The sequence below is a fragment of the Haliotis rufescens genome, unplaced genomic scaffold (assembly GCF_023055435.1).
Source record: "Haliotis rufescens isolate VD_foot unplaced genomic scaffold, xgHalRufe1.0.p SCAF_1, whole genome shotgun sequence".
Taxonomy (NCBI): Eukaryota; Metazoa; Mollusca; class Gastropoda; order Lepetellida; family Haliotidae; genus Haliotis; species Haliotis rufescens.
This window is the reverse complement of record NW_025963779.1, coordinates 76,905,051-77,043,865: the sequence shown is the minus strand read 5'-3', so window position 1 is coordinate 77,043,865 and position 138,815 is coordinate 76,905,051. Positions and strand designations below refer to the sequence as shown.

General features: G+C 40.5%; 4 protein-coding genes across 10 annotated transcripts in view; 2 read left to right on the top strand and 2 right to left on the bottom strand.

The window, feature by feature from the left end:
- The window catches only part of LOC124147848 (protein FAM167A-like), a 52,164-nt gene extending 35,248 nt beyond the window's left edge, over positions 1 to 16,916 (bottom strand). The window contains exon 1 of one of the 3 annotated variants that reach the window (XM_046518643.2): positions 16,488 to 16,916. In XM_046518643.2, coding sequence (XP_046374599.1) covers positions 16,488 to 16,537 — 50 coding nt within the window. In that variant the 5' untranslated portion in view covers positions 16,538 to 16,916. Of the gene's footprint in view, positions 1 to 15,946 lie in introns of all 3 variants that reach the window. The other 2 variants (XM_046518645.2, XM_046518644.2) reach the window with 2 other exon arrangements.
- Positions 16,917 to 46,404: 29,488 nt separating this feature from the next.
- LOC124129093 (alpha-tocopherol transfer protein-like) lies at positions 46,405 to 87,033 on the top strand. Of its 4 annotated transcripts, XM_048401209.1 has the most exons (9): positions 46,405 to 46,519; positions 47,701 to 47,836; positions 72,500 to 72,656; positions 76,416 to 76,649; positions 78,911 to 78,987; positions 81,070 to 81,186; positions 81,472 to 81,582; positions 84,530 to 84,631; positions 85,173 to 87,033. In XM_048401209.1, exons 2-9 carry the CDS (start codon positions 47,720 to 47,722, stop codon positions 85,323 to 85,325), a joined length of 1,068 nt encoding a protein of 355 aa, XP_048257166.1. In that variant the 5' UTR covers positions 46,405 to 46,519; positions 47,701 to 47,719; the 3' UTR covers positions 85,326 to 87,033. The 4 variants fall into 4 exon arrangements, with proteins under 4 accessions (XP_048257166.1, XP_048257168.1, XP_048257178.1 ...); XM_048401211.1 differs by lacking the exon at positions 47,701 to 47,836 and having other exon boundaries at positions 46,499 to 46,519; XM_048401221.1 differs by lacking the exons at positions 46,405 to 46,519; positions 47,701 to 47,836 and adding an exon at positions 56,092 to 56,251.
- Positions 87,034 to 88,564: 1,531 nt separating this feature from the next.
- Positions 88,565 to 117,566, bottom strand: LOC124147845 (gamma-tubulin complex component 5-like). Of its 2 annotated transcripts, none has more exons than XM_048401202.1 (22): positions 117,301 to 117,566; positions 115,964 to 116,070; positions 114,597 to 114,708; positions 113,896 to 113,992; positions 112,645 to 112,724; positions 111,204 to 111,463; positions 110,199 to 110,288; positions 107,536 to 107,629; positions 106,801 to 107,017; positions 106,168 to 106,370; positions 104,634 to 104,749; positions 103,747 to 104,003; positions 102,489 to 102,741; positions 101,789 to 101,951; positions 100,890 to 100,952; positions 99,024 to 99,115; positions 97,344 to 97,425; positions 95,659 to 95,779; positions 93,747 to 93,898; positions 92,781 to 92,995; positions 91,403 to 91,503; positions 88,565 to 89,316 (listed from the first exon to the last, which is right to left on the bottom strand). In XM_048401202.1, exons 1-22 carry the CDS (start codon positions 117,367 to 117,369, stop codon positions 89,264 to 89,266), a joined length of 2,997 nt encoding a protein of 998 aa, XP_048257159.1. In that variant the 5' UTR covers positions 117,370 to 117,566; the 3' UTR covers positions 88,565 to 89,263. The 2 variants fall into 2 exon arrangements, with proteins under 2 accessions (XP_048257159.1, XP_048257161.1); XM_048401204.1 differs by having other exon boundaries at positions 106,168 to 106,367.
- A 1,955-nt stretch (positions 117,567 to 119,521) lies between these two features.
- LOC124147844 lies at positions 119,522 to 126,252 on the top strand. Its single transcript, XM_046518639.2, has 2 exons — positions 119,522 to 119,594; positions 120,682 to 126,252. Exon 2 carries the CDS (start codon positions 120,726 to 120,728, stop codon positions 121,413 to 121,415), a length of 690 nt encoding a protein of 229 aa, XP_046374595.1. The 5' UTR covers positions 119,522 to 119,594; positions 120,682 to 120,725; the 3' UTR covers positions 121,416 to 126,252.
- Positions 126,253 to 138,815: the final 12,563 nt, after the last annotated feature.

Genomic DNA, 138,815 nt, shown 5'->3' with positions numbered 1-138,815 from the left:
ATTTGACTAAACGTGATCAAAATTGATTCAGTTATCTCCAAGGGAACATGTTGCCCTGAGCTACATATACATGTACGTGAGTGAGTGAGTGATATAGCTAGTACGGCGCCCTATCTTGATGTTTTAAGTACTGTTTCGTAACCATTTGTACATGAATATGGAGTCTTGTAAAATAAACTTTCTTGATCCCAATCTCATTAAAATCAGATGTTAGTTCTCGCTAACGCAACACAAAGATCTGAGGACATCCCAAACAGGTTACGTCAGAACGACCTTTCGCGAACTTTGATCGACCAATGAAATGACTTATATGAAGACAATGAGAAAACAGCTTTCTCGAGCTAGATGACATTAGTTTTAAACTGGCGACTTCGATTTAAAAAAAAATCGATTCAAAATTTGAAAACTGAACAAAAGAACATTCTGAAATGTCAACTAGATGTCCGAGATTGTATGGTAGCACTTCCCCTGGGCAATGCAGAGTTTCTTCCGTTCAAATGTTTATCCTACTGAAGCAAGAAAAAGACGATGATTTTGACGGATTCAGTCGTAAAGCCCGTAACTGTCGTTCAGAACATCCCGTGTTAAATTGTTTGAGGTTGCATGATTAGAAAACTCATTCCGACTGTCACTTTCCTGATCTGGTAAGCGACATTCTGGTTGGTCGGATGAAAGGTCGTTCTGACGTGACCCGTAATGGGATGTCCGAAGATCTTTGTTTAGCGGTACGCATTCTGATTTTAATGATATTGTCTTGATCCTAAATTGGATCTGGACTTGTAACCGGCATCATTGTATTCTCAGAGGGGTACAACGTGTGAAGGCCATTTCCGTTATCCCTGTGGTGATGTTGCTGGAATATTGATAAAAGCGGCGTAAAACAGACTCACTCACCCTCTTAGTCTCCCAAATGTTATGCACTTACAATACTTATACCATCAAATCTATGCACATATCAACTATTCGCCAAACAGAATGCAACAAATTTCAAGTTTAATTGAAATCGGAGAGTTCCAACTCTTGCCTCGGTTTAAGTCTCAAAGTCCATCTAGTCACTGAATATAAAAATAAAACCTATGTTGTACATTTACAAAACAGCTGTTACGCAAGATGTAAACGTTGTACATTTTTCCGTCGCGACTGTTAAGTGTTAATCGACAAGGTACGAAGCAGTGTTAAATATTAATATAAATCACAAACATTGAATTTTGTTTATGTGACATTAAAATTGGGTGTAGGGTAATCACACAATGAAACACAGCTCAGAGAAATCTGAGCATCACCGTGCCCCCAGCAACAAAGCTCACGACGTTGCCACATATGGCGACGTTCATCATAATATCATTGTTGCTTCTTGCAGTTGCATACAAACACACACGGAGCACGTGAACCACTTAGAGTACTAGTGTTTGGAACACTACACACGAGTGTATCTGACAGCAAGTGTACTGTACGCTAAGCTAGACTAAGTGGAGACGTCATCTTACGCCAAGACAAATAGCTAAGGCAACAACCTTATAAGTAACAGAAAAATAAATTGCATCTATCACCACTGCTTGCAGCTTATCTCTACTCGTGTTGCTTGTTTTCTTAAACTAAATTTTACATAAATTAAAGGCGCTGTCTCTCGTTGCAAAGAATTCACTTCTGATCTACACGTGTCAAAGTTGAATCCCTTATAATTAATGACATAACTCACCTGTCAGTACAGGTGTATCATCTGGATGACATGAGTGTCAGTGTGGATGTCTGTTCCAGGTTATCTACTGTTCAGTTAATGCTGAACATGTCAGGAGATCGGGAAAGGATATTCAAAGATGAAGTTCAGCATCACTGCTTGTCAAAACAGCAGGTTAAGGGTCACAAGTGTTCGGTCAACGGCGTGGTCTGGTGGGTCATTGGGCAGCGGACTTTAAGAGTGTTTTATCCCTCTTTATGTTATCGTCTATACACATATAAAACAGCAGACAGGAGATTTAAAGAGACGCCGTCGACAACGCACAAAGAATTTCACACCTTATATTGACCCCTTTTTGGTGGAACCAAAGGCCATCTTGTAGACCAATACTATCAACTTGTTATCAAAACTATATGATGAGTCTTTAACAGATATGGACTATTCAACGTGCTGGGGGTTTTATGGTCAGTGCATTGTGTAAGTGACAATGGTTAGCCCTAGAACATAAATCATGGTGTCCCCTGAGATGCTGGGTAGTTGTGTTTGACAAGGTGTTGTACAAATTGCTTTGTGTTCTCATAACAGTGGAGGGATATTCCTCAACAACACCCGATCTGTTCCCACTCCTATACATTTACATACAGATGTAACTCCATCTCTAGATGTCTAGGCGTACACACATTAGGCGCATGGAACGGATGTAATGCTTCATGGAAGTCATGTATGTACGTGTGTATGCTTACTCGGAGTACGAGTATACCACACATACTCGTCAGAACCCATGGATGAAGAAAACATCAAGGTATATTTCATAAGGGTCTAACGGGGGCCCTTGATGATTCTACACCAGGTTATAGAGTTCCTGGGAGGGCACTACAGCAGCTAGGTTATAGAGATCCAGGGAGGGTACTACACCGGGTTATAGATATCCAGGGAGGGTACTACACCGGGTTATAGATATCCAGGGAGGGTACTACACCAGGTTATAGATATCCAGGGAGGGTACTATGCCAGGTTATAGAGATCCAGGAGGGTACAACAGCAGGTTATAGAGATCCAGGAGGGTACAACAGCAGGTTATAGAGATCCGGGGAGGGTACTACAGCAGGTTATAGAGATCCAGGGTAGAGATACTTCAGCAGGTTATAGAGATCCAGGGAGGGTACTACACCGGGTTATAGAGATCCAGGGAGGGTACTATGCCAGGTTATAGAGATCCAGGAGGGCACTACAGCAGGTTATAGAGATCCAGGAGGGTACTACAGCAGGTTATAGAGATCCAGGAGGGTACTACAGCAGGTTATAGAGATCCAGGAGGGTACTACAGCAGGTTATAGAGATCCAGGGAGGGTACTACAGCAGGTTGTAGAGATCCAGGGAGGGTACTATACCAGGTTATAGAGATCCAGGAGGGTACTACAGCAGGTTTTAGTGACTGAATGTCATGTATCCCCATGTCTTGGGTATTCAGTGTCATGTACGTCCGTGTGATGCATATGCCACCGTTGCATCTCCTGATCACGATTTACATGGTTGCTTAACTTATGACCTTCAGTATAGAGAACGAGGGACACTGCAGGATGTTGACAAGATGGTGAGTCTACAGGAAGGTGTAGCCACCGTACACTGTCCGGGATCACTGACTCACAGTCTTCTCTACCACTCCCCATGTGAAGCTGTGAAATACGCTACTGCATATCTGTGCATACTGATCAATAACATCATTGTGGCGGTAAAGTGACATAGAATGACAAGCATAATGTATATGGAATAATATGACTGTCATATTTTTTTGCCATCCTTGTAAAAGTTATAAGGGGCTTAGTTAGCTCTGTTTTTAAAGCGTATGTTCATCAGGTTCCAGATCCGGGTTCGAATCTTAATATGGGTACAACGCATGAAGATAATTTTGGCTTTGTCGCGTAATAAGGCTTGGATATTGCCACGTAGAACTCACTCACTTCATTCAAACACCAACCCACTCACTCACACACTCACTCACACACACACACTCACTCACTCACCAACTCACTCACTCACTCACTCACTCACTCACACACTCACTCACACACTCACTCAAATACCCAGTCACTCACTCACTCTCATGGATAAGCAGTATCATTAAAAATACAATGAAAAGTTACTCTCCATTTGAACACAACCCATGTCCCTAAACTGTCTTCGGTTGTTCATAACATCACAATTATTGAATATGAAAGGGGGTAAGTATAGTAAAATACATCTATGCAATGCGTAACGTATCATACGCATCTTTGAAGAACCACGTGACTCAACAATCACAAGATTAAGACTAAGATACCCAGCAACCGACACATCGCATGATAACACGAGCCTAAAGTCGTGTCAGTAGCAACACCACAATAACCAAGACCGTCCCTCGTAAGTTGTGTTTTCAAAGAAAACAAATCACTGTGAAATATGGGTGAGATCCTCAGGCCCTTGTCCCCTTCAAAACACCCCCATGACTGCAACACCTGTCTCCATTCAGAGCGCAACATCCCACGTTACACACGTGCGCCTCTCCTCGCGCGAGTGTCATAGTGCGATCCACTATACAACCTTGATATTCCTCTTGTACATATTTATCTAAAGCATGCCGCGGGCTGTATGTGTGTAACCCTCAGTTAAACCTACGTCCCTAAAAGGACGAATTTGTTTGAAACTGGGGGCCGAGAGAGCGCTGAGATTATAAGGTTAAGTTAAGAGGCTATCTCGATCACACGTACTCGTTATCATTAAAGGGACTGTGAGAACTGGGGAGGCAGTTTTTACCCTACCGTATCACGCATGTCTGCTTTCTTATCACCAAGCTGTCAAAAGTGTAACCATATCACTTCTTTAACAATTCAGCAGCTATAATTTGTACATGAAATTTACCTTTATATTTTTAAGTCTGTAGGCGTACCCCAGAGTGATCAGCTATGACGTATTAATATTCTATATAGAGGAAAGATAAATTGTTTATCATTTCAGGGATTTATCTAGGATTCCAAACTATCCGTTATTTTGTTCAAGCTCTTGTTCAAGTTCAAGTTCATATTTTCCTAAATTCAAAGGTATGTTAACATTCAATGCAATAACATAAACTAATCCTCAAAGCATCTCCCTATTTATTAATCATGTTATCAGTGAAAGACAAGTCACCAGAGCCATGCTATCAGTTATAATTATGACAGGAAATTGGGAATTGTTTAATTCCATTTTTTTCTAACATTTGCTGCAGGCTAGGGACCGAATATCTGCTTGAGTAGGTCTGGATAAATCCCTGCATTTTGACATACAGCTACAACAATACAGATTAATGAGACAATTAGGCGTTGTGTTTTTATTGTCTTTGGTCCAGTTGTCAGTTAGTGGTTCCACAGACCGATGGCGTACAAAGCACCATAGTCAACCCATGTTGCCACAGCATGGTCACTGAACACAAAAAAACGTGGGGTTACCCCTTCTGAGACAAGACAAACTCAACTGTTCTCAGCCCAGCCATAGTTTGAACTATTTGGAACTGAAGTCAGAAGTCTTATATGCAGCTTGTAATTAAGATATTCAAAAGCGATTAATTAAGTGTTAATAAGACAAATTAATAATGTGATTTTAGGAGATTAAAATAATCTCATGTAACTGGTTTTTTTATAAAAAGCCACGCAACAATCACATAATACATAATAACATCACTAGAAAAAAATATGTATTAATTTACTTAATATAATTAATTATTAATTTATTTTAATTAATTTATTTAGTTTAATTAGTATATTTAATTCATTTAATCAATATATTTTAATTTCTTATATTTCTTGCACTCCTAAGCGATTACTGTATAATTACTGTCGTTCTAAGAGGACACTGGAGAGGCTGTTCCATTATCAATTATAGGGGTGTGCCAGTTGTGGTTACATAACCCATGCATCCGTTTTGGGCCGAAGTTCTTATGGGAGTAAACCGACTGACCAGAGTTGCTTCACTAAACAGTGGGTGTCGATCAAAGGTAAACATAAACAATAAACAATATACATCACCCCGGCAACTAGAATAGTTTATAATACTGGTAAGTGGAATTCCTATACCCTCTGTCTACACAGTAACATGAATGTTAAACAAAACTACGTCACCTTGAGTAGACACGTCCTTGACGGCTGCAAGCTACATGGATGTACAGTACTTACGTCCACTGACTGATATGCTACACATGTCAAGTGGCCGCAGGTGGAGCATCATCGCGTAGGCATTTCTTAGAACGCTAGCTCTATCTCACTGCTGGCCATTTGACTAACTCCACTGTGTCACGTCCTTCGTTACTTCCCTTAGGAGCCTACTCCAACCCACCATCTCTGTGCGGTCTACATCCTCCCACCTTCGCTGTTCCATCAACACATCCACACGCGCGCACACAGGCACACACGTGCATATACACATGACACACGCACTTAAAAACGCACGCGCATGCATACACATGCATGCACACGTATACACAAACACACGTGCACATCACTTCAAGCACTACCTCCGCTCTAACATCGACCAACCTCAGCTCTTCCATCCTATAAACAACGCCCACCCCTCCCAACTTTTCACCCCACACCCCATCGTCGCCCTTCTAACAAACAATCTACCACCCCTCCAGCTCACCTGCATCTCTGCTCTTTCATCAAACCACCTGCCTCCACAACTACCACTCACCACCTCGGCTTTTCCACCAACCAACCCACCAACAAACCCCTGTCCACCTCCCATCTCCGTTTTTCCATCAACCCATCGCCCCCTCCCTATCCCACCACTCGAGGATATTATTCAAATAGATTCCTCTTATTACACAGAGACAATGTCTCAATTTAACAAACGGTACAGATTACAACGCCTTGACCTGGAATAGAAATGGACACCCGACAGTGAAGCATAGCGTCTTTAAGAGATATAGCAAAGCAAAAAAACCATTTATTACGTTCACGCCGACCGCAGCTGCGATGAAGGCTAAAGATAATTGCATTCTTACAGTAGACAGCACCGCATCTTTACCCACTCCTAGAGATACTGATATTTCTACCGTTGAATGTAAAGGAATGCTAAATATTATACATAATTATATTCCCTTTAACGGATGTACTTGTACACTTATCTGTACATATGTGATGGGTTCCGTATGTAATAAACACTATCAATCTCATTAAAAGCAGATCTTGTACCCCGATATGACACCCCTGTCAAGAGCTGTAGCGAATCTGAGTTTCAGATCTGGGTGCCGTTGTACAAAACAACCTTAGCTCTACGACTGTCGCATGTCGATGTTAAGGTATGGGACTTACGATCACCTTAGCGCTAAGATCGCTTTGTACAACGGCGCCCTGGTTGTTAAATCTAACACATTGAATATGATGTTATCATTAAGAGAAACATACAGGCCAAACATCAGTTTGTCTGGCAGTTTCAGAGGAGCGGCAGGTTACAGAAACAAATAAGCATGGTCAAGAGCATATAAGGTCAAAATATATAATATTGCAAATATACGGAACATATATGTTGCGCACGTGGACCAAATTTAATCACAGTTTGTACAAACATTACTTAGTAAATATAAACTGCTTGTTTAATATGCAGTGGCGTTCATATTGAAACTTCTATTCGAACCTCTTGCACAAATTCAGGTGTCAGCATTGGGAAGAAGCGTGTGAAGTTTCAGCTTCATTGGTCCAGTGATTTCTGATGAGAAGATGATGACAGAGAGAGGAAATGCATTTTGAGATACTTTAATTTTAAGCGCATTGTCAAATGAAGGTAAAAAAATAAAATATCGCGAAGAAGGCAACACATTTGTTCAGCCCCATAGTAACGACACACGTACCAAATTTCATTACGTTTTGAACACAAATGGCCGAATAATGACCATAAATAGATTTTTCAAGATGACCGTCATGGCGGCCATATTGAAAATCGAAATCGAACCTCTTGAATATGTTGTGGTGTTGTCTTTTAAGGAAGTGGTGTTTCAGCTTTATTGGCCCGACACTGCGGTTGTGTTTTAGATATAATTCGGATAATACATATCTGCATATGCATAATAAATTCGGATTCACAATTATTTTCAAGGTATTTTCCATTCGGAAATTGAAACTTTTGAGGAAACCCATCTCGACAACCAGTAACACTGTTCGTGATTTTATCAGGAATGTCTGCGCGGTTTCGAAGTATTGAAAGAAAGTTTTGGTGCAATGGTAAATTAAGGTGATATTGGCTGGGAAATCGAATAAAATATTTTAAATTCGACTTAAATACCAACTTTTTATAAGTAAAAGTAATGAGAAATGATTTACCGGTGACGTATTAAAGTGAGGCTTGTTCGTGAGAGGTAGTTGAGTTAATAGAGCACAGGGATTGCCCCACCCATCATGTCCAGTTGGGCAGCTGCTGTCTATCACTATAACAATGCTTCCACATGTCTACGGTGCTTTAGCAAGACCGCATAAATCCATATTACATCACAGGAATGTTGTACGTAGTACATTCGTCGTCACAAACCTTGTTAGTCAACTTTCTCTGAAGACAGGAAGTTTATCTATCACCATAGGTTAATGTATAGGGAGGGAAAGGGATTTGTAGTATAGAAGATGAATTACACTCAAGCGTAGAACAGGACCAACAGTGTTATCGGGTTCTATATGGTAAGCTTATAAGTTAATGTTAGGAAGATCTTGTATTAATATACATAAGTAATTCTATTGGAAAGGTTGTAAGCTTCTGCAGTCTCAGTGTTGCTTTAATCTCATAGCGTTGGTGCATGTGGTGATTCGGGGACAAATGTCGCGATGCAGGTGTATACAGGCATGTCGAGAGCTGATATGAGCTAAAGTCAAATGGGGTTTAACGTCGCGTTCAAGATGATTGTACTTATTTAGGGACGTGCATGCGTGTGTGTGTGAGGCTGCTTGTACTAATCAAGACTTATGCCGGTTTTATAGTGCTAGCTAGTCCTGCAGCATGGCCATGAAATATATTTATTTTATGAAAAAGATAATCTAGAAACGCATACAAAAGCAAGTCTAGCCAGCTGCAGCTAGCTCTATTCCACACTCTGAAATCAGCCTAGGGAATTTGTTTTATTTTTAGAGTCAAGAAGGATATTGTGTAATATAAGACACATGCCGTAATTTAACACGAATACCCCACCCAGACACAGTATACTGACTCCGAGCTCGTCCGTGCTTTATCACCTTTGTGCCGAGCCAGGCGGGGTAAGAACAAGTACCTGCATGCTATATTTATATCACATGAAATGTACATCCATGTAACGTATTTTCACTACAATTGACTAAACCTACTGTGTAACCTCTGAACCTGATGTACAACCCTTCGAAAGGAATAAAAAATTATAAAAAAAAAAGAAAAAAAAAGAACAAGTACCATCTTTAAACACTTTTAAGTGTGATGGGGCCGTGGATCGAACACCGACCATCCGTTTTTTCTGACAGACGCTCTATCCACTATACCATAGACGCGGTCAGAACTGAAATGAGCATATACGCTATACGTTACATTAAATGCTTTTTAAGCATGAATAGTGAAATGATTTGTTGTAGGGCTACCAAAAACGTATAATATTCTCATCTACCTGGTTCACGATCTTCTGGCATAGCAATGTGGTCGGTTGTATGATAGTTGCCTACACTTATATACAATGGGTCGAACGCTCCACTAGATATGGTTACATTCAAAATGCGGTTCGTATTTAGAAATACGTATTTTGCTGATATATGTGTATACAGTAAACTACGGTTATAACGAACTAAAAGGGATCACTAATTATAATTCGTTATAACCGTTGTTCGTAATAAGCATATATACAGCAAATGGACGGGATACCCGTCAGTTCGTTTAAGGGTGTTTGTTATAAACGTAGTTTCTCTGTACATTATATAAGGCCACACAAACAGTACATGTGTTTCAAGTAACGTGGACCCAACACGTATGGGTGTATTTAAGAAATAAATGACGGGTGGGAGTTGTTTATCGAAAATAAACAGTGCAGGGAGAATATTCTACCTTCAGTGTTCTATTGTATAATAAACAACTCCCACGAGTCGTATATGTTTTATATGAGATACCAACGTTATGTACAGCCTCTTTAAGGATGATGATAAATTGTACACGCTTTAAACATGTTTGCCCGTATTTAAACAATGATGACCCCCTCAATAGAATCCGACCTCGGCAATGTGGGACAAGTCCACTTTATGCACAGGTGGGTATTTCCTGCATATTCTCACAATCCTCACGTCGGTTACCTGTACCTTTTCTCCCAATACCGATTGTGTCATCTTTCCCATTTTGGATGCCATTGCGTATGTCTGCGTTGCTCAGCTACATCTATGGGGAGCAACTCACTAAACATTCCCCTCTCAAAAATAACGTCGCCCAAAACACGACGTCATCAAGTTGCGAGCGCATGTTCGAATCTCCAGAATGATGTCATGAACAATGTTTTATCGTGAAATAAAGCACGCTTCGTTCTTCACTGTTCTTTGCGATGTATCGCGTAGCTATCTTATATGTATATATGTACGCATAAACCAGGTTTCTCTGCAATATTTAGCATCGTGTTGCATCAAGTACAGTAGTGTACACAGGAAAAAAAGTATTGAAAACACACCTACAGCAGCCTCGGGGTACAAGGTGCAGGGCATGTCTGTGTCTGTGTCTGTGTCTGTGTCTGTGTCTGCATTAAACATCCACTGATACAAGTGCCATTACCCAACAAGCACGTTAAAAGCAATTTAATGGACTGTAACGTAAGTTTGGTTTGTAGACGGAAACGATGACGAAATCCCGACCATATAACCTTGCATCACACCAAGTAGATGTCTGTTCACTTTCAATTACACAGTGATGTAAAACTAGAATCTTAAATGCTTAATAATCCAGGAACATTAATACAGACAACGCCGACCAATGTCAGGCTTAGGTTAAGTCCAACCAACCACGATAACCAGTACTTAATGATACGTCCTACAGCTAACGTCAAATGGAAACTGAATCCCAATTTACCTGATAGTAGTTGGATGGGGGTATCCCATTACTGGGAGGTCACTCGGCACTTTAGTTGCCAGTAATTAAGTCTTCAGTTACCACATTAATGTCCCCTGTCCAACACGATATCCGGGTTAATTGAGAAGGTTGCAGAGACATGCGTCTTGGTACACGGTATAAATGTCACAATGACACATACGCTGATCCATCTTTACGTTCGTATAAATACACTTGGAAAAATGTTATGCAGCACTTATTATTCAATATATAAATAGCCGTATTTAAAAATCGTGTCCTTATTAGCGTTCTGACAAAATACACTGCCGTGCAAAAGAAAGCAGACACTCAATCTGATATTGACAAGACCTGTTTCACTCTGCTCATTAAGGTGTACTACCCGTGAAGATGCATGATAGACTACGTCTTAAGCAACCCATGCTTGCCGTAAATTGCAACTATGCTTGTCGTAAGAGGCCACTAACGGGATCATTGGTCAGGCTCGCTGACTTGGTTGATGCATGTAATCGTATCCCAAAGCGTGGATCGATGCTCATGATGTAAATCACTGGATGGTCTGGTCCAGACTCGATTATTTACAGACCGCCGTTATATAGCTGTAATATTGCTGAGTGCGGCGTTAAACAACAAACAAACAAACATTATGGTCTACTGTGAAATTGCGACCCCTATGTTCCTTGGGACGTCATGGCCACGTCTCCGGTGGTGAGATACTCATTGAAATTATGCATGTAATATCGCTATAATACCCGCATCAGACAGATCATCATCGAATAACCATTTTTGTGTTTCATTTTTAGCCACCTTCCAAAATGGATGTATACTTTCTTTTGTAGTGTATGCTATTACCTGTTTGTATTCTCACTGTGGGGAACTCATATTGAACTACAAACAACCGAAATAGACTATATAACATTTTGTTATGTTAGTTAGTGTAATTATATGAGGGCCATTTCAGTTGCTTCATCTGCCTTCTTATATCACATGATGTCCTCGTGAGAAGGAGTGTTGTGTTCTTCTAAAGTGTATATAAGAATAAGAATAAGAACAAATTTAAGTAATGGTGACAGACGTTAAATAGATTATGAACTCAATTAATTTCTGAAAAACATTTTTTTAAACTTACATTTTGTGGTTAAGTTCAGTGAATGTAAATAAGAAATCTTATTAGAATTATATCCTAGTTTATATATATTGGTCTGTATGTTTCGCGTGTGTGTTTAAAAGAAAGTTCTGTACTCACTGAGGAAAACGTTTCACCACTTCATTTCAGTACAGTGAACGTGTTAATTAGTGTGCTTTTAAAAGCCCCTTTCTGCAATATTCCACCAATATCACGCCGGGAGACACCAGAAAGGGTTTTCACACATTGTACCCAAATGGGAATCGAACCTCGGTGTTCGGTGTGTCGATTGGACGCTTATACCACTAGGCTACCCCACCACCCCTTCAGTACAGTCATCTTAGTACTTTCTTTCAAGACCAGGTGTGTGTTAGCAAAAATACAACTACATTTGAAAGGTTCGGGAAACAAATGAGTCTTTATAAACAGGTGCTCTAACCACCCTAACTACACTACAATGTAACTACAACCGGTTATTTGTCTATATTAGAAACGATGTATGACGCTCCAAATCGTAACCTCAATATTAGCCTCCTGGTTCAAACCCAATGTCGCAATTGTAAAGCTATAAACACACTTAAACGAATATAAATGAAGATAAGGTTGTAATCAATGCGGCTCGAAGATTCCTCCCTCATTGTTAGACTCAGCAATACCGCCGGTGTGTCGGATTGTGTTCAAATAAACTTCACTCTATGTAATAATTACACAATGCGATTGTCATGTGAACAAAAGGATCACTGCACCGTTAAGCGTGGTTCACCTCCACACACAAGTGTCGGTTGAAGCAATGTATAAACCATAGATAAAGGGATAAATAAGAGACATCTCGCCTTGTCAGACCCTGCGATACCTTTGTGGGACTGGCAGAAGTCATGTTATACACTATAGAGGGGTCAGAGTCGATCAGATTCATATCCTAGCTGCCATCCCCCAAACACTGACGGTAATATGGACCATGCACTTAATCAAAAATCTATAATGACACTTTGGGTGTTAACAATGTCTTCAGGTGAACAATTGACTTGCCTTTGTATGTGTTTGTGACGAGTGGGGCAGGACACGCTCACCATTTCGCGAAAACCTGGTGTCATTACTATTTGATAGTGCTCATGATATAGTCGGAATCGTACAATCGACTCTGCTTTATGCAAAGATTTCTATTGGATATGGAAAGAGTTATGTCGCTTAATTCCAATAACTCAACGGGGCGGTCAGGTAGCCTAGTGGTTAAAGCGTTCGCTCGTCACGCCGAAGATCCGGGTTCGATTCCCGACATGGGTACAATGTGTGAAGCCCATTTCTGGTGTCCCCCGCCGTGATATAGTTGGATTATTGCTAAAAGCAGCGCAAAACCATACTCACTCACTCACTCCCCAATAACCCAACTGCACCGCGAACTACTTTGAGTTAACAGTGAGTGAATGGGTAATGTTGTTTTGCATCGCACTCGGTAATACTGGGTGTTTGGTTCGGGGATATTTATTTTATATAATTTTTCGCCCAAGAGTATTTATTTAAGAGAACATAAGTGACACATGAGTTGGGGCCCATAATACGACCAGAATGCCTGCCGTTATTTATTTTGTCCAATTGAGGTGCCGGTTTTATTCTTTCTTTCAAAATCATCACACCCCTAGAGATGTTCAATGACGGTGGATGGCTGTCAGGTTATTTTGAACTGGGGTTCTGGAAAGGTGTATCATCCAGTCGGAACTATCGGGTTGTGTTACAGACGCCGTCATAATATGTAGTGTTAATGACGCCATGCAATCCAATGTGTATATATGTTAAGTCTATGTATAAAACCAATGTTCAAAATATGAATCGCTAAGGCAATTTATAAAATGCCTAAATATGTTATGTCATTTTACAAATTGACTAAAAAATCTCTTGACAGACTGACTGAAAATTATCAGCAAGTTAAGGGCTTAAAACATCACAATAAAGTAATAATGCTAGGATTAGAAGCCAAAAAATACATACATATACATAGACTTTCGTCTTCTTTTAATCGTGTCATTTTCAGTCACTCGGTGATAAAATTTAAGATCAAAATGTTTGAAATTTGTTATCATGATAAAATAAACGGACAGAATTTTTATTTGTAAAATAACTGAAATATTTAAGCATTTTGTAATTTGCCTAAGTGGAAAGTTCAGTCATTTTACCCATTGACGGTCATGTGCACACACAAGGAACCATTTAGCATTGAATCTCATTCTCATAGCGTCGTTACAAGCTTTACCATTCGACTGATCAACGGCAAATTCTACAATTCGATAGATATGCGACAGTGATGTCACTGTTGTGATGCTACTGCATGTTCAACTATATCAGTAGTACTGCGATGGCTTGCTGAGTGCCTGCTCCGCCCTTCATCACAGATTTCCTCGTGGTCGATGTGTTGACAAAACCTAACACACGCATTGAGTCTGGAGTCAGCGAGTGCTTACTATTTACTCGCCTTATTATATATGAGTAGTACGTTACAGAAGACTTTATAACATATTTACTCGCCTTATTATATATGAGTAGTACATTACAGAAGACTTTATAACATATTTACTCGCCTTATTATATATGAGTAGTACGTTACAGAAGACTTTATAACATATTTACTCGCCTCGGTTGTACGTTACAATAGAATGTATCACACAGTAGCTTACAGTAGACTTTATAACATATTTACTCGCCTTATTATATATGAGTAGTACGTTACAGAAGACTTTATAACATATTTACTCGCCTCGGTTGTACGTTACAATAGAATGTATCACACAGTAGCTTACAGTAGACTTTATAACATATTTACTCGCCTCGGTTGTACGTTACACTCGAATGTATCACACAGTAGCTTACAGTAGACTTTATAACATATTAACTCGCCTTATTATATATGAGTAGTACGTTACAGAAGACTTTATAACATATTTACTCGCCTCGGTTGTACGTTACAATAGAATGTATCACACAGTAGCTTACAGTAGACTTTATAACATATTTACTCGCCTCGGTTGTACGTTACACTCGAATGTATCACACAGTAGCTTACAGTAGACTTTATAACATATTAACTCGCCTTGTAAGTTTTAACACAGTAGTAGATTACAGACGACTTTATAACATATATACTTGCCTTGTCAGATTCAGTATACACTAGTAGTTTACAGAAGACTTTATAATAACTATTTGTTTTGTCAGTAGTATTACACAGTAGTTTACAGAAAACTTTATAACATATATTCGTTTTGTCAGTAGTATTAAACAGTTGTTTACAGAAGAATTTATAACATTTATTTGCTTTGTCAGTAGTATTACACAGTAGTTTGCAGAAGATTTATAACATTTATTCGTTTTGTCAGTAGTATCACACAGTAGCTTTCAGTAGACTTTATAAAATATTTACTCGCATCACACAGAAGTAGTGCAGTAGATGTATAACTGACATATTTACTCCGTCAGTCAGCATCGACCAGTACACAAGAGCTGTCGACACTACCACCATTACCACACGTTGAAGCATTCGATGCTATAATACATGACTTGTCTACACCACTGACAGTCAAATGCAACGACCATTCTTGCATAAGTTGATGGATAGTCGTTGTCACACATCGCTAACACCAATGTTAGACAGACATGAGCTGTATAAACTGAATAATACTTTTCTATAACAATTTAACCTAACTACGATAACGACATATTTGTTCTATTCTGAATAGCTAAAACCCCAGGTAGAACCTAAACGGGCATTTTAAATTGCCTCCTCACGGCATAATTTTGATTTCATACGCAATAACATCATGGTTCACCGCCATGGTATTTAAAACCCATTGTCGTCATTTCAGTACACTACACTTCTTTAAATCCATAAATGATGCATCTTATTCCTGTTAACCGTTTCAACATATATTTCAATAAAACATAATGCCGACTCTAACCTTATCAGAAAGGTGAAGACTATACGCCCGATAAAGTCTCACGGCTCCATATTCGTCGGAGACCGATGTTAGTTATGTTTGTTTATTTTTCGACATGTATCTTATCAATAGCTATCCATAAAACTAACAACTACCGCCTCTTACCTTGTCGCGGAAAGGTGAAGGCTACAGATCTGATAAAGCGTCACAGCTCCATCGTCATCGACAGTGACACACGCGGGCGTTAATTCATCCCCTCTCTGATCACTTCTGTTGATAATCCTGACACTGTCACTGGAATAGTTTCAGCAAACCGAGACGCAACGACCTCCTTTGATGCCAGGCTAACGCACAACCTTAATAATTATAGCCATGGCAAAGAGACACCACTCAAACGTTATTGTATGCCCGAGAAGAGCATTTGGTAATAGGCGCTGTGGCTTCGGGGTATAGCTCGTGTATAATTTTGGATGATTTTGTCGGGATTTTGAAAAACCTGTTAACACATCAATCTTTAGTCAGCACTTGAGACTGTACCATTCACCTGAACGTCCTTCACGGAGGGGCTGGTCTTCTATCTGATTGTCAGGTACGTAATAAGGCCCATGCGCATCTCAGATCATCCGTACCGTTTGAAAGCAGTTACGCCTGTTACCATCCAAACCTGCGGAAAATATACATCCTGATTTTTAAATTGTTCACATACCCTTTAGTCGTATTCAGCAGTTGAAAACAGCAGTGACGCGTTCCATACATCCACCAAGGCAACACTAGAAAATCCACATCGAGGAGCAACACTGGTAACTTTTCTCTATCAGGATGACATTATCACAACAGTCCAACTGACTAGTGTCTGTCACACCTCCGCTGTGGCAGTCCCAAGTACAGGATGTAGGCTTGCTATGAGGCGACGACACCTGCGCCTCCAACACCATCCACGTCGTCTCACGTGGGTCACTCCGTCACAAATGAATACCTCACTAGCACTGGTCTGGCCACCCTCTCCGGAGTATACGAGTAGTTTCACTGAACATCATATTTCCAATGCATTGCCTTCAGCGCAGTGTTTGTGTGTCGCCGTACGCTGCCTTGCTCGACTCGGCTGACAGCGGCGATACTCTCGGGGGCTGAAGAGACACTCGGTCGTCAGGCTTGTCGGCCTCGGATTGGGGCATTCTAAACACCATGGTCTACCGTGTAATACGTTGTTCGCTGGTGAAAACATTTTTTGACATATTGTTTTAAAGAAGTTGAGGTGTGATGCCTCAGTTAATATATATATATATGACCCTGGCTTTGTAGGATGTAATCCTGGCTACATATGATAAAACCCTGGCTATGTTTGATGTGAGGTGAGGTAAAATGGGGTTTAACGTCGCGTCCAAGATTATTGCACTTATATAGCGACGTACATGCACGTGTGTGTGTGTGACTGCTTGTACTAGCCCGGACTGATGCCGATTTTATATTGCTAGCCCGATGAGATACCATGCCGAAGTTTAATATGAATACCCCACTCAGGCACACAGTGTACTGACTGCGAGCCGACGAGTCTTTGGTTTAACCCCTAAATGCCGAGTGTAAGACAGGGTAGCAACAAGTACCATCTTTTAACGTCTTTTTGGTATGACGCAGCCGAAGATCGAATCCCGGACCTTCCGCTCTCCGGGCGGACACTCTACCACTAGACTAGGGAGGTGAGTGAGTGAGTGAGTTAACAAGCCCGAAGTGATGCAGGTCTCAGACGTTTACCACTTCGGTGAAACCCACGAGCACGGGTATGGTGCTGACAAACCTAAAAACATAATCGGGGCGAACAGGGATTCGAACCCACAATCATAGGTTTCTGGCGTGCCCAAGGGACGCAACTACTTAGACGACTTGGCCACCCGTGCCCCCAGACTAGGAAGGAGGAAGGTCTATGATATAATCCTGGTATGTATGATATAATTCTTGCTTGATATGATATAATCCTGGTATATATGATACAATCCTTGCTTGGTATGAGTTAGTGGGAAAACAGACGGTTTGTTGTTATCAACATCCAGTGTTGTTGTTGTTTGTTGTTTAACGCCGCTCTCAGCAATATTACAGCTATATGACGGCGATCTGTAAATAATCGAGTATGGACCAGACAATCCAGTGATTGACATCATCAGCATCGAACTACGCAATTGGGATCGATGACATACATCAACCAAGTCAGCTAGCCTGACCACCCGATCCCGTTAGTCGCCTCTTACGACAAGCATAGTCACCTTTTACGGCAAACATGGGTTGCTGAAGACCTATTCTACCCCGGATCTTCACGGGTCCTTCATCCAGGGGGGACACGGGATAGGACATACCGCCAGTACCTCTGATTCTCCTCCTGAACATACAGAGATAGCATATATATAGGTCTACTACGTGTCTGCTAACATCCATCTCTGTTTACAGTGAACAATTAGGTATAGAACGGGTTCCCACAGCTGCATAGCTGTCTCTAAAACCCGTCCATGTCTTTCGTGATCCTTAAGGAATAGGTCACAATATCGATGGCGTGAATCGTTGTTCATGTTATCAACCACTGGTTTCTCCGACTCGATTACTTATGGACCGCCATAACACAGATGTATGGCAGCCTATGGCTAGGTCCCATCTAACGGTACGTCCGTGACTGTGTAACGTGTATCGTAACAACAAACGTAACTCATTTCCTGACGGTGATAGCCCCTTAAATCTGCCAGTTATTCTCAGATCGGGGCGGTCGAATAGCCTAGTGGTTAAAGCGTTCGCTCGTCACGCCGAAGACCCGGGTTCGATTCCCGACATGGGTACAATGTGTGAAGCCCATTTCTGGTGTCCCCCGCCGTGATATTGCTGGAATATTGCTAAAAGCAGCATAAAACCATACTCACTCACTCACTATTCTCAGATCATATTCCTCCAAAATAATTCTCTCTCTCTGTCTCTCTCTGTCTCTCTCTCTCTCTGTGTTATAGGACGTTTAGTTTCCACGCAACGTATCCGCCTATCTGAAGCCGTTGCTGGCGGTTAATTATAACAACTAATCACTACCTCCGTTCTACCACGGACCTATATAACAAGTTCCTGGTTCTACTAGGTGATATAATGGGGTATGATCCTCTGTCTCTTAGTGTCCGCGGGTGTCGCGCTCGTCAGTTTAGATGTTATCACACAGCCTGAGCCATCTAGTCGTGGACGGCGCCCGACATGCTGTAATTGCCAAACAGCCCTGTGCACTTGGCGTATCAGTTTGGATTGCTATCTACGCTAAGTCGTGTCTGCCCAAGCGGCTTAGTGATATATAAGGAGATTCTGTGCCCTGCCATGAGAATTAGTAGATGTGTACTTTTCCTGGTTAAGGATAAAAAAAGCATGATGATATCAATTTGTGCAATGTGGAGTTTTGGTTTGGCAGCGGTAACCATGGTGCAGCTGCATTCATGTTCGTGCTGTTGAATTTCATTCCCACTTGAGAAAAAGAGGCGATCTTTGTCGCCTACAGCAGTAGGCGAGTCTCTATATGGTAAACTCAAATAGTCGATATTTCTTGAAGACAAACTATAATCAATTAGATTCCCTTTGCCACATGATGAAGATGGAGGATGAGGATGGAGGTCAAATGGTGTGTCATGTCCTGACGCGTAATAAGTGCATGAAGGGGAGAGGGTGGGAAGTAAACTATATATCTTCATTGCATAAATTACATTGCGAAATATCGGAAAATGATAAAAGAACATGGGATGATATGGCAGCTCTTGACAACAATATAACATACAGTAAGCTATGGTTATAGATAACTCAAAGGGACCACAAATTTTAGTTCGTTATAACCGTAGTTGGTTATAAGCATATATATATACAGCATATATACAGAAAATGGCAGGGATATAAAAACCAGTTCGTTATATCCGCCAGTTCGTTATAAACGTAGTCTACTGTATATGAATGTTGCCAGTCCACTAAGGTGCCGATACTCGCAATGCAGAATGACCTCCTATAGTGAACGTGAGGAACGCACGAATCCTCAATTGAACCTGGTTATATATGTGATTGCAGATTTATCAGCATGATACCCGTGTTCGTGGTTTTTCCAAAGTGGTTACCAGGGTAAACACGCGCATCCTACGGGGATAGCTCCCATATGAAGCTGACACGCCGTGACATGGCCGAAATACTGCTCGAAGCGGCGTTTAACCACTTAGTAGTATATGTTGGAAGGACTGTCAAAAGGAACTTAAGGTCGGCGAATCCTGGGGATAAAAAGTTCCGTACAAAATACAACAGGGACCGAACCATTATCGATTACTCAATGAATTCACTTCATTATACACTGCCGGGCAAAATAAAGTATACAGTAAACTATGGTTATAACGAACACGGTTATAACGAACAAACGGATATAACGAACTAACTTTTTAGTCCCGACTAAATGCTGTAGTTATGCTGTATATATGCTTATAACGAATTACGGTTATAACGAACTAAAATAAGTGGTCCCTTTGAGTTCGTTATAACCGTAGTTTACTGTACATCCATGTTTGATGGGGCTAAACGTAAACAAACAAGAAATGGTTATTCGATGGTGATGTATTTGATACGGGTATCAAAGTTGCGTTTTGAACCTTAGGTTTGCAGTGTTTCGGCGACTTTTTTCATCCTAGTAACATTTTGAAAACGTTTGTAATTTTTTGTCAAATCCAATTTCAAGTGTACAGTTTTCTTTGCTCGGAAGTGAGTGAGTGAGTTGTGTTTAACGCCGTTTTTAACAGCATTCCAGTTATATCGCGGCGTGTAAGCTTAATGTGGGAGGAGAGCCTCAAGTGATGCAGGTCTCAGACGTTTACCACTTCGGTGAAACCCATGAGCACGGGTATGGTGCTGACAAACCTAGAAACAAAATCGGGGCGAACCGGGATTCGAACCCACAATCATAGGTGTCTGGCGTGCCCAAGTGACGCAACTCTGCACAGCGAATAGCGGCGCCGTAGACGACTGGGCCAGTCGTGCCCCCTGCTCGAAAGTGTATCATGATACCCTTCTACATCTACTTGTCAACTTATGACAAGCCTAGCACATCGTTCCTCTCGCACGGTGGTGTTCTTTGATTGGACGGCTATCGTCGTGCATTTATAGGGTATTTATCATAAACCACATCCATGGATAACTGGGGCCGAACAAAAAGGAACGCAAATTCATTTTATTACGAACATAAAACTCCGAATCCCTGTTACAGACAAGTAGGGGTTATTTACAGCAATGTCAGATCCTGACCCGAGTAAATGTTTAAAGCTATTAACCTCTACACGATACTCTTGTTTATAAAGGTTTCACGACTCTGCCCAGGGATGTGCTCCCGGCTCTCTGTGTCATGAATAACGTGAATATAGCTATCACAGGTGGAAGTTTCCACTTAAGGATTTATAAATGTGAAACTAAGGATTGACGGGAATACGCATGGCACATCGGATATAAATATCAGAAATAGATAGCACTATCCCCTCTATTATCACAAATGGATCAACACCACAGCGATATCGCGTGTAAAATTAAAGTCTTTGTTCGAGTCTGGATCTAACAAACCCGTGGTTGATAGCACGAGTAACGATTAACGCCGTCTGGCGTTATGACATAGTATCAGCAAGGTCATACATTGTACCGACCTTCTCCCCAGTCACCATAACATACGTGGTACACACTCTGAAGAGACATTCCAATTTCAGAGGCCCAGATGAACCACACTAGACCTCGACCCGTGAAGATCCGGGGTAGAATAGGTCTTCAGTAACCGATGCTTGCCGTAAAAGGAGTATGCTTGTCGTAAGAGGCGACTAACGGGATCGGGTGGTCAGGCTAGCTGACTTGGTTGATGCATGTCATCGTAACTATCCAAATTGTGTGGATCGATGCTGATGATGTCAATCACTGTATTGTCTGGTCCATATTCGATTATTTACAGACCGCCGTCATATAGCTGTAATATTGCTGAGTGCGGCGTTAAACAACAAACAAATTATACCATACCTCAGACAAAAGCGACTTTATCTTTGTTTGTTTAACGCCGCACTCAGCAATATTCCCGCTGTATGACGGCGGCCTGTAAATAAACGAGTCTGGCTAGACTGGTGATTGATATTAAGAGCAACGACACACGCCCCCTATGTATTTGGACACCCGTCAACCAAGTTACCACCCCGGACCACCCGATCCTCAGAAAAGTCCCTTCTTACTACCAGCATAGTTTGCTAGGACTTACTCTAACCCGGAATCCCCAAGGGGTTGTAAAGGAATGGCATGTACATGGAGATATGAATGCAGCTAATGTTTTTGCTATCTTAAATTCGTCTGCATGGGTTATTAATACGTCTGATATCACAATGTCGTTGCCACCAACGGTGGTACATGATTTACTTTTTACCCATAAATGTATAAAAAGTACAACAAGATGGCATATAAATGTTTTAGAAAACTTGACAATGTCTTCAGGACATGTATCTTATTATTCACAACAAGTTTCTTCTATATGTTCGGCCATTCACATTAATAATCACCAATACAAGAAGAAAGTTCATTGGCTATGAATATGACATATCAACATTATGTACAGCCTCTTTAAGGATTATGATAAAACGTACAAGCATTAAAAATATACACCCAAATTTTAATAATGATGACTCGCTCAAGAGAATCCGACCTCGGCAATGTCGGACAAGTCCATTTTATGCACAGGTGGGTATTTCCTGCATATTCTGACAATACTCACGTCGATTACCTGTACCTTTTCTCCCAATACCGATTGTCATGTCTTTCCCATTTTGGGATGTGATCGTTCGGCCATCGCGTTTATCTGCGTTGCGCAGCTACATTGTACTTGGGGACAACTTCCTGGACACTTCCCTCGCAAACATAATGTCGTCCCATGTATGACGTCATCAAGTTGCGCGCGCATATTCGAATCACCAGAAATGACGTTATGATAGAATAATGGTTTATCGTGAAATATATCACGCTTGGTTCTTAATTGTTATTTGCCATTTATGGCGTAGCTATCCTATACATCTGAATAAATAATGGAACTCGTCGCCAATTTGTTGCGAATTACACTATGTACAAAATCTCTCTTCGTGAATAACGTTCAACCAACGCTTCTTTTGCAGTTATTCAATCTTTCGGAACAAGCTATTTAAAAAAAATCGGGATACCACAAGTTATTTAAATCTCTTCAATGTAATTTAACAAAGGATATTAATAACCCTGAGTACGTTTATCAATCAAGGGGGTGTTTTTTATCATCTAAACCTTGTCTGCATGTTTGATGTGACAATGTCGTGGCCACATTGTACATTTACGAGACGACCTTGCAGATAAGGCAAAAACATACAACCTTCTCACACCTTGAGCCGTCATGTCTACATCTACATGCATGGGCGGACACATCTTACGACGATCTGTAGTCACGTGACCATTCCTTAACGAGCAGGTACAAATTTTCATGTCGGCATGTCAACACGAACAAGCGTGTACAGGAAGCAATTAATGGAAATAAAGAAAACGAAATTGGCCTGTCAAATTACAAAGAAACCCGATAGTGTCCCTGTTGTCTTGTCACTCACAGAAACCACGACCAAGGTAAACTATCAGTTTTGACAATGTCTATTAAAGTATATCACCGGGTTCCAATGGCTTGAAGAGGTCAGCATGTGATACGATGAAGGGCTGTTCCTGTGTTTGATGTAAGGAGTCCCATTGGCCTGTGAAGGCGGTAAACTAGACTTGCACAAGTCTCTAAGGCAATAATTAATAGTTTAAATCATAATTTCTAGATTATATAAATAATAAGAACAACTTGTCCCTACAAGAGACTGCCGTCCTTAGACTTGCCGATTATAAGGATACAATTACTTTTCACTTATCATTCAATACAGCATTGGAGCAAGGCTAGCAGTAACCTAGCCGCCTTGGTTTGCGACTTGGATATCATCAGACAAACATGACTCAAATCTACACATACTACATCAATCAGGGAAAATGCGGCTCAACTTTTTACTCAAGATGTACTTCGTTTATTAAGTTGACAAGCATGGGTAGGTGGAAGATCTTTGTACAATATTGAATTTCTTTCAATTTTTCATGTTATTTGAGTCATAGTACAGGTGATCTCCAGTGAAGTCCTAGTGTTGTCATGTGAAGAACAGGTGATGTCATGTGAAGTAGAGGTGATGTCATGTGAAGTACAAGTGATGTCATGTGAAGTATAGTGATGTCATGTGAAGTCCAAGTGTTGTCATGTGAAGTACAGGTGATGTCATGTGACCTGCAGGTGATATCATGTGAAGTACAAGTGAAGTCATGTGAAGTACAGGCGATGTCATGTGAAGTACAGGTGATGTCATGTGAAGTAGAGATGATGTCGTTTGACGTACAGGTGATGTCATGTGAAGTACAGGTGATGTCATGTGAAGTACAGGTGATGTCATGTGAAGTACAGGTGATGTCATGTGAAGTACAGGCGATGTCATGTGAAGTACAGGTGATGTCGTTTGACGTACAGGTGATGTCATGAGAAGTACAAGTGATGTCATGTGAAGTACAGATGATGTCATGTGAAGTACAGGTGATGTCATGTGAAGTACATATGATGTCTTGTGAAGTACAGGTGATGTCATGTGAAGTACAGGCGATGTCATGTGAAGTACAGGTGATGTTTGACGTACAGGTGATGTCATGAGAAGTACAGGTGATGTCATGTGAAGTATAGGTGATGTCATGTGAAGTACATGTCATGTCATGTGAAGTACAGGTGATGTCATGTGAAGTACAGGTGATGTCGTTTGACGTACAGGTGATGTCATGAGAAGTACAGGTGATGTCATGTGAAGTACATGTGATGTCATGTGAAGTACAGGTGATGTCATGTGAACTGCAGGTGATATCATGTGAAGTACATATGATGTCATGTGAAGTACAGGTGATGTCATGTGAAGTACAGGTGATGTCATGTGAAGTACAGGTGATGTCATGTGAAGTAGAGGTGATGTCATGTGAACTGCAGGTGATATCATGTGAAGTACATATGATGTCATGTGACGTACAGGTGATGTCATGTGAAGTACAGGTGATGTCATGTGAAGTACAGGTGATGTCATGTGAACTGCAGGTGATGTCATGAGAAGTACATATGATGTCATGTGAAGTACAGGCGATGTCATGTGAAGTACAGGTGATGTCATGTGAAGTACAGGCGATGTCATGTGAAGTACAGGTGATGTCGTTTGACGTACAGGTGATGTCATGTGAAGTACAGGTGATGTCATGTGAAGTACATGTGATGTCATGTGAAGTACAGGTGATGTCATCTGAAGTACAGGTGATGTCATGCGACACTAAGTGAGTGAGTGAGTGAGTTGGAATTATTGCCGCTTTTAACAGTTACATGCATTATCACGGCGTATCAGCTTAATGTAGAAGGAAAGCCTGAAGTGATGCAGGTATCAGACGTTAACCACTATGGTGAAACCCACGAGCACGGGTATGATGCCGACATCACTAGAAACATAATAGGGGCGAATCGGGATTCGAACTCACTATCATAGGGTTTACAGCGAGTTGCGGGGCCGTAGACAGCTGGGCGAGCATTTGGTTTACGCTGTTTTAACAGTATTCAAGACACATAAACAGGTTGACACCAAAACCAAAAGTTTTTCACGTTGTACCCTTGCAGGGAATCGAACCCGGTCCCTCGTCGCGACAAACCCAACTCGTTAACCACAAGACCACCTCACTGCCCAAAATCTCCAAGGTACATATAAGTAGATAGTGAGCAACAAATAAAAAGTCAGGGTACTTTTTTTCCCCTTAAACCTACACCCAAGCAGTTGAAAGACAACAGTATTACACCGCTCATGACACACTAACAACGCTACAACATCTTGCTTCTAATCACCCGGTTGTATGACAGGGCAGTAAGGTGAGCTAAAAGAGAAGGCGGATCTTTCCCACTCTACATGGATCACAATATAATTAGCACGCAGTATGACAGGACTGGTGTGTACACACGACCTTTACATCAAACACAACATCGCGACACAGAAAGGGGACACATTATCCCATTTCACCCCCCATCATGTAAACATCACAAGGCGCAAAACAAACGGTAGGCGACACATCAAACACCAGTTTTTGACTAAAGGTATACAGGTTTCTGCTAAATCACCAGTTTCTTATATCCAGAAAGTGTGTCAACTTATTATGAAGCTGCCATGTCTTGATGGTTTGTATTGTAACGCTGGGTACGTCTGTGTTTGGTAAAAGATTATAAAGTAACAGCGAGACTATTTTTTCGCCAAGTTATGCCACCGGGTTAGGATCTAACAATGAGGCATTGTTAATGGAACCCTTCTCACATGACATTGGGAATACTGTATACTACACGATGTGCTAACAGCTCCAAACTAAAGCGGAATCAAATTACCATGGTTAAGAAGTATATGTGCGGATGGAATCTGACAAGGGCGGATACAGCATTTTCAAAAGGGAGTGGTCCAAAATATCAATATCTCACTCAATTTTACTGCCTACAACAAACTACATTTGGTTTTCAAAAAGGGGTGGTGGGTGGGGTGGGGCTGTCCGGACCCCAATGACACCCCCCACGGGATCCGCCTATGTTTGATATGGCCCCCGTAATGCGGGGACTCCGGGTGAATCTAGGTCCCAGTGTCCAATGCTTCAGAGCTGACGAGTAAGGATCGTGTGGTCTGGCCCTGGAGACGTGGATTGTTGTCCATGCGCTCTATTACTGGTTTGTCTGGTCCAAACCCGATTATCTACAGGCCACTGATTCATTCACTCCGTTAGTATCCTCAGGTGGTCGCATTGCAATATAGTAACAAACCAAATACTTGACGCCGTGTAGTATTTCACCTACATGTATATGTAAACATAAAACTTCAACTTAAAATAAAAGTAATGCCTCAATTATCTGTCGAAGGAGATTCCATTGGTCGTAAAAGGCGAAATAGCGGTGAAAAATATATGAATGGATCACTGAGGTCAGCGAGGAGAGCGGATGAAAAGCTCTGTACAACACGACTAGCAGGATGTTCCTAATAGTATCTTTCCTCCTTAATTTCAACCAGAAAACCATCAGTTTACAGTCATTCGTTGACTGATGTTCTATGTTTTCCTTAACAGAATGTTTGTACATGTTATCGGTTTTGTTGTATGATATATTTCGACATGGTTTTGACCCAAAAACGAAATGTAAATATAAAACGTCTCGATTATCCGAAGAAACATATTCCATATCGGTGGAAATTATATGAATGATTCACTGCAAATCAGTGATGACACCAGGTGTTCCATTGGACGTAAAAGACAGAATAGTTGTGAAAATTATATGAAGGGATCACTGCAAATCAGTGATGACACCAGGTGTTCGCGAAAAGGGTCAGCATGTCCTGCCCTACAGGCAGCACCCGCCACTCGCACAAATTGCATAAAAACGTAGGTTGCCTGACACCGCACAGTTCTTCTGCTATGCGACGGCGGCATGTAAACAAAGAAGCCATCAAGCGATGGCCCAGAAACTCAGTCACACGATAGCGCATTTACTGAGTTTGATGAAACTAAAAAAATCTGAATAAACATTTAATCAGATTAAGATTTCAATCTATTGTGGCAGATCAATAACAGGATATAAATATGACAAACCTACGATAAGCCCCGAGGCGAGGCTGCAATGAACCCTAGTGAATGTTTCTGTTGTACTCATGATCCTGTATTGCTGTCGAATTAACTCGATGCTGTATGATGGTCGTGGATCTATAATTGAATTTTGTTCTACTGATGCAATGCAATATAGTTATATATGAATGGACTATGGCGCCTTATATTGTTTGTTTGTCTGTTTGTTTGCTTGCTTGCTTGCTTGCAATCGGCAATATTCCAGCTATATGTATATAATCGATTCTAGACAAGACAATCCAGGGGTTGATATCATGACCATCGATCCACGCAATTGGGATACGATGGCATGCATCAACCAAGTCAGCGAGCCTGAACACCCGATCCCGTTCGTCGCCTCTCACGACAATATAGTCGCCAAGTAGGGGTTGCTGAAGACCTATTCTTCCTCGGATCTTCACCGATCCGCCACATGAGGCCACCACAGACATAGGTACCGCATACAGTGTCAGCATTACCAAACCGGATAAGAAAAGGAAACACTATGGCATCGCCCCATCAGGAGAGTTGTATAAAGATTCCGTCGATCCTTGGTTCGACCTGATTTGGATCTTTGGTCTGTAAGCACCATACCCGTGCTCGTGGGTTTCCCCAAATATTAAACATCCACGATATGAGACAATTCGGGTTTTAATTCCACATTCCACTGACAGTCAATGTATGAGTGCTTTAAAACCGTCTGTAGCAATATTCCAACAATATCACAGCCTTCCCGGCACTAGCCAAGTTTAGATGTGGAGTGGCTCCTATTCGAGTGGAAACCGGTCGATACGAAGGTGTACCTGTCAATAATAGAAAATGTTTTCACTGTAATGACAGCGTAGAAGACGAGGTCCATGTTTTGTTTCACTGCGCATTATATGATGATATCAGGGCAACTCTTTTTAATGAATGTATTGCTAAATCTTATAATTTTTTAGATATACCTGATATCGACAAACTTTGTTTTATTTTCAGTGACTCCAGTGTGTGTTTTATACTTGCCAAAGTCTGCTTTTTAATTCTTAATCGTAGAAAACATCTTTTATATGGATAACTTTTTACTATATCATCTTTATATCATTTATGTATAAATTCTGTGATAATTCGTCTCTCATAATTCTATTGAATGGTTCTGTACATTTTATCTATGTCAGGTTGTGTGAAGCTGTTTTATGTATGTACAGGAGTGAGACGTTAATAAACTATTGTCTGTCTGTCTGTCTGTATTTGAGAAATCGACCCCGAACCGCTAGTCTATACTGAAGAGCCGTGTTTAAACAGCCATTAAACACAACCCGCAATCCTTTCCTGCCATATCAATTAAGTGAGCGTATTGTGACAACAGTATCTTCACAAACGGGATTTCTTTTAGATGACTTGAATTGCAACATATAATTCATATAGACACAACCACAGATACAGTTCCGTCCTGTAATCAGTTAAATATCCACCACAGTGTGTACCTACATCCGGGTAAGGGGACTGCTATTTGATACGTTTGTCCTTATGCTTTTTTTCAAATTCTTGTTTTAAGTTTTGTTCGAAGCTCGTGTTTAACTTGCAGTGGTACTTGACAGAAGTTTGATGTTTCCACGAACCAACTGCCAGATCCGTGGCGCCGGTGGAGGAGGAGGGCTGGTGCACCTGTAAATGTTGAGTTTTTGTCAATATATCCGTGTAGTCGGACAGAGTAGCTGACGTCCATATATCAGTTTCTGAAAAAACTCAACATGTCATAAATCATAACTGTCGAGGATTAGCATCAGGAGTGTTTGTCTTTGTTATGTATCCGAAGCTGTTTTTGCGTCAAATGTCCTTGAGTCCATCCTGACACCCGAGCGTTGTGTTAGGTTTTAGTGATGTTGAGTGTCAGTCGGGGCGTACGTAGCCGAGCCAATACTTCGCAACGTAGGCGTTACGAGTGACATCGCCATTCATCTATCTCGCGCTGTGGGAGTGAGTTTAACGCCGCTTTAAGTAATATTTTAATTATGTATTAATCTGGAAGGACAGTGATGCATGTCGACGACGTTCACCCTGGAATCCACGCGTCCCGTTACTGACAGACCAGGGTCCACTTGCACAGAACAGTCTTAGTTACAATCGATCTTAGGCGGCTACAATCAACTTTACAATCACCCTACAATTGTCCTATTCCACTTGTACAAACCGATTTTAACGCGATTGTAAGACGGCTTGGATTTAAGATCGTGATCTTAACTAAGATTGAAATCTTCAATGGTGGAGGTACAAATATCTTAAACTAGACTCCTGTCTATGGTTGTCTGCAAACGCGCAAATCTTGCTGCGAATACAACGTGTGGAACCGGTTTACGACATACAACACGTACCTCCCTCAACGCACCTTGCACAGTTGAAAGGTCTCAACTATTTGAAGGAAACAATAATTAGAATGTTGGCATATAGATTCAGTGACATTCTTATTATGGAAGTAAAAATAGAAAATAGTAATAGATCTCTATGTCAAAATAACATAACAGGTAAATGTATGATCGTCATCTATTTGGGGGAGCTTTCCGTAAAATCCTAAATACATGTATAACCTTCATGTTTTAGTTTTGCCGCTATTACAAAGGATGTTACAACCTTTTCAAAACACAGTAAGACGGGAGATTTCAAGAATGCATGTACGGGTAAAAAGAATAATGTTTCAAGAAAGAAGTTGTTTAATATATATTCATTTGGTATTAATTATATTTTTTAAAAAGTGTGAATTTTACTTTTGCTATTTATTGGATATTTTACACAAATTTCAAATGTCTCATCATGTGTATTTGCTTGTTTGATGAATATTTGTATTAGTTTCTTAAAAATTCAGATATTACAACCGCTCGTGACTGTCCCACTCGATTTTACATATAAACGTATGATTTTGCACTTCAACTTGTGTTTACTTGTAGATTAATTTAATGATAAACTAAAGACAAAATAACTGACACGAATGTGACCCAAAAGATATACAAGGGGAGCTCGGCGGTTCAACAACATTAATACACTGGGCAAGGTAGATTCTACGATACTTATACAAAGGGAAACCACTCCCATCTAGAATATAAACTATGATTAGCTGCCCTTGATTTATCTTAAAGGTCACGGACGTTACAAATCGCTTGCAGACGACTTAGGTTTTATCCTTCCCTTGATAAGGTATGTTGTTTTAGACTTCTTTCAGCATTGACACGGGTGGGAATAGTACTTTTTAACTATCGACTCGATAGTTATGTGGTTCACTATCGCAATTAACGATATTTTTTACGTTAAATCTGTGGTGCGGTCTTCGTGTTGTTGAACTTGAAGTGTCGATTCGAATCATAAAATCTAACAATAAAGAGGCAGTGTTTGATCGTAAAGCAGATTATTAATGTGAAACTGGCCCTGTCTTGCACGCCATTTTGTCAGGGACTACAACAATCTTAGCTACTTAAGATTGGTCTGGACCAATTGTAAGTTTCGATTGTAGCTTACAGTGATCTTAACCTACAATCGCTTTGTGCAAGTGGATGACAATTGTAGCTTAAGCCTAAGCTCGCGACCTTAAGGATTTACAATAATTGTAGCGCAAAGATCGCTTTGTGCAAGTGGACCCAGGGCCCACTTGCACAGAACAATCTAAGTTACAATCGATCTTAGGCGGCTACAATCAACTTTACAATCACCTTACAATTGTCCTAATCCACTTGCACAAACCGATCTTAGCGCGATTGTAAGACCGCTTGGATTTAAGATCGCGATCTTAACTAAGATTGAAATCTTCAATGGTGGAGGTACGAATATTTTAAACTCGACTCCTGTCTACAGTTGTCTACAAACGCGCATAGTTTGCTGCGCATACAATAAGTGGAACCGGTAACAACACGCAACACGTACCTCCCTCCATCGCACTTTGAACAGTTTCAAGAAAGGTCCCAATTATTTGAAGGAAACGATTACTAGAATGAAGGCATTAATTCTTGTCGGCATTAATACTGTCGTGATTTAGGAATTTGTTTTCTATTTCAACAAGAGAAATACCTACTCATGTTTTTATTCAAAGTATTGAAATACGAATAAATACATTATTTAGTAACACAATTATTATGAAAATTAAAATAAATAATAATAATATTTCCTAAAACCATAACGTGTAAATGCATGATCGTCATCTATTTGGGGGAGCTTTTCGTAAAATCCTTAATATATTCTTCATGTTTTCGTTTCGTTGCTACAATAAAGGATGTTATGACTACCATTTCAAAACACAGAAAGACGGGAACTTTCAAAAACGCATAGACGGGAAATAAGAATAATGAACAATGTTTCGAGAAAGCAATTGTTTATATATTTTCCCGAAGTATTAATTTTTTTTTTTTTTTTTTTTTTAAATGTGAAATTTATTTTTGCTATTTATGGGATATTTTGCAAAAAAATCAAATTTTTCATCATGTACATTTGCTTGTTTGATGAATACTTGTATTTTTTTCTTTTAAACTCTGATATTTAACCGGTCGTCCCCGTCCCATTTGATTTTAGATTTAAACATGTATGATTTGCTCTTCAGCTTGTATTTATTTGTAGATTAATTTAATGATAAACTAAAGACAAAATAACTGACAAGAATGTGACCCAAAAGAAATATAGGGGGAGCTCAGCGATTCAACAACATTGATACACTGGGTAAGGTAGATTGTACTCTGCTGCAAGCTCCTTCCCAGCGCGTGACACCTTCGTTACACTCTCAGTAACATCGCTGCCACCAGTGTGGGCGCGGCCATTTCAAGAATCTTGAAATTTGCCCTCCAACCCCATATGCAGTAACGTTTATACTTTTGTTTATGTCTTTCGGAATGCCATCATATTTCAATTTGAAAAGGTTTACGACTGACCATGTTTTCCCGATGAATTTACTTTGTTGTTTTGATAATCAGATTGGTTCGAGATTGCAGATTAACGGAAAATCAACCAACTTCTCCCTTACATTCTTACTATATCAATAACACGATAGTTTTAATGAAACAGAAATTCAAATTGACTAACGAAGAAAGTAATTTAGCAGCGATAAGTGTATTCGGCGTCACGACAGTCGTCACTTGTTTGTAAACATAACGGTCATTCGGTTGCGAGTTCAACTCCAAGCATGGTTGTGGCCACCTATTCACAGTGGGGAGTTTTGACTGGTGGCAGCGATAGTATAGAGAGCTCCGGGAACGTACTATCGCTGTGAGGAGCTTGACTCTGCTGATACAAAGGGAAACCACTCCCATCTAGAGTATAAACTAAGATTAGCTGCCCTTGACTTATCGAAAAGGTCACGGACGTTACAAAACGCTTGCGGGACGACTTAGGATTTTATCATTCCCTTGTTTAGCGAAAAGGTATGTTGTTTCAAATTTCTTTCAGAATTGAGTCGGATGGGAATATTCCTTTTAGCTATCGACTCGATAGTTACGTGTTTAACTATGGTAATTAACAATATTTCTGACTTTAAATCTGTGGTGCGTTCTTCATGTTTTTAAGTGTCGATTCGAATTATAAAGTTTAACAAAATAAAGCGGCAAAGTTTGAATGTAAAGCAGATTATTTATGTGAAACAGACCAAGCCTTGCACGCCATTTTGTCAAGTTTATTCAGGGACTACAACGATCTTAGCTACTTAAGATTGGTCCGGACCAATTGTAAGTTTCGATTGTAGCTTGCAATGATCTTAGCCTACAATCGCTTTGTGCAAGTGGATGGCGATTGTAGCCGAAGCCTAAGATCGCGACCTTAAGGATTTACAATAATTGTAGCGCTAAGATCGCTTTGTGCAAGTGGGCCCAGGACACTACAGGGGATTCTAAACAATAGCGATACAAGGTACTGTTGCATGATCTTAAGATCTTATTGCCTCCTTATCGGTATTAGTAACATGCAGATAACAAGAAGTCAACAATCAGGAATAACCACACCAGCAATCAGGAATAACAAAATATCATGTGTGAGATCTAACCTCAATTTCCCAGTTTGAATTTATGTCCAAGGTCCAAGTTTATATAAACCTGCTTATAACAGTGGAACCTCACGCTCTGAGCAGGCGTAGTTCATCATGGAAACGATGCAGTGAAAGGATTCCCAATGAGTTGTTAAAGCAGAGTGTAGATATGTAGTTTCTTAATGCGTCTGACATTTCTAGAGCATGGTGACTTCGCTGACATTTCATGCTTGAGTGTGGAGTGGGTTTACAAATTAAGATACATATATACATGTAGCTGACATACTGACCTATTCCTGTGTTATTATATAGGGACGAAGATAAACTATGAAAACCCGCTTCTTATACTATTAACAAAACGTTAAGGACCACCCGATTCTTTCACTTGACTTAAACAGTCATGGCATGACATAATAACTATAGTGATATGAAAGAATCAGATAGTCCTTAACTTTCTTGTAGTATATTTAACAAGTGTTAGATTGACTTCAGGTTAATCTCCTCCAATGACCGTCTCCATGTCATTGATCCCAATTGCGTGGATCGATGCTCACGATATTAATCACTGGATTGTCTGGTCCAGACTCGATTATTTAGAGACCGCCATCATATAGCTGGAATATTGCTGAGTGCGGCGTTAAACAACAAACCAACCAACGTCTCCAGGCATACCACAGCGTGTCAACTTAATCTGGGAGATGTCATCCACTTTCACCAAGGAAAAAGAGGATAGATGGTTGCGGAACTATGTTGTATTATTTGAGGTCAGGGTTGACCACATTAATGAATATCAACATTTTAGATTGTCCAAAATAATATCCAAACAGATGTAATTTAAGTCTATTCGACCACATTGACAGTGATGGTCATATCAAAGTCCACAGACTGCATCTGCCAGAGGTGTTGTCTTGGAGCACCTCAGGCCGACCTTTGCGGTGATAGTAAGGGGGTCGGAATTGGGATCAAGTGTGTTATCGCACTCATTAACGATGGGAAGGTTGTTATAACTGCGGCTCGTACGTCATACCGCCGCGGGAATCGGTTACTCTGTGTAGCTTGGAAATGTTTCAGCAGGTACTGACCATGAGCACTGGGTGAGTGAGTATGGTTTCACGCCGCTTTTAGCAATATTCCAGCAATATCACGGCGGGGGACACCAGAAATGGGCTCTACACATTGTACCCGTATCGGGAATCGAACCCGGATCTTCGACATGACGCTTTAACCACTAGGCTACAAGACCGCAACCCCATCCCACCCCACGGCGGTCTGTAAATAATCGAGTCTGGACCAGACCTTCAAGTGATTGACATCATGAACATCGATCCACGCAATTGAGATCGATGACATGCATCAACCAAGTCAGCGAGTCTGACCACCCGATCCCGTTTGTCGCATTTTACGACAAGCATAGTCGCCTTTTACGGCAAGCATGGGTCGCTGAGGACCTATTCTACCCCGGATCTTCAGGGTCGATCACGGAATGTCTTTTTGTTATTGATTGCCAACTGTCATTGTGTAACCTATACATAAAGTGCAGTTTAAGCCATTCTTTGACCCAAGACGAAACTACAACGAATTCCCTCACTCCAATCATTTACATCTGCAATATAACTGTTTGTTCCAAACTTTGAAAGTGGAAATCACAACAAAGACCAGTCGCCAGTCATGTGAGCACTTGACAATGACTTTAGTGATTTACCTTAAGATTAACCCAAGCTGGAAACATGTTACCAATGTAGTAGTTTGGCCAAACGATCCTTTCAGTGGTCCGTTAGAATGTCCTCTTAGGGATTCCGGGTTAGCATATATCCCCAGCATATTAGTGAGTGAGTGAGTCTGGTTTAACGCCGCTTTTAACAGTATTCCAGTCATATCACGGCCTGTCAGCTTAATGTGGGAGGAAAGCCCGAAGTGATGCAGGTCTCAGATGTTTACCACTTCGGTGAAACCCAAGAGCACGGGTATGGTGCTGACAAACCTAGAAACGTAATCGGGGCGAACCGGGATTCGAACCCACAATCATAAGTGTCAGGCGTGCCTAAGAGACGCAACTCTGCACAGCGAATCGCGGCGCCTTAGACGACTATATAAGTGCAATAATCTTGGACGCGACGTTAAACCCCATTTCACCTCACCTCACCAATATCGATCACTGAATTGTCTGGTCCATATTCGATTATTTACAGGCCGTCGTCACATAGCTGGAATATTGCTGAATGTAGCGTTAAACAACAAACATACATTTAGAAAATGCTTGCTAATAGCTGTATAACCCAATTTTTTTAATCTTAACAAAGAAGACAACATGGGTGGCTTTTTCAAGAATGACATTTAGTCACAGAAATAAATCAAAGCATTGGACGGAAAGGCCATAAACTATAAAGTCTGACGTCCATTCTTAACTGAGGAATATAAAAAACCCACCAAAGCGTGAGTCATGTGTTGACGACGCTGGTAGGGTTCGTGTCGGTATGAATCTTATTCTAAAAGACATTGAAGAGTACTAAATCATTAATAACTCCCTGCCATGGCGATACATATATATTGCTCTTCCTTAACTTGAGGCTACGTATTGTATATTGGTCAATCGGAAAGATATAAAAACTATTCTCGTCACAACTATCCATCATCCCTTCACACACTGACGGAAGGGCGCCTGCTGCACATGAATGGCTCCAGCGATGAAACGTGCATGTTCTGACATGAATGCGATGCGCGTATAAAGATCTGTATCATAAAATGAAAGTTATTCTTCGAAAGAAAAACCAAGTTATTTGTCTGTTATGTCCATGTTATTATCAGATGTGAGTGAAGATTTCTCACTTCAAAGGCGGGTCAAATGGCAAACATGACATGGTACGTACACACGCAATGCTTTGCCACAATCACCGCGTGTGAACGTGATGTTGAACTACAATGATCAAAAATGAATCCTTGACATCAAACTGTGTTTATTATATATTGACTGTGACATGTCGTCTCGAAATGAACTAACAGTAAGTTTTAAAACAGGGACATTTGTTCTATATAAAGTACATGGTATTTTATAAAACATCGCGATAGGGGGTAGGGGTAGCTAGCCATTCGTCTAAGCGTTGCAATTCGCGATGCTCAATAACGTCCCTTTGTTGTGCCAGAACTCTATTTCTGTGAGTTCGAATCCAATATTCGTCCTGATTATGATTCGTGGTTTGTCAGCATCATATGTGTGCTTTCCTCGCACATTAAGTGATGTAAGTGAAATACCGTTAAAGCTAACTCATTCACCGTGGTAACAGTTCATTTTGCCTACACTTTGACGTTTGTTTGTTTGTTTGGTTGGTTGGTTGGTTGGTTGGTTGTTTGGTTGTTTGTTTGTTTGTTTGGTTGGTTGGTTGGTTGGTTGGTTGGTTGGTATAGGAATAGGAGATAAATAGAATTGACTGGAATCCGTGTTATTGTCTACATACGTTTTGAATGACAGGACTCTACATGTCTTCTCCAACTCTGTGTGTGTGTGTGTGTGTGTGTGTGTGTGTGTGTGTGTGTGTGTGTGAATACAAGAAACTGGCCCAAACACCCGGAGGACTTGGCACAGGGTGACAATATATAGGCACCAAGCGTGGAACATATATGTCTGGGTGCGACATACCATATTTTCAAGTGAATGGATTCGTGAATTGTTTTGTTTCCGATAAGTAAAAGAATACAATACCACATAAGAAGTGTTTGGATTTCATTTGCAATTAAAATTAATTGCAAATAATTTATATTGACATCCATCGGGAAATGTTTAGCAAAAGAAAAGTTTAAGTTGTTGATTTCTTTATCCCACAGGACTAGGATTAGGCCTGTACAGCCAAGTAAACAGGTAAGCTGGAGAGGAACATCACTAAATACGACATCCCTCCATTTTTAAACACCTTACATGTTAGCTGCACCCACGGCCGAGTCATTACATGGGTTTGATCGGGTATCTAGGTAAGCATTACGTATGATCTGCACCCTTTTATTGAAATTCCTGGATCCGCCTCTGCCAGTGGTACTCGGACACCTGGCTCTCGGTCACTGACCTTATGCTGGACACACATGGATCTAGTTACATCAGCAACAATGACCAGGGTCACTACGCACTGGGAATGGAAAGCAAGACACTGACTGTAAGCGAACAGCGAGAATTGGTACTTACCGTTCTCTGCCCCGGGAGGAATGTTACCGATCCGTGCTGGCGATTTCGCTATGTACGTCTGACCCCTTGTCGTTCCACAACTGAACTGTTACATAAATCTTAGTCATGCTTAGCACCTTGTATGGCCTTTAAACATCCCTGATTTCTGTCCCAAAATGTCATCGGCTAAACGTCAACAATTTCTTACACCCATGCAACATTCATGGCCGACTTTGAACATCTCGCGGATGACTTAGCGTGAGGACTATACGAACCGCTTTGTAATTGAAAAGGCATACAGAGTGAGAGACGCCTGACACAATTCTTACCTGGTTTGGTGAATATGCCATTGTTCTATAGGAAGTGTGAGCTAGTGAAGGTAAATATCTCAACGAATACGACATTTAGCACTTTGACCTTTGTTTTACACACATCCTGTCTATACGAATATCACAAGATGCTCTGTTATGTTGTCGCTGTGAGCACTGTGTACGTCGAGTATCTGGGTATCATGCTAACAGTGTAAGCACTACGTACGTCGGGTACCTGGGTATCATGCTATCAATGTAAGCACTACGTACGTCGGGTACCTGGGTATCATGCTATCAATATAAGCACTACGTACGTCGGGTACCTGGGTATCATGCTATCAGTGTAAGCACTGCGTACGTCGGGTACCTGTTTAAACACTACGTACGTCGAGTATCTGGGCATCATGCTATCAATGTAAGCACTACGTATGTCGGATATCTGGGTATCATGCTATCAATGTAAGCACTACGTATGACGGGTATCTGGGTAACCACTACGTACGTGGGGCATCTGCGTAAGCAAGGGGTACGTTGGGTATGTGGGTAAGCACTACGTACGTCGGGTATCTGGGTAAGCAATATGTACGTCAGGTATCTGGGTAAGCACTACGTACGTCGGGTATCTAGGTAAGCACTACGTATGTCGGGTATCTGGGTATCATGTTATCTATGTAAGCACTACGTACGTCGGGTACCTGGGTATCATGCTATCAGTGTAATCACTACGTACGTCGAGTATCTGGGTATCATGCTATCAGTGTAATCACTACGTACGTCGACTATCTGGGTATCATGCTATCAGTTCAAGCACTACGTACGTCGGGTACCTGGGTATCATGGTATCAATCTAAGCACTACGTACGTCGGGTACCTGGGTATCATGCTATCAGTGTAAGCACTGCGTAAGTCGGGTACCTGGGTATCATGCTATCAATGTAATCACTACGTACGTCGAGTATCTGGGTATCATGCTATCAGTGTAAGCACTACGTACGTCGGGTACCTGGGTATCATGCTATCAATGTAAGCACTACCTACGTCTGGTACCTGGGTATCATGCTATCAGTGTAAGCACTGCGTACGTCGGGTACCTGGGTATCATGCTATCAGTGTAATCACTACGTACGTCGGGTACCTTGGTATCATGCTATCAGTGTAAGCACTACGTACGTCGGGTACCTGTTTCAGCACTGCGTACGTCGGGTATCTGGGTATCATGCTATCAATGTACGCACTACGTATGTTGGGTATCTGGGTATCATGCTATCAATGTAAGCACTACGTACGTCGAGTATCTGGGTTTCATGCTATCAGTGTAAGCACTACGTACGTCGGGTACCTGGGTATCATGCTATCAATTTAAGCACTACGTACGTCGGGTACCTGGGTATAATGCTATCAGTGTAATCACTGCGTACGTCGGGTACCTGGGTATCATGCTATCAGTGTAATCACTACGTACGTCGGGTACCTGGGTATCATGCTATCAGTGTAAGCACTACGTACGTCGGGTACCTGTTTCAGCACTGCGTACGTCGGGTACCTGGGTATCATGCTATCAATGTACGCACTACGTATGTCGGGTATCTGGGTATCATGCTATCAATGTAAGCACTACGTATGTCGGGTACCTGGGTACGCACTACGTATGTCGGGTATCTGGGTAAGCACTGCGTACGTCGGGTATCTGCGTAAGCACTACAAGCGTCGGGTACCTGGGTAAGCACTACCTACGTGGGGTATCTGGGGAAGCAATGTGTACGTCGGGTATCTGGGTAAGCACTACAACCGTCGGGTACCTGGGTAAGCACTACGTATGTCGGGTATCTGGTCAAGCACTACACCCGTCGGGTATCTGGGTAAGCACCTCGCACGTCTGGTAACTGGGCATCATGCTATCAGTGTTTACAAGCACTACGTACGTGGCGTATCTGGGTAGGCACTACACCTGTCGGGTATCTGGGTAAGCACTACGCACGTCGGGTATCTGGCAATCATGCTATCAGTGTTTACAAGCACTACGTACGTGGCGTATCTGGGTAAGCACTACAGCCGCCGGGTATCTGGGAATCATGCTATCAGTGTTTACAAGCACTACGTACGTGGGGCATCTGGGTAGGCACTACACCCGTCGGGTATCTGGGTAAGCACTACGCACGTCGGGTATCTGAGTTGCTTCCCTTAGTCATGCCAGGATCAGCTGGGGGACAGTTGAAATCTAGATTCGCTCTAATTATGTCCCTTGATCTGTGGTTACCGTACAAGGCCTGCGTAGTAGTGGGGTAGTCGTCCCACATTAAGCTGGCACCAATTGATATAACTCTAAAACGTTAAATCCGACCTTAATATTCTTGCAATTCTTGCAATAACCTAAGACTCTTTTAACAACAAAAATTACACTGAATGTAACGGCTATACAAATTCACCATTCGTAGTATTTATATCTACCCGTGAAGATCCTGATTAGAATAGGTCTTCAGCAAGCCATGCTTCCCGAAAAAAGGCAAATATTCATGTCGTAACAGACGACTAACCAGATCTTGTGGTCAGGTTCGTTGACTGGGTTGATGCATGTCATCATAACCCAATTGCATAGATCGATGTTCATGATGTCAATCACTGGAAGGTCTGGTCCAGATTATTTACAGACCGCTGCCATATACCTGACGTGTAATATTGCTGAGTGCGGCGTTAACAACAAACAAACAAACCAACCAACAATCAACAAACACGTATTTATATCCTTATGATTATAATATCTAATGGATAGTGAGTGCCCGGAAGGTAACTAAAACGTGTATTTCCAATCGTTATTGAAATTTATCTTTATACACAATCACGTGGGCTCCGTGACATGCGCACTGCTGAACGGCTTGTCTGAAGATTTCCTCTGTAATTTACCTCTGTGTTGAAAAACATAACAAAAACGAAATATATCAGGTTATTCAGCTTGATTGAATAATCCCCAGTCCCCTTCAATACAACACACGTCTGTATACCCGCTTAACAAACGATGGTTTGGGTCGCATTCAGAAAATATGTTAAGCGCACTCGCTCAACCTAAAAGTAAAATGCGTGGTTTGACATAAACCGACAGCTTAAATACACCCTTCTTTTGCACTACACAAATATGTCAAAGCATTTTTTTGGTTTTAGCTTTTACGAGTGGTTGAGAAGATCTTATAAAAATTAAGTCTCCTCATGTGCTTTGATACTGATTACATAGATGTTTTTTTTGTAATTATATTATGATTGCGTTTACTGTATTAGAATGCAATGAGACCATACGTTGCGCATGCATACGTCATGCACAGCTTGTAGAATCTCTATGGTATCCCAGAACAGGATAGCCCGTATATCTCCGTGTGGTTTGGCCTAGAAAAGGGAGGCGTGAGTGAATGATGTGTCACGCCGCACTCATCATAATTCAGCTATATCATTAGCGGACGGGAAATCATGGAATCTGAAGCAGGCAGGCTGTATTTGATAGTATGAGCAACGGTCAACACCGGTAGTGTACATTAATACCACACAGGTTAGTCCCCGGGAGGGAGATTTGTTGGGCGTGGCCGGGTTGCTGTGTCCTCGGGCCCCGGGGACGTGGCTTGTCTGGCGTGGAACTGCTGATTTGCCTGGTCGGGACCGAGACTGTAGAATACCGCGATGTGGCTGACACCGATATGCTAGGTAAATCAAATCATCAATTTTCATCAATTCTGTAGAAACGTTACCGTTTTTAGAATGCGTATTGTACACGTTAGTCATGTTGATGACTGAGTGGGTCATATTCAAAAGTATATGTTCGTCATGAGTGATATACAGGTGAGTACTTGGGTGGGTGGGTGGGTGGATGAGTGTTGTGGGTGGGTGTTTGGGTGAGTGAGTCGGGGTGGGTGTTTGTTTGGGTGTGTGAGTGATTGGGTCGGTGGGTGGGTGTTTTGGTCGGTGTTTGGGTGGGTGAGTGAGTGGGTGTTTAGGCGAGTGCGTGAGCGGGTTGTCAAGGTGGGTGAGGGCGTGAGTGGGTGGGTGTTTGGTTGGGTTGGTGGGTGTTTGGGTGAGTGGGTGTTTGGGTTGGTGAGTGAATGGGTTGAGTGAGTGGGTGATTTGGTGGGCGTCTGCTGGGTGAGTGAGTGAGTGTGTGGGTTTGGTGGGTGCGTGTTTTGGTCGGTCTTTGGGTGGCTGAGTGAGTGATTTGGTGGGTGGGTGAGTGGTCATGAGTGGGTGAGTAAGTCGGTTGAGTGATTTGGGGGATGGGTGGGTGTTAGGATGGGTGAGTGAGTGAGTGATTGGGTAGTGTTTGGGTGGGTGAGTGAGTGAGTGAGTGGGTTTGATGGGTGGGTGGATGGGTGAGTTGGTGAATGAATGGGTGAGTGAGTGAGTGAGTGGGTGGGGTGTGTTTGGGTGGGTGAGTGAGTGAGTGAGTGGGTGGGGTTTTGGGTGAATGAGTGAGTCGGTGGTTTGGTGTTTGGGTGAGTGAGTCGGGACAGTGCTGTATTTCATTGCGAGTCAGAGAAACACCATAAATGACAAGGTTCGCTGACATTCAGTACTGTGGTAAATCCCGCGGACACGGGTGTGGTTACAAGAGACAAAGAAGCATTATCTGGGCGAATCTGAGATTCAAACCCACAGTTCCTGTCACGGCTAATAGGCGGAACACAGACATGACAAATACGAAAACAGTGAGGATGATACGGAGACGGTCACCTCAGAAGAAAACAAGGCTTTAGATTCGACAGCCTGGCTAGAGACCCGTGTTATCCAGTTTATCCTACGGCATGTAATAAACAAGGCCTCAGGTCTCCGTGGAAGTTCATTAGTCTTTGTTTGACAGTCGATATTGTCGGATCTAAGTCTTCGTGTCTCTTTCCAGTGATAAGCTGCGATACCATTGGGTTACCCAAAGTCCTTGAGACAACGAACTCTCATTTATATACCATATAGATACAGCGCATTGTTCACCTTACATCGCATTGGTAGGGGCCGAATACAAAGTATCGTGGTATATTTTCATCAACCTGTATAGTAAGTTTCCAAAAAGGTTATATAATAATAATTCTGTTTGATGCTCATGTCCAGTCACTTCCCATTCGAAACCGTCAATGTGTGATTTTGCATCAAAATCTTTATATGAAATGTAGATGATGCGATGAATTTAATGCGACTTCCTACACATTGTCAGCGTTTTTGGCACAGAATCAGTAACACAGTTGCTCGGTCATTTTATTACCGCCTTCGCCATGCTTGTTGTTTTGACACAGAGGTCCATCCATGGTACGACCAAGAATATGTTGAGGGTGTCATGGAAAACGATAAATACAAAATTCTTTGGAACAGGCCCGTATCCAGATCTATACAGGCCAACAAACTTGATCTTGTCCTTTTTGATAAATCCCATGAAATCATTTATATCTTTGAATTTTGAATTTTCTGAACCTCTTGACACTACTGTGATGGACAAGATTCAGGAAAAACATGGCAAAAATGTGGACCTCGCTTTCGAAATGTCACGCTTGCACCCTAAGTACCAAGTTGTCCGACTCCCAATTGTTCTCGGTGCCTTGGGTTTGGTACCTCCCAAACTGTTGTCTGGCATTGAAAGAGTACCCGGGTTTGCTGTAAGGAATACAGCCCTTCTGACAATCTGGGTAATCCAGAAGGCTGCAGTGTTGGGGAGTCTTCACATTCTCCGAAAAGTCCTGGGTGGGTTCGATTAGGCAGGCTTCCCATTCGCTGTCTGGGCTGCGTGTAGAGGGGGCAAGGCCCTGAGATGATGATTATCCTACTACTGCTACTACTACTACTACTAATAATAATAATAATAAAAATAATAATGAGTGAGTGAGTGAGTATGGTTTTACGCCGCTTTTAGCAATATTCCGGCAATATCACGGCGGGGGACACGAGAAATGGGCTTCACACATTGTACCCATGTCGGGAATCGAACCCAGGTCTTAGGCGTGACGAGCGAACGCTTTAACCACTAGGCTACCCGACCGCCCCTATAATAATAATGACATCTCATCCCACCGAGTACCCATTCACAACTAGGTGAATAGAGGCATATTTCTAACAAAGTCACTTGGCTTAGGAAACACCACATGTTCTACATGTGCGTCAATGTTGGGTAGGACATTGGAGGACCGCCTCCGTGATCTAGTGGTAGCAAGTCCGCCCGGAGAGCCGAAGGTTCGGGGTTCGATCCCTGGTGGCGTCATACCATACGACGTTAAAAGATGGTACTTGTTGTTACTCTGTCTGGCGCTCGGCATTAAGGGCTAAACAAGGACTGGTCGGCTCGGAGTCAGTAAACTTTGTCTGAGTGAAGTATTCATGTTAAACTGCGGCATGGTATCTCAGTGGGCTAGCACTATAAATCGGCATCAGTCCAAACAGCCACACACACACGTGCATGCACGTCGCTATATAAGTGCAATAATCTTGGACGCTACGTTAAACCCAATTTCACCTCACCTCACCTCACCTCACCTCACCTCACCTCACCTCACCTCACCTCAGGAGTCGAGTTGTCGAACACGACGACCAACATTGCTTAAGTTCCCTTGATTTATGACCTGTTTCCATTTATGCCATTTACAACTTGTGTGAATATTTTCTTATCATTATGCAAATAAATGTTTAGAAAATCTGCTTACAAATACAACGTCAATTGGAGGAGACAGTCGCCAAGCCTGACGTTTATAAAAATGAAATCGAATCAATACGAACATTCTTCAACTGATGTCAACCATGCACCCAAAAACGTAACCACGGGCACGAGTTGAAAACTCTAAGGACACTTATTCCCAGAATGCTCTTTCCACAAACGTGATTGTAATGAATAATGTTATTTTCGTGTTCATTATGACGATAGCTCTTAGGTTTTCTGTACAAACAACCACACGATGTCTGACGTGGACGCTCTCAAGCCCTCTTGATATGCGCCCCGCTGACTGTGGTTGATTATTTGCGGAGCAGATCTATCAGCAGAGTGGCTTAGTTATATAAAGTGATAATCTTGTAAAGATTACCGAAATGATTAAGTATGGCTGACGATGTCGTTGAATTTGTTTCTGAACACTTCCTTGGTCGACCCTGTGTTGTACAAATCCCCGAGTAAACGGCCTTAAGCCAGGGATCAGTCAGCACTCGCTCACACGGGGGCGGGTATCGGGGGCGCTGTCAAATTTGAATTTCATTTAAAACAACATTCATCTCAGTTATAAAAAGAATCTGTTTCCCATATATCGTTACCGTATATTGTACTTAGAGCCCCTTTCCTAAAGTTGAACCATTCTAAATAACACACTACATTTGGTGGATCCATGGCAGAAATCCTAACTCTATTCATTTAATTGTTGCACGTGTAACCTCATAAAACATTTTGAGAATGTCCCTTCTGTTTTTACATCACGAAATTACACACGGGTGATAATCTGCAAGAGGAAGGGTCGTTCTCAGCTATTCTTCAATACGTCCTCCACGACACGAGGTATTTAAACATACCAAAAGTATTAAACTATTTGAAGAGTAATCCATTTCAATATACCTGGAATCACTTTGTAAAATCTAATGCTCAAACTAACACCCTTATTGACAGATCAGCCTTGAGACGTGGAATCATGCAGAGAATTATTTGCCCGTCTTATGGCATCAGTGGCTTCTAGCTGACACAACACACACGACAGCTTAACGGATGCACCCGTGTTAGAATAAGGGGTTTTATTGTGAAGAAAATGGCATGTAAACACTAATCTCTTACAGATTCAGATCTATATCGGGTTGTTTCATGAGTTCGTTAAGACCGAATTCAATTCGCATTAGAACCAAGCTGTCGGTTATATTTAGCGAAACGATTATTTTCAAACAGAAGGTTTAAAACAGGATTCAATATGAACAATATGATGTTTACTTGTGTAGATGGTGGGAAACTATGCCCTATGCGTCTTGGCATCTTCTTTGTTTGTTTGTTTGTTGTTTAACGCCGCACTCAGCAATATTCCAGTTATATGACAGCGGTCTGTAAATAATCGAGTCTGGACAAAACAATCCAGTGATTTATATCATGAGCATCGATCTACCCAATTGGGATACGATGACATGCATCAACCAAATCAGCAAGCCTGACTATACGATCCCGTTCGTCGTCCTTCCGACAAGCATGGCTTCTATTCCGGATCTTTACGGGTCTGACATCTTGAGTACGTAGCTCCTGCATACACAGGATAACCTCAGCCTTTCAGAAGGGAGAACACACGAGAATATTTTACAATTCTTATTCACAAGCCACCCGTTACGAATCAGTTCTCGATCACATTCCCACTTTCGCAAACGAATAACACATCCCAACTTTTAGACTTGGACAAAACTGCACGTGAAATGTGTCGATGGTCACGGTGCACGTGCGCCATGCAAGCTCCGTCGCGAGTTGATCTTCACAATGCACGACACAAGGCTCTTTGCTATTTCCTTCGGGTCCGAAACGAGTTTTTTTTATCAAGTGTTTACACACTTACGTTTTTAATACATGCTGACGGGATAATGGGAAATATAGAGCTCTGAAGAAGGACATGCATGTATGTTGGTTTCAATTGGCTATTTAATTACCTTAATATGAACATAATGTAACACAAGGTTATACATATTATTTACTGAGTTTTGGGGTTTCACACACATTTAAAAAAAAGGTAATAGTTATTTTCACAAGGTTCTGTCATATGCCTCCGTAGCCCAGGTCTGCTGTTACATGTCCGGAAATTATAGGATGCAGGTTCGAGCCCCGCTGGCGACACGTTCCCCGACAAAATGAGAAATCATTTACTTGAGTGTGAAGATAAAAAAAATATTTCCGTTTATTCCAAGTATACACAAGTGACTAGAAACTATCCACCCGGGAAAAAATAATTAATCGTTTAAACAATAGAGTGATGTCACAGTTGTGTTTTAACAGGGGAAAACCACTCACACAGAGTGAAACAGGTTAACTTGTACAACAAACCCCTTACACTTGCTTAGGATGACCCTGTAACCCACTCACTGAGGATAACCCTACTAACTCACTCAGGATAATCCAATAACCCATTCACTTAGAATGACCCTACTCGCTCAGGATATTCACTGAGGATAACCCTACTAACTCACTCAGGATAATCCAATAACCCATTCACTGAGGATAACCCCACCTACTCACTCATGATAACCTTACCATCTCACCCACATCCTCTCAAGTATGTGGTTAACCTTACCAAATCACTCAGGATAACGCTACATCCACCCACGCAGCAGAACCCTTCCAATGATCTCGACACAATCCTACACAATGACGACAACAACTCTGTTTACTGCTCTTTATCTGTTACATCATGTTTGAGATGAGGAAATTAGTTGCTCATGATATGACTTTTTACTTAAATCGATATATACATTGAAATGTAATTACGCTTCAAAATGCCATCCATTTAGCAAGACACCCATTTCATCACAATATTGAAGGCTATATTTTGGCAATATTTCGTCATAAAAATAGAATGGCTGTTGGGATATGCCGAATCGTGACTTGTTGACAGATCGCTTACGGTCTTTGTGCTAGATTCCCGAGGATGCAGAGTCCATGCATTCCCCGAGCCTCGGGGTAAGGACTACCGGGACTGCACGTTTTTACGCCCCCTCGTTATTTGGCCTCTGGGCATAAACACGGACAAATAAAACGCTTTTAAACCCATGGGCTTAAATTAATTTGACGAAGATGTTCTTCAAGTGTTGTAGCACGCTTTTCTATGGCCAATCTGCATCAACATTGCACCGTAACTGCTGTCAGAGGTTTCCACATTACCAAGCCACATTGGACCCCTAACGCTGGTGATATTCTGGATAATCAGTGCGACATTTCAAAGGCAAGTGACAGACACGCATTACTGCCATATTGGTTTGTTGTTACGTTTTTAACGACTGTCATTTCAATATGGAACGTGTTCTTGACTCATAAATTTTATAGTTGGAAAAACAAATTTTATATGATAAAGTGTTGCTCCCTAATTCCAGTTGTGAGTATTGTTTCATTAAACTTGGGGTAGACATTCTTCCTATCATGTTTTTGTCCTTTTCCGATTTGGACCGCCACCGTGGTCTAGTGGTAGAGCGTCCGCCCGGAGAGCGGAAGTCCGGGGTTCGATCCCCAGCAGCGTCATACCAAAAGACGTTAAAAGATGGTACTTGTTGTTACCCTGTATGGCGCTTGGCATTAAGGGGCTAAAACAAGGACTGGTCGGCTCGGAGTCAGTATGCTGTGTCTGAGTGGGGTATTCATGTTGAACTGCGGCATGGTATCTCAGTGTGCTAGCACTATAAATCGGCATCAGTCCGGACTCGTACAAGCAGCCACACACACACACACACATACACGTGCATGCACGTCGCTATATATAAGTGCAATAATCTTGGACGCGACGTTAAACCCCATTTCACCACACCTCGCCTTTTCCGGGGCGGTCGGGTAGCCTAGCTAGTGGTTAAAGCGACCGCTCGTCACGCCGAAGACCCGGGTTCGATTCCCGACATGGGTACAATGTGTGAAGCCCATTTCTGGTGTCCCCCGCCGTGATATTGCTGGAATATTGCTAAAAGCGGCGTAAAACCATACTCACTCACTCACTCACTTACTCACTCACCTCACCTTTTCCGATTTTAAGCCCTGGGCTTAAATTTGGATAAAATGTTACTCGATTATATAAGGCAAAATCTGTTAAGCCCAGGGCGCCGTTCCTCAAAGCACTAAGACGATCGTAACTCCCATACTTTAACACAGAATTACGAAAATTAAAGTGCTGAGATCGCTTGGTGGAACGGTACCCAGGGCGCCGTTCCACAAAGCGATCTCAGCACTAAGACGATCGTAACTCCCATACATTATACATAGAATTACGAGAATCGTAGTGCTGAGATCGCCTGGTGGAACGGGACCCAGGGCTTAAATACGTACAGTCTCGGCACATCACGGGCACCGCCAGGGGATTTCATACGGATCTGATTCACTGCAGAAAACCAAGCTTGGAGGAAGATCCGCTGTGACATTCTATTTGACAACAATAAACCCCAACCGGAATATTGTGATACCAAACATGTGCATTGTGTACAAGTGTGCAGTGCGTACACGGACTGCACGTCGTGTGTGCATTAAGTGGGAGGGACAGTATTTGTCCACGGGTGCATCTGTTGTGCATGTACTTGATAAGCGGTTCAGTCCAGGCACAGCGCCTTCCCAGCCTGTGGCGACTCACGTCCTGCACTCCGTGCGTTTGTTCATCTCGACACTCGCGTTCCCAGAGGCCTCTGGGCATCGGCATTCACTGTACAGTGTTGGGGAGATGCGTGTACATACTTAAACATTGATAAAGGGTGACTGGCTGCGGCAAATCTTTAGAACTGTTTTTAAATTTAAATGATGGCCCTTTTCACCCATTAGAGATAACATATTTCCCCACACCTTGCTCTTCTGTTGAATGAATCAGTGATGAAGACAAATATATATATATATATATATATATATATATATATATATATATATATATATATATATATATATATATAAATATTCAGTACTTATCTGTCCGCTATCCTTCCTTCCCTCGGCCGTGAATGCATTAATTCACAGGTTATTCCCATTGTATTAATAAGGCTGGTTTCAGTCGCAAGACATTATACGTATGCTTTAGACATTTTGTTCGTTTGTTTGTTTAACGCCGCACTCAGCAATATTCCAGCGATATGACGGCGGTCTGTAAATAATCTAGTATGGACCAGGCATCCAGTGATTGGCATCATGAGCATCGATCCACGCAACTGAGATACGTTGACATGCGTCAACCAAATCAGCGAGCCTGACCACCCGATCCGGTTAGTCGCCTCTTACGACAAACACGGGATGCTGAAGACCAATTCTAGTCCGGGGTCATTTTGTCATTTGGCTTTTCTTGTTTAATAACGCTTTTATTTCAAATGTCTTCGCTACTCATGGAAATATCAGTTTTGTCAGGTCGCATGGTGAGATAAACATTATTTGACAAGACAATCCAAATACCCCCTATATATTTTGACTGAATATATCGTATAGTGTTTCATCACTCCCTGAGTGACATCAGCCTAAACATATGTTCCGTATCTACCAATACCGACACGGTCAAGTCTAGACCTTGATTCCTCCCTACGTCCCGAATTATATGTCCAATCAAATGAGTGAGTGAGTGAGTTGGGTTTAACGCCGCTTTTATCAGTATTCCAGTTATATCACGGCGTGTCAGCTTAATGTGGGAGGAAAGCCTGAAGTGATGCAGGTCTTAGACGTTTACCACTTGGGTGAAACCCACAAGCACGGGTATGGTGCTGACAAACCTAGAAACATAATCGGGGCGAACCGGGATTCGAACCCACAACCATAGGTTTCTGGTGTGCCTAAGGGACGCAACTCTTCACAGCGAATCGCGGCGCCTTAGACGACTGGGCCACCCGTGCCCCCTCCAATAACATGACGGATCCTGCAAAATATGCAGTCTTTGTTCAGACATCCCCTGGTGACGTTGTTGCCGAACGCTTTCGGTGTTATCGAAGTCCGAAACATGTTTCGATTTCTCTTAAACTGTTGATTTAGTTAGTGATAAACAGTTGAATTTTAAACTTTCTTAAGAATTGCAAACTACCGATGAACTGAGTCAGTTGAGTGAAGCGTTCGTAATATCATTAATGACGGGTCTCGTTCGGTCGAGTAAACTGCGTCAATAATATGTACAACAGGCGAATCAAGACCTGATATTATTTCTACTGTGCACAATTAAAGCTGGTGTGTATGCAGCCATGTGACGACGTGTGCCTATACATGTATTAGGGTATACATCCTTCTTTGTCTACCAGGGGGCACGGGTGGCCCAGTCGTCTAAGGAGCCGCGATTCGCTGTGCAGAGTTGCGTCCCTTGGGCACGCCAGAACCCTATGATTGTGGGTTCGAATCCCGGTTCGCCCCGATTATGTTTCTAGGTTTGTCAGCACCATACCCGTGCTCGTGGGTTTCCCCAAGTGGTAAACGTCTGAGACCTGCATCACTTCGGGCTTTCCTCCCACATTAAGCTGACACGCCGTGATATAACTGGAATAATGTTTTTTCGGATTCAACAATACTCAATGGCGACACAATTAAGTCTACATCGCCTCTGGGCTGTGTTTAATAAATTTTAAAAGTTAATATACCTCAGTCAGAGTACTAAGTTTTTTTTATAGTTTTAACTTCCAACTGGTCTTACCTGCAGTTCTCGTTTCTATGACTCGTCTGGTAATTCATAACTCACTGGGCGCTTTACCGAGGCTGCCCCTCGGGTGTCTTTAGTGGAGTAGTTAAGGTCTTTAGAGTCATGCAAGTTTGAAAAAGGTCCGTGAAATAAGATTTACTTTTCTTTCGTAAAATGCTCACAAAGAGATGATGTGCAATTGCATGACTGATATAAATTAGAAAAAAATGTCTTGTTTCTCGGAAGAAGTGGGGATTGGGGTGGGAGGGAGGTCATTGTGACGACAAACTTGTGTTGCACGTGCAAACTTGACTATTGACTATATATGTCTTTATGATTTTGCAAGATATTCGAAATAGTTTTCTACATACGTAAGGGGCCATCCATTTTTGAGGAGGGGGAGAGGGAGGGAGTAGGTTTGAGATCGGCATTTAATGTTTAGGAGCTCAATTATGTTTTCCAACATAAACACGTGCTCAGTTGTTGTTCTTTTAATAAAGAAAATGACCTAACTGCATTATTTGGACACTTTGGTAAACTGTCTGCAAAGAGGGCTCATTATATACCCTTTTTGTTTCGAGATGATGATGATGATGATGATGGTGGTGATGATGATGATGATGATGATGATGATGATGATGATGATTATGATTATTATTATCGTATGATAACAAAACGATCAATTCGCTGCCACAGCTTCGTTGCGGAAGTGACGTCACCATCTCCTTCGACATCATCAGTAATGTCTCACGGAAATAGATCCAGGGTATTCATTAGAATAGAATGGGGATATAATGTACTTGGTAATAGAGCATGCGGCCGAAAGCACTTAAGTCAAAACGAAAATATTAACATAAAATACATCAGGGTGGAACTAGGCAGGACCCATAAAGCTGCTGGGTAATGGGGTGTGCAGGTACAAGGGTGTTTTGTAAGGTATTCATGTCAGGCAACGACAGTGACTCAGACAATTGGCATTGAATGATCTGTTAAGCCCGAATGGTGTTGGAGTTATGTTCAGGAAACAATGCGATAGTACATTGTTATAAACTGTATAATACCTAGCTGGAGCATATTTAGGCGTCTTGTCGCAAACGTTTGACGCGTATTTGCTTTGTTCATTCTTTGGAATATGTAAAATAGTATTTACAGCATGACATGGCTATTACAATTGCCCTATAGCTCAGACATGTCTGGGTGGTGAGTGAAAGTATACACTTAAACTTTTAGAAACCGGTTTTACCTGTACACCATACATAACCGTTTTCCTCTGTGTATGTTACACGTTATAGCTTTCCTCTGTGTATATTACACGTTACAGCTTTCCTTTGTGTATATTACACGTTACAGCTTTCCTCTGTGCATATTACACGTTACAGCTTTCCTCTGGATATTGCACGTTACAGCTTTCCTCTGTGTATGTTACACGTTACAGCTTTCCTCTGTATATATTACACGTTACAGCTTTCCTCTGTATATATTACACGTTACAGCTTTCCTCTGTGTATATTACACGTTACAGCTTTCCTCTGTGTATATTACACGTTACAGCTTTCCTCTGTGTATATTACACGTTACAGCTTTCCTCTGTGTATATTACACGTTACAGCTTTCCTCTGGATATTGCACGTTACAGCTTTCCTCTGTGTATGTTACACGTTACAGCTTTCCTCTGTATATATTACACGTTACAGCTTTCCTCTGTATATATAACACGTTACAGCTTTCCTCTGTGTATATTACACGTTACAGCTTTCCTCTGGATATTGCACGTTACAGCTTTCCTCTGTGTATGTTACACGTTACAGCTTTCCTCTGTGTATATTACACGTTACAGCTTTCCTCTGTGTATGTTACACGTTACAGCTTTTCTCTGTGTATATTACACGTTACAGCTTTCCTCTGTATATATAACACGTTACAGCTTTCCTCTGTATATATTACACGTTACAGCTTTCCTCTGTGTATATTACACGTTACAGCTTTCCTCTGTATATATTACACGTTACAGCATTCATCTGTGTATATTACACGTTACAGCTTTCCTCTGTGTATATTACATGTTACAGCTTTCCTCTGTATATATTACACGTTACAGCTTTCCTCTGTGTATGTTACACGTTACAGCTTTCCTCTGTGTATATTACACGTTACAGCTTTCCTCTGTGTATATTACATGTTACAGCTTTCCTCTGTATATATTACACGTTACATCTTTCCTCTGTGTATATTACATGTTACAGCTTTCCTCTGTATATATTACACGTTACAGCTTTCCTCTGTGTATATTACACGTTACAGCTTTCCTATGTGTATATTACACGTTACAGCTTTCCTCTGTGTATATTACATGTTACAGCTTTCCTCTGTATATATTACACGTTACAGCTTTCCTCTGTGTATATTACATGTTACAGCTTTCCTCTGTGTATATTACACGTTACAGCTTTCCTCTGTGTATATTACATGTTACAGCTTTCCTCTGTATATATTACACGTTACAGCTTTCCTCTGTGTATGTTACACGTTACAGCTTTCCTCTGTGTATATTACACGTTACAGCTTTCCTCTGTGTATATTACATGTTACAGCTTTCCTCTGTATATATTACACGTTACAGCTTTCCTCTGTGTATATTACACGTTACAGCTTTCCTCTGTGTATATTACATGTTACAGCTTTCCCGCTGTATATATTACACGTTACAACTTTCCTCTGTGTATATTACATGTTACAGCTTTCCTCTGTATATATTACACGTTTCAGCTTTCCTCTGTGTATGTTACACGTTACAGCATTCATCTGTGTATAGTACACGTTACAGCTTTCCTCTGTGTATGTTACACGTTACAGCATTCATCTGCGTATAGTACACGTTACAGCTTTCCTCTGTGTATAGTACACGTTACAGCTTTCCTCTGTTTATATTACACGTTACAGCTTTCCGCTGTGTACATTACACGTTACAGCTTTCCTCTGTATATTGCACGTTACTGTTAACCTCTGCGTATATCACACGTTTTACTGCGTTACTCTCCGTATATTCTACATTATTCTTTTTCCTCTGGACCGCCACCGTGGTCTAGTTGTACAGCGTCCTCCCAGAAAGCAGAAGGTCCGGGGTTTGATACCCGGCGACGTCATACCAAAGACGTTAAAACATGGTATTTGTTGTTACCCTGCCTGATTCTCGGCATTGAGGGGCTAAAACAAGGACTGGTCGGGTAGGAGTCAGTATACTGTGTCTGAGTTGGGTATTCATGTTAAATGTTATCTCAGTTGGCTAGTATTATAAATCGGCATCAGTACGGGCTAGTAGAAGCAGCCACACACACACACACACACACGTGCATGCACGACGCTATGTAAGTGCGACATTCTTGGACGCGACATTAAACCCCATTTCACCTCACCTCACCTCACCTCACCTCTGGAGTCGAGTTGTCAAACACGGCGACCAACATTGCATAAGTTCCCCTGTGTGCTGTGCACAGGACCACGAGCCACCACGTATATGGTCTATTCTTGTTTCGATTTGTTAATGTTTCGTTAAACCCCATTTCGCCTCACCATTTTCCTCTGTGTGTATGATACACAAACGTTACTTTTTTACCCTCTCCCTTTTTCCCCATTTCCCCCTATATATAATACGGCCCTCCTTTTCCTCTATAACAATATCAGTTTGTGGCATAACGGTTGAAAATGTCATGTGATAAAATGTCAAATTTACCTTATTAGATGAAACCTTAATTCTATATATATTAGTTTACGACGTCAACAATACAACAGACAAGTCACACCAAATGGACGTAAAGTCGTTGTTTCTGTGAGTATGAACTGCACCTAAGTTAATTACACCTGTTATTTATCATCTCAGTTACCTAAGAATTGACTTCAATAATTAGTTTTTGCATGTATGGGGGTATAAATGTAAAAACGTGGCCCATTTATTTTACTTTTATGAAAACATAAACGAAAAAAAGATATTCTTGGTTAGCCAATTAAAAGCGATGGATTCACCTGCAACTAATTTATTTTCCACGGCTAATTTTAGTTCTCTTAACCCCAGGGAATCCGTGCAATTAAATGACTGTCGAGTGTAACTTGATCGAAACACATGTCCATTTCAATGTCCACGTGACCTGGTTGGAGCTTCGCGGAATGGGGCGAACGGGTAGCCCAGTGGTTAAAGCGTTCGCTCGTCACGCCGAAGACCCGGGTTCGATTCCCGACATGGGTACAAAACTCATTTCTGGTGTCCCCCGTCGTGATATTGCTGGAATATTGCTTAAAGCGGCGTAAAACCATACCCGCTCACTCACTTCGCGGAATGTTTCCCTACTGAGCTGAATAACGTTTTGTTTACTTATTTAAACATGGAAACAGGTAATGTTGCGTATCTCTGAAGAGTAGGACGAGTTTGATTCTGACTATAACATTAGAAAAAGGCCCTATTGATACATCTTTCAGAATGTCAATCACAATTTCCAGCCTGTGAAAGAGGTCTCATCTGAAAGGACTCGTTAGATATGGCCCACGGCGTCTCCCCGTGCTGAATCATCTTTACCCGTTGATGTGGGTCCTCAGTGCGTATTTATAAGCCCTGATGAATACGAATCGCTCGTATGTTTTTCATATCACACAAGCCATCTGATGCGTTGGCTACTGTAGTTCAATTAATATTTAATCAAATATTCCCTGCACAGCCTTGTGAGAGTGAGAGCTATTCTCATGTGAGTAGCACACATTTCTTAACCTTTAACCGTCAGGCGAGATCTAATCTGGTGTATGTGTGATAAAAAGTTTGCAATAGATAAGAAAGCATGCAGGTCAGGACGGCAATATAACCAAGGGAGATAACTCTACAGTTCGTGCGTTATTTCACGCACCAGATGTCGTCAATAATAGATCTACAGCCAGGCAGCCAAGCATTGAGGGTTTTATTACTCAAATAGTTTGTGTGTCATGTCCTGTCCTCTCTAGCAGCGGGTTCGCATTGAAGGAGGACTACATAGAGGGCTTAACTGACTGACAGTAAGTAAGTTATAGATTTATGAGTTACAACACTTATATTATAAAATAATAATGCCAGATATGTTTGACACTACGAAGGCCTAATGAAATCTTTAAAACGATTCTCACGCAATATAGCAGTGGGTTATATTTTGTCAGGTTTGTAATTACTGGTATAATAGATAGGGGTGGTGTAAACATATTTGAGTTGACTCATGACATACGGGGATATATATCGTATATACTTATACACATACATCAACGGTCGTGCTTTCTTTAGGTACAATGTATAAATAATATATCGATCACAATATCGCAGATACGTTGATCGATAGAATGGGAACAGGATGGAGCCGGCAGCTGTGAAATCTTTTATAATCGGTTACATTTGTGGTTTGAATGATATGAAGGTATTCACTAACCACATGAATTCGTAGCTGTTCACAAATATATTTTATTGAACCGTGCACCTACGTCTCGTGGGATACATGGGTCAATAAACTAATTGTGCACAGCTACGAATTCCTCTGCACTAAATCAGTAGAGAAATAGGCTCTACTCAACAAACTGTTTATACAACAGTCTCGCTTTCTAAAAGCAGATGTAAGGTAGTGTGTTTTACATAGTGAAGATTACATGTACAACATAGACGTCGTGTAAGGTTATACTGTGTCTTAAACATGGGGACAACCTCAAAAGTATATCTTGAAATTAATCGCCTAGCTGCACATGGGGCAGGAAAACTTCCACGTCAGCAGTTGTCTCCCTTGATGTTGTAAAGGTGGAGGAAGTTTAGGGCCCTCTTTGGTTCACTGGAAATGTTAAGTTTTTTACTTGTCGAAAAAATTGAAATATTGGTGTAACAATTATCAGCCATGTTCTAATGACTGACAACTGGTATATTATATGTATTACAATAACAACACTTGGACTTCTGACATGGTTAATAATGGATAAAATAAGTGAAAACGGCAGAATTTTAGAACCTTAAATAAAAATCTAATTATGAGCAAGACTGTGACTGAAAATTAATTTATTACAATATGTTTGCAATGTAGTACATCTCTTATGAAAAGAAGCTTGGTCAAGACTTATTCTTGTTCAAATATAAGAAGAAAGCTCAATAGTTGGCCTTATTGACACACTTTATCCTTACATGTGCATTTAGTGTTATCATAATATCCAAATAGGCAATAGTCAAAATGAACAAAGTTAAGATTTCATTTATTTTAAGATATCTTGTAATTTAAAAAATGCCATAACAATTTATAAGCATTTTGCTAAATTCTTAAATTATGTCCTTCTTCATTCTTTAAGTGAATAACACTGAGGCAAAATAAAAACAATATAAAAAATGTTAAAAGGCTAATTTTGTAAATAATTATTGAATTAACAGTTTTAACACAAATGAAGGTCAAGGGTACCTTTTATGAAATACATTATCAAGGTATTGAGTTCAGTATCATATTTTAGCATCCTTGTTTTGTATTACAAACCTAGTTAAAGTCCTTGACAGTCTCTTGATAGACTTCCCAGATTGCCCAGAATATCTGTGTATCATACATACGGTACTTACTTGTTATACCCTGCAGTAACCAGGCACTACCAGGCCTGTCCCTGATGTGACCTGGATGGTTATCACATTGTATATGAGCAATGGAGGGAGGAGAGGCCATCATGTCACTTGTGGCTGTTTTATTGCTTTAGATCATGCTCTGTTGACACCCTAAAGGTTGCAAACATAAGATTGTTTTGTCAAACTGAGGGAGAAGAATTTCTACATTTATTTATTGTGAAGAAACCTGTCGAGGCAGGTAAACGTTTTAATGTTTTCGTTACTCTAAAAGAGCACAATTTCTAAACACTGTATTTAGGCATGTCTTTTCAGCAATGATTGCTTCAAGTAACTCGTAAAACCAGACTCAGTTAAGATTGTATGATTTCCAATGGCTGATTTGGCATTTTTAACAGTTGTTGTCTGATTTCTTACAGCTGTATACATTGTCCCACAGTTGTAACACAATTTCCCACAGTTGTAATGCAATTTTCTACAGTTGTAACACAATTTCCCACAGTTGTAACACAATTTCCCCAAGTTGTAATGCAATTTTCACACAGTTGTAATGCAATTTCCTTAAGTTGTAACACAATTTTCAAACAGTTGTAACGCAATTTTCCCACAGTTGTAACATAATTTCAAACAGTTGTAATGCATTTTGACCAAGTTGTAATACATTGTCTCAGTTGTAACACAATTTCACACAGTTGTAATGCAATTTTCTGCTGTTTTGACACAATTTCACACAGTTGTAATGCAATTTCCCACAGTCTCAATGAGATGTCTCACAGTTGTGTCAAGTTTCCCAATGAGTGGTTCTTGATATATATATCGAAACATGTAAACCCTTCATACTTACTTTCTAGTGAATAACTCACACTGACTTGGTTGATTGTGTGTCATCATACCCTGATTGCATGGGGCGTTGCTCATAATATCAATCACTGTTTTTTTCATGCAGACACCAGTATTTACAGGCCATGTAATATAGCATATAATAGCTCAGTGTGGTATTACTTAACAAATAAACAAACAAAACATTGTACGTAAATTCAGGAATTTATCATGTATTTTTGTAATGTGTTATAGAAATAGCATAATTTAGAGTTTCAGAAATCGAATACTATGTAACATTAATATGAAAGTTCTGTCTATTTGAAGATTACTGATTCCCTTGATTAGAAGGTATGGACAACATTTGTAGAATAAAGAGAATCATCTGATTTAGCCTGAAGATGAACATTTGATTCTGCCAGGGTTCATCATTAGGTCACCTACTCACAGCTTACCATAGTTCAGATAATGACATACATGTGCCTTGTCTTATGATTTTATAAATATAATTAAAATGGTTGAGGATATGGAAGATTTTTTCTTCTTGTTGAAATGTATATATACAGATTATTATTCCAGCATGTGTGTCATACTGTTTTTACGAAACAATTGTCAGAATCCTTCTATTTCCTGAGCGAGAGCAAGGGTAATACGTGAATTCTTACACGAGTGTTGTAAAATCAGTATGACACACATGTGAGTGTAATAATTTCTTTATTCCCCATTATTTCCTATTCCTTTTGAGCTCCCCTTTAGAAACATGCACTGATCACCACCGCTGTCCTAGAAAACCACAATTTGTCAAATGACGTCAGTGATCTTCAGCTATGCCATCATTTCTAGTGTGACGTCATTCCTACCTACGTAACACAAGATTCGATTGACGTCAACAATGGTGTTGGGATGACTGAAACAATACACTGGTGTGCAAGAAGTGATATTTGCACTAGTGCACATACAAATTTTATAAACTCGTTTATTTCTAACCCTACTGGCAATAAAAGGGTTTACTTTTGAAGGCAAACTGTAAATGTCCATCCCATAATGGCAATATCGAACTCTTTTTGTCTGACAGCAGTCACCGTCAGTCTCATCTGAATATCCCTATCAAAAGTTGAGTAGTATCCCAGGGTGGGAGACAGAAAGCAGCAGTTGAGGCAGACTTGCCATAGATCACTGCTCCAGTTACAGACATGTCAAACACATCGGTCAGTCAACACATCCCTTTTGATGGGAGGACAATAAATTGTCCCTTAACTTAGTAAATACCAGTAATGTTTCCTTGTAGACCACCCAACAGTGCAGACATATTGACTTATCCAGACTGCACTTAGACAATTTATACCTGTTAATATCCCATATAAAAAATAATGTAAGATCTATGACTCCTTACAAGGACTGATGCAATATAACCCTTTACCACATATAACACATTATTTGACCTATAATCTCTTACCACATGAAACATTATTTGACCTATAACCTTGTACCACACATGACATTATTTGACCTATAACCTTGTACCACACATGACATTATTTGACCTATAACCTTGTACCACAAATGACACATTATTTGACGTATAACCTCTTACCACACATGACACATTATTTGACCTGAAACCATGATATATATCATTAGCAGAATGGTCAGTCATCCATGTCCTTGTGAGACTCAGCACGGTGAAGTCCCCCTGTTGATACTGATCACATTTTCAATTAGAATTCTCATTGTGGGGTATGTCATGTACAGATCACATTTCACTCAGGGAGCTTGCAAGGTTTGTGGGTCAACTGTGTAACTAAAACAGCCTGCTACATTTAGGGTCTTACAGTCCCTGAACCCCTTACTGTAACGCCATAGCGATAAATGAAGGAAATTGAGACTTTCCACAGGGTCTGTATCTCCAATCTCTCTGAGCTTTATATATTGTCTTTGAAAGGCATTTAATTGTGATACACCTAAGGAAGAGAATTTATTATTGTCAACTTCTTTAGGAACACATCAGTTTGGAGTCTATATGTTTATGGGTTGTTGCTTTGAACACCCAATGCCATTTAGAAAGTGGTCAAATGTAACAAATATTATATTTGGGATAACACTTTCTTTGTAAAGTACAGATTCTCGTACTTATTTGGGTTGAGTCCTGTCCGGGATTCAAACCCTCACTGCCAGATCTAGACTACCAGTTGTCAGAATTTTATTTTTGTGAAAGCCTCGGTGGCTGAGTGGGTTAGATCGCTGACTTTGTGTACTGGCAATTAGGTGCCTCACTCTGGCAGTGTGGGTTCGAATCCCTGACGGGAATCGACCCCAAAAAAGTATGAGAAACTGTACTTTACATAGAAAGTCTGCATTCTAGCGCCTCCTGGATGTCAGAACAAGCACTATATATATTTTTGTACACTTCTGTACAGTACACTTGTTGGTCATGTTGAATAATATGTGCAGTACATGAATAGATTTTTGGTAAACATGTGATCGAGTGTGTTTGTCTTAGCATTTTAAAGAATCTGACTGTTTTTCATGACCTGCCGATCCCTGAAAATGCTAAATTTTATATATAAATATATATAATGTATAAATCCTGTTTTACCTGGTTGTGACTTTTCTCACATACCAATCGAGCCGTGAAGGTTAGAATTGGTCTTCAGCAACCCATGCTTGTCGGAAGAGGCGACAAACGTGATTGGGTGGTGAGACTCGTTGACCTGTTTGATGCATGTCATTGTAACCCAATTGTGTAGACCAATTCTAAACCAGGATCACTTGGGAATCCGTTGAGTATTAATGTTATCATTTTAGGTAGGTATTGATATTTATCTCTGGGTATTCAATATATACCCCTTTGGGTCCAGTCTGTTGGGTATTTTAGTTTTGAAGTAATAAGTAGACATAATTCAGCTTAAATTACTGGTTCAGTGACTTCTAATTTGCATCTGTCCATGTGCTGCACTAGGTGTGCCACATGCTGCATCCGCTCACGGCAGTATGTGCATGACGTATGTCTAATGTGCACCAAGTGCGGCAAGGCACTCTGTGCAGCGTTCAGTGCAGTTAGGTCCATGGATATGCATTTGATCAATAAATAATAAAAAACATTTCGTTGCGTTCATTGGAATTCCTAGTCTAATTAGCTGGTCATTATACAGTGATATTGCATTTCCCAATAAAATTACAAAATTAAGCCTCGCCCAGCGATCACAATTAAATGTTGGGGAATCCCAATTACCGTCGAGTGAATTCCCATTCTTATCACCTCTATCATACATCTACATGGATTCATACAGTTTGCGACCGCCTCCGTGGTCTTGTGGTAGAGCGTCCGCCCGGAGAGCGTAAGGTCCAGGGTTCGATCCCGGGCCGCGTCATACAAAAAGACGTTAAAAGATGGTACTTGTTGTTACCCTGTCTGGCGCTCGGCATTAAGGGGCTAAAACAAGGACTGGTCGGCTCGGAGTCAGTATACTGTGTCTGAGTGGGGTATTCATGTTAAACTGCGGCATGGTATCTCAGTGAGCTAGCACTATAAATCGGCATCAGTCCGGACTAGTACAAGCAGCCACACACACACATACACGTGCATGCACGTCGCTATATAAGTGCAATAATCTTGGACGCGACGTTAAACCCAATTTCACCTCACCTCATACAGTTTGCACATCGTTTGCAATAACACAGTACACAGTCTAAACTAAAGATCTGTAAGTAAAATCAGGTACACAATCTGAAAATTCCATATTGGTTAACACTCGTAGTAATGAGGTACAATTGAAGTGCTCATATATGAACAAAATGAAAAAGGTAATTCATCTTGAGTGGGACTTTATTTCAAAAGGTTGTCTGTTTGAAATTTCTGGCAGCACCATTTGTGTTAAGATGTACAGCATTGTGTCGAAGATGAAGCCAACAACATGGCTTCATTGCTGGGGAATACCTACGCTACCATGAGTTAAACATTGGTTGGTTGGTTGGTTGGTTTGTTGTTTAACGCCGCACTCAGCAATATTACAGCTATATGACGGCGGTCTGTAAATAATCGAGTCTGGACCAGACAATCCAGTGATTGACATCATGAGCATCGATCCACACAGTTGGGATCGATGACATGCATCAACCAAGTCAGCGAGCCTGACCACCCGATCCCGTTAGTCGCCTTTTACGACAAGCATAGTCACCTTTTACGGCAACCATAGTCACCTTTTACGCATGAGTTTAACAAGTGACAAGTGATTACACTAATCTTCAAACGATATAAAACATTGTTCATGACATGTCCTAATTACTTTCAAATTATTTTCATTTGATTAAAATTGGATAATTTGAATCTTATATTGGATTATATTTCAAAAACTAAATGTTCCGTTCTGTGATATAATGTGATATGATGTGATGTGATATGAAAAGAAATAATTTGACAGCAAGAACTATGAAAGGGAAACACAATTATGGTAATCTGTTACATAGAAAAGCAAATGTCTGACATCAACAACACTAATTTCTTGGGGGAGCACGGGTGGCCCAGTCGTCTAAGGCGCCGCGATTCGCATGCAGAGTTGCGTCCCTTAGGCACGCCAGACACCTATGATTGTGGGTTCGAATCCCGGTTCGCCCCGGTTATGTTTCTAGGTTTGTCAGCACCATACCCATGCTCGTGGGTTTCACCCAAGTGGTAAACGTCTAAGACCTGCATAACTTCAGGCTTTCCTCCCACATTAAGCTGACACGCCGTGATATAACTGGAATACTGTTAAAAGCGGCGTTAAACCAAACTCACTCACTTACTCACTCACTAATTTCTTGGTGAGGAACTATTACAGATGACTTTGGGAACGTGTATCTTACGACTGCCTCACAGTCACAATAGATGATTATTATCAAGATATGTTTCAATACTTTTAGAATGAAACACAGTCATTAAAATATATTTGTTGTTATTTGGATCCATATTGTCATGTGACGTTTTATGCTATGACATTTAAACATTGTGTTTATCAATATTTCAATATGAGTGATTCACCTCTTATGAAGTGACACATAAAGGTTTGTAATTTCAGTATAGAATGTTGAAATGGCACAACATTCTATGTCATTCAAAACAGTATCACCAGCCTCTAGAGCTGGGTAGCTCCAGTCCCCAGGTCGGGTGGGTACTGAGTAGGACCCGGGTACCCACAGGACTACCCGGACCCGTGGTTAGTCATGTGATATTTAGTTTAATGACAAAAATTATCTAGAACTCTATGGTTACACTCCAAGGCACTAATGTTCGCATTTCTTTCTGACTATGCACCCATTCCTTCTGACCTTTCATATGGTTGAATAAAGATATAACTTAAGTCAACTTCAGTGTATGCATGACCAGATCATTTAATACATGTATCTAAATACGTTTTGCAAGTGCTGTGGTAAAAAAAAAATCCCAATCGGACATGTTGTATCGCTTGAGACCTACAGTGGGTACCCGGGTAGGGTCAGGTAATAGGGGGGTGGGTACCAGGGTAGTAAACTTGGACTCGTCCCAGCCCTACCAGCCACATCTTTAAAGCAGCATTAGGGTAACATATGGAGCTCAATATAAACAGGGGGCACGGCGTCGTCTAAGTCGTCTAAGGCGCCGCGATTCGCTATGCAGAGTCGCGTCCCTTGGGCACGCCAGAAACCTATGATTGTGGGTTCGAATCCTGGTTCGCCCCGATTATGTTTCTAGGTTTGTCCGCACCATACCCGTGCTCGTGGGTTTCACCGAAGTGGTAAACGTCTGAGACCTGCATCACTTCGGGCTTTCCTCCCACATTAAGCTGACACGCCGTGATATAACTGGAATACTGTTAAAAGTGGCGTTAGACCCAACTCACTCACTCACTTACTCACTCACTCACTCAATAAAAACAACCCTTCAGATCTGGAAATCAAGGAAAACTCTGTCACCAGTCTATTATCAACTAAAACACAGGTTCACATACCCTTCCCTCTCATCACAATTAGCCACAGCACACTGTGTATATTTCCCGATGTTGTACCATGCGTATCACATACTCATCACATATCTTCCCCAACCAGTCTTTCTACTTCTTCCTTGTCCCGCTGCTGCTACTTGAAGAATCTCCCTCACTTGCTGGTAGACAGCAAAGGTTCTGTCTAGCAAATTATGTCAAGCTTATCAATCGGAACTTTATCAGTAGTAACATATGTATCGTAACTTGTGTATTTTGTTAGTGGGAATGTCCTAGTATGGCGTTACAATAAACAAAACAAATGTTTAAAAGTCCACAATTAAGACATACATGTACTTGATACCAGCTGATTTCACAATCCATGTAAATTATGTTTTCAAATTATACACCTAAAACACTGGGTTACATATATTTTACTGACTCTAATATATGAAGAGATGTTCAAAATACTCAACACATGATGAATCATACAGCGGTGATCACCACAACATAAAGGACATGGACCATTAACAGATTTCCACGGGTCATTAAACCCGCCTGGTGTTATCCAAACAACTATTTTTACAAAGTAAACATGTATCTAGACATTGGTGACAGTCTTGCATGGTTTAGCTCCATCAGTGACTTACATCTTGGAACATAATTCAACACATCAAACTCATGTAATGAAGTGGTATATATAGCATTATTTTAAATTTTATTGGACATATTACCTTTCAAAACCTTTATCTTTATTGGTCTAGTGTATTAAGTGCAGGTATTGTTTTGCTTATTTACGACAAACTTAATTAAGTAGTAAATGCATATTTGAATAATGTGATAAACATAACATTCATATGTGTAAACACTAGGATTAGATCCTTCAAATGGTGTATAACATGTAGCTGTAAAGATGTTTTAGAAGCCGATAATTTTGTTGATAAATGTTGGCTTCTTCTATCACACAAGAGTCTGGGAACTCGGTGTCCCAGCAGTAAAACTTTCTGGTTGACTGGTGTTGGAAGAGTTAAGAGGTCCTTAATAAGTTAGCTATGTGCCATTGCTCTGAGGATCCCTGTGTTCAGAGATCATCTGAATCTATAAAATGTATTAGAAACACTTCAAATGCACCTCAGTGAGAATAAGGGAAATTCTGACAATGTTGTAATACTACATTTTTTAAAAATAATGCATGTGTAAGAGTGAATATTATCCTACCCTATTTTCTATCCCGGGGATGAAATTCTCTAGTGTCAGGATGATTCACCCAATTAAATTTGAACCCATTCCAGTGTGTTTAATCCTATCCTATACTATACTCAAGAGTAAATCTTCCCCCGGGATAATATCTAGGTAGGATATAATCCTTGCTTACATATGCATCTTTGTACGGAAGCAACTGATAGGGTCTGGGCCAGGCAGGCAATGTCAGATGGCATGATCAACGATCCATGCTTTCAGAGGACGATGACCCCAAAACAACTAGTCACAGAGTCTGACCACCTTATCCCTGAATCCTGCTTTAGTTGCCCCTTACAACAAACATCAGATGCTGGGGCCACTGATACCCGAGAACACACAGGGACACAATCATTGTATGGAGTGAAAGCCCATATCAGCACCCCACCCCTTGTACTGCTAAAGTAGAGACAATTTATGGATAATAACTTCTTTATTTACTGTAAAGGCGAATTTTCGGTATACATGTAGATTCTTACACCGTTGACAACGCCTTTACAGTTTGTTGATTGTTATGCCTATTAAACGTGTTCCAATACAGGCAATATAAATGAATCATCAGACCTCGTAAACGGTTCCAGGACAGATTCTCCAGACAGATAGATCACTCCTTGTATGACTATACGGTAAACTACATAGGCCCGAGTTCACAATGTTTATTCTGTCCAGTGTAGTTATTCTTCTACCTTCATCAAAATACAGAAAATATTAAGACCTGAATTCTGGAGAATTTGCCTAGAAATCATTCACGATAAGCGATTGTCAACCTGTGGTCCATAAAGAAGAGTGACCAAGTAGAATACAAACACACAAACACTTGTACCTTGACATATTTCACTGCCTCCATATCAATGCTCACAATATTGATTTTTGTGATACACTTTACCAGTATGCATAACCTGGACAGTTTGTCAATAATGCTACAACAAATACTTTATGTGCTGATGAATACAGCCTAAAGCAAAATAATAAAACAAAGGTTCAAAATATATGATAATATGTAAATACAGCTACAAAGTTTTCTCCTTTAAGATGGGGGCGGTGGGTGGAGAAGATATTTGGGTGTTTCAGTTAGCCTTTAGAAAAATGGTATTGTTTTATTGTACCGTATTTTCTTGAGTATAGTGCGCATCCAAGTATTATGCGCACCCCCCTCTAGTGGATTCAGTATTTTGGAGGGAAAAAAATAATTCAAATATTGTGCGCAGAAGAAATTACACCGTACCCCTTCAGCGAATTCCGGTAAACAAACGGGTGATAAGAAACTTTGTCAGTACAAATTTGTCAGTCAATAGCGGTAATCTTACCATGGTTGCTGTTAATAACGGTGAGTTGTGCAATCTTCCAATCGCTTCATACACAATTTCGCTGAAATTAATTAAAACAATATTAAAAGGAATTGTGAATCAAATTTATGAAATAAGTTACAAACATTAGTCCAGATATACAATGAACACTTTTTATAGCCAAACAGTGTTATGACATGATTAATTTGAGTACTTCAGTACGGATCTGTTGACATGGTATTTCCGGTGTTACATACTCACGGTATTGCATTGGGGAAGAAACCCATCAAAACTCATTATGGCGTGTATAATGCGTACCCCCTTCTTCACAGCTGTGTTTTTTGGAAAAAAAGTGTGCACTATACTCAAGAAAATATGGTAATGCAAATTGTGTGAGTGGCGGGTGCTACCAGTAGAGCGGGACATGATTACCCTTTTGGTGAACATTTCATAACTGATTGTCATTGATCAATTCATATTATTTTCACCACTGTTTTGTCTTTTATGCTAATGGAATCTGTGAAAACTACATCCATTGCTTCTGTTGGACATAGAATAGATCCCAGCATTGCTTGTCTTGCATAGTCTGATAGACCTATCATGACACCCAAACATGGAACATTGCTCATGATTTCAACCAAAGGTTTGTATGTCATAATTTACAGGATACCATGATGTAGTTTAAATGTGATGTAAAAAACAAACCAAACAGTACAAATCTATAAGGCTTATAGATGTAGTGTCTTAAAGTATTCCCCATAACAATTACGTTTCTAATGTAATATTGAATTCGGTTTGTTTCGAGAAATGCAATCTTTAAGTTTTCTCAAATTTGAGTTAAAACGGTTAATCTCATGAAAACAGCGCCTGGTGTACCAATCCTTGTTCCTCTCCATGCATCACTAAAATATACACTGAATATACACCAGCAGTTTTCTGTTCACAAGCAACCATGATATCAGTCATTATTATTTGATATCAAAACCTATTCGTATTACTGTCGTATCAGTTGTATGTGTGTCTGTTAGGATGAATTATCAACAAGGCAGTAGGACGACATAAGGTTATTGATCAGCGGGAGATCAATGCTTCATGCACTGTGATAGCTTTGTGTGGACCTACACATGTGTGAGGATATAAAGCCTTAGATTACGGACTGTTAATATAGAACACAATACTCTCACCAGAATGATGTAAACTATTCTAAAGAAGTAAAGGACAATATGTCATGCCATGAGTGAGTGAGGGAGGGAGTATGTTTTTATGCCGCTTTTAGCAATTTTCCAGCAATATCACTGTGGGGGACACCAGAAATGGGCTTCTCACATTGTACCCATGTTGGGAATGGAACCTGGGTCTTCGGTGTGACGAGCGAATGCTTAATGCTACCATCACACCAAATTAGTTCAATCCCATTCTACCTCGTTCTAAAAAAAATATACTACAACGGGCTGTGATCATGGTAAAACGCATAGTTTGGCGTAAAATACAATGCTAGTCGAAGCAGTCCTCAATACGTCTATCTCGTTCCTACCCAGTCTGCAGTCCGTTTGTATCCAGTTCAGATCGTGTAAAAGTGCCTGTTCACCTCATCCCGACAACATTTCGAAGCAGTTCGAGCACGTCCGTAGTCATTCTGAACCTGTTCTTAACCAGTTCAACGTCATTCTACCTCGTTCACAATACGTCCGAACCAGTTCTAACTATTCTTAACGCTGACCAACTCGTTCGCAGTACGTCCTCATCTTGTCCCAAGTGCGTGTGTATTCGCGTCCTGGCCCATCCTGGCCCGTCCTGGCCCAATTCCTATGGATACCGAGCACATTGTAGCCAGTCTTCATTCAAGTTCAGGGCTCTGAGCTGTACACATCATGCCTCAAAAGAGAAGTCGATCCGGTCGCTGTGCACACGTACTGAAATTTATGTCCGACTGCACCACGTTTTAACACGTCCCTATTAGGTTAGAAGTACGGCAATTCCGTTCGTAATGTTGTATGTTGTCAATCCAACTAATTGGAGAACGGGATGGACGGGATAAAATTTTGAGCAGACTCAAAGTTCTAGAGCACCCTCCCTGTCCGAGCCCATCCATGAAGATCGTAAAAAGACTGTCAATAGTTGCTGCTACGTCCACTACGTTCATACACAGTTGGAGCCTGTTCGACAACATTTTCACGAACGTATTGAGAACTAGTTTGGTGTGATGGGGGTATTAACCACTAGGCTACCCAACCGCCCCACATGCCATGACAGATTAACTACAGTAATATGAAAGAATAGGGTGGTCCTTAACATCTTTTGAGTAGTATATTGCGATATGTTTACTGGGAGCTAGTGAGGATATACAAATTTATTCACAGTTTGAGACACCACAGTGCTGATACTAGTCCTTACTGCTTATCTAAAGGCACCGTCCCAATGGATGGTTGTCTGATCATTGATGTTTTACCAAAATGTTTTTTTCATCTTTCCATCACAAAAGAAAAAATAATCCATTGTCCAATGGTAGATTTATTAGGACATCATGTCCTATTTTTCTTGAGTGATTGATATTTGGCTTGTTCGTTTGTCCAGCCTAGATTTGAACTTGGGCCTAGCTCTAGGCAGGGTTAGAGGGTCACTTAGGGGTGTAACGCACTGCTGATTCATCACAATTGCTGATAACAAAACATAGATGACAAGCCAAACTATCAATTGCTGACATCAGTGCCATACTATTCTATTGTTATTTCCAATAGACGTATAATAATGAAAAAAATACTGCTATTGATTTACTTTCCAAATTGTTTTGAGCTAAAATCGATGTTGAAGAGACACATGGTTATTCATTCAGATAATGTTCATAAATTTAAGGCAACACAGTATGTAAGGATTGTTTATCACTTTTTTGTGCATTTATTGAAAAGTAACAGTCACAAAATATGTAGCGTAGCAGAGCTGATCGAGATTAGGCCAAGCTACGAAACAGAAGGCCGTTCTAAAGATGTATTGACTGCAAAGAAATCACATACAATGTGCTAGGTGCTATAAGCTCTTATGGCAATACAGTATTCTCCCCTGAACAGTTTGTTTAATTGATTTGTTGATGGTTTATAACAGAAGCCCTCTGAATCTTTTGGCTCTCCGATACATAGGAGTTCCCAATACTATTTTTAGACATTGTTTGAACTGTTGCAAAATGGTGAACTGACACAAGGTCATGGGGAATCTCTTTAACATTCACTTTTTATTCCATGTCAGTCAGTCTGAGTCATGAAAAATAGGATAACACACACATTGTAATTTTTTAGAGATATTGCCCGAAAGGCCACACATTTTATATTTTTTGTTTCACAGGCCCACCGCCCCTACTGAAAAGCAGCTGGAAAAGAAATAAATTAAACATAAAAATATTTACTTTTATTATGTCTCCCGCTAGTATAAATAAGGACCCTCTTCTAAATATAAAATGTTATATAAATTCCATGTCTACATTACTATCAGTGATTCCATGTCTACATTACTATCAGTGATTCCATGTCTACATTACTATCAGTGATTCCATGTCTACATTACTATCAGTGATTCCATGTCTACATTACTATCAGTGATTCCATGTCTACATTACTATCAGTGATTCCATGTCTACATTACTATCAGTGATTCCATGTCTACATTACTATCAGTGATTCCATGTCTACATTACTATCAGTGATTCCATGTCTACATTACTATCAGTGATTCCATGTCTACATTACTATCAGTGATTCCATGTCTACATTACTATCAGTGATTCCATGTCTACATTACTATCAGTGATTCCATGTCTACATTACTATCAGTGATTCCATGTCTACATTACTATCAGTGATTCCATGTCTACATCACTATCAGTGATTCCATGTCTACATTACTATCAGTGATTCCATGTCTACATCACTATCAGTGATTCCATGTCTACATTACTATCAGTGATTCCATGTCTACATTACTATCAGTGATTCCATGTCTACATTACTATCAGTGATTCCATGTCTACATTACTATCAGTGATTCCATGTCTACATCACTATCAGTGATTCCATGTCTACATCACTATCAGTGATTCCATGTCTACATCACTATCAGTGATTCCATGTCTACATTACTATCAGTGATTCCATGTCTACATTACTATCAGTGATTCCATGTCTACATCACTATCAGTGATTCCATGTCTACATCACTATCAGTGATTCCATGTCTACATTACTATCAGTGATTCCATGTCTACATTACTATCAGTGATTCCATGTCTACATTACTATCAGTGATTCCATGTCTACATTACTATCAGTGATTCCATGTCTACATTACTATCAGTGATTCCATGTCTACATCACTATCAGTGATTCCATGTCTACATTACTATCAGTGATTCCATGTCTACATTACTATCAGTGATTCCATGTCTACATTACTATCAGTGATTCCATGTCTACATTACTATCAGTGATTCCATGTCTACATTACTATCAGTGATTCCATGTCTACATTACTATCAGTGATTCCATGTCTACATTACTATCAGTGATTCCATGTCTACATTACTATCAGTGATTCCATGTCTACATTACTATCAGTGATTCCATGTCTACATTACTATCAGTGATTCCATGTCTACATTACTATCAGTGATTCCATGTCTACATCACTATCAGTGATTCCATGTCTACATTACTATCAGTGATTCCATGTCTACATTACTATCAGTGATTCCATGTCTACATTACTATCAGTGATTCCATGTCTACATTACTATCAGTGATTCCATGTCTACATTACTATCAGTGATTCCATGTCTACATTACTATCAGTGATTCCATGTCTACATTACTATCAGTGATTCCATGTCTACATTACTATCAGTGATTCCATGTCTACATTACTATCAGTGATTCCAGAAGCCAGCTGCAGCTTTAATTTGATGAATGACTTTCATATGAATAAATAAATGATTGATATAGCTATTTATTTTTAGTTTTATTTTGATCGACCTTGTGTGGAAAAGTTGCAATAAATTCGTCAATCATAAAATTTAAATAGTGTGTGGCCTAAGTGCATAGCAACTTCCCCGAATATTTGCCGCAAATAGTACTTGGCGGACGTCAGTGCCACATTCAGTAAGTAATGTTCCAGTCATATGTCGGCAGCCTGTAAGAAATCGAGTCTGGACCAGAAAAAGAAGTGATTGATATTGTGAGCAACTATCCAGGCCATGAGGTACACAGACACATAAGTCGCCGAGCCTGACTGTTCTAACTCGGAATCCCTACAGGCAGACAGGTTAAACTATTTTATCATATTGAATGATATTTATCACAGTTGTATGCAGTAGTGTTTTGGACTATCTATTGCAAAAGTCACAATGTCCTCAATAGTCACCCCTGTTTTCCAGAGACAATCATCCAGAATGACGCAACGAGAGCTCCACAACTATAAGTGCACTCTGAGTGATGAACTCCTTGAGAAGGCCAAGAAAGAGCTGACTGAAGACCCTGACACTCGCAAACAGGAAATACAGACTTTGAGGGAGAGGCTTCTCCGATACCCAGGTCAGTACTAGAGTGAGTGAGTAGAGTAAGTTCATCTCACAAATTATCTCCTGTATCAAGAAGGGGCACAGATGGGCCAGTCATATCCAGATCCTATGATTGTCAGTTCAGATCCTAGATGCACCCAGATCAGGAACAAGACCACACCTGATCCTAGATGGGCCCTGATTAGCATCTGCGGGAAACACAATTCACATTGCACTCTGATCAGGATCGGCACCACACCCAATTCTAGATCTGCACAATATCTGATCCTAGATTCTCTCTGATTAAGAACTGCACCATACCCACTCCCAGATCAACCCAGATAGAATCAGCACCCCTTTCCCCCCATTGATGTTCTCTGATTAGGATCAGCACTACACCAAATCTTGGATGCACCAAGATGAGGAACTGCACCACAACAAATCCTAGATGCACCCTGCTTAGGAAAGGCACCACACCCAATCCTAGATGCACCCACATTAGGAACTGCCCAACACCAAATCCTAGATGCACCCAGCTTAGGAAAGGCACCACACCCAATCCTAGATGCACCCACATTAGGAACGGCCCAACACCAAATCTTAGATGCACCCAGCTTAGGAACTGCACCACACCCAATCCTAGATGCACCCACATTAGGAACGGCACCACACCCAATCCTAGATGCACCCTGCTTAGGAACTGCACCACACCCAATCCTAGATGCACCCTGCTTAGGAACTGCACCACACCCAATCCTAGATGCACCCTGCTTAGGAACTGCCCAACACCAAATCTTAGATGCACCCAGCTTAGGAAAGGCACCACACCCAATCCTAGATGCACCCAGATCAGGAACTGCACCACACCCAATCCTAGTTGCACCCTGCTTAGGACTGGCACCACACCCAATCCTAGATGCACCCTGCTTAGGAACTTCACCACATCCAATCCTAGATGCACCCTGCTTAGGAACTGCACCACACCCAATCCTAGATGCACCCTGCTTAGGAACTGCCCAACACCAAATCTTAGATGCACCCAGCTTAGGAAAGGCACTACACCCAATCCTAGATGCACCCTGCTTAGGAACTTCACCACATCCAATCCTAGATGCACCCTGCTTAGGAACTTCACCACATCCAATCCTAGATGCACCCTGCTTAGGAACTGCACCACACCCAATCCTAGATGCACCCTGCTTAGGAACTTCACCACATCCAATCCTAGATGCACCCTGCTTAGGAATGGCACCACACCCAATCCTAGATGCACCCTGCTTAGGAACTTCACCACATCCAATCCTAGATGCACCCTGCTTAGGAACTTCACCACATCCAATCCTAGATGCACCCTGCTTAGGAACTGCACCACACCCAATCCTAGATGCACCCACATGAGGAAAGGCACCACACCCAATCCTAGATGCACCCAGATCAGGAACTGCACCACACCCAATCCTAGATGCACCCTGCTTAGGAATGGCACCACACCCAATCCTAGATGCACCCTGCTTAGGAACTTCACCACATCCAATCCTAGATGCACCCTGCTTAGGAACTGCACCACTCCCAATCCTAGATGCACCCTGCTTAGGAACTGCACCACACCCAATCCTAGATGCACCCTGCTTAGGAACTGCACCACACCCAATCCTAGATGCACCCTGCTTAGGAACTGCACCACACCCAATCCTAGATGCACCCTACTTAGGAACTGCACCACACCCAATCCTAGATGCACCCTGCTTAGGAAAGGCACCACACACAATCCTAGATGCACCCAGATCAGGAACTGTACCACACCCAATCCTAGATGAACCCAGATTAGGAACTGCACCACACCAAATCCTAGAGGCACCCTGTTTAGGAACTGCACCAATCCTAGATGCACCCAGATCAGCAACTGCACCACACCCAATCCTAGATGCACCCACATGAGGAACGGCACCACACCCTATCCTAGATGCACCCACATGAGGAACAGCACCACACCCAATCCTAGATGCACCCTGCTTAGGAACTGCACCATCAACATATCCTGGTTAATATCCCAAATAAGTGACATCTTTGGTGTTTTCATATTTAATATTTGAAACATAAAAATTTCATACTGAAATAAAATGAAAAGGATTCTTCCTCCACCCATATATCTTGGTTCGAGTGATGTTTGATATGAACATGGGGATGCTCATCGTAAGTGGCGACTTAATGGATCAGGCTGTTTGGCTCGATGACTTGGCTGACTAAGCATGTCATTGTGCCCTGACGGCATGGATTGTTGCTCACAATATCCATCACTGGATTGCCTGGACTCACCCCATAAATGGAACATTTATCATTGTCACCCCTCTTCCCTATATTAAATAGCCGGTCCCTTATTAATGTTTCATAACTTTTGGAGAGGGGGTTGTGGAGTGGAGGGTGGGAGAAGAAATAGAACTGTGTCATTATTCATGGCCCCCAAGACAGCCTCCGTGGTCTAGTGGTAGAGTGTCCGCCCGGAGAGCAGAAGGTCAGGGGCTCGATCCCCGGCCGCGTCATACAAAAAGACGTTAAAAGATGGTACTGGTTTTTACCCTGTCTGGCGCTCGGCATTAAAGGGCTAAAACAAGGACTGGTCGGCTCAGAGTCAGTATACTGTGTCTGAGTGGGGTATTCATGTTAAACTGCGGCATGATATCTCAGTGTGCTAGCACTATAAATCGGCATCAGTCCGGACTAGTACAAGCAGCGACATACACACATACACGTGCATGCACGACGTTAAACCCAATTTCACCTCACCTCATCTCATGGCCCCCAAAATGGTGTGATATATTTTGGCAACTCCCCCTTCCCTATTTTGCAGTGTCATTTTTTCATGACCCCCCTCCTAATCTCACCAGTCCCTATGACAAACGACTAGCCCCTAAATAACTTGCGCAATGTTGCCTGGATATTATCTTTTGAAATAAACAGTGTAGGTAGATATTGGCAACGCTTGAAACTGGACTAACATGCCGCCTGTAGGACACAATAATTCTACTTGCCGTCAAGACAGTATTTGATTCTTAGGACAATAATGACCGCCTATATTACATATGTGACCCCCTTTGGAGTGAGTGAGTTTGGTTTTACGCCGCTTTTAGCAATATTCCAGCAATATCACGGCGGGGGACACCAGAAATGGACTTCACACATTGTACCCATGTCGGGAATCGAACCCGGGTCTTCGGCGTGATGAGCAAAGGCTTTAACCACTAGGCTACCCGACCGCCCCTGACCCCCTTTAGAACAGACAAGGGGTCATGATGACCCCCTACAATACACATGTGACCCCCTTTAGAACAGACAGGGGTCATGATGATCCCCAACATTACACATGTTACCCCCTTTAGAACAGACAGAAATATCTACATTGTGCAATATGGGTCACCTGGCCGTCTTTTAGAACTATTGCCCCATCAAATTAGCTACCCGCTTAATAATGATAATTTTGTTGTTTCTGTACTAGGGGGCATGGGTGGCCCAGTCATCTAAGGCGCCGCGATTCACTGTGCAGAGTTGCGTCCCTTGGGCATGCCAGAAACCTATGATTGTGGGTTCGAATCCCAGTTCGCCCTGATTATGTTTCTTGGTTTGTCAGCACTATACCCGTGCTCGTGGGTTTCACCCAAGTGGTAAACATCTGAGACCTGCATCACTTCGGGCTTTTCTCCCACATTAAGCTGACACGCCGCGAAATATAACTGAAATACTGTTAAAAGCGGCGTTAAACCCAACTCACTCACTCATTGTTTCTGTACTCTTCCAGGTTTGAAGTCCCGTGTGGATGATGTGTTCCTCCTCAAGTTTCTACGTGCACGCAAGTTTGACCAGGAGCGGACATTTTCTCTAATTCTCAATTACTATCAGATGAAGAAAGAGAACGAGGACATCTATACCAATATGACCCCCAAAAGTGTTAAACCCCTGCTAGATTCTGAAGTCGTAACTGTGTTACCTAAACCAAGCAAGTTCGGGGAAACGGTCATCATCTTCAGGGGAGGTAATTCCAGTTGTATACTGACTATGAATTGTTGCAGTTTGCACGCTCTGCTACTATGGTGAAACTTTGTTTACCAGGTAACATTGTTTACCAGATAACAGCTGTTAGGAATGTCTATTGTACATATTTACATATGATGTTAATATGAGTGATGATTTGGTGATGTTCCAGAAAGACGAGACAGGATAAGTTCAAATGCCTGATAATTTAACAAGCCTTTTAGGTTTATTACTCTTGCAAGTTTTGGACTTCTCGCATGATCAAATATAGAAATATGGCTAAAATGAGTGAAAGACATTTTTCAAAGACTTCATGTACAAATAGGGGGCACGGGCACCACACCCAATCGTAGATGCACCCAGATTAGGATCAGTAACATATCCTGAATAATATCCCAAATAAGTGACATCGCTGGGCAGAGTTGCGTCCCTTGGGCACGCCAGAAACCTATGATTGTGGGTTCGAATCCCGGTTCGCCCAATTATGTTTCTAGGTTTATCAGCACCATACCCGTGCTCGTGGGTTTCACCGAAGTGGTAAACGTCTGAGGCTTTCCTCCCACATTCAACTGTTAAAACCCAACTCACTTACTCACTCACTCATGTACAAGTTTGTGCCCCAATATGATTATTCTCCCTCAGGCTAAAGAAATAAAAGTCTTAATTGGTTCTCCGGCCCCGCCCGCATCATCATAAAGTTTGCCCAACATTTCATTTTAATTTCCAATTTGGAGAGAAAAAAAGAAGGAAAAAAAAAGTCCAACAATTATGTAGGGAGGCCCTTACCCAGGTTGATTGTACACAACTGTTCATTTGGTTACAGCTTGACCTCCCCCACCAAAAAAACCCAAAACAAAACAAAAACAACAACAATAAAACAAACACCCACCTCATCCCACCCAACCCAACCCCACCCCACCCCACCCCACCCCACCCCACCACACCCCACCCCACCCCACCCCACCCCACCCCACCCCACCCCACCCCACCCCACCCCACCCCATCCGACCCCATCCCAACCCAACCCCACCCCATCCAAAAAAAAAAAAACACACCACCCACTCAGACTTTATTTTCTAAAGCTATTTCCTGAGAACCAATTCTTTTCTTTTTTTTAAGCCTTATGTAGGCCTATGCACTGATTTTATCAGGGTGTCCAACTAAAATCAGCTCGGATCAAAGACTTGCTCATGTTCAGATATTACCTATTCATGTACTGTTAAGTCCAAAATATGCAATTGTTGAAATGATATTGTTGTCTTCGATATTGACACACCTGACTCTTGCATAATGATTTCTAAGGGTTTTGGTAATTTCATTAATTATGCTTGGGCCGTGGGCCAAAAAACTTCCTTATCCTTCATTTTTTCAGACAAATTCATTAGTGTTGGTATTAACAGGCTTTCATGCTTTAGTCCTAGGCGTTCTGTTATATTTAGTAATCAGGGGCCAGTTCCACAAAGCATAGTAGCACTAAGGTGATCATAACTCCCATACTTTAACAAAGACTCACGACTATCGTAGCGCTAAGGTGATCGTAACTCCCATACTTTAACATAGACTCACGACTATCATAGCGCTAAGGTGATCGTAACTCCCATACTTTAACATAAACTCACGACTATCGTAGCGCTAAGGTGTTCATAACTCCCATACTTTAACATAGACTCACGACTATCGTAGCGCTAAGGTGATCATAACTACCCTACTTTAACATAAACTCACGACTATCGTAGCGCTAAGGTGATCATAACTACCCTACTTTAACATAAACCCACGACTATCGTAGCGCTAAGGTGATCATAACTCCCATACTTTAACATAGACTCACGACTATCGTAGCGCTAAGGTGATCGTAACTCCCATACTTTAACATAAACTCACGACTATCGTAGCGCTAAGGTGATCGTAACTCCCATACTTTAACATAAACTCACGACTATCGTAGCGCTAAGGTGATCGTAACTCCCATACTTTAACATAAACTCACGACTATCGTAGCGCTAAGGTGATCATAACTCCCATACTTTAACATAAACTCACGACTATCGTAGCGCTAAGGTGATCGTAACTCCCATACTTTAACATAAACTCACGACTATCGTAGCGCTAAGGTGATCGTAACTCCCACACTTTAACATAGACTCACTACTTTGCAGCGCTACAGTCGCTTTGTTGAACGGGACCCTGTTTCTGCAGTCTGTCTGCAGGTCAGTGTTTGAGGTATTTCAGGTAGTACATCATGGTTTGTCTTATTTCCAGGGCGATGGAATCCTGAGAAATATCCTATTGAAGAAATTTTCAGAGTGTCCTTCCTTGTCAACAGTGCTGTGATAGAGGTAACATGTTGACACTTGTTGACTTAGTTATAACAGTAGGGTTAAAGATAATGGTCATGACTAGGGCTGCAACGAATACACTATCAGGCGAATGCGATTTGAATCACGAATATAGAGTAACAAATACGAATATTAATTCACGAATACAATAACAAGTCAGCAGTTGATGTATTATTTGTTATATTCAGTGAAACAAAAGCAACACAAATTATTTGACATGGTTTGTTTATTATTAACTTATTATACATTTCTATACTGCACTTATCCAGGTGCTAGTATCTGCTCAAATGCGTCAATGACCAGTGACCACATTACTGTCAAATTAAATGTCATAAGAATGTTGTCTTTCACGAAATCTATGCATATAATATGTTCTTATGGATATTTTTAGATACAGGGTATGTAAATGCACATGACTGCATATTCATGAAAATTTGATTCTATTGGTCACGAATAACGAATTCAATTTTTGAATGGATACGGTTCGATTCACCGGATACGCGAGTGAATCGTAACAGCCCTAGTCATGACCCTCAAGAATGACCCGCAGGGATTCTGGGCAGTACAGAGGATGAATCCCAAATACCATCTTATGTTTACTCTCATTGCTCACCCCTGAATCCCAAATACCATCTTATGTTTACTCTCATTGCTCAACACTGAATCCCAAATACCATCTTATGTTTACTCTCATTGCTCAACGCTGAATCCCAAATACCATCTTATGTTTACTCTCATTGCTCAACGCTGAATCCCAAATACCATCTTATGTTTACTCTCATTGCTCAATGCTGAATCCCAAATACCATCTTATGTTTACTCTCATTGCTCAACGCTGAATCCCAAATACCATCTTATGTTTACTCTCATTGCTCAACGGTGAATTCCCAGTACTACTTTACACAAATCTCAAAACCATTGGGAAAAAGGAATTGCATAAGGAATCGCTGTTACCAATTTTGAATTTGGCTTAAAAAAATACAAGAATTGGTTCTCAGGCAATGACTTTTGAAAAAATAGTGCAGTAGGGCAGTGATTTTTTGTTTGTTGCTTTTTCAAACTAGTATGTAACCAAATAAACAGTTGTGTACCAACAACCTGGGAAACAGACTCCCTATAAACAAACATACAAACTCCTATTGCCACCATTACCATAACACAAGATGTGCAGTGAAGCAGTGCCCATGTAAGGGAAAATGACTGCATGCTATTGGATCGCATTGTTTTTAAATATTAGGAATTATTAAAAAAATTAAAATGGCAATAAAAATAAAACATGCAGCAGACTTTATGATGATGTGGGTAGTGCCTGAGAACCAAGACTATTATGTTTTTTTAGCCGTGTTGATATTCACTTTCGGTCTATTGCATTTGGTAATGTTTCGATGTAGATTATTACACCATTATGAAGGTGGACCTTCATTGAAATGTCGCTAAATAAATAATAAAATTGACCAGACATTGTTATCCATAAAGTTTGTTTGTTTCTTTATTTACTAACCAACTTCTAGAATGCCAATCAAACAGCAAGGATCTGCTTTTGACATGTGTCCATACTGATATACTGAACACATTCCCAGATATATTTCCGTTTTACTAGATCTGAGATCCCACACAGGAACAGTTTACAGGACATAGTTTACAAGATATTACCAGGAAATCCTAAACTTATAACAAGGAAACACACATTCAGGATATTAAGTCATATTCTGACGAATTTCTGTACTTTCCTTGTGGTGGATTTAAAGGAAGAGCAATAATCATACGCAAATGACTTTCTTATATTCTATGTTAAAAATTCAGGTCGGTAGGTCAAACTCTTCTTTTTTTTAAATCCAAGTTCAGTAAAAAAAATTATTTCCTCAAAATGTGAAGTTGGGGAAGCAAACTCACTCACTCACTCACTCACTCACTCAAACCCACCCACCCACCCACTCACTCACTCACCAACCCACCCACTCACTCACCCACTCACCCACCCACCCACTCACTCACCCACTCACTCACTCACTCACTCACTCACTCACTCACTCACTCACTCACTCACTCACTGTATTGTTACCGTATTTCCCTTTCCTTCAGTCAGAGGAAGCTCAGGTGAATGGTGTACGGTACATCAATGACCTCACAGACTTCGGCTGGGCACAAGCTAAAACATTCACCCCAACTTTCGCAAAGAAGTTCTCCACATTAATTCAGGTAAGCCATCATGCTGCACTGCAGGATCCACAGTCAAAGGAAACCTCTCAGTTCCAAGAATTCATGTATAGAGTATTTTAAGTATTCATCATGTGTCTAGTGATAAAACACTATTTTTGATATTTCATTTGAGTGAAGTACGACTATAATGCTTGACCTTTCGGTCTGCCTCAATGGCACCATGTTGTTTTAGCTAAGATCAGTAAGAAAATTCATATTGATAGAACATTTACGTATTTTCATAAAAAGTTCCCCAAAGTTTTGTTGAAATACGTCTGCTTCCAGGACGCCTTCCCGATGCGAGTGAAGGGCATCCACTACCTGCATGAACCAGCCCTGTTTGAGTATGTCTTTTCTATCATCAAGCCATTCTTGAAGGAAAAGCTAAGAAAACGGGTAAGCTGGATGGTGTCTTTCTATTACTGAAATGGTGTTGATCATGTTTTGTTTGTTTTATTTGTTTGTTTGTTTGTTGTTTGACGCCACACTCAGCAATATTCCAGCTATATGACGGCGGCCTGTAAATAATCAAGTCTGGACCAGACAATCCAGTTATTGAGGTCTATCCATGCAATTGGGATACAATGACATGCATCAACCAAGTCAGCGAGCCTGACCACCCGATCCCGTTAGTCGCCTCTTACGACAAACATGGTCGCCTTTTACAGCAAGCATGGCTTGCTGAAGATCTATTCAAACCTGGATCTTCACAGGTTGTTGATGATGTGGTTGGAGGAAGTATGTTATGCAGTTCATCCCGAATGTATTATACAGAGTTACTAAGTAAAAACTTACTCTGATAAGTCAAATCAAATGCTTATCATGTTCTATTACCCATGATACAGTGAGACCCGTGAAGATCTGGGGTAGAATAGGTCTTCAGCAACCCATGCTTGCCGTAAAAAGCGACTATGCTTGTCGTAAAAGGCGACTAACGGGATCAGGTGGTCAGGCTCGCTGACTTGAATGATGCATGTCATTGGTCCCAATTGTGTGGATCGATGCTCATGATGTCAATCACTGGATTGTCTGGTCCAGACTCGATTATTTACAGACCGCCATCATATAGCTTGAATATCGCTGAGTGCAGCGTTAAACAACCAACCAACCAACCAACATGATACAGCGACAGGAAATTGTTGATTGATCTGAGTAAAGGCTGCCATGATGAAGTGACTTGACATGTACTAATTTAAAGTATAAGTCTGTAACTACAAAATTGCAACACCTTGAATCAGGGAAGCTGTGATGACTGTAAACATTTGAGACAGCCAATACCCAAGCAAGACAACTAGCGGGATCTTATGATTACAAATTGCAAAATGTGTCCAACAAATCGGGATTATGTTTGTTACTCTGTGGCTCTAAGGTATTTAATAGCATCATGAACTGATGTTTGTCAGATGGACAAAGTACAATCACTGACTTATATGATCATATTTCGGCAATGCCACAATCCCACTTTTGAGAACTACATATTAGATTTTACAAACCTTGGATAAGTCAAACTAATACTCTTGTCCCCAGGAGTTCGAGACAAGGGGGTCCAACAAATATATAACCAAATTATTTAGGTAACTTTTTAACAAGAATATTAAATTCATTAAATTCAGTTAATAGTACTCGCTACCACTACACAAAGATCTGAGGACATCCCAGGTATTCTTCAGAACGACCTGTTGCAACCAATAAAATGAAAAGCCAATCAGAAAGCAGTTTCTCAAATTTTACAGTACCAGTTTCCATTCCACTTATTTTGACAAAGTTTTGATTTAAAAATTGAATACTGAACAAGAGAAAATTGTGGAATGCGTAATAGATGGCCAAGATTGTATGGCGGTACTTCCTATGGGCTATGGAAAGTCTCTTGTGCTTCAAATGTTTATACCATTGAAATGAGAGTCTAACAGATGATTTGTTTGGAATGCCCTATGTGAAACTTTTGGAGGTTGCATGATTAGAAAAGAGATGCTCTGATTGGTCAGATGAAAGGTCGTTCTGACTACCTCTGAATACTTCCTCTATTACATAAGGAATTAGTCCCTCCCACCTCCCCATATATCTGCATCTAGTGGATGTAGTTATTGGAAAGAAGTGAAGATTTCCCACCCAGCGCCTGCGCGGTCACAAGGTAACTTTACCCTAAGCACTGGCCATGGATAGTCGACTGTGAAGAGAAGGTTTGTTACAAATCATGAGAGTTTTTAGTGTCAAGATTGCAAGCATATTAGCAGTGATGTAATAGAGGTAAGTTATTTCAAAGGAATTACAAGTTTTTGTCCATGCATGTTGCACCTTAGACTGGGCCCCTGATATTTGTGTACAAGTTTCATAGGTCTTAGTTGATAAATGTGTACAAGTTTCATAGGTCATAGGTGATATCTGCGTAATAGTTTCATAGGTCATAGTTGATATTTATGTACACGTTTCACAGATCATAGGTGATATATGTGTACAAGTTTCATAGATCAAAGGTGATATATGTGTACAAGTTTCATAGATCACAGGTGATATCTGTGTACAAGTTTCATAGATCATAGGTGATATATGTGTACAAGTTTCATAGATCACAGGTGATATCTGTGTACAAGTTTCATAGATCATAGGTGATATATGTGTACAAGTTTCATAGATCACAGGTGATATCTGTGTACAAGTTTCATAGATCATAGGTGATATATGTGTACAAGTTTCATAGATCACAGGTGATATCTGTGTACAAGTTTCATAGATCATAGGTGATATCTGTGTACAAGTTCCATAGATCATAGGTGATATATGTGTACAAGTTTCATAGATCATAGGTCATATCTGTGTACAAGTTTCATAGATAATAGGTGATATCTGTGTACAAGTTTCATAGATCATAGGTGATATCTGTGTACAAGTTCCATAGATCATAGGTGATATATGTGTACAAGTTTCATAGATCATAGGTCATATCTGTGTACAAGTTTCATAGATCATAGGTGATATCTGTGCTCAAGTTTCATAGGTCATAGTTGATATTTGTGTACAAGTTTCACAGATCATAGTTGATATATGTGTACAAGTTTCATAGATCATAGGTGATATCTGTGTAAAAGTTTCATAGATCATAGTTCATATCTGTGTACAAGTTTCATAGATCATAGGTGATATCTGTGTAAAAGTTTCATAGATCATAGTTGATATATGTGTACAAGTTTCATAGATCATAGGTGATATCTGTGTAAAAGTTTCATAGATCATAGGTGATATCTGTATATTTAGGTTTAGGAGATTATATTTGATAACATCAAACGATTCATCGTCATATCTATTTTTATTTATAATATCTATAATTGAATATTTTTTCTTTCAGCTACATTTTCTTGGAGAAAACGTGGAGGGTCTTCACGAGTATATTGATCCTGAGAACTTGCCAGAAGAGTATGCAGGAAAACTACCATCTATTTGTTCCCAGGTATTGTAGTCATGTGGTACACAGTTCACACACCTCCCTAGATCGCCACAGCTCCGAGGGGTTCTAGGTTAGAATAGCTTCCCAGCAATCCATGTAGATCTCAAGAGTGAGTGAGTGAGTGTGGTTTTACGCCGCTTTTAGCAATATTCCAGCAATATCAAGGCAGGGGACACCAGAAATGGGCTTAACACATTCTACCCATGTCGGGAATCGAACCCGGGTCTTCGCTGTGACGAGCGAACGCTTAAACCACTAGGCTACCTGACCACCTCACATAGATCATTGCTCATATTATTGATTATGAACAACTGTATTGTCTAGTCCAGAATTGATATGGAATGTTGATAGGGAATGGGAAAATTCAAGTCCTTTTCATGGTACATTATCCACTTTCAAGGGAAAACCTAAATTCATGCACTATTAAAAATATACCTCAAACTTCTAGGCCTGTTCAATCTGTGCAGACTCTCCTAACTCATGTACATGGTCAGACAGAACATGCTGTCCATTCTGTTGCTGATATTCTTTTACTTTGTTACAGGAGTATTTTGAACGCCTGCTAACACATGAACAGGAATTTGAAGATGATGCCAAGTTCGGTTTCCTTTCCATGACGATACAACAGCCCAGCAAGAAATCTCAAGATGCTATGGAGAGTTTACCTGGAACCTTCAAGAAACTGAATGTAGATTAATGTTTGTTGGATGCTGACATCAGTAAAACAATTGGTTCCTGGGTACTGTTGCCGGGTGCTTGGTGGTCCAAATTTTCAGACTTGTGGCCGACAGTAGAAATAAACAGAGGTATTTTCTGATGCAAAAGAACCTGATAAGTTGCTTTATAACCTAACGACGGCTAACGTGTATATAGTATATTACAGTCCACTAACTCCACATGTATTCCAGAGTTATATCTCTTGTCTGTATCAGGATCAGCTGATTGTAGTTTAAGATCTCGATTTCTCCCGACATGATCCTTGATCTGACCGTACTAACTTGTGGGTTGAAATATTAGAGTGTGACAGTATTACTATGGGCTATCATCCCATACTGACTGAATTACTCCATTAAAGCCCAACTAACAGACTTATTTTAGTTCTTTCTTGTGATGCCATTTATATCAAAGTGATACCCTGAACTTACGTCCAAGGCCCACAGTCCTGCTAATGCAGCATATCATCAAACAACATGCAACATTGGATTCGAGTCTTGAAAAGTCAAAATCAATACATTTGGTCTCAATTCTACTTCATGAAGAGGACATATGATACAAGACATAAGTCTTACTTTGTAATAAACTAATACAATTGCTGTGGTTGTTGGTGCGGTATGTTCCGAATCGGGATCCTATTAGGAAAATAGTATGGGACAGCCCGTAGCTGTGTGTAGCAGTCAATATCAAAACTGTTTTTTTTACAAGGGAGCTGCACACAGATCTGGTTACCCCAGCTACCGTGATGTACGGCTGGGACGAGTCTACATTTACTACCCTGGTACCCGACCCCCTATGACCCGACCCTACCCAGGTATCCGCTGTAGGTCTCTAGAGTTGGGAACAAACTGTCAGAATGGGAATTGTTTTACCCCATTCCTTGCAAAAACTAATCAGATACATGTATAAAACAATCTGGTCATGCATACACTGAAGTTGACAGAAGCTTTATCTTTACCAAGTCATATAAAAGTCAGAAAGTCATGCACAGTCAGAAAGAAATGCGAACACTAGCAACCCACACTACATGAGTACCCGAGTTACCCATCCCAGCCCTACTCTCCAGACGTGTTTGAGGGCAGACCAGTTTGTTTCTTCTTGCACACACATTCTGGGACAAGATGCAGATGCATAAAGTATCAATTAATTATGAAAATACATTCATTAAAGATAACCATGACATTCAAGAAGGGGACAGGTTGACTGATATTGCTTAGCTTGCAAAAAGAATGTATATATGTGTCAAGTTGCTCACAAAGAGATTAATCTATTTTTGTGCATCAGAGAGTGAGCCCTTGACAGCCTTTATATTTGACATTGGTCAGCTGGTCAGCTGGGTGGGTTTTGTTGCACCCCTCTTCTCACTCACTCACTCACTCACTGTAAACCAGGAAAATATGTCTGCCCAAAATTTACACAAATGAAATATTTTTTCTAGCTATTGTATACATATTTCTGAAATGCACCCTGACCCTTGTCATCTGCTGCTGTAGTGAGTGAATTGGGAATTGCGTATTGCAGCACCTTAGACAACTGCCCACCCCCCACCCCACTGCTGTAATAACACCTTGAAGTTAGCCCTGCATGTCACCTGAATCTCAGGACTCTACATATATTTCTCAGGGTTGTTTTGAAGTATTGTCTTGGTCAATGTCAAAATGCAGGATGCATAATAAAAAAATGAAAAACAATGTTGTCATGGATTTCTTATAAAAGGTTCCTTGTTAAAGAGACAGTGCTGAAATAATTCAATTTCCTTGTTGAACAAGTTAAATTTGAAAGAATTGAGAATGAACAGGATTCCAGATTTATCACAGCGTGTCAGCATAGTAGGGGATAAAGCATGTGAACGTAGCGTGGATGTGCTCGAAGTGATGCAGGTCTCGGATGTTTACCACTTTGGTAAAACTCACGATAACGGGTATGGTGCTGACAAACCTAGAATCATAATCGGGACAAACTGGGATTCGAACCAACAATAATATTTCTGGTAAGACCAAGGGACACAACACTGAACAGCAAATTGTGGCACCGGAGACGACTAAGCCACCCATACTTCGTTGAATCTGATGAGTGTATATATATTTTCAAAGAATTTTTGAAACTTTAGTTCAGGTACCAGCCCATGTGTGTCTGGTAAGCATGATGTTACTGACACTAATGTGACTTGAAGAATTTATAGGAAAGTTTCTGTTGTGTGCTACCGGCTTTGATGACTTTTCCAGCATCAGACCAGTTATTTCTGGTTAACGTTTCTAAAGAAAAAGATATGTCCTTTTCTCTCAGATGCCAATGTAAATGTATCATTTATTTCAAGTCATATGTACTAACTACATATTTACCAAATTTTATTCCATTTTGACAAAAATGGTTGAGTGATGGCCACAACTAGCTTTTTCAATAAGGTTGCTGTGGCGGCATTGTTGAAAATAAGATTTGAACCTCTTGAACAAACGTTGTGTTATTGGCGAGAACAAGCATGTGAAATTTCAGCTTCATTGGTCCAATGGTTTCCATGGAGATATTTGCACTGGACATCGGATAAACAGGCCACGACATAAGCTCACTTGACTTTCAGTCAGTTGAGTTAAAGAAACATCTTGCCTGACAAGAGATCCTCAACACACAACTAGTCATTTCCCACACATGCAGCTACTTCCCAGTCAACCCGTGAAGATCCGGGTTAGAATAGGTCTTCAGCAACCCATGCTTGCCCTAAAAGGCCACGATGCTTGTCGTAAGAGGTGACTAATGGGATCGGGTGGTCAGACTCGCTGACTTGGTTGATGCATGTCATCGATCCCAATTGTGTGGATCGATGTTCATGATATTAATCACTGGATTGTCTGGTCCAGACTCGATTATTTACAGACCGCCGTTATATAGCTGGAATCTTTCTGAGTGCGACGTAAAACAACAAACCAACCAACCAACTTCCCAGTCTAAGTGCAGTAGAGCAGATTTCCACAAATAGGGTACAGTACTGCAGCTACTGATTACACACAATCAAACCTGGACACATCTTCAGTAAACCTGCATGACACTTGGGACTGACACTGCCCAACAGTAACTTCATCAAGTGGCCCATGACTTCAACACCGGCTGGGAATAGTCATGGATACTGATACATAAACAACTATATAGTTTGTTTCGTATTTCGTAACTTTTATTATACACTTTATACAAAAGCATTCACATTATATATATATACAAAAACAAATTATGTCTCCCTATATACATATAGATGTTTTGAGACCTTGTCAATGTTAAGGCTTAAAAAAATAAAAGAATTAGTTCTCAGGCCACAGGTTTTGAAAAAATAGTGCGGGGTGGCCTTTTTTTGGGGGGGGGGGGGGTTGAAACTAGTATGTAACAAAATTAACAGTTGTGTACAATCAACATGGGAAAGGGCCTTCCTACATAACTGTATTCCTTGATGCATGAAATACTGGAATACAATATTTGATTACCATATGACTACACGCATACAATGAGCTTCGATTTTTTTCACAACACAAAGATGTTATCGTGAGCACACAACACAGGAAGTAGCATGTCAACAAATCTGTACTGAAGTTAGTCCTGTTATAACACTATCTGGCTATAAAAGCGTTCATTGTGTATCTGGACTGACGTTTGTACTCCATTATACTACTTTTGTTCAAGATCTCATTCAATTTTGTTTGCATTATTTTCGGCGAAATTGTGCATTAACTGATCGTCCGAGACGCGGAATATTTAAGGATTTTTTTGTGAGGCAGACTTTGAGTTGATGCAGCTGTGCCTGAGAACCAAGATTACTTTTTTTTTCGCCTTATGCATAACAACCAGCACAGACATTTCATGCAGTTGAAAAAGTCACTGCATAGCACTGTTCCTCCTGTGGCTAACTTCTCTCCTGATTGAATATCCCACCATGTGTTACCTCCCCTTGTATTCCATTGACGTGATGAGTGAGAAGGCAAGAGATTCCACTGGAAAAGGACAAATATTTGAATCTGAGAGGAAGAAACAGCAAATGGTAACACAAATGACGACAAATGATAACCTCATCCTAGCTTCATTCTGCTTCCAATGGATATGCATAACTACACATTGCACATAAATCTCATACTGAAAGCCTGCGCTCCACAGATTGACCCCCAATTTCACACCTGGGCCCACTTGCACAAAGCGATCTTTGCGCTAAGAAGATCGTAACTCCCATACTTGAACATAGGCTTACAATAGTTGTAGCTTTGTGCAAGTGGGCCCTGTTCGAATTGATGTAGTTAGTGCCATTTTGTAACTGAGACAAGCTAACTAATTATTAACTGTTAGATGAATATATATCATAGAATGTTGCTATAACTGCTGTATAGCCTTCGCCTAGTCTCCATAGAATTCAAACACAGGAGACAAGGAGACAAGCCTTTGTACTGTTAGCTACTGCAGTGGAAATGTCACGTCCTCTCTGGCGGAAGGAGAACATGCACTGGCAAGGACGAGGTGTATACTTACAGTGAGGGAAGGACCCTCGTTTTATGACGTTGTTGAGGAAGGAGTACATACACTGGCAAGGTCGAGGTGTATACTTACAGTGAGGGAAGGACCCTCGCTTTATGACGTTGTTGAGGAAGGAGTACATACACTGGCAAGGTCGAGGTGTATACTTACAGTGAGGGAAGGACCCTCGCTTTATGACGTTGTTGAGGAATGAGAACATGCACTGGCAAGGTCGAGGTGTATACTTACAGTGAGGGAAGGACCCTTGCTTTATGACGTTGTTGAGGAAGGAGTACATACACTGGCAAGGTCGAGGTGTATACTTACAGTGAGGGAAGGACCCTTGCTTTATGACGTTGTTGAGGAAGGAGTACATACACTGGCAAGGTCGAGGTGTATACTTACAGTGAGGGAAGGACCCTCGCTTTATGACGTTGTTGAGGAAGGAGTACATACACTGGCAAGGACGAGGTGTATACTTACAGTGAGGGAAGGACCCTCGCTTTATGAAGTTATTGAGGAAGGAGTACATACACTGGCAAGGTCGAGGTGTATACTTACAGTGAGGGAAGGACCCTTGCTTTATGACGTTGTTGAGGAATGAGAACATGCACTGGCAAGGTCGAGGTGTATACTTACAGTGAGGGAAGGACCCTCGCTTTATGACGTTGTTGAGGAAGGAGAACATACATTGGCAAGGACGAGGTGTATACTTACAGTGAGGGAAGGACCCTCACTTTATGACGTTGTTGAGGAAGGAGTACATACACTGGCAAGGTCGAGGTGTATACTTACAGTGAGGGAAGGACCCTTGCTTTATGACGTTGTTGAGGAATGAGAACATGCACTGGCAAGGTCGAGGTGTATACTTACAGTGAGGGAAGGACCCTCGCTTTATGACGTTGTTGAGGAAGGAGAACATACATTGGCAAGGACGAGGTGTATACTTACAGTGAGGGAAGGACCCTCGCTTTATGACGTTGTTGAGGAAGGAGAACATGCACTGGCAAGGTCGAGGTGTGTACTTACAGTGAGGGAAGGACCCTCGCTTTATGACGTTGTTGAGGAAGGAGAACATACATTGGCAAGGACGAGGTGTATACTTACAGTGAGGGAAGGACCCTCGCTTTATGACGTTGTTGAGGAAGGAGAACATGCACTGGCAAGGTCGAGGTGTATACTTACAGTGAGGGAAGGACCCTCGCTTTATGACGTTGTTGAGGAAGGAGAACATACATTGGCAAGGACGAGGTGTATACTTACAGTGAGGGAAGGACCCTCGCTTTATGACGTTGTTGAGGAAGGAGAACATGCACTGGCAAGGTCGAGGTGTATACTTACAGTGAGGGAAGGACCCTCGCTTTATGACGTTGTTGAGGAAGGAGAACATACATTGGCAAGGACGAGGTGTATACTTACAGTGAGGGAAGGACCCTCGCTTTATGACGTTGTTGAGGAAGGAGAACATACATTGGCAAGGACGAGGTGTATACTTACAGTGAGGGAAGGACCCTCGCTTTATGACGTTGTTCAGGAAGGAGAACATACACTGGCAAGGTCGAGGTGTATACTTACAGTGAGGGAAGGACCCTCGCTTTATGACGTTGTTCAGGAAGGAGGCCAAGAACTGAATACAGCGTGAAAACTCCAGCTCCATATCTTCAATAATCTTCATGCTGCCAACACAAGGACATGTCTTACACTAGGATCATGCTGGTAGGCTGAGGCTCATCAACGCTGATCTGATATCTATGTTGTTGAAAGGAGAGCAGAAATTCTGCCTTCCGTAGGTTGTTTTTCTCTCTGAGATATCACATTCTTATCTTTGGTTTTCTCCACAGAGAAAAGACACAGTGCTTCAATAATATCTTTGGCAGAGGTAAATATCAACATAATCTTGCACACAATAACGTTTTGATGTCCTGCCAAATGACACTGAATGAAACAGATCTACAGTTAAAGAGTCCATATGGTTTTTGCGCTGCTTGCTACTTTCCAGCAACTTTCCAGCAATATCAGGGAGGAAGGAACCAACTGTAGAAAATCAAGCCCAGGACCTTTTCCACAAAGTGATCTAAGCGCTACATCTGTCACAAGTCTATGTTTCAGTATAGAATTAATGGTTACATTAGCACTAAGATCACTTTGTGGAACAGGCCACTGGTCTTCAGCATGGTGCTTTCAAAGAAATACACACTGTTCTTGAGGCTCGTATATGATACCCAAATACTTTACTAGACAACATAACAATTCTTGTACCAAACAAGAAATGCTCTAACAGCACAATAAATAATCATCTGGCTCATGCTGTCCATACTTCATCTCATGAATTGTTTGATAGGCATTACTTAGAAGTTGATGGATGACAAGGTAGACACAATTTTAGGGATAACAACTTCTTTAATATTTTAAAGAGTGATGTTTTGGTATAGATCCTTATACCGTTGTCAAGCAAGACTGGTGGTTGTCATCTCCTGGTGTACAAGACCATTTGACTCACTTTCTGAAACATCCTCAACATTCATACATTTGGAAGTTTCATAAGTGATCACACATTACAACACAGTACCTAATTCATTTATGGGCGGCAGGGTAGTCTAGTGGTTAAAGTGTAACACCAAAGGCCAGGATTCGATTCCCCACATCAATTCCCCAATGTGTGAAGCCCATTTCTGGTGTCCCCTGCCACAATATTGCTGGAATATTGCTAAAAGTAGCATAAATACTCACCACACCATACTCACACTAATTCAATTAATATTGATATGTTCTTGAAATAAATATCATAACCACAAAATCCATTTTACCTCGTGGATTATTTACATTAATCTAGCACTTATGATAACAAAATGTACCCCTTGTTTTCTAAAAAGCCATCCATGCTTCAAATCTTATATAATCAGTAGTGACAAGTGAACTCCTAATGTTACACAGGCTGGGTGTTGTTTCTGACCTGATTTCATCCACGCCCTGGTCCCAGATCTTGTGGAAGCTGAGGATGAGGTTGAGGACCTTGAGCACAGCCTCCCTGAGGAAGGCCACCTTGGGGTGCAGCAGGCAGCGCTCGTGGATCTTGCTCACATAGCTGTTGTGGGCAGCAATGATCTGGTCCAGGTCCACACTGGCCTCAATGTCACTCTGGAACTCAAGCCCCGTGCTCTGCAAGATCTGCCATGGAGGAGAGGCAATCAAACCATATAAACAGTCCATACATAGCTTGTACAGTGTAACAGTCACTATTCAGCTGGTCCAGAGACTAGTGAAAGTACAGGACTACAGTAGGGCTGGGAAGAGTTCAATTTTACTACCCGGGTACCCAACCCCCTATTACCCGACCCTACCCGGGTACCCACTGTAGGTCTCAGGAGATGTCTCAAAATGTCCCATTGGGAACATTTTTGGCATAGCCCTGGCAAAACGTATTTAGATAAATGTATTAAACAATCTGGTCATTCATACACTGAAGTTGAATTAAGTTTATTCAACCATATGAAAAATCAGTAGGAATGGGTGCACAGTCAGAAAGAAATGCGAACATTAGTAACTTGTAGTGTAACCATAGAGTTCTAGATTTTTTTTTCATTAAACAATATATCACTTGACTAACCACGGGTCCAGGTAGTCTTGTGGGTACCCGGGTCCTAGTCAGTACCCACCCGACCCGGGAACACGAGTTACCCGTCCCAGCCCTAGACTACATGTACTACATTTATGCAGGAGTCGAGGTGTAAGACCGTCCCTGGTCTGCTAGTCAACAAGTGAAGACTTTAACCATTAGGCTACCACGCCACTCTGAAACAGTGCAGTAGCCTGACCCAAGTAATGATGTGAGATTAAAATGTTGATGAAATAGCCACCACACCAACTGTTAACCTCCAGGCTCCCAACAACCCTGAAAATCCGACTGCAGAAGACTGACCCTGGTCATGATGTAGTTGTGGAGACTGTTGACGAAGTAGAGGAGGCGGAACCTCAGCAGCTGCATGCGGTGTATGCGAGTGTTACGTGTCGTATCCTCCTCCTCGTACTGAGACAGGTGGATGCTCTTCAAGATGTCTTCCTTCTGCAGATCTGAAACAATACTTGTTTGTATTTAACGCCACAATTAGGAATATTCCTGACTATTTATCATCAGCTTGTGAATAAAAAGAATCAAACTTGTGACTTAACAAATGTTTGACATCCAATGCTATCAGGTACAAGGACAAAATCAGCCACCCGATCCATTTTCGTGGCTTCTTACGACAAGCTACAGGGTACTCAAGTCCCCACAGGGTACTGTAATAACAGGCAGACAGCCTTTAGCTAAGATTACTTATAATATGATATTACTTATATAGATATTACATGCTACTATATCTTCTGATTTTCATTATTGAAGTGTACATACACATAGCAAGAAAGGTTTTGGTATATACCACAGGTTTGTGTTTGGTATATACCACAGGTTTGTGTGTGTGTGTGTGCTGTTTAACACCGTATTCGGCAATCTTCCACCTATATGGCGGCAGTCTGTAAATATTTGAGTCTGGACCAGAAAATTCAGTGCTTGAAATCATGAGTATCGATCTACGCATTTGGGTATACAATGACATGCAATCAACTAAGTCAGCGAGCCTGACCATCCAATCCCATTAGTCGCCTCTTACGACAAGCATAGTTGCCTCTAATGACAAGCATGGGTTGCTGAAGACCTATTCTAACCCGTATCTTCACTGGTATTTACCACAGGCATGGTGCTGAGGTACTAAGGATGATTACATACAAAAGCCAACATGGTGAGACCAGCATGCACTGACTTTGTACAGAAGCCACCACGGTGAGACCAGCATGCACTGATTACGTACAGAAGCCACCACGGTGAGACCAGCATGCACTGACTACGTACAGAAGCCACCACGGTGAGACCAGCATGCACTGATTACGTACAGAAGCCACCACGGCGAGACCAGCGTGCACTGACTACGTACAGAAGCCACCAGGGTGAGACCAGCATGCACTGACTACGTACAGAAGCCACCACAGTGAGACCAGCATGCACTGATTACGTACAGAAGCCACCACGGTGAGACCAGCATGCACTGACTACGTACAGAAGCCAACACGGTGAGACCAGCATGCACTGACTACTTACAGAAGCCACCACGGTGAGACCAGCATGCACTGACTACGTACAGAAGCCACCACGGGGAGACCAGCATGCACTGACTACGTACAGAAGCCACCACGGGGAGACCAGCATGCACTGACTACGTACAGAAGCCACCATGGTGAGACCAGCATGCACTGACTACGTACAGAAGCCACCACGGCGAGACCAGCATGCACTGACTACGTACAGAAGCCACCATGGTGAGACCAGCATGCACTGACTACGTACAGAAGCCACCACAGTGAGACCAGCATGCACTGACTACGTACAGAAGCCACCACGGTGAGACCAGCATGCACTGACTACGTACAGAAGCCACCACGGGGAGACCAGCATGCACTGACTACGTACAGAAGCCACCACGGGGAGACCAGCATGTACAGACTACGTACAGAAGCCACCATGGGGAGACCAGCATGTACAGACTACGTACAGAAGCCACCATGGGGAGACCAGCATGCACTGACTACGTACAGAAGCCACCACGGGGAGACCAGCATGCACTGACTACGTACAGAAGCCACCATGGGGAGACCAGCATGTACAGACTACGTACAGAAGCCACCATGGGGAGACCAGCATGTACAGACTACGTACAGAAGCCACCACGGGGAGACCAGCATGTACAGACTACGTACAGAAGCCACCACGGGGAGACCAGCATGTACGGACTACGTACCGAAGAAGCGGAGCTGTTCTAGGCAGTACTTAGCTCGCTTCACTTGTAGGAGGAAGGAGAAGATCTGGTTGTAGATATCCTGACTCCGGGAGCTTATCACCAGGTCAACTGGCCAGGGAACCTGTATACACACAATACATAATAACACTAGCAGTAAGCAACAATCCTATGATAAGTAACAACCCAACAGTAAGCAACAATCCTATGATAAGTAACAACCCCACAGTAAGCAACAATCCTATGATAAGTAACAACCCAACAGTAAGCAACAATCCTATGATAAGTAACAACCCAACAGTAAGCAACAATCCTATGATAAGTACAACCCAACAGTAAGTAACAATCCTATGATAAGTAACAACCCAACAGTAAGTAACAATCCTATGATAAGTAACAACCCAACAGTAAGCAACAATCCTATGATAAGTAACAACCCAACAGTAAGCAACAATCCTATGATAAGTAACAACCCAACAGTAAGCAACAATCCTATGATAAGTAACAACCCAACAGTAAGCAACAATCCTATGATAAGTAACAACCCAACAGTAAGCAACAATCCTATGATAAGTAACAACCCAACAGTAAGCAACAATCCTATGATAAGTAACAACCCAACAGTAAGTAACAATCCTATGATAAGTAACAATTATCCCAGTAACAAGGTAAAAAGTGAGCAGGGCACACTTATGCCCCCGGCTTCGACTCCATCATATTTTTAAGTTTAAAACATGAAAAAAAGAAATATTTTCTGAGAAAATCCACTCATTGAAATCAAACTTTGCACTGCAACTCTCTTATGGATATAGAAACGACACCCCAAAAGGATGTAGTAGTTTTCATGTTATAGGTCGCACAATGTCGAAGTTAAAATAATTCAGAGTTCAAAACATGAAAAAAATCATATTTGTTCAGAAAATAAACATATCAAAATCAAACTTTGCATTGCAAGTCTCCTATTAGTATAGAAACTGTTCCTTAAATTAGAAAAGAATCCATGAAGTCGTTCCCAAGTTATAGCACAAATGTTGAAGTAAAACAAACATTCTAAGTTTCAAAAATTCCTATTTTCTCAGAAAAATCTGCGTATCAAATTCAAACTTTGCACTGCATTTCTTCTATTAGTATGGAAACTGTTCACTAAATTTGAAAAGAACCCTGGTTTTCAAGTGTTAGATCACACAAATGTTCACGTAAAAGAAATAGCTGTATTTTTTCGGAAAATCCAAATATTGAAATCAAACTTCACACTGCACCTCTCCTAATGGTATATAAAGTGTTCGCCAAGTCTGAAAAGAATCTATGCAGCAGTTTACAAGTAAGAGGTCACACAAAAAAAATGTCCTCGGAAAAGACTGATGGTTGGACGGACAGACCTGGTATAACTACATAACTCCTCCCTTTTAGGTCGGGGTATGACAATCCAGTAACAATCCCATAAGTAACAATCACATGATAATTAACATCCCAGTAAGTAGCAATCATACCGCACCTGACTTAGTAATGATTTTAACAGAAACAAAGTCAGGTACATTCCCTTGTGGGTACATCTGGTGGAACTTCTTACAGTTGGTATGCTGCCTGGGTACTGAAAAACCAGTACTCAGTCTACATGCTGAATAAAACTAGCATTGAGGAGGCAACAGGTCTGACTAAACCTTCAGCAGCCAAGTCGGACATCTCACCTCGTATGACAGCTTGATACAGTCAGTGACACTTATAGGAAACTTCTCCTGAACACTAGGAACCTCCACAGTAATGCTGAGTCTGAAACATGATACTTCCATCAAAATAACCATCTAATTAAAATCAGACATTTTACTCCATGACGATACCTCTTTGTATCACGAACTGAGGACACTTCCAAAGAAGGTTGAATCATATAAAACTGAGTGCACTTTCACCTCCCTATCTAAATGAAGGATCATATTGTTTGACTCTCATCATGATATAAGAATACGAACAGACTAAAAGATGTCGTACTTAAAATATTTAAGGGACTTTACAAATATGACGAGAAGGAGTCCACTTAGAAGAGATCATGTCTGCATCCAATGATATCAAGGCCCACCTACTAATGACAGAAAGTGAATTGTATTTGCTACAATCATCTTATTATCATGTTGATTAAACTTCCACTTTCAGTCTGCCACTTCGGTTTGACAGTTTCAATATTCACAAGTTAGGGGTGAGTGAGTGAGTTGGGTTTAATGCCGCTTTTAACATTATCCAGTTATATCACAGCATGTCAGCTTAATGTGGGAGGAAAGCCCGAAGTGATGCAGGTCTCAGACGTTTACCACTTTGGTGAAACCCAAGGGTACAGTGCTGACAAATCTCGAAACATAATTGAGGTGAACCAGGATTTGAACCACAATCATAGGTTTCTGGCATGCCCAAGGGACACAACTCTGCACAGTGAACTGCCGTGCCTTAGACGACTAGGCCACTCCTACCCCCAGTAAGTTAGGAGCGTCAGTTTTTTACATTATCATGCTTGATATAACATACCACTCAACATTTGCTAAGGAACACTCCTTTGACTAAAGATGACTTCTGGTCCTCAGAAAATGTTGAGTAGTACATGAACTCGGTTCCACACATCGAATCAGATAATCTCCTGCTATGGGGCTTGTACAGAGTACCTTTACTCTTGACACAGGTATGTAATATCTACTATGTATTACAATGTATGAATCAGTTCATGTTTCTTTGAATGCTAGATATTAGTGATGAGTCTTGGTCTGACTTTGTTATTACAATTATGACAATACTGATTCATGTATTGTGATCCATACCACAATATATTGCATGCATTCCTTCACCTGTAATTTGTAACAACCTGAATCATAATAACCCAAATGAAAACCTCGTAGTCAGCCACCACTTCTTGTACTTTGCTATGGTCACAATGCGTGCGTAATAGACAAATTATATAAAGGAAGCTGGATGTGATAGTTTCGCATTTTCGATCACAGGAATCAGTATTATTTCAATTCGACTTGTCACTTATGCACACTTTGCCAACCAAACAAAAATATGTATGATTTTGAAAAACTGAATACATTGGTATTTTCTAAACGTATTGAGTTTGTATTTCAAATCATGGAGTACTGGTCATACTATATATCTTTACTAGATATTGACTCTAAATATCATAATTAAGTTCTTATTTACCTATTGATATAAAAAGCATAAAAAGTGACGTGGCATAAATGTAAAAAAAACATACTTATCCTAAGCTCTGATATAGTTCAGTACTAAGCAATATTCCTCAACATGACATGTAACTGACAATCCCACATTTACATCTTTGATTGTGAATGTATTTAAGTGATAATGAGACTATATTGCCTGGGTCTGACCTGTTTGTCTCGTCGGGGTAGAGGGCGTACATGGCCTCGTGTAGGACCAGATTCAGCACGGAGAGGTCCCTCCACTGCTCCATGTTCTTCATCTGTCAGAAACAAGTCAACTTGAAGCACTGGCCGGTCCAGATGAGTGTGAGTGAGTGAGTATGGTTTTACGCCGCCTTTAGCAATATTCCAGCAATATCACGGCAGGGGTTACCAGAAATTGGCGTCACACATTGTCGAAAAACGAACCCGGTTCTTCGGCGTGACGAGCAAACGCTTTAACCACTAGGCTACCCGACCGCCCCCAAGTCCAGATAAGGTGAATGTATTCACTTATATAGAAACGCTCTGCATGCACATGTGTGTGTGTGACTGCTTGTACTAATCTGGACTTCATAATGCTAGCCAACTGAGATACCATGCCAATATACATGGATACCTGACTCCGACACATTACACTGACTCTGAGGTGATTAGTCCATGTTTCATCCCCTTAATGCTGAACGCCAGGCAGGGTAACAACAAGTACCATATTTTAACTTCTTTTGTTATGACCGGCCAGGGGATCCAACCAGACTTTCCTCTCTCCAGGCAGATTCTATCCACTACATAACAGAGGCAGACTAGAGAGTCCAGGAATTCATATCTGATTGGAGTACGTCTCAGTTGCATAGTCGTATTTAGCTATAATTGTACTGTTTATGTGTTTAAGTGGAATTTGTCATAACAACGACAAAATATCAACATAAAAGAAAAGAGTCTTAGAAACTGGTTTGTAAATGTCTTTTAAAACGTGTTTACAAACATTGAAGAACCACACAACATGATGTGCTTCTGTCTTCGATCTTGAACGTTAATATCTTTACAGCTAAGGACATAACTCCTGCGATAATCTCTCTAATCAGGACTACCTGCAGTCCCACATATAATCCATGAGAAGCAATCTCGCATGCTGAAAAAGTTTACATATTCACTGGAGTTGAGTGAGTGAGTAACAGAGTGAATGCAGTTTAATACTACTGTGATCAATATTCTATCAATATCAAGGTAGCCTGTACAGAATCGTGTCTTGGCCAGACAAATACTTCCATCCAGGCCATCATGGTACACACAGGCAGTCAGATTCACACAGTGTTGCTCTTGGACACTTGGGCCCAAGCCAGGGTAGGAGAATGAGTGAGCTGGGTTTTAACTCTGCTTTTAACAGTATTCCAGTGATATCGTGGGAGGAAAGCACGAAGTCATGCAGGTCTCAGACGGTTTACCACTTCATTGAAACCCACGAACACGGGTATGGTGCTGACAAACCTAGAAACATAATCGGGCGAACCGGGAATCGAACCCACAATCCTAGGTTTCTGGCGTGCCCAAGGGACGCAACTCTGCACTGCGACTGGGCCTTAGACGGTCTAACTGGGCCACCCATGCCCCCTCCAGGGAGGGAGAAGAGAGACAACTGTGGCTCCACCAGTTCTGACTGGGCAGACTGAACAACAAATGAGGAAGCTGGGACTTTTTTGAGTGGAGTTGACAGACAAAGGGACGCTTGATAAACTGCTGATGTAATGACTGTTTCTCCAAAAGGGTACAATACAACACCATCTTGAAAATTATAATATGCTGGACAACCTAGAGCCTAACACCGATCTTAACAGCATTCCAGTAACATCACATTGTGTTTGATGTGGGAATAAAAACACACTGAAGAAAAGAATGAGGCTAAACAAGATAATGAACATGACTCTGGAATTCAAGCCACAAGTAGCAGATCCTGGCAACAAAGGGACACAACTCTGCTCAGTCTTGAACCACCCATGCCACCCCTATATGACACTAGTAATGTTTTAGTATGTTGAGGTAAGATGGTATACTCACTCTGTCAAATATGTTGGTGTAAAAGTTGAACATAGTGTCGCCCGCCTCCATCAAGAAAAACTTCTGCAACAACAAAGACGACATACTGATGCATCAGTACAACACAGAAAACAAGACATCACCACAACTGTCAAAAACCAAAAACATTTTCAAAAAACATTTCAGTGCTGACTTAGGACACTGACTTATCATAAACTATTCTATTGTTGTCATGTTCTGCTCTGCCTTTACCATCCGACATTCACTCGTAGCCAATACATATCTCTCACAGTTACCCTATTGTGGCAGTGTATATATCCCCATTTCCCAAAATAATATCTTTAAGTACACCAAAATATCTCAAAAGTAAATGTTTTTTTGTTTCAAATTTCACAATCACTGATCCCATATAATAATCAATGTCCACAATCACAGATCCTCTATCACCTGTCTCACCCCCACCAGGGTCAACAGCCATCTGACTCATCTCCCAAAGGATCAACAGCCATCTGACTCACCCCAACCAGCCATCTGCCTCACCCCAACCCAGGACCAACAGCCATCTGACACCCCAACCTAGGACCAACAGCCAACTGACACCCCAACCCAGGACTAACAGCCATCTGCCTCACCCCAACCCAGGACCAACAGCCATCTGACAACCCAACCATGGACCAACAGCCATCTGACTCACCCCAACCCAGGACCAACAGCCATCTGACTCACGCCCACCTAGATCAACACCTATCTGACTCACCAACCAGTCCTCTGCCTCAACCCCACCAGGACCAACAGCCATCTGGCTCACCCCCATCAGGACCAACAGCCATCTGCCTCACCCCCACGAGGTATGGTGTCATCTGCCTCACCCCAAACTAGGAGTTTCTCTTCTGCCCCACCCCCTGTAAGTTGGCACTCACCCTCATGGCAGTGAGGAAGTCCATGAGGCGATACTTCTCTTTCAGGATGCGGACCAGTTCGGAACAAACCACGTGGTACCTGCGTAGTATGTGTGGGTACAGACACTCCTGGAGCAGCATCTCAACTGGCTGCAGGTTCTCAGACTTTAGGCCCCGCAGCAACCTACCACAGCCAAGGGTCACAGATGATGCCACAAAGTGGTAAATGATAACAAGCAATTGAGTTAGTTTCTTAACATGACAAGCACAGTATTGGTAAAAATCTATGGCCCAAAGTCTTAAAGCAAAAGTCTTCTGGCACTTGCAGTAGGTGTTCAATTTCAGAACAGAGAGATCTAGATGGCTTATATTGAAGGCAAAAGTTCCACCAGATACAGCCAGACTGATTCATTGAATCCTCACAAAGTATTTCAAATTTAAATGCACTTTGCATCAATAAACCTACTACAAAGTATATCTCCTGATCATTTTTAGATTTCTAACCACATGCTCTCCCTCATAGGATTCCAAACCAAATGGGAGCAAAATTGGAAAAATATTGTGATATTGTTCAAATAAGGATTTTTTTACTGTTTTCAGTTTTGTAAATACTGAGGAAATGGGATTTTGTTTTCAAATTGGGAATGTTTACTGTAATTTGCTGCCAACTTGGGACTGAATATCAGCCTCTGAGCAGGTCTAGATAAATCCCTGCCCTCACCTCAACTCCCTGTCCTCCTCTGATTCAACTGGGCCCACGTGCAGATGGCTGAACACAGCCTCAAAGTTGATCCTCAACAGAGGGTCATAGACTCCCAGCCCCCTCAGCTGTTGCTCGATCTGAGCAGTCAGGACTGGAGTAGACACAGTTGTCACCTTTCTCCCACCTTCTGATTTACCAGCTGTTGGTGACTTGGTCCCAAGGGTCTGCTCCAGGGATTTCATAAATGTGTCATACAGTGAATCTGGTTTACCTGTAGAATATAATAAATATATATTTGTTAATTTTACATTAAATTGTATGGTGATATCCTTATCCTATCTCACACTATGCATTTCTTTCTTCTTCTTTCGATCCTATGTGGAAACATGCTTGAACAAAGTTTCGATCACGAGTGCGACCTGGCAAACTGGAAGGACGATCCTCCGACTGTCGAACATGAGGTGAGCGATCCTTTGAGCGCTGATCCTGTGATCAACTTTTCTGGGAATGTTGACCCTTGGAAGAAGCGTGAGTCATGTTGCGAGTTCCTAGATTTCAAGCGCCGTACAACTTCCCGTCTGTGGCACTTGTGTAGATACATGTTGAAGGATTCTTCTGTAAGATGGGCACCAAGGGAACAATGCTTGTTAATACTGCATTGACCACGACAGTCACAGCAAGTTGAAAAGTTAGTTCTACTCTCCAGACAGGCCACAATGTGGCGATGAAAAAGAGAGTGATGTGGCAGGGGATTCATGTGATCAGGTCGTGTAGGTAGCTTTGCACGGGTTTACTGTGGGTGACCCATTTGTTTGGGTGGTGACCATGGTGGTGCGGGGATGTGTTCGGCTGATTTGTTTTTAGGAGCTGGAAGCTTTGTTCAAGCACATTTCCACATGTGAAGAAATGCAAAGTGTGAGATATACTAGAAAAAATATACTATTCAATAAACCTAAAGTTAATGCCATTTTAATATCAATTGATAATTTGAACACTCAAGATTCTGCTTTCAATCACCTGTATACCTTTGATGGTATGAGTTTTATGAGTTAATGAGTGAATGAGAGAGTTTTATGAGTGAGTTAATTTATATTATGAGTTTTATGAATTTTATGAGTGAGTTTTATGAGTGAGTGAGTGAGTTTTTATGAGTTTAATGAGTTTTATGAGCGAGCAAGCTTGGCCATACATCAACAAAATGTCCTCTCAAACAATACCAGAAAAATCACTTATCTCCTTAACCAAACCAGGGACATACTATTTCCTAGACACATACCATCTCTATTCCCTATGACTTGAAATAATTGTCCCAAGTGTTCAAGCACTTCCATGGATTTTCCTGTCAAGACGATATCCTTGACAACTGGCTGCAGGAACTTGGGAGCCCAGGCTGTTGCCACAGCAACCTGCTCATGCTCCGGAAACTGGGCAATAGTTGTGCTGAGCACACTGGAGTTTGTTGTACTCTTTGGCATGTGGAGCACGAAAGCATTCTCCCAAAAGGTCTCATCAACTGACTTCACATTGTCATTTCTGTAAGAAAGTAATCACATGTAAGTTCCTCCATTTGACTTAGTTTAGGTTGTCTGCTAGTATAAAACCTTTGTCCATCAAGGTGCTTTTACCAAACATTTTAAGCCAATCTATCACCGATAGGACACTTTGTCAAACGAAAATTAGATAATACACATTTATGACCAGTCAAGGATGTTTATGGCAAAGATGAATGGCAGTAGCAAAACACTGTTCTGTAAACTATGAGATCATTTCACATTATTATTTTGCATGGCATCATGGCACTTCATGACATCGTCAATGGAATATTGCTGCACATTAGACATTGAGGAAAATATCTAAATACACATCCTGATCTTTTTCATCTAGTACATACGTAGTATCAGTGTTATGAGCAGAAGGGCTCTCGAGACCTTTGCAAAGCAATGATAACCCCAAATTTGTTTCAAATTTAAGGCCGTCCAAAAAAGGCCGGACCTTAAAGGCTGATTCAATTTTTTCAAGGACAGACTGGGAAAGTCAATGCTGTTTGATGCTTATGTGAGCATTGTATCGGCACTCAGTGACTGTGGTCACCATTCCCTCTGTGCCCTCTGGTGACCAGCGTGTACAGGGAACATGTTCCACCTGGGTGTGCCGGCTACTTGCCTCTGAACAACAAACTCATTCATTGGGTCATCCAGGTGGCCGTTGTTGATCCAGTCTCCGATGATCTGCAGATACGGCTGAGACGTCTGCATCCACATCGGCAGTAACAGCATAATCTGCAATATACACATCACCCAATCACAATGAATCCTTTCACCATTCAACATCATTAAAGATATAAGTTGAAATAGAAGTGAAAAATATCCAGCTTGAGTGACTTTGAGTTGGGTGTAACGCCACTTTCAACAGTATGCAGTTATATGATGGCGTGTCAGCTTGATGTGGGAGCCTTGAACACCCTACAACCAGTGTCACCTACCATGTCCGGTGTGAACTCCCCCAGTGAGTCATACTGAGATTGGAGCCTTGAACACCCTACAACCAGTGTCACCTACCATGTCCGGTGTGAACTCCCCTAGTGAGTCATACTGAAATGGGAGCCTTGAACACCCTACAACCAGTGTCACCTACCATGTCCGGTGTGAACTCCCCCAGTGAGTCTTACTGAGATGGGAACTTGAACACCCTACAACCAGTGTCACCTACCATGTCTGGTGTGAACTCCCCTAGTGAGTCTCACTGAGATTGGAGCCTTGAACACCCTACAACCAGCGTCACCTACCATGTCCGGTGTGAACTCCCCTAGTGAGTCATACTGAGATGGGAGCCTTGAACACCCTACAACCAGTGTCACCTACCATGTCCGGTGTGAACTCCCCTAGTGTGTCATACTGAGATGGGAGCCTTGAACACCCTACAACCAGCATCACCTACCATGTCCGGTGTGAACTCCCCCAGTGAGTCATACTGAGATTGGAGCCTTGAACACCCTACAACCAGCGTCACCTACCATGTCCGGTGTGAACTCCCCTAGTGAGTCATACTGAGATGGGAGCCTTGAACACCCTACAACCAGTGTCGCCTACCATGTCCGGTGTGGACTCCCCTGGTGAGTCATACTGAGATTGGAGCCTTGAACACCCTACAACCAGCATCACCTACCATGTCCGGTGTGAACTCCCCTAGTGAGTCATACTGAGATTCGAGCCTTGAACACCCTACAACCAGTGTCACCTACCATGTCCGGTGTGAACTCCCCTAGTGAGTCATACTGAGATTCGAGCCTTGAACACCCTACAACCAGCATCACCTACCATGTCCGGTGTGAACTCCCCTAGTGAGTCATACTGAGATTGGAGCCTTGAACACCCTACAACCAGCGTCACCTACCATGTCCGGTGTGAACTCCCCAGGTGAGTCATACTAAGATGGGAGCTTTGAACACCCTACAACCAGTGTCGCCTACCATGTCCGGTGTGAACTCCCCTGGTGAGTCATACTGAGATTGGAGCCTTGAACACCCTACAACCAGTGTCACCTACCATGTCCGGTGTGAACTCCCCCAGTGAGTCATACTGAGATTGGAGCCTTGAACACCCTACAGCCAGTGTCACCTACCATGTCCGGTGTGAACTCCCCTAGTGAGTCATACTGAGATGGGAGCCTTGAACACCCTACAACCAGTGTCACCTACCATGTCCGGTGTGAACTCCCCTAGTGAGTCATACTCCAGCACAGTGTTGTACATGACACTGAGGAGATGGGAGGCCTTGAGACTGTTTGTGGGCAGACTGGCAGCGGCGGCCACACCATTAATATACAGGGAGTACACCAGGCCGATCTTCTGACTCCATGCTTGCAGCTCCACCGACATCATCGACAGAGTCATGACCTCTTCTGGGAACAAAACCGCAATGGCTTTTCATTCAGGTGTTTCTGGATCATCTCACATAATCAAACATCGCAACTTTTCCATCAGAGCACATGTAATTCAACAAGTAATAAAACAGGTCTGAAATGCTCTAACTGAAATTCAACAGACTTTAATGGAACTTAACTCCTCGAAAAGCCACATACACAAGATCTCCATGACTATACAGTTAAGTCTCGTTAATCCCACACTCATTAATCCGACAATCGGCTTTACCCGACCGTGATGATGGGAACTGATCAAATCAGTGCTATTTAGACCCGTTAATCCGACAGTCTCCGACACATATAATTTGCAACAAATTACCGAAATCACTCATTAATCAGTCTCGTTAATCCGACACAGTGATCAGCATACTCTGCAGTCATCTGATTCCCCAAAATCATGTCCACTTACCATTTCTTATAATCCTTTTCTCTAGACCCGAGAGGTAAGTTTGTAAGTCCTGCAGAAACTGAGACACTGTTTTAGTGAAAGCTTGGTAGGTCATGGGTACTCCGGTGAGGTCGTTACCAAGGCAACTTTGTGACACAATCTCCTGAACGAAGGTCTGCAGAACCTGAACATGGCCCCCATGCCTGCAGAACGGCTGAACAAAACTCTCAACACACTCCTGAAAGGGGGACAACTTCAGCTAGAGAATGCAGATGGGGAGACCCCACTGAGTGGCTTTGTAATCATCTAATTACGATCTATTACGATAGCTATGGTACACTGGCTAAAACTAACATGCTAGTGCTAAGTTCCCTGTCATAAATACTCTTTTATAAGTATATATTTGTTGTATATGAGATGACCATGGTCACAGGGAAATAAGGTTACACTTGTCATGGATTTGTTTGTTTGTTTGTTTGTTGTTTAACACAGCACTCAGCAATCTTCCAGCTATATGATGGCGGTCTGTAAATAATCGAGTCTGGACCAGACAATCCAGTGATTGACATCAGGAACATCGATCTACACAATTCGGATACAATGACATACATCAACCATGTCAGTGAGTATGACCACCCGATCCCATTAGTCGCCTTCTACGGTAAGCATGGGTTGCTGAAGACCTGTTCTCTACCTGGATCTTCACAGGTCACTTGAATTGAAAGTTAAAAGCACTTCTAGAAGCTGTACACTGGCCTTAGTGAGATGAGACACAGAGATGTCATCGCGGAGAGTGAAGCGGCCTCTTTTGTGGAGGAAGATAAACAGGTCCGAGACACCAGACAGCATCCTGCCAACAAAGCCAATCATGTAATGCCAAACATGTGAAGTCAATCATGTAATGTCAATCATGTCAAGAATCATGCAATGTCAATGTCAATCATGTAAATAATCATGTAATGTCAATCATGTCAATAATCATGTAATGTCAAACATGTCAAGCATGTCAATAATCATGCAATGTCAATGCTTAACATGTCAAGAATCATGAAATGTCAGTGTCAATCATGTAATATCAAACATGTCAATAATCAAGTAATGTCAATGTCAAATATCTCAAGAACCATGTAATGTGAATGTCAAACCTGTCCAAAATCATGCAGTGCCAAACCTGTCAAGAATCATGTAATGCCAATGTCAAACACATCAAGAATCATGTAATGTCAAACATGTCAAGAATCATGTAATGTCAAACATGTCAAAAATGTCAAGAATCATGTAATGTCAAACATGTCAAGAATCATGTAATGTCAAACATGTCAAGAATCATGTAATGTCAAACACGTTAAGAATCATGTAATGTCAAACATGTCAAGAATCATGTAGTGTCAAACATGTCAAGAATCATGTAATGTCAAACATGTCAAGAATCATGTAATGTCAAACATGTCAAGCATGTCAATAATCATGTAAGGTCAAACATGTCAAGAATCAACTAATGCCAATGTCAAACATGTCAAGAATCATGTAATGTCAAACATGTCGAGAATCATGTAATGTCAGTCATGTCAAGAACCATGTAATGCCAGTCATGTCAAACATGGCAAAAATCATGTAACGCCAATGTCAAACATGTCAAGAATCATATAATGTCAAACATGTCAAGAAGCATGTAATGTCAAACATGTCAAGAATCATGTAATGTCAAACATGTCAAAAATGTCAAGAATCATATAATGTCAAACATGTCAAGAAGCATGTAATGTCAAACATGTCAAGAATCATGTAATGTCAAACAAGTCAAGAATCATGTAATGTCAAACATGTCAAGAATCATGTAATGTCAAACATGTTAAGAATCATATAATGTCAAACATGTCAAGAATCATGTAAGGTCAAACATGTCAAGAATCAACTAATGCCTATGTCAAACATGTAAAGAATCATGTAATGTCAAACATGTCAAGAATCATGTAATGTCAGTCATGTCAAGAATCATGTAATGCCAGTCATGTCAAGAATCATGTAATGCCAGCCATGTCAAACATGGCAAGAATCATGTAACGCCAATGTCAAACATGTCAAGAATCATATAATGTCAAACATGTCAAGAAGCATGTAATGTCAAAGATGTCAAGAAACATGTAATGTCAATGTCAAACATGTCAAGAAACATGTAATGCCAATGTCAAACATGTCAAGAATCATGCAGTGCCAAACCTGTCAAGAATCATGTAATGCCAATGTCAAACACATCAAGAATCATGTAATGTCAAACATGTCAAGAATCATGTAAGGTCAAACATGTCAAGAATCAACTAATGCCTATGTCAAACATGTAAAGAATCATGTAATGTCAAACATGTCAAGAATCATGTAATGTCAGTCATGTCAAGAATCATGTAATGCCAGTCATGTCAAGAATCATGTAATGCCAGCCATGTCAAACATGGCAAGAATCATGTAACGCCAATGTCAAACATGTCAAGAATCATATAATGTCAAACATGTCAAGAAGCATGTAATGTCAAAGATGTCAAGAAACATGTAATGTCAATGTCAAACATGTCAAGAAACATGTAATGCCAATGTCAAACATGTCAAGAATCATGCAGTGCCAAACCTGTCAAGAATCATGTAATGCCAATGTCAAACACATCAAGAATCATGTAATGTCAAACATGTCAAGAATCATGTAATGTCAAACATGTCAAAAATGTCAAGAATCATGTACAGTCAAACATGTCAAGAATCATGTAATGTCAAACATTTCAAGAATCATGTAATGCCTATGTCAAACATGTCAAGAATCATGTAATGCCAATGTCAAACATGTCAAGAATCATGTAATGTCAATGTCAAACATCTCAAGAATCATGTAATGTCAAACATGTCGAGAATCATATAATGCCAATGTCAAACATCTCAAGAATCATTTTATGTCAAACATGTCAAGAATCATGTAATGTCAGTCATGTCAAACATGTCAAGAATCATGTAATGCCAATGTCAAACATGTCAAGAATCATGTAATGTCAAACATGTCAAGAATCATGTAATGTCAAACATGTTAAGAATCATGTAATATCAAACATGTCAAGAATCATGTAAGGTCAAACATGTCAAGAATCATGTAATGCCAATGTCAATCATGTCAAGAGAATCGTGCAATGTCAATCATGCCAAAAAGATTATGGTTTTAAACAGATTTTGATGTGATACAAGTTTTTGTCATTTTGTATTATTATTATTATTATTTGCCATGTGAAGAGATGTCATCATCATGTACATAAGTAGAAAGGGACAAGGTGGTGTTTTAAGTATAAAGGAGACTAACATACCATTTTACCTATATGAACATGATGTGACTTCCCAACACATCCCGACACGCTGCTGACATGCATGTGTCTACAACTCACCACAACACCTCTCTCAAGACCTGGATCTCCGTGACGAAGGTGCGGCCCCCTTCACAGTACAGGGGGTTGGTGCGGGTCTTGTAGGACTCCCTTAAATGGAAAAAAAACAACAGATCAACATCACAAATATTTTGCATTTCAGCTAAGGAACACTTTTGACACGACGACACCTAATCAAATATCTGAATTGAAAGCATATTGCTAATTCTTGTAGACTAGATTCAGTGGCAATAGAGAGTGAGTGATTATGGTTTTACAGCACTTTTAGCAATATTCCACAGTGGGGGGACACAAGAAATAGGCTTCACACATTATACCCATATGGCGAATTGAACCTGGACTTTCGGTGTGACAGGTGAACGCCTTAACCACTAGGTTACCCTACAGCCCTTCAGGGGCTATAGAAACAATGAGCGAGCAATGGCGTTTTTCACTTCTGTCAACAATATTACAGCCATATCACGACAGGAGGTACAAAATCTGGGTTGAAACAATGTGCACAGATTCCTGCAGCCGGGGCACTAACAGACAGGTTACATATTGCAACAGAGCTGCAGATAAGCAGCGTATTTGTGTAAAATATTAACTTGCGTACAGAAACGCATGCATTAAACATGCTAAATGAAAAACTCAAATGTATAAAAAAAGCCTATATATTTAGAACAGATATCGTGGTTATATATACATCTAAAAAATTATTTCATTTTTTTTAATCTTAAAACTGGTCTCTCTTTTGGGGCAAAACCAAATAGAGTGATGAATAGATGAGTGAAAACATATTGGTTACCAATTGAAAAAAGTGATAACCCAATTAAAATAGATACCCTAGAGTAAAAACTCAATTGCTCAAAAATGTTGTCTGGAACGCTGTTGAAACCACCCAATACCCGTTATGACACCTGGGGCATTTGGGTCCTGCATCCCAAAAACATGGACATGAAGACATCAATTTATGACTGAAGTATAATTAACCGATGCAACAGTGCCATACAAGGGAAAACCTACCAATCTCTGGCTAAGTTGGAACTGAAATGGTTGTCTATAGTATCCTCTTCACGACTCATTCCTTTCCAATACTGCACCACCAGATTTTTCATCAACCAATCGTATCCTTTGTCTTCCACCACATCAGACTCATGTGTAACCAGCATTGATGTATCATGTGTTGCCGTGACAACAGCAGACTGATTATCTACTGCATTATCTTGTGGTTGAGATCGTTCGTCCCCATCAGAATCAGACAAGCTCTCATCATCTGAGGGAATCTGCGAAAACATAAAAGCACATAAAGCACACTGTCGGAATGCACTCAGAGAACTGATCATTTCCTTCTTGAAATCACATTCTAAGGGCGAAACGATACACGTAAACTTCGATGCGTCTGATACCTGGCGTATCGACATAAATACCAAATTGTGACCAGTGTGTTGTATTGTGACCAGTCTATCGAGACACGTATCAAATTGTGACCAGTGTATTGTACTGTGACCAGTCTATCGAGATACATATCAAATTGTGACCAGTGTATTGTATTGTGACCAGTCTATCGAGATACGTATCATATTGTGACCAGTGTATTGTACTGTGACCAGTCTATCGAGATATGTATCATATTGTGACCAGTGTATTGTACTGTGACCAGTCTATCGAGATACATATCATATTGTGACCAGTGTATTGTACTGTGACCAGTCTATTGAGATATGTATCATATTGTGACCAGTGTATTGCACTGTGACCAGTCTATCAAGATACAAATCAAATTGTGACCAGTGTATCGAGACATGTATCATATTGTGACCAGTGTATTAAGTGAGTGAGTGAGTGAGTGAGTGAGTGAGTGAGTGAGTGAGTGAGTGAGTGAGCGAGCGAGCGAGCGAGTTGGGTTTAACCCTGCTTTTAACAGTATTCCAGTTATATCGTGGCGTGTCAGCTTAATGTGGGAGGAAAGTCCGAAGTGATGCAGGTCTCAGGCGTTTATCACTTTGGTGAAACCCACGAGCATGGGTATGGTGCTGACAAACCTAGAAACCCACAATCATAGGTTTCTGGCGTGTCCACGGGACGCAACTCTGCACAGCGAATCGCAGCGCCTTAGACGACTGGGCGACCAGTGTCCCTCCAGTGTATTAAGATACATATTTCACTGTGACCAGTGTATCGAGATACATATCTTCCGTATAACTGCACCAGTACTAGAATCACATTTTCCATTGGCCAAAAAGTAATAGGATGAGGGAGAGGTTGATTAAGTATGAATTTAGCAATATGAGTAAGTTTTTAGCAATATTTATCACAGCTCTACCAAGAAAAGGCTTCTTAACTGCACGAGTGATGATGCCAACCCGGAGGTTCAGCTTTACATGTCCATACAAGGTATTATTATTCCGGATAGTACAGACTCAGAGATTAATTTATTTCCCAGCGGGAAAGCAAAGGTAGTTACCGGAGAATCAGCATATCCTCCTCGATACACATCCTCTCCCTCCAACAGGTGACCAGACCAGTCAAAGTCATCTACAGGTTCTGAAATCAAAGCAAAGTTGTCTTGGTACAGTCTGCCCACTGTGTGTGTGTGTGTGTGTGTGTGTGTGTGTGTGTGTGTGTGTGTGTGTGTGTGTGTGTGTGTGTGTGTGTGTGTGTGTGTGTGTGTGTGTGTGTGTGTGTATATATGTATGTATGTATGTATGTATGTTTGTTGTTTAATGCCACACTCAGAAATATTCCAGCTATATGACGGCGGTCTGAAATAATCAAATCTGAACCAGACAATCCAGTGATTGACATCATGAGCATCGATCCACATGATTGGGATAAAATTACATGTATCAACCAAGTCAGCAAGCCTGCTGATCCCGATTCCATTAGTATCTTCTCACATCAAGCATTGGTCACTGAAGATCAATTCTAACCTGGATCTTCATGGGTACAAATAATAATAATAATAATCCATATTGCGAGGAATGATCCACCCCATCAGGGTACAATATCATGCAATCAACCAAGTCAATGAGCTTGACTCCTTATTTCCATTAAGTCACCTCTTTGAACCAGCATTGGTTGCTGAGGACCAATTCTAACTCAGAAACACCACAGGGGTTCCCACAATGTGAAAATGGAAACGTTATAGTTCAGATTCCATGCAAACATTCTTCGCTTACTGACTGAACAGTTAGTGACCGGAACCAATCCACAGAACATTGCAGAATGAGTTGCATTCCAGTTGTATTACTGCATCACGTCAATGTTGAAATGAGAGTGAATTGGGTTTAATGCAGCTTTGAACAGTATTCGAGTTACATCATGGCGTGTCAGCTTAACATGAGAGGAAAGCCTGAACTAATGCAGGTCTTAGACCCTTACAATTCTGGTGAAACCCATGAGCGGGTATGGAGCTGACAAACCTAGAAACAAAAACGGGGTGAACTGGAATTTGAACCCACAACCATAGGTTTCTAGTGTGCCCAAGTGACACAACGCAAATTGCGGCACCATAGACAAATGGGCCACCCGTGCCCCCAGTTTATGTTGGAGGAAAGCCCAAAGTAACCTAAGCTGAAGACATGATGCACAACTTTTGTGGAAGAAACAATCCCAAGGTATGGTGCCAACAAATTAAGTATTACCCGGGGCAGTGCAATACCCTCATGAGTACCACTGAAATGGTAAATGTCTGTAACCAGGAAGTGGGACTCACCATCTTCACGATGGGGCAGCGCGAGACTGAAGTCGGTGGCCGTGGGGTGGTCCGCCAACAGGAACAACAGGTAGAGGATGGAGTAGTGGGTGTCTGTCTGCAAGCAGTCAACAGTTACTATGGTTACTATATCACATAATAACATTTCGTTCTCTTCAGTAGCAACAAGATTAGAGTTTTTACACATGAATAAAAAAATGTTTGTTAAAATTATCATGACCCTGAAATTGGTATTTCACTTTTGACAGTAATGATGACTTCAATAAGGACTAGTATCAGAAGCAAGGGAAATCCCCTGATTGATAATACATCTATTCCAAATAGTAACACTGACAGGGTTGTGGTCACACTTTAAGGATCCACAGGGGTCCTTAAGAGTTGCTGAATTAGTATTTGAATATAGGGGCCCCTAAACATAGAGCTTTTAGCATTGGGGTTATGACAAGACTTTGATTTTCATGTATCATTTCTAACACTGGTACTACAGAAATGTACACCAGGTACTTGACTACAAAAATGTAACCCAGGTAATCAAATTACACACCATTAGAAATTGGCACTAGTCCTGTAGTCCTTGCCAAAAAGTTAAGGTATCACAAGGACGAGTAGACATTTGCCATTTTTAAGGGTTTTGCTATATGTTATCATTATTTGGACTAGTGGGCTAAAAATGTTAGTTTCTACCGCTGTTGCATATGTACCTTGCCGTCATTTTTGTCTTCAAATATTGGACTATTCAAGAAATCTTCAGTCAGCTGAGTCAGAGCTTTTGCTTTCTCAGTCTGTGAATGCACTTCCAGTTTTATGCGCATTCTGCAAATAACTGACATTAGCAAGGAAAAAGAAGACACAGAACAAGAAGAAATTCAATATGGTTTCTCTAGATGCTTGTAGCTCAAGGATATAGCTATTGCATATTGATTGATATATTAAAGGGGAAGTGTACACGCAAAAATCTCTTTCTTTCTTTTTCTAAACAAAACGCAATTTTAGAATTAGTTAATATCTGTGTTTGAAAATGTAAACTCATTTTTTTCACAGTGAAAGTAGGAAGCTCACAATAGTGTGAAAATGATATGCCGTTATGAGGCCTTCGTTTTTCGAGCTAAACAGGCCTGAGTTATCCCCCTTAGATTATGACGTAATTGGTGCCAATTCAACTGGATCCCTGTCTAGTCTCAACGCAAAAGATATCAAGTACCAGTTTTCGGTAAAACAACATGGCCTACCACACACTTCGGCGCAGTGGTGACTCAGCATAACACTATGCTGGCTGGCCTCTGAGACGCTAGAATCACACACCTGTACCTACACCACGTGAAGCGGCTCTAACATAGCATGATGACGTCATAATGTTTATCAATTGGCACCAATGACGTCATATTGCAAGGGGCATAAGCCATGGTGTTTTTGTTATGAAAATAGAACACTTGGTAAATGTGAAAAATATAAATCATTTTAATGCAAAACATATGTTAATTAATTGTGATATTTTTATATTTTTGTCTATGACACTACTAGGTTAACACTTTTAATGTGGAAAAAGTACAAGAAAAATAGGTTCATTTCCGTGTGAACTTGCCCTTTAATGTATCTATCTCTTTCTAAAATAATTGCATTAATACAGAATAAGCAATTATCAATATAATTCAACATTTGCCGAAATTAAACAACTTCAGAAGCTAGGACATTAAAGTACTTTAATTATCTTAACAACTGTATTAATAGAAACATAGGTAGACGCCTGGCTAAGATATATCATCATAAGCATGATAAAATATCACAAGTGAAATCATCAAAGATTTCCAGTATTGAGCACAAGTAGGTTCATTAAGTCATGTACATGTCCTTCAGTCAGTATCTAAAGTACCATGAAATCTTGATAGTCGAGACCCCATTATCCAGACAACTACTTCTCGGAAGCAACATTAATCAGGAAATTGTTAATCAAGAAATTTGTTAAAATAGGTGCTTCCAGCAGGTATGCTACTGGTTGGATTAACAGGGTTTCAGTGTCCATTGTCAGATACAGCAATAGTTGTATAGGTCTGGAGGAAAGGGTTATTACCCATCTAAGGCTCTGGTCACTTTATGACTGTCCACATCTAGAAATCGGTGGAATTTAAAGTTTGAGGTGGCAAACTGCTGACACAGTCGAAAGTTGTCCTCTCCTTCCTGAAAAGAAACAGGAATATTTAGAACAAAAGTAAAGAATGACAGAATATTGTTTAACAATTCAGTCAGCAACATCCCAGCCACATTGTGGTCAATTAATCAAGACTGGACCAGGCAAACCAGTGACTAAAAGCATGTGCAACAAACTATGACATCATCTTAGTCAACCTATGCAACAAGCATAGCTTACTGTGTAAAAAGGCCACTGATAAGATAATTGCATCTTTTATGTCAATCAACTAGTCGGATTCAAGTATTCTCCAAATTTGGTATTAGTGCCACGACACTGGCGCTCACTTGGACATGTAGTCAACAGTTTAAAATGCCAATAAAGAGAGCCACTTGATACCGTATATCACAGTCCATAATGCAAGTTTTTTAGCTACATGATGCAAGCAGCCATTTTGAAAACAGATTTGAACCTCTTGATGAAACCCAGGTGTCACAATTGGTCGGAACAAGCATGTGATGTTTCAGCTTCATTGGTAAGTGGTTTCTGAGTGATAATGTTTACAGTGCAATAAACACATTTTGAAAGAATATAAAACCATTTAATCTTTCAGCACAACACAAAATGATGCAAAACATACTACGGACAAACAATACAAGATATAAGCATGAAAAGTTCAATTGACTTTCAGTCAAGTGAGCTAATAATATGGCTTGACCTCAGATCAGTTTGGATTTCATTATGCAACATTCGCTCATGTGGTGAGATAGCTGACCCTAACACTAACCCTAATTTACAACTGGGGTTTGCTAATGCAAGACAAGACTGTTCTTGAGTCACATATTTTGGAATCGGAGGTTTGTTTGCTTGTTTAGGCCACACCCAGTAATATTCCAGTAATATGACGGCAGCCTGTAAACAATCATGTCTGGACTAGACAACCCAGTGATTGACATTATGAGCATATGTTCATTGGAATATGAAGACAGTCACATGCAGGCCCACAGTTGTCAAAGGTAACTAACAAAGACGTACTTAGTGTATAGCTACTGCATTGATGTGGCAGTCAGATCAGCTGTTTCTGTCTGAGGTGGTTATTATAATTTGAAATTTCTTGTTGATTATCAGAATCGGGAATAGCCAATGCCACATTCACAGGAATGTAAACACGTAGAGACAAGAATTTATAGAAACACAAGGACAAACATTCACTAACCGATAATTATTTTATCAGACATAGTTCTTATTAAGTTATCAACTACAAATACACATTCTAATACCTCGAGTCCAGTTAAATGTGATATGAGGGATTTCGTCAAATTTTCGAAATTCCCTCTCCAGCGCGCCATGACCACATCCAGTCGCAGCCAAGCCGGCTGCCGATCCTAGAAGTTAATTGACAGTCATCGAATATGTACAGTGTGCTTCATGCATATTCTTAAATGAAATATATGCACGAGTAAAAGACAATTGATCCAAGATAGTTACACATTTAGCACATAGACCCTAAGTATAAATTAGTAAAGTTTGTTGACAGCATGTGCACTTCCGGTTGAAAGTATTTTTTTAAATTATGGATCGGATTTTACAGCGGAAAATGTTATTTAGAAAAGATATTCTGATGCGCTTCAAGATTATAAACAATCAAATAAAACGAAAGCAAATGCTAACTAATATGATTTGAAAACATTGATTCGACAATCTGAACAAGCCACAGTCAGCCAGTTACACTTTAGATAACGATTATATATATATATTTCGGTATTAAATTACTAATACGCATGACGATAATGATAAATTTATCTCCATATGTGTATGCTTGTCAATCTAAAAAATTGTACGGCAAGATGGACATAGCCTGATTGACATTAACATGTCCATGTTATGATTTTAGCATGTTTACTCTGCGTGGTATATTCTGTCCGACCTCCTGTGGGCGTGGTCCCGACAGGGTGTTAATGGTTTATTATGCGCATAAAAAAATAATGAGGTGAGACATGCTATGTTGGCGTACCGCTGTATATTAGAAAACAAATCAACAATGGAGTGCGACGTGATAAACGGTTTCTTCTGTTAGAGCGTACTGGACTTAACCAACTCACCAACAAATAAATTATCACCCGTTTCTTCCCGTACCATTTCCTTTTATTAACCAATTAAAAACTACATAACTTAGTGTTTTAGAACTCGTTTAACTAATTTACATTTTTAGGAATTATTTTTTCAACTTGGACAAATCAAACGCTGTTCACGGATTTCATCTGCAGTCTTATACAAATAAGTTTATAATATAATGTGAATAAATAAGTTATAATCCACAATTCAACAAACAAGAGACCATATACCGGTTTATGGTCTCTTGTTTGTTGAATTGTGGATTATAATTAAACCGAGCTGAAGAACAGAGAGAGACGGGCTGGGACGAGTCCAAATTACTACCCGGGTACAATCTGGTTTGAATCCAAAAACAGTTGTTCGCCAAACATGATCAAGTAATGTAAACACCTTTCAATACTTGACACATTTTCGCTCACTGCAGAGAACACGATCGTTAGTTTCTGTATTTTAACAGCTGCACGGTTTCCGTGTGGAGCAATGGTATAATGAAGACGCCGAAATATATTGTGCTAACGTGTGTTTATTAAGTATACCAGGATCCGCTGGTCGTGGGTTCGAATCCCGGATTCGCTTTGAGTGTGATATTTGATTTGTCAGCGCAACCGTGAGTTTCACCATGCGGCACACGTCTACTTCGGGTATTCTTCCCACTTTTAGCTGACACGCGGTGATAAAACCGAAATACATACATATGCATACTGGTAGCCTTGCTCCAAGGCTGTATACTGAAAGATAAGTCCATGGGTGTGTAGTTGTTCTATCCTCCTAATAGGCATGTCTAGATATGTGGACAGTAGGGACTCCAGTCTTCTCATAATTTGCATAATCTAGAAATTATTATTTTATCTAATACGTTTTGCCCTAGAGACTTGTGCAAGTCTAGTATACTGTTTAACGCGTCACAACTGCAACCGGTAAATTTTCCGGTTAGCTCGTTTTACTACAAAAGATAAAGTGCAAATGGAAACAGGGAAATAGTTCAATATTGAAAAGGAAGACCCGAGAATGATAGAATCTGTTCACCTGGTTTATACTGGCTCGTTATACGTTTGACGAGGATTCCACATCAAAGTAATTACAATCAGATCCTTTACACCGTCCATACCTCTAGTATTTGCCACAGTGCCAATAGTTGTTACTTCTGGTTACCATCTATATATTACCTCTTGACAAAGTATAATATAAGAAAATGTAGTTCACAGAATATAAAGCACATACATATTCAACCAGCAACGATAAATTGTCAGTGACTTTATTATATTATAATTCCGTGTGCCGATTAATGCAAAAACGCCCCATTGCTTGACCATAGTGAGACTCGCGCACTTGTTCAGACTTGTTTCGTTTATGTTCCGGGAATACATTTATAGACACCACATCCCAGTTGAATTGTGGGTAAACGGGAGCTCGTTTGTTTTGGTTTTGATTGAAATGGATAACAGTCCGAAATAAACAGGTATATTTTAACCACAGAGTCTAAACGGTACACGTTAACGGTTGATGGCTTATGAATGTACCTTGGTGCTAAATTGTAGTAAATATGTACTGTAGGTGGTTTTGAATTCCATCCTGACGTGTCATTGCCATCAGAGGAAGGCGCCAAACACTTGGGCTGGCTGGCACTATCGATGTCCAAGTGTCGCATAACTAAGGAAAAACATGACTCATCCCTGTCGTAGTCTGCTTTGTCTACGCGCTGATTCCTTACCTGTTGATTTTACCATAAATGCATTAAACCATGATTTTAATCATCGCTTACACGATTTTATACAATTTCTGACAGAGACTGTTATCATTAGATAAATAGGGCCTACACAAAAAATGAAAGACAATCCCTGTAGCCTATAACTTCCACAGAAATGGAATTGTGATGGATCATACTTTTAAGACTAGTTAATGACATGGATATAGTTTCAATTTGAAGATATTTTCAGCCTGTCTAATGCTGTGACTGAGTTCACATTGAACATGACTTGATCGAACATGTAAGCTACACCTGTAAAAAGTGTTGTCAAGAGGCCTTTCATCAGCCACCATCATTATCAATAACAGACGATGTATGTTTTTCAGGTTGGAGTTTAAAACGGATGTATTTCTTCATTAAGGGGACTCAGTGTTACATTTCTAAAACATTTATCCAACCTTTACCAGCCTATAGTATATGGTTCATCATAAGGCATTGGATGTTACAAGTTTGAATCACAGTCTTTCAAACAGAACTTTACTGGTCTGCCAGGTCAAGTTTTATCACCAAGCAGTGCCCTAATACAAGATAGAGCGTCACAATTTTATGTATTTTGCTTACTTTTGAGTTTATCATGTTTGTGGGGGAAAACGACTGAAGTAGTCTTTGACTTTTGTTAGATATGTTTGATTATTCTTAAAGAGTATGTTAAAGTTGTTTTCCCTGTTATTGCTATGGAGCATTTGTGCTGAATTAAGTTCAAAGAAATTTGGTATCGATCCTATCCATATTTAACATGAACACATGTATGAACGTCAGCATTTGTATATGTTTTGAAATTGTGGTTATTTTCTTGCAGATCTCTCTGTGTCAACAAAGAGGTCGTGTTGCAAGAGAGGAGAGATGAAAAACAGTTGTTACTGTTGTTGTCAAACATCTAGCAACATGATGGACATTGACTCTGCCCTTAATGAACTGGGCATGCTGAGTTCAGTCACAGAGAGCCGCAGACAGTTTCTTCGGGAGCGAAGTCGAACCAAAAGTGAGGGGTCTGGGTCTGTGCATGTATCACGGAGTAGTCCAAATGTTGCAAATGGGTTTCAGATTCTTCAAATTGATACCAACTATGTGACAGGTTTTTCTGCAGTTTCTCCTGTGGCATCCTCACCAGCAAGCGGTTCCTTGATACAGCGACAAGAAAACCAAGAGCGTATTAGATTTAACTCAGGGTATCGTGATGTCGAGGACAGTTTAGAAGTTGAAGCCAGGAACAATCGATTATCTAGAATTAAACTTGCACGAGCAAGACGTTTCCGGAAACCCTACAATGTTCCTGGTCGTCTGTATCATTCCATGCAGGAAAGTGACTTTAGTTTAGAGGAAGGAAGTGAAAGTCGGCATTCAAAATCAAACGCTACTTCCCCCACAAAACCAAATGCTGGTACATGTTTAACAAGGTCAAGGTCTTTAGATAACCTTGAAAGTGCAAGGTTAAAGCTTGCTGAACTGTTTGAAAGTGAGCCAAGTCCAGAAGAGAAACAAGCTTTAGAACAAGTTTCAAGGGAAATGGAGAATTTGCAAGTAAACGAATGATACCAAGTGACATTGCTGTATAGTTAGTATACTGGATGGTTGTGTAGATATAGAATATCTATTTGCCAGTCTTCTGTAAAAGTGATACTTATTGTATAGTGATCTTTGAATGTTCAACTTCCAATCAAGATTCAACATTATGGCTGAGCCATCTGACTCATGCATGCCTGCATAATAGAATTTGTCTACAGGCTTCAGTTAACTTCATACACATCACCCATAATATCTGATTCATGACTTTCTTCCTGAAGTGTTCACATAGCAGGAACTTTCTGGTCAGTTGCCTGTATTATCAGATTGTGCATTGAACTGATATTCATGTGCTACAAGTGTGATTTCTAAAATTCCAGATGCAATTCTCACTTATCATGCTTATGGTATTGACATTTTTAAGAAATTCTTTTATTGGGCCATTTTTATTGTGAGTTAGTTGAGACTATTCCCTTTGAATCTGCAAGTTGAGTAGCACAGTGGGTATGGTTTGCTTGCTTTGGACAATGCCCATGTTTGATGCTGCATACACATATAGTATATGATTCTGGTTTCATCTGGCATCATTTCGTTGTGAAAGATCACACTCCTCTACTCTCAATAACTTAACCCAACAATTCCTTTCAAAGATGCTACAGTAAAATTAATAACATGCTTCCTGCAGTTGTAAGGCTTCTAGGTACCTTCTTGACATGTCATGAGGTTCAATTCCCCAAGGAATTAATAGTGTTAACCCCATCTCATGCTGTGGTATGATGGGAAGATTGTTGCCATAAACTCTCACTCACTGCACAATGCTCAACTATTGTATTTGACTAGCTTCTATTGAGACCTCCCTAGAACATATGCTGACCCTCCCAGGGATTTATCTAGACCTGCTTAGAGGCCGACATTTGACCCCAAGTCTGAAACAATTGGAATACATGTAATAGAACTTGCTATGTTATGTTACAGTAATAACTAATCTTATGGCTTTACCATGTTTACAAACTGAGACTGAGAGGTGACTTGCATTTGACTAACCACAGGACCAATAAACAAGCAGAGGCTTGAATATTTGGTTTTACGTTTTTGCATGGAATGGAATATTAAAATACCCCTGAATTTATTAAAATAAGAGAAAGTCCCAATTGTAAACTGAATTACGCGTTTTATTTTGTCTGCCAATAGCACTTAGTTATTATTCCCAGATAAATCCTTGGCTTCCCCCTGAATCTCACCATCCCTCCTTACCTCTATTAAAGTACCACCACCTTCCCTCTATTTCACTGTGTCAGTAGCTACTTATCCATGATATGGCACCATATGAACATGATCAAAGCAGTATGTCCTTCAGGGTTTGGGGTTCTCTATCATGCCAAGGAAACACCAGGATTCTGACTCCAAAATCAAAATTGATGGTTACCATGGTTACTCATGCCCCTGATGTAGTCAGTGGTAATAACCTCTTATCTCAGTGATTATGCTAGAGAAGTATGGCATTAGAACTTTCTTTGATCGAACCTTCTTCAGTATCATGTAACATCATTACCAAATTTGAAAAACATCTTCAGAACATGTAGGGTCACAATCAGTCAATGAAATATGTTACATGTGTTCAACAAGGAATGAAGTGTAGACGATTAGAGACAAGAGACTGCTACATCCCGGTAGATTGTCATGTGGTCCGAGGTGCCAGAGTTTTCTGGCTTGAGTGCCATTCATCAGTTGTGCCAAATCTCCAGGTTGTGGGTACATGTACCAGAATTAACATGGTTATGATCTATGGACTATTGGCACTATATCCTACCACATTCAGCTGTCATGCAGTGACTGAGATACTGTTCAAAACAGAGTTATGCCCAACTGAGATGACATTCGCTGCACCTTCACAGACTAGAAGACTCCCACCTTATCACACTCACTAAAAATAAAAATGATGCATTTTAAATTTTCATAACAATAAAAACATTTGTATTGTGCCAAATTCCATTCACAATGGAAAGCCCATAGCATTAAAGATGAAGAACACAATTCATGTTAGGCCATATTAATTGAATGGATGTGTTTATAGTCCTCTCTGGAAAGATGGATGGAAGAGTGGGTGACAGTTTCAGTTCTAGTGGCAGCTGATTCCATAGTATTGAATACCAAAACATGTAAGATCTCTAAATGATTGCAGTCTGGTTGCAGGGATTTTAAGCATGTTAAGCAGAAGTTTGACAGGACCTTGAGATCTTGAAGGTGCATATTTCTCCCAGAGCTCACACAGATATCACAGTACAGTAAGTGATACGCCTACCTATGTATCAGTTTATGTTGAGGCATTTTAATCAGATTCTAAACTAAGAATTTCAAGGGTTCCTTGTAAACTGTAACGTTAAAAATCAAACTAGGGTGTTCCTTGATTCAATTACTATTGCAAACAGCTTCAAGGACAACTAGATCCCCTTAGCTTTGAACACTGATTATGTTAATTCTAACATTGTGGCTCACACAAGCTATGAACGTGGAGACACTTCTTGTCACTATAGGATGTACAACACTGTATATATTATTGTGATGATGATAAGTCACCTGGACACACAGAAGGATAATCTTTTGCACATCAGTTTACAACTTTATAAGAACAAAATCCATCTTTTATAAATTAATATTATTATTGTGACGTTATGAATGATAATGAAATCTTCGTTCATGTGTTTGTTTGTTCTCTATCGTGTCCGTGCTTGATCAATTATAAATTCCAACTTATTGGGTTTATCTTTAATGTTACGATAATATTTAAATTTTCGACGTTAACATTTTACATTTGTTATTTTTTCATCTTTCCTTCTTTGTGATATATGACATCCAGCCAGATTAATGTTGTCAGGATATTGTAGCATGTCACCATGGTCACCGTTCTGCCGATCCCATCAGCACGCATGTGTGGAACTGTGTAGAATAGGTTCAGTGTCTGTAGTTCTGTTAAATGTAGGGGAAGGGTCACAGGGTGCATCCCTAGGGTGTGAAAGAATCCCGAATCAGAATCACCCTGATAATGATTCTTGGTTTGTCAGCACCATAACTGCTGGTTGGTTTGACGAAAGTGGTAAACGTCTATAAACTGCATCACTTTTTGGCTTTCCCCTCACTTTATGATCTAGCTATCATCATGATCATGCCGTGATATAACTGGAAAACTGTTCAAAGTGGCATTAACCCCAACTCTTGAAACCATCCAACGTAAAATTGGAAAAGTTCAGGATCAGGATGAGAATTTTAGAGTAATGAATTTCAAGATTCTATTTCTTGATGGTAATACAATGTATATACAAGAGTTCCTGAGTCCGTGTTTGATACATGGTATGTCTTACAAGAGAGAAATGGTCTGAATAGTCACACATAGTCACATATGATTTCTTACAGAGTGATCATAGTGATGCCACTTTAGTCTGGAAATCTAGTCTTCCAGACAATTACTGAGAATTAAGGAACATTCAGTACCCATGATTTGTTAATCTGGATGAATTCATAATGAACTATGCTGACATGGTGCTCGTTCTAGCGCTACAACTATCGTAAGTCTAGGTTAAAGGATGGGAGTTGTGATTACCTTAGCACTGAGATCGCTTTGTGGAAAGGGCCCGATTAACAAGGGTTCACAACATATAATCAAGTTTCTATTTTTGATTAGGTTCTAAAGAAATGACAGAGTAATTGTAATCTTGATCCTGTTTGTTGTCAAGGTGATAACAGGTAAATGCTTCAAGTGGCTATGATCTATCTTGTTCAGGATCTGAAGATGAAATTTCATCAGCATTGACTGTTTCTCCCACCATGAATTCATGCTGACATAACTTCACTACTAATTTGTTCAAGTAATAAAAGTGAACAAGTTAATAAAGTGCATTCTGTCATAGTGACAATATTCTTGGTTGTTGCAAGAGTTGCACACATATGTGGAAGAAATCTATTTATGATATTCTACTGTTTACCAGTGTCTACTATATAGTTATTCTTAAATACTAACAGATAATTGTACATACAGCAAAATTGTGCTAAGGCCATTCCAAATGTATTATTTGTTCTTCTGAATTTTGTTTCCTATTTGAAGATGGTGAGGACACTTGAATAGGTGATAACATATTGATTTCATAAATTAAAAGACTTGAATATATTTTGGAAGATGGTAATATTTAATCATGGATGTGTTACAGATTTCTAATTTAATTTTTCTTTTCTTTATTTGCTCCTCAGCCTCTGATTTGTTTTGTCAGAAACACTTTTTTGCAAGCCTTTTGTAGGTAAACTGAGCTTTAGCTATTTGATAGGCATTACTTAGAAGTTGACAAAGTAAACACAATTTAGGGATAACAACTTCTTTAATACTGTAAAGGCGACGATTCGGTATAGATCCTTGCTTAAAACAACAGTATAAGTATCTATACTGAAATGTCACCTTTACAGTATAAAGAAGTTGTTATCCATAAATGGTGTCTACTTTGTGAGCTTTAACTAGTTTACTTTTAACTAGTTTAAGAGATCACCTACAAATGAAAATGTTTTTATTTGACACACTGGACTTGATATGATAATATCTCCCTAATTAGAAAATCACAATTGTCAGGTGCTTTACATGTTTAAGACATTGATGCATGAACAAATACTCAGTTTGCAAGGCCCTACATTCCTCTTTGTTTCAGAAGTGTGTTGTGTTTCTTTTAATTTCATATTTGACTATCGTCTCATGAGATTCTCATGTCCCTGCTGTTTATTTTAGAGAAGACAGGTACAAACTCTGCCAGACAGGAAGTAAGGATTTGTCACATTCTGTGATCTGTGATAGTTCTGGAAGTCTAGTGGAAACATTTCCTCTGCAAAATGAATTGATGACACATTTTTTGTTACTGCACAAACTTGTTTCGACAATGTTCAATGGTCAAACACATTAGCATTATTAGTGATGACCTCTGTGGGAATACCAGGTTAGAATCGGTCACCAACCGATGCTTGTTGTTAGAGGCGACGATTGGGAACTCCATCTTGGTGACTTGGTTGGTTGTGTGTCGTCATACCTCAATGACCGTAGACATTGCTCTCAATATTAATCACTGGTTTGTCTGGTCCACGCTTAATTATTTACAGGCTGTCATATAGCTGGAAAAGTGCTGAAAGTGGCATTAAACAAAAAACTTTTATTAGTGATGAGACACACATAATACATTGTTTCCTTATATTTATAGACTAACTATACCTGCAGTCGGGACAATAATGAACATAAGAAACACGTGGTAGTCGCAGTGCTACATACCTGACAGCGTTGACCGTAACATCTTGTACGTTTGTAGACATGCAGTGTATCTTGAATAATAACTGTCCTATTTCGACCTATCATATTCAGGTTCTTTGATAATGAATCTGTTCAACACGGGGGAAAGAGATCAGTATTGTTGAAAAATCTGTTTCTTTGCCAAAATGACATTGATTTATATCGTGTCTGCACCATACTGGTACGTACTATGCACCTGGAAAAGGTTGAACACCGCTTACAATATATTTCCATTTAAAATTCCTTTTTTATGAAACTGTATCCTGTGTTAATTTTCTGACAAAACCTGCTCGTATTGAAAAACAGACTGAAACTGATTTTGTAATGTCCATTGATGTGTTTTATAACTATTCCATTGAAATAGTTAACGTATTCAACGTAATAAGTGCACCGCTCTAATAAGCACCAACAGCGATATTTGCTAATATATTGGCTAGTGAACAATCCCAATTAGCACCCCTTCCGATTGATCAATGTACACATGACTTATTTATTCGTGTATAATACACACTCTTGTGTTATATGCATCCTTTATTATGGCCAATTAAATTCTGGAAAAATATATCTGTATGTAAACATTTTTCTGGCTGTCAGCATAAACCACGAAATTTACTATCTTTCAACTGTTTTTTTTTTACCAAAATATTCTAATAAAAGCCCCCTATTTCTAATTTTAAGAGCACCCTGGGCGCTTATTATGTTGAATATGGTACTTGACTACTTTTTCAGTTGCTTCTTTGCATCATGTGATGTGACATATTTCCGAACATCTGGAGACAGTGTTCTGGTACCAATTTGTCAGCAGGTTTCTTTGGGATCAGATACGTGTACATACATACATGATAGGGCTGGGGCGAGTCCAAATTTACTACCTGGGTACCCAACCCCTATTACCCTACCCAACCTGGGTACCTGATGTAGGTCTCAAGAGATAGATACAAAATGTCCGTTTGGAAATAGTCTTGACAAAATGTATTTAGATACACGTATGAAACGATCTGGTCATGCATACACTGAAGTTGACTGAAGCTTTATCTTTACTCAAACATATGAAAGTCAGAATGAATGCATTCATAGTCAGAAAGAAATGCGAACGTTAGTGACTTGTAGTGTTATCATGGAGTTCTAGATAATTTTGGTCATTAAACAATATATCGAGTGACTAACCACAGGTCCAGGTAGTCCTGTTGGTACCTGGGTCTACTCAGTACCCACCCGACCCGAATACCCGAGTTATTCGTCCCAGCTCTAATACATGAGATCAGTGTCACAGGTACATATTTCGTTAAGGTACATGGAAGTGTTGGATGTATGAAAATACAGAAAAAGGTGGTACTTTTTTTTATTCCAGGTGTATGTCAGATGCTGACTGGAGCAACCTTGTGCGACTGCTCATGCTTGTGTTGTGTGCTCTCCCTGGTTTTCTTGTCCCTGCTGTCTGTGGATGAATAATGTTGATCTTGATAATCTAACTACCTGATTTTGAGAATATGCTTTACCATTTCCAAATGGGCTTTTTGTTACTTTCTGTTTCCATGGTTACTGTGGTTCTAGTATTTATTATTTCCTGTGTGTTGATTGATGTGTACATGGACACTCTACAAAATGAAATGTATTTTCATAATAAATTAATTTATTATTTTGTGACTTTGTCATGTTGTTATTTGATCATGTTGATGTGATTCAAACTTTCATAATTCAAGACACGTGTATTACCATGTTGACAGAGGTTGCTGACCCGTGAAGATCCGGGGTAGAATAGGTCTTCAGCAACCCATTCTTGCCGTAAAAGCCAACTCTGCTTGTCGTAAGAGGCGACTAACGGGATTGGGTGATCAGGCTCGCTGACTTGGTTGATGCATGTCAACGTATCTCAGTTGTGTGGATCGATGCTCATGATGTCAATCACTGGATTATCTGGTCCAGATTCGATAATTTACAGACCGCCGTCATATAGCTGGAATATTGCTGAGTGCGGCGTTAAACAACAAACACACACTGACTTTTATGTCGTGAATACTTTACGAGGTTGTGTACACTATATTCCTCCATCACCCATCCATACACACAGTCGATATACGGCTGAAATAGCACTAGATGTGTATTGTTTTGTCAAGTATTGAAATGAGGCTGTGTATTACTAATAGAAATCAAATGAGCCCTACTCAGTGCATGAAGTTTGTGAAAATCTTACTGTTGCCTGATATTGAAGCCACTTCAATATTTGTTCACATGATACAGCCACATGAATGACGACATGTTGTATCATGTATGCTAAACACCAGTGTCTAAACCCTGAAGAGGTGAATTCTCAGGTGTGTCAAAATAATTGTCCTGGCAATGTCCTTCAATTTTTGTTATTATTTGACTCCTGATTAGTCATAAGAAATCATTCTTTTGGTGTTGTGAATGACATTTTTCAGAGTCAAACACCCCGATAAGTCAAATTGTTTATCAGGTGCCATCAAGGCTGTCATTATGGTGTATTCATGAAACATTCTTTATTTAGTGTAAATACTCAGAATATGAAATGATCAGTCCTTTAGGCCTTATTAATGTTTTTGTTTATGAGACAGACAGAAAAAACAAACTGAAATTAGAAAAGACTGACATTGTTTTTCAGTCAGGTGAAAGGAGAAAAACACACAAGAATTTATCACCACTGTATTTTCTAACAGAAAAAAAAAAATTTCTTTTAACACTGATTCACAATCATATTTCCATGACCTACAAGTTTGTTTTTCATTCATTAGTAGCAGTACTATTCCAGATGATGAAATTTGTATATATTTCTTATGTACCACCTAAATTGTAAACCAACTAATAAAAGGCGATATACAGGTCCTTGGTATATCTTTCATGGCGTGGGTTCAACAACAAATTGTGGTGGTGGTGGTATGTCGGTGATTATGACAAAACCTTCAAGCATACCCACGTACATGGGGCTGCTTACTTAAAACAGCAGACTAAAAGACAGAAATCGTTGCAACAAATTTTATTTCACAATAAACAAATTAGCAACTGCCTCTAGCTGAAAGCTTCCAATACAGCATATAGCACTAAAGCATTGAACAGCACATTACACAGGACAAGAACTTGATGACTACATGGAAATCAGTAGATGGGGAAGTAGTATCTCCATACACACACGCCTCAGCTTGTCTCCATGCAGATCAGGCATCAAGTTCTGTCTGGTGAAATGTCTAGCAGATAGGTACACTCTTGGTTGAACTTGTGACATATTGCGATACACTGCAGACAGTTACATGGAATATTGTTACAATTAAATGCATAAATATGATTACCGTTATGAAAACTTGGTGAAATTTGACAAATAATCGCCTGAAACTGAGTGAGTAACCTGTTAGAGATTGCATTATGGGAACAATAGAATTGAGCTTTACACATTGTACCCAGGAAACCAAACCTGGGTCATCAGCGACACAAGTGACCTGCTCAACCACAAGGCTACTTGATCGCTGAACTTGTGGGAAAAGAAGACATTGTCTGTTATCAGGGTAATACAAACTGTTCGATCGATCCAACTTGGATCAGCAACCAAGCCAGCAGACAGTGGACCTTGAAAGACCTTAATCAAACTAGTCCTAAGTGCTCTTGTGATAAAGGTGAAGTGCTGGTTATTCTTATATCCTGTATGGTGATCCTTAGTGATATCATAGATTAACAAGCATAAGCATTGCACACTACTCAACAGGACTCCATCATTAACACCACGTCACTACAGGTGATCCTAATCCACGTGCACGGTCAGGGGCGTTTGGGATAAGCGTCAAGACAGAACATCAAGGGAGTAGTTTGAAGTCGGATAAACATATTGTTATGTTCGTGGTTGGGGTTTACATGTCTTGTTCAGGGGGTTTACAGTTCAAGTCAATAAATAAAGCTTTACTTTGAGTGAGTGAGTGAGTTTGGTTTAACACCGCTTTTAACATTATTCCAGTTATATCGCGGCGTGTCAGCTTAATGTGGGAGGAAAGCCCGAAATGATGCAGGTCTCAGACGTTTACCACTTCGGCGAAACCCACGAGCATGGGTATGGTGCTGAAAAACCTAGAAACATAATCGGGGCGAACCGGGATTCAAACCCACAATCATAAGTGTCTGGCATGCCCAAGGGACACAACTCTACAAAGCGAATCGTGGTGCCTTAGACGACTGGGCCACCCGTCCCCCCAAGCTTTACTTTGAAAACTAAAGGCTTCTGCATATTAGGCATAAAATTAGATGACGGAAACAGCCTGATTGACATACCGCCACACCGACAGCTTCACAATTATTGCCAAGTTAGCTTGACAAAGGAATCTTGGCGGATGTCAACATTTTCATGATCATGTTTTTGGGGGTAGGGATTTGTCTTGAAACTTGAGGAATTACCGGCATGTTTTTTATACTTACTAAGTGCAACATCGTCCTTATGTGCATTTCTAGGCTAATAAATTAGCAAGTCATATCATCATATTACATTCTGTTGCATATAATCAGTTATATAGTATGTGACAAATACATTTCATTGATTGTCAAGAGAATGTATTTTTGATACAAGACATAAACAAGTCTAATGTAGAGTAGGAACATAAGGCTGTAAGTTCAAAACGAGTCAAGGATTTCTTTTTTTCTAAGATGTCAAAAGGTGCTTCCTAAGGAAACAAATAAAACTTATAGGAATATGAACACACCTGAAAGACAATACTTTTTCATAAGCTATCATGGCTATTTTGGCACATAACTTACAATAATTCAGCATTTATAACAATATATTCAGCTGTTTGGTATAGGCAACACTGATGCATAGTCCACAGATGCACATGTATCATATAATCAATGTCCTAGATACACACAAACTAATTCCCACATTGTCAAGTACATACTTACATAATTGTCCAGTTAAAGGTCTGTTATTGGTTATAAGCCCACCTCCTCTCTCTATCGAGCCTATGTCCCACCACCATCGTCATGATGACGGCTTTAACATCAGAGTTGCACACAGTTTGAACTTAATGAGTGATTGAGTGAGTGAGTTGGGTTTAACGCCGCTTTTAACAGTATTCCAGTCATATCGTGGCGTGTCAGCTTAATGTGGGAGGAAAGCCCGAAGTGATGCACGAAGTGATGCAGGTCTCAGACGTTAACCACTTTGGTGAAACCCACGAGCACAGGTATGGTGCTGACAAACCTAGAAACATAATCGGGGCGAACCGGGATTCAAACCCACAATCATAAGTTTCTGGCATGCCCAAGGGACGCAACTCTGCACAGCAAATCGCGGCGCTATAGATGACTGGACCACCCGTGCCCCCAGTTTGAACTTAAGTCTTGATTACTGGTAGATCACAGTCTCAAAGATCAGACATTTTTTAATGTGGGGTAGTGGTTCCTGCTTGATAAATGTGATTTTTTGTTGTTGCTTTTTCGACGTCTGAAACTGTTACCTTGTTAGGAATTTAGTTAAGCGTGTCTCTTCGGGCTTGCTGAGTAAGTTATTTTTTTTATATTGGTGATATCAAAACCCATAACCACCTTAGAAGTCTTGCCTGAAGATCATATGATATGTAAGAGAGATCACTTCATTTGAACATACAAGAGACTTCAAACCAGTAATGAAAGGTGTCAGAGCTACAAATACTGAAGATGTTATCATTGTCTGCACAAATACATATACATCGTCATGATCACACAACTGATTTTTATCTAAATGATTTCATGTAGATATCAGTCTTGCGATTAAAAAAAAAAAATGCACCAAATATTCATATAGAACATATAATCAACATTACAAAAACATTTCTGAATAAATGTAAATGACATTTCAAACATGGTTAATATGAGCTGCAGACATCGTAACACAGAACAACAAATAACAAAGACAGTAAACTATCTACACAACATTCAAACAAAATATCTGTCACAATGGCAAATTAAGTACAAATATATTGTTAGACGGATTCCAGTTCACAGAAACAGCTATCTGAGACACAACAAACAACAACCACTAGTGTCAACACAGATTGTATACCATGTAAGTACTGAGATACATTTAATCAACAACTCTGTCGACCATTTCCATACATAGAACAATATGGAGATGTCAGACACAACAAATACAAAAACGACACGATCACAAAGAGGAGGGACATAATAGGTTCGGTCATATTCTACATTCATGTACATCCGGGGTACCTTCAAAGTAACATTTGTATTCATCATAACATCGATGAACAAATATCTTACAAAAGTGCAGATACAAAACTGTGAAAAGATGAACAAAAACGAAAAAAACAATGTAATAGGAATGTACAAACACTTCACTGATTAATGCTACATAACCTTGCTATCTCAAGGTCACACATACTTTTTTATGTATTGTTATCTGCTGAGGACGCAATACTGTTAATACTGATTTCCTATCTAAATGGGAAAGAAATTCAAATAAAATTCTATTTATTACAATGGTTTTCCCATGTATTTTGTTAAATCAATATCTTTAAGGAGCAAAAAGAACAATTTTGCCTCCAAATTATTCCTACCTTTTGGCCCATTAACAATACTAACAACCCTATTAGCCACAGAAATATCAACAAGTGACCTGCATGTGGGCACATCATGGCTTGATGAAAAATACATTTGTAAAGTATTCTTGTAAGAAGAAACAAATATATCAAGATGATAATATCATAAAACTATTGCAGAAACCCTATCAAAAGTGTCAGTATTAAGAAATCTAGTCAAAGTGGTCAATGTCTGTCAATCTCTTAACAGAGTCAGATGCACTGAGAGACATAATGATTATTGTGTTTTGTTCTACATAGGCGATATAGATTCATGTTGATGAATTTGTACTGAATGGACACTGCCAGAGAGATATGAGTGAGTGAGTGAGTGAGTTTGGGTTTAACACCGCTTTTAACAGTATTCCAGTTATATCACGGCATGTCAGCTTAATGTGGGAGGTAAGCCCTAATTGATGTAGGTCTCAGGCGTTTACCACTTTGGTGAAACCCACGAGCACGGGTATGGTGCTGACAAAACTAGAAACATGAACCAGGATTCAAACCCACAATCATAGGTTTCTGATATGCCCAAGGGGCGCAACTCTGCACAGTGAATCACAGTGCCTTAGATGACTGGGCCCCCGTGCTCCCCGTGCCCCCTAGAGAGATATGAAGAACTGACAATTAGGCAGTGACTTACGTTTTACACAAGGTGTAGTATCAAATTAGGTTTGGGAAAACCAGTAACGACTTGAACGACCACATCAATAAAACTAGTACATTAAATTGCATTCTAATAGTAAAAGAATCAAGGGCTGACCTCACAGATGACCTGCGCAGAGATACTGATAATAAACACAATTTCAGGTAACTGAATTACTGTTCTAATTTGTAGATCACTCAAAGGACAATAATTGCCTTTAAAGGGGAAGTGTACACGCAAAAATCACCTTCTTTCTTTTTCTAAACAAAACGCAATTTTAGAATTAATTAGTATCTTTCTAAACAAAACGCAATTTTAGAATTAATTAGTATCTGTGTTTGAAAATATACACTCATTTTTTTCACAGTGAACGTAGGAAGCTCACAATAGTGTGAAAATGATATGCCGTTATGAGGCCTTCGTTTTTCGAGCTAAACAGGCCTGAGTTATCCCCCTTAGATTATGACGTAATTGGTGCCAATTCAACTGGGTCCCTGTCTATTCTCAACGCAAAAGATATCAAGTACCAGTTTTCGTTAAAACAACATGGCCTACGACACACTTCGGTGAAAAATATAAATCGTTTTAATGCGAAAGATATGTTAATTAATTGTGATATTTTTATATTTGTGTGCTATGACACTTCTAGGTTAACACTTTTAATGTGGAAAAAGTACAAGAAAAATAGGTTCATTTCCGTGTGAACTTGCCCTTTAAGCAAAAGAATGGAAGTCTCGTCAGCCAGGTTGCACATATTAAATTGTGTATCAAACAACCCAACATGCAAGATTAATCCACTCTGCCAGACAATAAAAGAACATATCTCTGACAAAACCCAAATGCTTTGATATTCTAACCTTGACCTTGGCAGTAAACCTCCTATGTTGTGTTTCTGATTGGGAAAAGTTGTAATTTAGCACTGACAGGAAGTACATAGGACTACTGCATTGTGGGATGGTGAAGATATGTACACTTGATCATATCACATATAACAAACACTAGTTGTAAGTACAGTGGGTTCATACATACATATATCATCCGAATATCGTATTTCCATATTTCACTTGACTACATTGTTACAGTGTTTGTGTGAACTGACAACCCTAAAGGTAGTTTTAGGTACAATTGTCTTATCATGATAATCAACATTTTTCAAATGACGAGATCATCCAGTGATTGTTCCTCAATGTGATGAATATATTTTGAAGAAGATGGGCTCCTTCTTTCCAAGGTGAAACGGTTAAAAACTTTGAAGTCAATTTCAACCGATATTTCTCCATTGATATAGTGAACTGATATGTTTAGTTCAGGAATGTATGCACTCTCACAACCATTTCAGATTCTCTTCTCTTCACAGGACATACAGATTCCTGCAGTAAGTTGTACTATTAGGCTAAAAAAAATAATATTCTTTGTTCTCAGGCACCGCCCGCATCATCATAAAGTCTGTCTCACGTTTCATTTTTATTTCCATTTTCCCCCCAAAAGTAAAAAATCTTAATACCTAAAAAAAAATGTGCAGTTACTTCCCTTTACATGCGCACTGCTTTACTGCGGATCTAGTGTTATGGTCATGGCGGCAATAGGGGTTTGTATGCTTCTTTATGTAGGGAGGCCCTTTCCCTTTCACAGGTTGGTGGTACACAACTATTTATTTGGTTACATACTGGTTCGAACAAGAGAAAAAAGGCAAAAAAACACTAGCCTGCACTATATTTTCAAAAGTCACTGACTGAGAACCAATCCTTTTAATTTTTTAAGCTTTAAAACATAAATATTATATTATAATACATATTTTTGGTGTCACATTAAAATACATATTTCATGTATAATATTTTGAGACCTTGTATGTGTGTCTGGAATTCAATGTTCTTGAGCTGATCAAAGCATATATTGTTACACTATAAATGTTAATAGGGTTTGGTAAGTAGAAATAGAAATGTAGACTCCAGCCTTGGATCTGAGGACATCCCATTCGGGGTGACGTCAGAATGACCTTTCATGTGACCAACCAGAGCGTCGCTTACCCGATCATGAAAGTGACAGTCGGTATGTGATTTCTAATCATGCAACCTCGAAAACTTTAACGACTGAATCCATACAATCTGGACCATCAATTAGCCATTCCAGAATGTTCTTTTGTTCAGGCTTCAAGTTTTAATCACAAATTTATCAAGAAATGTTTCGAAGCGTAGTCACCAATTTGAAATTAGTGCCGTAAAGCACGAGAGAGCTGCCTTCTGATTGGCTAATGTCTACTTCTTGTCAGTCGTTCCATTGGTCGGTCAAAGTTTACACAAGGTCGGTCTGACGTGACCCGTAATGCGGTGTTCTCAGTCCTTTGTTTAGAGGTAGCGAGAACTAAGATCTATTTAAATGAGATTGTTGGTATCCACACATTGTGTCTACTTTGTTGACTTATATAGCAAATAAATACATTTTTGGTTTGACCAAGACATTTTTATACAAAACTAAATATTTCAAATTCATGAGTATATTCAAGCAAGAAAATATAAAACCACAACCGTAATCCTTTGGCAGCAACGCACAGTATTTAATACATGTATTCACGCAGCCTCATCACATATGGATGGTTCACCCCATACACATTCACAATACTTCAGGTCCAATCTCATACGAGTACAAAATACTCTGTCCATCCCTTTCCGTTACTATGGTTACACTGAATGGGTGCATGTTCTTTTATGCAACAGTCAGCCTAGTCCAATCATATCACAATAGCCTGTACATAATCAATTCTAGGTCAGGCAAACAAGTAGCCAGCATAACTAATACTAATAGTCCATTTAAAACATTTAGTCAATTCAAAAGATTTACATATAATCATAGAAGCTAGGGCTGGGACGGGTAACTCGAGTACCCAGTTCGGGTGGGTACTGAGTAGGACCCGGGTACCCACAGGACTACCCGGAACCATTGTTATTGTTTAATGACAAAAAAATATCTAGAACTCTATGGTTACACTCAAGTCACTAATGTTCACATTTCTTCCTGACTATGCACCCATTCCTTCTGATTTTTCATATGGTTGAATAAAGAGATGACTTAATTCAACTTCAGTGTATGAATGACCGGATTGTTTAAATACTATCTAAATACGTTTTGCCAGGGCTATCCAAAAAAATGTTCCCAATCGGACATTTTGAGACATCTCCTGAGACCAAGAGTGGGTACCCGGGTAGGGTCGGGAAACAGGGTGGTGGGTACCCGGGTAGTAAAATTGGACTCGTCCCTGCCATAATAGAAGCTATGTTCACAGTCAAGGGGCAATTCACTCTACACTGATATAGAACTGGGCACAAAGCGATCTTAGCACTAACACGATCTTAACGCCATACTTTAACACTGACTTGGATAGTTGTAGCACTAAGGTCACTTTGTGGAACAGGGCCCAGCATACCTTCAAATACATGGAGTCTTTGGTTTACATGATTGAGAGAAACTGGTCAAGGCGAAATGTTGGGTAACCAGACAATGACTGTGATGTGAGACAGTAAAATGTAAGTAAATATGGTGCAGCAGAAGCGAGCACTAAGATCTCATTCTTATGAGACTGCATAAGACTTCAGCTGACAGATGTCATGATATATTCCACGGACATAGAGACACGTTCTTTATTATCAGTTCACCTGATACTTTAAAAATTTCACAACTCTCTTCATCACACAAATGTTTGTCTATCAATATCGGTAAAAAGAATAAACGCAATAAATTTCTGCATTAAAGTCTTTAAAACAATTAATCAAATTAGTCTGGCCTACTGAACATAACTTAAAGACGGCCTTGACAGTGAACAATGAGTTTTGTGCCGTAGTGTGACTGTTGATAGATGAAGTTCATCAGGGATATTAGATCATGACATTCAATTCTCCCCAAAATTCAACCATCTGAGTAATGACCCAATAATGAGACATGTACGTCAACATAGAATGAAGAAGAAATATTTCGGTCTCTGAATAAAATACTACTGACCTAAAACTGGTTAAATATGTATATTTCTCATAAATATTCGAACTGTTGATGAAACAAAATTGGACGCAGCATAAACATATCTGAATGATTTTCTTCACCTACCCCACAGATAACCTGGAACAGGCTTTGATAGTCTGGCATTCACCTGTTAATGGGAATCCATTCTTGTTGAACTATATGCGACTACACTGTAGAAGATATTAACCCAGAGATCTAAGTGACTTCCACACTTTCCTGAGAAAAAATTTGTAACGTACCAGGGAATCTAGTATCAAAAACGTCTGTACTACTCCAGAAAACCAAGGCCCATTCCACAAAATGATCTTAGTACTATGACTGTTGTACATCTATGTTACAGTATAGGAGTTAATCTTTGAGCTAAGATTGCTTTGTGGAATTAGCACCAGGGGCCTGTTCCACAAAGCAAACTTAGTGCTATGATTGTCCTAAGCCTATGTTAAAGAATGGGAGTTACGATCATCTTAGCACTAAGATTGTTTTGTGGAACAGGGCCCAGGGTCCTGTTCACAAAGCGATCTTAGCGCTAAGTCGATCGCAACTCCCTTTCTTTAACACTGACTTGCGACAGTCATAGCGCTAAGATCGCTTTGTGGAACGGGGTCCAGGACTTATCTTACGATCTTTGCGCGTCGACTATCAGAGGTCAATGCTAAAGTGTGGGAGTTACAATTGTCGAAGCACTAAAAACACTTTTTGTAAGTGGCCCTAGGACCCTTGTCGTTTCTTAAAAATGAAAACAATTACCGCCTAGATCAAAATGTCTCAATGGTTGCCTAGCACTGAGGAATGAATATGTAGGGATTATGGATGGATGCTGATGTGAAATAAACATTATGGTCTTTAAATGTTTTTTATCTCAATAAATGAATATCAAACAAGAACTAAAGAGG

Bases quoted from the DNA above. Each gene is read 5' to 3' on its own strand.
- LOC124147844 (XM_046518639.2), top strand. From the start codon at position 120,726: ATGAAAAACAGTTGTTACTGTTGTTGTCAAACATCTAGCAACATGATG.
- LOC124147845 (XM_048401202.1), bottom strand. From the start codon at position 117,369: ATGGCGCGCTGGAGAGGGAATTTCGAAAATTTGACGAAATCCCTCATA. The intron at 113,993-114,596 runs GTACATATGCAA...GACTGCTTGCAG, and splicing joins AAGACAAAAATGACGGCAAG to ACAGACACCCACTACTCCAT. The intron at 97,426-99,023 runs GTCAGACCCAGG...ATCATGTTTCAG, and splicing joins TACCCCGACGAGACAAACAG to ACTCAGCATTACTGTGGAGG.
- LOC124129093 (XM_048401209.1), top strand. From the start codon at position 47,720: ATGGCCAATCTGCATCAACATTGCACCGTAACTGCTGTCAGAGGTTTC. The intron at 47,837-72,499 runs GCAAGTGACAGA...CCTGTTTTCCAG, and splicing joins ATCAGTGCGACATTTCAAAG to AGACAATCATCCAGAATGAC. The intron at 81,187-81,471 runs GTAAGCCATCAT...GTCTGCTTCCAG, and splicing joins AGTTCTCCACATTAATTCAG to GACGCCTTCCCGATGCGAGT.